A 121896-nucleotide genomic window follows, 5' to 3' on the forward strand; every position below is an offset into this window, starting at 1 on the left:
GTGTCGGGCTTCTTGCTGCTAATCCAGGAAAGCATCTCCTGTGGGCCAGATGCCAACACAGGCATCCTCTGCTGTCAACAGCAATGAGCTTCCCACCCTGTGACACGTCCCCTTCGCAGGGGCTACTGTTCAGCAACTGCTCTCGGGGCAGATCTCGAGCTCCCAAGCACTTGGCTCCTGTTTCTGGTTCATGTCCATGGAGGAGCTGGAAGCAAAGCAGCCTCTTCCCAGCCTGGCTTTCCGTTAGGGAGCATCTTGGGGTTTGTTGAATCATAGAATGGGTTGGGTTGGAAAGGACCTTGGGATCATCCAGTTCCAACCCCCTGCTATGGGTAGGGGCACCTTCCACTAGAGCAGGTTGCTCCAAGCTCCATCCAACCTGGCCTTGAACAGTGCCAGGGATGGGGCATTCACCACTTCTTTGGGCACCCTGTTCCAGCGCCTCAGCACCCTCACAGTAAAGAACTTCTTCCTTATATCCAATCTGAACTTCCCTTGTTTTATATATGGAGCTTTCTGCGTCCCTGGGCATTTAAGGGAACTCTGGGGGCATCTGGGCATGGAAAGAAGGGAAGGAGCAGCTGCCTCTTTGGATTTACAGGGATCAGCATCCCCGGCGAGTCCCCAGCATTAAGCAGGGTGTAACTGGGAGCAGAGTCTGACTCACATCCCTTATGTTCCCAATCCACCGCGTTCAATCAAGCCTAATAAAATTGATAGGGGAGCATTGAAAATCTCGTGATTAATTCTTTATGATCTGTAATAGGGGAGCTGTGTGCCAATTACTCGAGTAAATCATTCATCAGAATATAAATAGAGCTAACTTCCAGCACAAACACTAGAGGATTTCCACTAGGATTGCAGGTCTGGATTGCAGCATTGCACCACTGGTGACAACTTGTTTATCTCACGGAGGACAGAGGAGTATCTGTGCTTTTTGCTGCCCCAGCTTGCAGCTCCATGCTCCAGTGTTGTTTGCTTCTCTCTAGGTTTGCAACGCTGCCCTTTACCATGCGATTCCACGTTCCATCCTTGATCTCCATGACCCCTCAGCTCAAGCCCTTGTACATTTGCAAGGGTTAAACCCACAGGGTTTATTTCAGGGCAGGTTTGCACATGTGGACCATGACACAGCCCTCAGGGAAGGGGACAAACGGGACCTCTGTCAGTAAGGGATGGTGCCATGGTGGGACCAGATTGCAAGCTCAGCTATGAGAAACCAAGACCACAAGCAGAAAGCAGCCCTTGCTGGTGACCATTGAGGCTTGATGGGGACAGCCATAATGTGGAAGCCGTGGGTGCTTTATATCCCCTTTTTCCCTTTATCTCAGCAAGAAAACTAATCCTTTGGCCTGGAAGCTTTGTCCCTCTGTGCTGAAGTTGACCCAGCTGCAGTTTCCCAACCAATATCCCATTTCTATGGGGAACTCACCCAACAGCATTCCCTGCCCTGGATTTCCATATGTGTGGAGTCCCCTGCCTCTCCTTGGGTTTGAAACTGCAGCTTGCTAACTCGCAGGCAGCGAGCATCCCTCATGGCCTGGCACACACATGCATTGCTGGTCACAGAATCATGGAATCACAGAATGGTTTGGGTTGGAAAGGACCTTAGGATCATCCGGTTCCAACCCCTCACACCAGACCATGTCACCCAAGGCTCTGTCCAACCTGGCCTTGAACACTGCCAGGGATGGAGCCTTCACCACTATGAACATGTGAAGCACATGGAAGCCCTCCAGTGCTCCTGCAGGAGATGCCAACAGGAGCAGTGGTGGCTGCGTGATCCCTGTTAGCTCCCCACTGCATCCCACTTCCCAACCAGCAAGCTGGATCCTGGTCCTCACCCAACAGGGATGCTCCATTATGAATGGCTTCATTTAAGTGCTTTCTGCCCACAAAGACATCTGCAACTCAATATTCATCAAGGACCTCTTGGGGCCATAGTGGGATTTCAAAGGGCGCTGGGAGCTGGGAAGGGACTTGGGAAAGCCAAGGGCAATGCCCTCTTCCTCAGCTTGGTGCTCGGAAACAGGGACCTGGATAAAAGGCATGCCATGGGGACAAGGGGAGGGATGGGGACACAAAGAAAAGCCCTGTAGAAAGCCCTCTTTGTCTCCTTCACAGCTGCTGGATGTTTCCACGGCGAGATGGAGACCAGTGTGGAGCAAACACCCCCTGTCCTTAGGTGGAAAATGTTCCCTGGACAGGGGATTTGGCAGTGGGAATGGTGTGGGTGTGATTCCCTGCCCCAAACACAGCTGAGCACAGGTAGGGCACTGCAGCACATGCCTTTACTGGGTGCTTACAACACGGGGTGACAGACAGATGTGTATGTGACAGCCTAGCTTTGCTGGCTTTGAGTGAGCACCCCTCTGCACCTCCTCATTGCCCATCCCTCCCTTCATCCCTCCATGTCCCTCATCCAGACCCATTCCTCCTCCCAGCCTGCCACAGCATCCTTGTCCTTTCCCTTGCTGCAGGGAAGAGGTTTCTCCCTGCTAATTCCCTCCCTGGGGGACCATTTCCTCCCCTCTGAACACAGCCATCGCTGCTGTCCCCACTGCATCCCCTTCGCATCCCTGCTGCCCCAAGCACCCAGCTGGTGGGACTGACAGGACAAACATCCTCCCATCTGCTCCAGCGCCCCAGGCAGGGAGATGACACAGGGATAATCACACACTCGGCACAGCAGAATTATCCAGGGCGAGGGAGAAGAGGCCGGAAGCAGCTGGAGAGCATCCGTGGGGAACGCTGCTCCCATCCACCACAGCTCCTGCATCCCAAACCGGTGCTGCACATTATACCGGGAATGGAGCGGTCCAGCCCCATATACACACCCCAAGCGCTGACCCTGCAGCAAGTCTGGAGTAAGGAAAGCTGGATCCCCATGGAGCCAAGAGTTGTAGCTGGGATGCTCCGTGTCTGCTGAAGCGCATCCTCCAAGGATGCCATGTTACTGTGAAGGGCTTCATCTGATCCATCACTCACATTTTCAATGCTGGGCACAAGCATTAGGACATCCCATCCCTTCCCCACTTCCATGACACCTCTGGGACGGCCACTTTGCAGCTCATCCATGAGGTTTCCTTCAAATCAAACTCCTTTTTGAGTAGAATGTATTTCCCCTCAAAAGAGGGCCTGTGGAAGGGGATGGTCCATGCACAGACCCTCAGAGGGGATGCACTGGCAGATCCGAACTGCATCGCATGTGGTGCATCACCCAGAAACATCCTGGAGAGAGTGAAGAAGATAAATTGTATTAGTCATAACAGTAACAGCAATTATAAACCCAATACTACACCTGCTGATGGCTGTCACCTGCAATGATTTGCCCTTAAAATACATCCAGACTTGATGGCTTTATGTTTTGGCCTGGAATGAGTAACATTGGACAAACAACATCTGATTTCCACAGCCTGTCCTGTGCTAGAAAGCCACTGCAGATGGTTCCCGGTCCTTGCCCCTGGTGTGCGCGCTTCATAGGGGCAAGCACAGGCAGCGAACACGCAGGGGGCCACAGGCAGGGTCTCAGTGCCGGGTCCCTGCCCCTCGGGCCTCTTCCACCCGCTCCCACCCTCGGCCCCACACTGGCTGCCCGGCGGGGCGAAGCCCGGTCCCCGGGGAGCCCGTCCCGCCCGCTCCGGGGGGTAGGGGGGGGCTGTGGGCGCGGGTCGGCCCCCGGTTGCTTCACCGGGGCAGGGTCGAAGTCCAGGCGCCGGCAGCGCGCTCCCCCAGCCGGACACAGCCCGCGGCGGAGGCGGCGGGGCCCGCGCCCAGGTCAGTGCTTCCCCGGGGCGCCGCAGGCCGCACCGCCCGCCCCGGACCCCCGCTTGCGCCGCGCCGGGGCTCCGGAGGCGGGACTACGCTTCCCGGCAGCGCCAACGCGCGGGGCTCCGCCGGGAAGGGGGAGGCGGCGGCCGCCGCCGCCGCGGCCCCGCTCCGCCATGGCGGGGCGGCCCGGGCCGGGCGGGGGCCGGCCGTTCCCTTGGGAGTGCTGCGAAGGGCTGGGCGGCCTGGAGTACGGGCAGGTAACGGCGGGCGGCACCGGGCCACGGCCCGGCCCTGGCGCGCTGCCGCTCGGCACAGGGGGGCGGCCCGGGCCCGGTTCCCCCCCTCCCCGGCCTCTGGCGCAGGTGCACAGGCCCCGGGATGCGCGGTACGTGGGGCGCAGCCTGTGCTGCACCAAGCGGGAGACCAGGGGTGCTGGGGCTGCGGCAGTGGGTGCCCGTGTGGCTCTCAGTGGGTGCTGGTGCTGTTCTCACTCCCGTGCCCATGTGGCTCTCAGCCGGTGTTCATCTGGCTCTTGGGTGCCCGTGTGGCTCTCCCTGGGAGCCCATCTGGTTCTCACTGTTGCCGTTGTGGCTCCCATTGGGTGCCTGCGTGGTTTTTCTGGATGTGGCTCTCTCCGGGTGCCCGTATGGCTCTTACCCAGTTGCCCTGTGGCTCTCACTGGGTTCCCATGGGGCTCCCCTTGGGTGCCCAAGTGGCTCTTTCTGGATGTGGCTCTCAGTGGGTGCCCATGTGGCTCTTACCTGGGTACTGATGTAGCTCTCACCCAGTTCCCCCTGTGGCTTTCACTGGGTGCCTGTGTGGCTCTTATTCAGATGCCCATGTGGCTTTGGTCCAGTTGCCTTTGTGGCTCTCACTGGGTGCCCATGTAGCTCTCACCCTATTCCACCTATGGCTCTCTGGGTGCCCATATGGCTCTTACCCAGTTGTCCATGTGGCTCCCACTGGGTGCCCAAGTGGCTCTTTCTGGATGTGGCTCTCACTGGGTTCCACCTATGGCTCTCTGGGTGCCCATATGGCTCTTACCCAGTTGCCCATGTGGCTCCCACTGGGTGCCCAAGTGGCTCTTTCTGGATGTGGCTCTCACTGGGTTCCACCTATGGCTCTCTGGGTGCCCATATGGCACTCACCCAGTTGCCCATGTGGCTTTCACTGGGTGCCTGTGTGGCTGTTACTCAGATGCCTGTGTGGCTCTGGTCCAGTTCTCTTTGTGCCTCTCACTGGGTGCCCATGTAGCTCTCACCCAGTGCTCTCTGGTTGCCCATGTGGCTCTCACCCTGTTGCCCCTGTGTCTCTCATTGGGCATCCGTGCCGCTCTCACCCTCCCCAGCTTTGGGGTTACAAGCAGGCAGGCAGCGTTTGCCGCGGTTATTGATCACCCCTCGGGGAGGAGCGGACAAAGTTGACTGTTCTGTACTTGTCCGTGGCTGTCCCAGCCTGTAGGGACAGCTCATCCTAAGGGGTTCCCCTTTTATCCCTGCAAGCACACAGCAGGCACAGGCCAATCTGCCTCCCACTGGCAACTGGATTTGGTTGTTGAGGAGAAGGGAAGCAGGTGAGTGTGTTGATGATGCTGCCAGCCAGGAGTTAGTAGGTCAAGAAGCTTTTGTTCAAGCCCGTGCTGGCAGTGTTCTCAGTGCTGTACAAAACGAAAGGCAAGAAGCTGTCCTGGTCACGGGGTTACAATTGGAGCAGGACCAGGCAGTAACAGCCTGGGTGCCCGGCTGGGTTTGAAGGGATGAGGTCTGATGGCTAAAGGGCTGCTCAGGGGTGAAGGGAAGGGAGGAACAGGGGGAATTGGGTCAGGATCAGGTCCTAAGGGCTGTTCCCATCATAGAGTGGTTCTCACTGGCTGGGCAGGAGGCACCCGGACATGCCCTGGGACAGCACAGGATCCATTCCCAGGTCCTCTGCTCTTGGCTGTGAGAGGCACCAGATTTAGCAGCCATGAATCCTGTTTCCTTCTATGAACCTATGAGGAGCCAGTGGGAATTTCTGTCCTGGACTAGCAAGGTGGAGCTGATGCCTTTTCAAACCTTTCCTGTTCCCTGCATCCGAAGGACTTGCAAACACAGCTGTATTTAGGGAGCAGAAACCTTCCACATCCCGCTGTCGTCTTGGTTTTGATTCAAGCCAGGGAAGGGCTCGGGCTGGGCTGTTTTGTCCTTTGTTTTCCAAGTTTTGGGGAAAAAAAAACATAGGGAAAAAAAGAAGGTGCTGAGTGTTTTTCATCTAAATCCCACTGCAGGGAGGAGAAGCAGCAGGGCTTATTGCACCTAAACGTGCTGACATTGTCAGGGAGCCCTCCTGGGGAAAATAGCTCTTTCTTAAATGGAGAAAGGGGGAAAAACTCAGAGCTTTAAGGGCTTTTTGTTGTTGTCATTAAGGAAGACAGGAAAGCCTTTTGCAGCTTACAGTGCAGCTGCATCTCCCTTCACTGTGGAAGGGGTTTGCATTGCTCTTACTTTATGGAAGGCAAGTGTGAGGCTGCCTCAGTTCATTGCTTGGAGTTTCCATGCAGACCAGCATCCCTGGGACACAAATCCATCCCTGGGGATGCCAAAGCACTGTGAACACGCTCAGGTTGGCAGCTGCCCCATAGGGGCTGGTGCTTGTCCCCACAGTGTCCTCAAAGTGCTCATGTCCTTCTGAGTGCTTCCTAAGAGCCCCATATCTCTGAGGGGTGTGGGGATACAGCTTGGAGGAGCCCCCATCCTTCCTCTTGGCTTTGCACCCTAAACAACACGTTGCTTGGGGCTATGGAGAGATTCATCTGCTTTTGCAAGGCAGCTTGGTTTGAGATGAAGTGCCCTCTGTTCGGGTGCAACACTCAGTGTCCCCATAGGATCCTGCATCCCCAGTAACTGCCCTTCCCTCCCCAGGTGGATGTGACAGTCATGGCATGGCTCTTCGGCTACGTGGATGTGACTGACTCTGCCTTCATTGTGGCCACCCTCTCCATTGCCTTCAATCCTCTCTTCTGGAACATGGTAAGAGCTGCCTGTGCACGGCTGCCCTGTTGCTTTTAGCTGTCCTTTGCCAGCTACAAGGGGGGTCTCCTTTTGGCCACGCTGGAGGATAAACCTCTTTTGGGGATGTCTGCTGGGTTTGTGGGGTGAATGGTGCTCAGTTGTTAGAAGTGGAGCTGTGCTGCAGAGAGAACTCCTGGGGCTGGAGGTGTCTGTGATGTGTGTCCTGGACAAGGTGAAGGTGGGATTCAGTGCGGGATGCAGAAGGAATTAGGAGCTGAGCTTGGGAGATGAAACAGAGGAATCAAACCTGTCTCCTGCTGCACTTCCCACCCCAGCAGGTCACTACTGGGACTGAGCGTAAATAGCATTAACCCTCTTCACAGGAGGCATTCCCTGCTGCTTCCCCCTGAAATGTGTTGGTTGTGTGGATGGCAGGAAGTAAAAGCAGCCAAAAATTAACCTGAAGCAGTTCCCCCTTCATCATGCTGCAAAGAGCTGCAGGGTTGGCAGCAGCCCTGAGCAGGAGCAGGGATGCTCCTGTGCGGAGTGATGCTCGCTGTCTATGTGGGTGCCATAGCGCTTCAGGAGCTGAGACTGCAAGAGTCTTCACTGCCCTTTACCACTGGGGTGTTGCTGCTTCCCTGCACCAGCAAGGAATAATCATGTTCAGCCCCATTTTGGAGCATTGCAGAGCCAAATGGGAAGCCCAGGCTGGCTGCAGCAGAGGGGCTCCCACCCTGCACAAGCCAAGGTGGGGATGAAGCCTTCTCATGGCAACGGGATGTCATTTAAGCCAAGATTCCCAAACCCGCCCACCAAACGCAGGGATTTTCACCCTGGGGGAAGTCTCCTTAGAAAAGGCCTTGTTTTTCCAGAGGGGGAGGATTCGGCTCTCTCTGAGAGCGGGGGCTTTAGAGATTGTCTCATGCTGAGCTTTGGAAAAGCGCAGCTCTCTTGGCTCTGAGTCACTTTGGAAGCCTCCGTCGGAGCTCTTTGTTGCAGCCTCCCTAATTTCTCATGCAAGTGGTTATTAAGAAGCCTCACGGTGTCTGAAACACGAGCTAGAACCTGCCACATTATTTCGACTGCAGAGTCATCCTTTAGCATAAAGAATCAATGAGCGAGCTTCAGGATGTGGTCTCTAGCGGGGAAGAGATTGGCTCCAGCGACAATGCTGCATAAAAGGGAGAGGGGGAATAAAAGGCCTTTATTAGCGTCTGCTGCTACGCCTGCGCCTCGTGGGATGCCTGCAGCTTGGGAAAAGAGCGTGGCTTTTCTGGATCAGGAGTTTGGCTGCTGTTAAAGGACAGGGAAAGCTGATGTAACAGCAGGAAGTTCATTGCGTTGCTGTTGTCCCCCTTCCAGTGTCTGAAGAGCATTGCCGTTGGCGGCAGGTGGCACTGCAAGCAAGACGTGCAGGGCCTGCGCCTGGGAGCAGAAGGCATCTCTGCATGGCTTTGCAGTGACCAACCCGAGCTGGTGTGGTGGTGGAAGGCTCTGGGGAGGTGAGCGTGGCACTAGGTGCTGGCCCGGCTGTAGGGTGGCTCTCGCAGCCCGTGTGCCTCCATCCATACGCTTGCTGTGCCCCAGCATCTTCCTGCTGCGTTCAGGCTCCATGTGTGGCTCACAGCAGGCACTGCTGGAAGGCTCTTGCAAGGGGGATGTGGGACCTGGTATCAGGTGCATTTTAGCAGCAGTGGCCACAGCCATCCTTGGATTTTCCCTATTGTGTTTCCTTTATCTCCTCCAGCATCCTATTTCCATGTGTGTCTCCTGCCCATACCCAGCCAGCAGCTCTTCTTTTTCTGCATCCCTGCACAGGCTCCCTTTGTCTTTTGCTATTTGAGTTCCTTCCCAGCAGCTGAGATCGCTTCTGCATCCGAATGACTTTGGGCTTGCAAGAGCTTTAGTGCAAAGACAGGATTGCTATGCGGTGCCAAGCACTCTCTGCTCCCTGTGCTTTGGAAGTAATACGGGATCCTGGTCCAAACTCCTCCTGAGCATGAAATTCCTGGTTTGGGTAGAAATTTGGGTGGGGATGCATTGGTTTAGTTCAGTCTCTTTTTCTGCTGAACTCTGGCCAAATCTGCCTCTTGCAAAGTTTGGCGCCGGGTTGTCCTTACTGTGCTGAGCCTCTTAATAACTATGTGGTGGGGAAACCCCAGCTCCATGCAGTGCTTGGCTGATGGAGAGGCGCATCTTGAGGCCTCGAGCATCCTGAGCTGTTTGCCCTGAAAAGCACCAGGGATAAACCCTGCAGGGTTTGGGGATGAAGCACAAACTCCAGAGGCTATAGAGGAGCTCCAGAGAAAACCTTGATGCTCATGTATGTCTGTACTTCTGTTGAGAGCAGTTTAGAGGACCAGAGCCTAAGTGGGGCACTTTGCGGGACTCCAGCCAGCCTGGATGCTCCCTCCTGTTCTCCACCAGGGAGAAACACTCTTCAAAAGGCCTCAGGACTCCCAGTTCTCACCTTTCCTCCCTGCAGCCATTCCTGATGGGTACCATGAATGTCACTCCATGGTCACCTCTGCCTTTCCCTACCAAACCCCGGGCTGTCGCCCCACCTTCTGCTTCCACTCCTCTATGCCAATTGGAATCCTGCCTGTCCATCGATGGCTCCCGGGTTATGCTGTCCATGGCACAGCTTGGATTTGTTGCTGTGCTCTGGTTTTGTCCTTGTTTTCTTTCCCCCTCTCTCCTCCTCGTGCTGTCTGTGCTTTCCCACCCGCCGTGGCTGTTACGAGAGGAGCTGCTGGGAGCTGTCATCCCGCATCAGGCAAGGTGCAGGTGAGGCAGGAACAGAGCTGGTTTGGGAATGAAATCACTTCAACTTCCCCAAAGATGTTCAATGCACTGGGAGACCTGAGCTGTGGGGCTGTAGTAGGCGCATTGCTGGTCTCTGCTGTAAAACATTAATGAGGTCAAGGCAGCAGAAACTACAATAAATCCCATCTGTGTTTGGAAAGCCGTGGAATGATGGGAGAAACTTCCCATCCCTTGGTAACTAAGGAAGGCATCAAATAACAGCTCCTTGGGGACAAACACTTTCAGGCCAGGAGAGGCAGATAACCTGTATGTGGGAGGCTTTAAAGAGCTCACTGAGCCGTGGCACGTGGGGACCTTCTAGAAAGCTGGAAGGTTTCTGACCCTATCCATAGCAAACAGGCAAGTGGCAGAGCCGTGAGGCAGGTAGGCTGACGTCTGCCACCACACGAGTGAGTTTCAAGTGGGAAGCGCATCCATCAGCAACCCTTTTCTTGGATTGAGCCTCTTAAAAACTCCTGTCGGGCGTCATGGACTGATTTCGAAATGGCACATCTTCAGCTTGCTCCTCCCTCACCTCCGGTGACCCCCTGAGACACCTATCCTCACACAGAGCAAACCCTCGGATGTCACGGTTAGGAGCAGGCTTAGTGTAATTTAGCGTGGTTTTAAATAGACCCCTTCAGACAAACATGCTTTTATTCTTCAAGGTTGCAGCTTTTCCTGTTGAGGGTAACAAGATCTCAGTTCGAGACTTCTGTCAAGCGCTTAAACTGCATGAGGTTTTCATTATAGGAGCCGTTGCGCAGGGAGCTGGGCTGACAGCGCCTGGCTCCTGATGGATGTGAATCTCTTGGTTCATTTCTTTTTCATTTCCCATCTTTTTCTCCTTCTTTGGAGACTGCAGGGATCTGCCAAGTGGATGAGAAGTGCTTGTGCTGGTGGGAGGGGGATGTTTGCAGCCTGATTTCATCTACCCCTGGCCACTTCTTGCTAAACTCGGAGGAAGGTGCCTGGCCCCAGAACCTCCCCACGTCGCTGGGAAGGGGCCAGGAGCTTGGATGTGTCGGGATTCAGACCTCAGCAAGCCTTTTGGGAAGAGGAGAAACCTGCCTGATGCTGAGGGGTTTCAGCAGCAATCAGTGTCTGTCTTACAGAAGGGAAGGATTGACGGTGGTGTGTTAGCACCTGGCTGGGAAAAAGGAATTGCAGGGTGTGAAATGGCTGTGTGAGGGCTGGTTAGGTGAAGTTTATGGGGTTGGGAGATGAATGAGTTGCAGTGATATAATGGTCTTTTCTGGCCTTCACATTCTGCAAACCTCAAGGGTTTTGTGGGCTCTGCAGAAAAACAGCCCTCAGCCATCTTCTGGAAGCTGCTTTTAGACCCCATTGCAGAAGCCCCGGCACTGTGACAATGACTATCTGCTTATAACAGATGCTAGATCAATAGCGGGCGTTCAAGCTACGCTGCAAGGCAATTGACTGCAAAAAGTGCTTCTTTATTGGGGTAAAGCTGGGCTTGCAATGAGGCTTGGATTCGCTCTTACATATCCGGTCTTAAAATGTCACCGCCAGCTCTGATGCCTTTCATCCTTTGTGCAGGGAGAGGACGCGCATTACTCGTAATTGGGCTCTCTACCAGGCAGCAATCACCATTTTCGTTCCCTACAATGCTTGGGAAAGAGCAAGGATTTGCTTGCTTTCTATTTTTCCTGCCCCCAAACAGCATTTAGTGGCAATTTAATTCCGAGTGACTTGGTAATACTTCTCACTCTGGCAACGAGGCCTTTGCAGTGATGCTGTAATGCATGTGGTGAGCCGACGGACAGCATCGGTTCTCCAGCCGTCTTGTAACAGGGTGAGTCCTGGCTGGGTGTATAACACTGTGCCTGTTTGCCTCCTAAATTTAGCTCTTCCAGCATCTTGGCACCGCTGCGAGCCACGTAACAGGTACCAAAACTGGGTCGCATCCTCCTGCCTGCTGGCTGGAGTGACACAATTAGGAGCCCTATCACCTTGAGGGAGAGCCACATCCTTCATCCCAGCGCTGCTTCCCTGCAGCCTCCCAGCGAGGGGTGGTGGTGTTTGCATCTAAATCCTCTTTTAAGAAGCTGTGCAATGTTTTTTTATGATGTCCTTGCAGGATGAGCTGCCTGTGGTGGGGGGAAACGTGGAGTTCAGCTTGGCTGAGCTGAGCTGCTTCATCTGTGTGTCGAGCAAGGCACGGTCTCAGCCTTCAGGGCTGCAAGAGAATGGTGCTAATCCTTTGAGCAGCTGCCTAGCTACCACGCATGCCTCTAAACCAAGGTCAGAAGCTGCCTCTTGCCTCACAGTCCCCTATAGATCATGGTCAAGCTGACCCAAAAAGCAGCCTCCTCCTTTTTCTAAGCTTCTGTAGCATGTTTTTCTAGAAACCCAGGGTGTTTGTTGTATAAACTGGACTTTTCTTGTTTGCTGGTTTAAAAATAAACCGTGGGCTGCTTGCAGCCCGGCTGGAATAAGTTAGAACATGCACAAAAGGTGAAAAAGAATAGATTTAAGCCAAGAGTCTTGTTTTCCTATGCATCAGAGGATTAACTATGCACCCTAGAAGTTGGGAAGAGGGCATTTCCTCTCTGTCCCACTCCATCCCTCTTGTGCCATGCTGCTGAAGGATGTTAGTGTGGGAAATGGCAAGTCTACAACCACCTACATCCCATGGAACAAGGCAAAAAGTGGTGCTGGAGGCAAAATAGGAAGGAGTAGGATCTACCCAGACTGGGAGGCATGGAAGACGGCAGCTCTTCCTGCATAGCCTTAGGCTTTGGCATCATTTGTGTATAGCCCTGGGGCTGGGAGCTGCTGGAACCTGGAGAAGGGAACTCCATCACCTCCCCTGGGACATCTCTATCCGGGGGCTGGAGGGGGGCTTCCCAGGTTCCGTGCCTGCCTGCAGACGGGAGCCGGGTGTTTCCCGCTTGTGCCGTGGCGCAGACGTTTAGCAGAAGCCTGTCCAGTTCCCAGAAGGATGGGATCTCCCAAAATAGGCTGCTTTGACGAAGAACTGCAGACAGACGCAGTCTGCTGGGTGCTCTTGGGAGGTTATTTCTGTAAGACCCGCTGCCCGCCTTCCATCGTGATGCAAATCCATCTCCTGGAGACTCACACTGGGGAGGGAGGCGTTGGGGTTTCATGCTGGGGGTGCTGGATGTGGCTGAGGCACACAGGGAGGGCATCCCAAAGAAAATCTATCCTCATTTCCTCTGTTTTCTTCCCCCCTAGTGAACTCCAAGGGGACACTTACTTCCAGTTGCTCCCATGGCAGGAGTAAATGGGTAGTAAAGGAGGTTAGTAAGTCAGTAAAGCAATCCCCTCCTTCTGTTTTCCACCTATATTGTGTCCCCAATGAGACATGGAGCTGGAAATGGCAGGAGCATCCCACATCCCTGCTCTCTTGAGTGTGAAACCAGATCGCTCAGCAGCCTCATCACAGCAGTGCTTGGTGGACAATGATTCCTGGTAGATGTTAGGAGCCTTATCTCAGTTAAAGCAAACGAGTATCTGCCTGCCCTATTCAGCTCCCTTGCATTCCCCTTTCTAATGGCAAAGCTCTAAAACCCCTCTACACCAAAGCAGAGTTTTGGAAGCTGGTGCTGATGTATTACATTGATGAAGGACATGGTCTATGGACATCAAGCATGCCTGGGCAGTAGCTTTGGTTGATCCATTGCAGAGGGATGGGAGCAGCAGTGCACTGGCTGTTCAGAGTGAGGGGCTTTGGTTTCGGAGGCGAAAGGAGGGGTGGGATGAAGCAAGCCTGATTTTCCTTTTCCCTGCCAAGCCATCCAAACCTCTGTGCTGGCTCATGTGCAGGGAAGGAGCAGCAACTCCCTTAGAAGATTCCAGAAAAGCTGGAAGCCCCAGGCTTGTACATGCGGCTTCATCCAGTCCCCCTGATCTCCCAGCAAATGTTGGGGTCAGGAAGGCCTCTGTGATCCCACGTGTCATTGAAATCATGAGCCTCCACAGTACGTAACAGTCGTCTGGATTTGGCAGTATTGTGCTTGGTTTTTTTCCCTTGCAACCCCTTTTTTGTCCCTTCTCTTTCCTCCTCCAGACCAGGGATGATGCAGCCGTGGGCTTGTTCCGAAGGTTAGGACACACAAGCTGCTGCCTTGCCTGGCTGAAGGGTGTTCACTCGCTGTCTGTGTGGGTACAGTCACTCTTGGTGTGATCCTTTTTGTGCTTTGGGGAAGAAAAAGCAGCTCACAGCCCTGAAGTGGGTGAAATGGAGATAGGTTTGAGCAGTTCTCTCTGCCTTTAGCTGTGGTGGGGAAGCCTGACGGTCAGGGCTTACAGAACGCCTTCGTCACCTCCTTTGTGCAGTGGGAGGTTTGCTCATTACCTGGCTTGTGCTTCGCTTATAAAAGAAGCTGTAATTGTAGCAGCTCCTTGCCATAAAAGCACAAAGGCATTTTCAGGGAAGGAAAATGTACATGCAGCTTTTATGAGCCTTTACAGTACTCCTTCTCCCTACTTTGCTCACCTCCTGCCCTTTCTCCAGCATCAGCTCTGTGCCTGCCTGGTGCTCAGCATGACTGCCTCTGCCTCGAGCCTCTCTTTTGCTGTAGAAATGCCCCTTTCAGAATGAAAGACTCGAGCATCCTCCTCATCAGTATTGTTGGGTGAAGAGCAGAGGAGCCCTGAATCCCCCCCATGCAGACAGATGTTCCTATTCCTGCCTCTTCCCTCAGAGCTGCGTTTCCTGCGGTGTCCACCAGCAGATGCTCAATCTGCAAAATTCCAGGAAGGGGTTTGAATTGGGAAGAAGAAACCCCATCTGTCTGTCTGTGATACAGCGTGCACTCCTAACAGGACTGGAGCAATACCAAATCACATCACCTTGGGGCATGCGTAGCTGTTCCTATTAAAAACTGAATGACCTCAGACCAGAGCCAGTATTTTTAACTCTGAAGCATTCCTATTAAGTACCCTTTCCTGTTTATTTTTACCAGGACGTTGTTTCAATGACTGCAGAGTTACTCATTTGATTCCCAAGGCTGGGGAGCAGCAATGAATTAGTTTCATTTTGAGACTTGGTCGTGCAGTCCTAGTCAAGATGTACTCAGCCAAAGCAAATGCGTTGCCCAACTGAGGAACATGACTTTCCTGCCTGTTCCTGCCAGGCTGTGGTCCCTGGTGTGGATGTGCCTGGATCCTGCCCATGGCAGGGGATTGGAACTAGATGATCTTTAAGGTCCCTTACAAGCCAAACCATTCGATGATGCTATGACGTGCTCAGCCTCCCACATCCCTCTCTGTGCAGGGCTATGGAGCTAAAGGCTAAGAGGGTTTGAGAACTGAATGCAGAGCTTGTATGTGCATCCCAGTGTTCAGCTTTGAGGCTTCAGAAGTGGGAAGGAGCATCCCTGGGGTGCAGGTCACTGAGTATAGGGATGATTGATCATTTCCCTCAGCTTTTGGGTTTCATTTCTTGCATTGAGCAGATCCCATGGGGCACATGGCTACACCCAGAGGACCCCCAGTGCTAACACTGAGGGGTTGGATGGTTGTGTTTAACCCTTCAGGCTGTTATTACTTGTGCCGCTCGGTTTGAACATCTCATCCTCAAGCAGAGGGGAACAGAGAGCATTACATAAAGATCAAATTGTCCCTCTCTATTGTTGGCCACCAGGACGACAGCAGCATCACAAACATGAGTGTCCTCAGCGCTGTGGGAACTGTTCCCAGGGAAGGCTTAACACGGAACGTGATATGTAGGAGCAGGGAGAGGACTGGAGGCCCTCCAGCTGGAATTGGTGCTCCACTGGTGCAACCGGTACCTCTTTTCCACCGAGCTCTCACTGTCCTGTGAAGGGGGATTGGATTTCTCTTGCATTTTGTGCTCTCTGAGGCGTATTCATTTCTTTTCTCCCCCCTCTTTCCCTGTCTCCCTCCTGTCTCAGGCCCTGGGGGAGCGATGAGTGAGTACACGCTGTCCAAAGGATGGGTGTGTTGGGAGTCCTTATTAGCAGTCTTATTCCAGAGAATTAAACCCTAATTTCACTAAAGGGCAGCCGGAGAGCCAGGGATCTATTCGATGCAGCTCCGGGAGAAGCCAATGCAAATGGCACAAGAAGTCCTGGTCTGAGACTACCAGTCCTGGCCATTGGGGTATTACAACCGAAAGAGTAATTATTGTGTTTCTTTACTATTTAAACCAAAAATGACAAAGTGGTGCATGAGGAAAGCAGCCACATCTCCTGTTCCGTGCCACCACTCGAGCCTCCACTTGTTTTGGGTTTTAGACAGGGCTTTAAAATGTTCCTAATCATCTCCCACTTCACCTTTCCACAACCCCGCTGCACAATGTGCCTCTGCGACACCCATCATTGTTTCTCCCTGAATTCATTGTCATGTGTAATTGCGACCTGCTGCAGGACGCTGTCTTGCTCTATTAAAAAGAGAGATGCTAATGAAGAACATTGGGTACCGCGTTACGGGAGAGCAAGGCTCGACTCGCTGGGACGTGTACTTGGCGTCCTGTTATTGCCAGCCTGGGCAGAAATGGTGTTTCTGTCTCTCATCACTCACTGGCTAATGATTGTAATTTTTCCTTGCTGGGAAACTCTGGGTATAATGGACTTCATTAACGGATACATGAGATGCTACCAGCCCTGCATTTGGGGGAGGGAGGAGGAAAACAACCCCTGCGTGGAGGCAATTGTGTTATTTGTTTGTAGCAATAGAAGTGATCCAGAATTAGTGTGGGATTCGGTGGGGTGGCTAATGAGCTGGGCTGAGCTGGAATCCAAGCAGACCTATTAACAAGAGCAGACTGCAACAGTGATGCCTGGGTCTGAAACCCCTCACATCAAACACAGGATCCCAGGCAGCGCTGTGATGGCTTGGCTGCTTCTTCATCTTCTTCCTTGATGTCCAGGTTGGACGAAGCCTTGGGTGACATGGGTTAGTGTGAGGTGTCCCTGCCCATGGCAGGGGGGTTGGAACTGGATGATCTTAAGGTCCTTTCCAACCCAAACCATTCTATGTGTGGATGTGTGCTGATGTGTTTGCATCTCGACGGGCTTCTGCTTGCTGGTCACCCCCAGCCTTTCTCCATCCTCTTCTATCCTGCCAGCTCCTTATTCATACATTGGGTGAACTGGAGCTTCTGATTTAGTCTTTAAGCCAGCAGAACCAAAGTATTTCCATTCCCATGGGTTACATCAGCTTGAAGAATTGCCTAACTCGAAATACTGGGGCATCCAGCCCCAGTTTTCAGTCACAGGCAGTGGCACAACTGCAGGTCCAGCTGGTTGGGGGCACGGTGCCATAGCTGGGTGCTCACACTGATACCCAACCACATATTGCAACTGAATATGGGTCATAAAGGAGAGCAGAAAAGCACTTGAATTAGCTGACATCTCCGGTAGAGCTTTATACAGTCTCGCTGCAGTGAATCAGAGGCTGCAAGAAATGTCACAGTCATTAGGTGACCTCAATCTCCTTTTACCTGGAGCCAGTGAAGGCTTGTCTCGGTGCAGTACAAGGGTATTTCTTGCATGGGATGTACTTGCTGAAGACTGTCCCTTTCTATTCCAGCTAGAATAACTGGGTTTTAATCAGGCTGACCTTACTTGCTAAGGCGATAGCAATTTGAGCTACAGGTTTGGAGCAATCATTGGAGAGCTTTGAAGAGCAGGGTAGATGCTTTGTGATGAAAGGTAAAGAGCTTTGTCCCCACGTTTAAAACCAAACCCAAGGTGTTAAGCCTGCAACAAATTCAGAGGGGCTTGACCTCAGCACTATGGATCCATTGGGATCCAGGGCTTGATTTGGAAGGGACGCAATGGAGCAGAAGCGTGAAAATAGAAGGGAAGTCATAAAGAAGAGAGACACGTTTGTCTTGTAACGTGGCATTTGTACTGAGCACTTGCTGACAGTGAGGTGCAGCAAAGAGCTTGCCTTTCTAAATCGAGGCCAGTTCAAACATCGTCAGTGCTATTGTTGGAAAGGCTTTGTTTGGAAATGGGTCTTTGGGGTGGACAGCCCGTTTCGGTGCAGCAGCTGTGTGTACAGCCCTTCAGGCCCCTTCCCCTGCTTTGGTTTTTTTAGTGTTGTATGAGTAGGAGCAACAGGAAGGGGGTAAAAAAGAAGCAAACACAGGACGTGAGACGGGCAGAATATTCTCCATCACTTGAGAAACGCGTGCCTTTGCTTCTGGTTGGTTTGGGAAGGCGCCTGCTGTGGGCTGCCCCAACTGGTCTTTGCTCAGAGAAAGGGCTCTGAGGCTTAGGAGAATGTATGAAAAGAGGAGGTTTGTGGTGTTCTGGATGGGAGCTGTGTGCAATGAGAAGCTGAGTGTGGGCCAAGTCATCTGCGCATGGAAGATGAACGTAAATCCAGCGAAACCCAGGCAAAACACTTGGCCATGCTGCGCGTGAGCTGCTCATCTGGCAGTGCTTGCCTTCCCTCTGCAAAGCCCCACATACTTATGTCAGGGCATCCTCTGCCTCTTTCATTTCATTTAATGCATAGATTCATAATGAAATGAAGTGGATAGGAAGCTGGGTGGATCCTGGCTGCTCCCTGTTCCCCCATGCAGCCCTTGGCCGTCCCCACCACATCCCAGACACAGAAAGGTCCTTCCCCATCCCATGCTGTGCTCTGGAGAAATCATTAGTTCCCAAAGACTTTTTCCATGGGGTTTTTTTGGCTGGAAGAGGTGATTTGGGCCGTGCAGCCTGATTCCCTGTAGCTGGAGCACATCACCCTTCTTCCCCTTTGCTCTCAGGGCTCCCTATGCCCTCTCTCAAAATGAACAGCTTATTCTGGGTTACTTGAAATCACAGCCCTTCAGACATAAATCATGAGCTCCTTGCCTTGAGGAGAAGCTGTTCAGATTTTGTGTTGGAAATTGCTAGCAAATACAGCCCAGATTCCGTGTCATTTTTGGTTTTATGGAAGAGGAGAGGATGTGGCTCATGGAACATTGCTGGACCGAGGCTGCCTTGGCCTCCGTTAAGCAGGGGCTTGTTTTCATTGCAAGCAGCTAATGAGATCGCGCTTGGACAAATCACATAAGCACTATTAGAGAAATGAAATGTGTTATCTAGGTGCTTATCATGAGTGGATTCAAGGTAAAGGCTTGTGTGGAGGTAATCTCAAGGGATGGCTGTGAGGTAAAGTGTACCTAGTCCTTACAAAACCCTTATCTGTTTACCTGCTGGCTTATTCTGTTTCCCCAGCTCCAGGGTGTTAGCTGAGGTGACCTGTGCCGTTTCAGTCCAATTACTTTCACTGGGGATGGGTGCAGTGAGGTTTCTTTTTCAGGCTGAATTCAGACATGGGGAAGGCAGGCTGGGGTTCTTTAACAGCACTCTTTCCACTGTTAGACAAAGAGTCGCTTTCCCCTTCTCCGTGTGCCGAAATGCTCAGACTGGACCCCGTTGATCCCCTAATCGGTGGCATTCATTGGGAAGAAGTCGCTAGAAGAGGCATTCCAGCTTGTGTTTTGTTCTCTAACTCACTCTTCTAGGTGATGGGCATAGCAGGCAGCGAGGGTTTGTCACTGCAGCTCCACAACCAGCCCCTCGGTTTTGGAGAGGAACCCTCCCTGCCTTCTACATGTAGATGGTTCTCTCCTTCAGCCCCTTGGATGTTCACATCTTTGTGCTTTCCAAGCCTCTGGATCCATTGTGAGATGCTGTAAACGTGTTTTTCCTCTATGTGAAGCCCTCTGTCACCTGGGTGTACATCCCCACTGTTCCAGCTGGCTGTTCCATGCCGCAGTATCCTTGCATGGCCAGTCCCCACACTGCCTTGTCTCTCTAAAACCCCACTGCTGTTTCTTTTGGCTGGAATAAACAACAACCCCCCCCATCCGGAACCCATGAAAGGCAATGGAAAAGTCTTCCTGGAGTCAAATGAGCACCTTCCTTTCCAAACCAAAAGCCCTTGGCAGACACAGATGAGCTTAGCCGTCCTGCTGGGCTGTGGCTTGCTGACAGCTGTTATTGCCATCATACCAGTGGGGAAATAGGAGAAACTAACTGGTGTAGCCTCTTGGAGAGCCCTTTTGTGGCTGAGACGGCCCATCCCCATCTCTTGGGATGTGCATCAGGTCAGGGTGCTTGGAGCCTTCAGGCTCTGATAGGAGTCCCTGCCCTGCTCTGGCTCCTGTCACCCATTGTCCCCATCAGCATCAATCCATCTCTGGGGGCATTACCATAAGAAAGCCCTTTACAATCTGTGTGAGCAGTCTCTGGCCTGCATTGCCTTACAGCTCATGTGAAACCATTAGGATGGTGCCTGTCTCTTCTAATATCACTTCAGTGTTTTAATGGCATGAACTGAAGGCTGCTGCTCCTGTACTTAGTGGGGGAACTTTGCAGGGCTTTAATCACTTGCTAAAAGCTTTCAGGCTCCATTACCATCTCTTGGCTCTCTGTAATTGAGTGCCTGCAAGTTGAGAAGCTTTCAGGGAAGTAACTCCTAGTCTTTAGGTTGGGTAATCCAGAGCAGCCACAGCTTTTCCCAGTGCAGGCAGGAAGCCATTAGACAAAGTGGAGCCTATTGGGGTGCTGGCAGGAGGGACAGAGAGTGGTCTCCCAGCCATCCCTGGAGCTGGTGCCCATCTTGGCTGCACCCTGCAGATGGGTCCTGTGCTAGGAAGGTTGAGGGTGAGCAGCAGTGCTGAGACAGGCAGGGATGGGTGGGATGAAGGCTTTGGAGAGGCTGGGTGATAGCTCGGATGTGCAGAGGTGGGGACAATGCTCCTGCCCTGCCAAAGGGACAAGCAAAGGGACAGCACATGGGATTAAGGCTGCTGGATAATCAGCTGGCACCGATGGTGCAACACAGCTGAGACCTGGTGGTGCATAGCATATAAGAGATGATGGCTGAGGGATGCACAAGGGACTGGCCTGGTAAAGGCTGGAAAGGGAAGACATCCATTGTCTACCTCCTGTGGGGAGTCACAGTGGCTGCACATGTACCAGCGAGCATCACAGTGAGTGCAGGTGAGTCACCACAGCCCATTGCACCACTGCCTGTCTGCGAAGCCCTGCCCATGGGCTAAACCTTAAGGGTTTAGGGCACCTTCCCAAGGCCACGCACCCACCCAGGGCTCAGCTGCAGCACAGGGAAGGCAGTTGTGGTGATGGGCACTTGGTATCCCCATCGCTGCTGCACTGGGAACGTGACTGCAGGGAGGTGATGGCTAATTGCTGCAGCGAGTCAAGGACTGTTTAAGCAGCTAATTAATTCCTCCTAATCAGCCCTTGATCTGTTGAAAACTGCATGGCATTATCTCCTCTGCTGCAACACCTTGATAATTCCTGTCTGAATGGCCTTCACGGAGAACATATTTAAATAAACTCAATAGAGATTTCAGACAGATAGCAACTATAATTACCAGCTTGTACAAATTAAACCGTGGTTTGTTCTGTTCTTCTTCTCCTGCCTTCGCTGCCCAGAGCTCCTGCTAATCATGTTCTTGCTGCCAGTGGCACGCCAGTCCCCGGGGTGATTGCTGCACATGCCTTCGGAAAGCCTGTGCTGGTGCCTGGTGCTGGGATGGTGTTCGGGATGAGGCTGCACGTGGAAACATGCCAGCCTTGCCTGGTGGGGTTCTCAGCCAGGGGCTCAGTGCTGGTAAGGCCCTGTGCACCCCTTGGGGCTGCTGTGTGTGATCCTCCCTGGTTCCCCTCCATCTCTCCTGAGGTTTGCAATCTCTTAGCAGAGCAGGGGGGTTCTCACTTAGGAGCAGCACAAGCACTTGGACGTTTCCCTTGAGTGGCCACAGGAGCCCAGGCTGGAGCTTTCAGCCTGCCCAGTGCTATCGGTGCTTCCCTTCCAGCACATAGGCAATAAACCATCTGCGTTAAGTGCAAGGGAGCATCGTTGGGAGGGATAAGGTCAGGCCACCCTCATTTCCTCCCCGGTCCCATGGGACAGCCAGAAAGGCTGGTTCCTCTGGAATCCAGCAAAGGTCAGCCAGCCCCACTGCTCACAGGCAGGCAGTGGACGTGCATTTACAATGCAGCCTGCTCTGCTGTGTTTAATGTGTTGGCTCTGCTCCCCTGCTTGCTGTTGGCAGCACCACAGGCAGTTTGGCTGCTCAGGTGTATCTGTTTCCTCGCTGTCCTTACGCTTTAATGAGGGATTCCAGGGAGTCAGAAAGGAAAATGGAACAGGTCAGTTCTTCCGGTCCCCATAAGTGAAATAAGGGTAATGTGAGGTTTCCTGCCCTTTCATCGGGTTAGGAGCTAGCCGGGGCACATCTCCCCTGATGGGAGATGCTCACATGGAGCCACCGAAGCTCTGAGTCAGGGTTCTCCTGTCCCAGCACCCACAGGAGGATGGACCCATGGCCAGGAGAGGCCAGACTGGAGGAGGGAGTTCAAAGATTTACCCGGGTTGGTTTTGTCTGAAGGGTTTCTCTGAGTTAGAGCTGAAGCATCCAGGGCTCATCCTGTACACGTGCATCCTCTTGGGATGTGCCCCATCCCGTATCCCACACTGGGATAGTTTTTCCTCCGGACTTTTAGTGGAATTTCTGGTTTTTGGGTCCCTCAGCAGGCTGCTTCCCAGACCCCATGGGATGGGGCAAACCCCTTCATGCTGGCAAATACTGTGAGACAGGAATGGTGAAGGTAGCATCTCCTATTCAGTCATCCTTTCTTCAGCCCAGACTTGGGTACTGAACAGAAGTGGGCTGAGCATCTCCTCTGTCCTGCTCCCTGGAGAGCTGGGAAGCAGCCATTCACTTCAACCCTCCCTCAGTTTCCCTTGGATTGAAGAAAGCTGTTGATCCATCCCAGCCTCCCAGGCGTGCCACAGGGTTAAATAGCACCCACATGGTCTTCTTCAGATACTGTGGTGATGGGGCACCGTGAGGACGTGGACCAGCTGATGAGCATCGAGATGCAAGACATCCCTCAAACCCGAGCCTTGGGGCTATCTGGTTGCGTTCCCCATCTCTGGGGTGAGCCAGATATAGAACTGGAGTGATGTGAAACAGCACAAAGTCTCTGTTTCAGAGCTGGGGTTGAGCAAATGAAAATGCAGCGTGTTCCAGAGGCAGCTTCCCTGGATGGCAGACAAAAAGAATCAATTTCCTTGAAGCAAACACTAAATATTAATGAGAGGCGATGGTCTGGTGTGCACACAGAGCTGTAAAGAGCTATTCCCATTGATCAGCTACAGAGACAGGTTTGTGAGGTGAAATTGCTTATTTGTGGCCCTTCTCGAGGTGCTTTGGGAAGGTTTTTCCTGCCCCAAATAGAGCAAACTCAGAGCACTTCCATTTTGCATCCGAGCAGGCACTGGGAACGCGTGCTGGTGCTTTCATTGTTGCTTACGCGTTTGCCTGAGCAGCTGGGGAGATGGATCCAGAAACCAGCCCTGGGTTTATGTCAGGAAGGAGGCGATTCCTTGGCAATATCAGGCCCCAACAAGCACTGACCCAGTCTGCCAAAGGCAGAACATGGGGCCCAGGAGCATTCCCTGGCTTTGCAGCCACATCCTCCCATTGATTTATTTCAGTAACGAGCACTGAGGGGGATGTTAAGAACATTGCTTGCAGCCCTCACCGAGTATCCTAAAGTGAAAGCAGAGGGCTGGGAGCTTTGGAAAAGGAGCCTTGATGTTTTCCTATTGCTTCGACCCTTGGGTAAGTGAGGAAAGTTTGTATTAACTCCATTTCCAAACTTAGAGATTGGACGGAAAGCAAGAAGCCTCCCTTCTCTCCATCAGCAGGACATGCAGCCGTGGTGGGGGGCTCTTTCTGCCTGATGCTGTGCTCACCCATGGGCAGCACTGTGCTGGCCTTGGCTGGGAGGGCAAACGGCACACTGGGAATTGCTGCAGCCTTTCCTAGGAGTGTGCCGGTCTCAGCCCTGCATTTTGCATCCAGCATCATAGAACCATTCACAGCCTGGTTTGGGTTGAAAGGGACCTTAAAGCTCATCCAGCTCCAAGCAGGGACACCTTCCACCAGAGCAGCTTGCTCCAAGCCCCTGTGTCCAACCTGGCCTTGAACACTGCCAGGGATGGGGCAGCCACAGCTTCTCTGGGCACCCTGTGCCAGCGCCTCAGCACCCTCAGACTTCCTAAGATCTCATCTCAATCTATCCTGCAGTAAATAACAACACATTCCATGAAACCATGAAGGCAGCTGCGGAGCTGTGGGGTGAACAAGAGCTAATATTAGCTAGAAATGACTAAAATTAGAACCGAGCCAGAACTAATTAGTTGTTGGAGGAACAGAACCAGACCTGGAACAAATTAATTGGTATTGAAGTACCACCAGGGGGGCCTGGCGGGTGCTGCTGCTTCCAGCCCCACACAGGCTCCTGCTCTGCTTTGCTCGGGATGGCTCCCGCATGGGCTCGAGAAGGAGCCTGGGGTCCCATCTGAAGGCTTTGGCAGTTAAATACAAGTTGGATCTCGGTCCCAGGCAGGGAGTTGGCAGCAGCAGGATGCAGCATTAGCTGATCACTCCCAGCTCATCCCTTTGTCCCACTGCTGCCCAGATGTGCCTTTCTAAAGGTGAGGGTAATTATGAGGCTCTGATCCCGGCAGCATTCCCTTCTCTTTCAGCTTCAGCTCCGAGGTGCTTTGTGAAGCTCTCCACACAAGCCAGGAGCTGCCATTCACCCCCAGGATCATATCCAGGGAATTAGGGACTTGGTAGGGATAACTGGCGTGTGGCTGCGGTTTTCTCACTGTGTCTCAAGTCACCTGTGTGGTCACTTCTCTTTTACTTCCCAAAGGTGGTAACTCACCCTTATATTGCCTTTTTCCCCCCTCTCAGCGCTCAAACAGCAGCTCCCGTTTTAGCAGCAGCGTGACGCACGGTGCTTTAAATTCAATTTAGAATACAACCTATTTATACCAGCCAGGAAAAGGCAGCGGAGCAGCTCTCCCTGTCATGAGTGGATTTGTAGTTTCAGAGCAATCATTGCATAACTAATTGAATCAGCTCTCAGCATGTGAAATCAGTGCCCTGCTTATCGGAGGTTCGCATCGTTCTCCCCTCCTTGAAGCCAGCAGTTCCCCCTCCACCAGCAGCGCTTTGTGCTTCTCCATCAGTCTTGGAAGGAAGCAGGACCTGCAAAACTGCCTTTCTCTGCTCAAAGAGAGCCAATAGATGAGCAAATGCATTCAGAGCACATCAATAGCTGGGTTGCAGGTGCCTCCCCCCAGTGCTGCCTGGGCCCCATGTGATGGAGTGAAGTGCATTTAAAGCTAATGAAGTGCCTGCCGTGTCTGAGGAGCAGATTGGTGGTGAGATGTTCTGCTGACTCCCACCTCCCTCTTCATTGCCCAGGTGTGCTCTGCTCGGCTTGAACTTAGGGGCTGATGCAAACCCCAGGCTTGGTGCCTGAAAGTGGAGCCTAAAAGAGGTGATAAATGCAGTGACAGCTTTCTGAGGGATGCAGGCAAGGTGGAAAAGAGGAGCTGTAAGGATTGCCATCAGCTTGGGAGTGAGGGTCCTGGATTTGGTGACTTGGGTGGATCCAGCCCTATAGATTTTGGGAGCAGCTCCAACCACCTACATGCAGCAGCCTCCCAGAGGGAGAGCAAGGTGCTTTGGGCAGGGACCCATCAGCACAACACAGAGCTCACAATTGCAGCCAACGTGTGCTGTGAAGGATGCTAATGCCTCCCTGGAGATGCTGCCTGCACACGTGTGAGTCCTGGGCTGTCACTGATGTGCTTTACGGGTTGTAATGAGACAGGCATGTGGGGATGTGTGGGGAGTGCAGATGGATCCTTAATGGCTGCGATTGCTGAGTGCTAACAAAGGGCAGCTGGTTCAGCCTGAACAAATGGGAGCAGCTCTCAGGCAAAGCTGGTATATCTTGTCTGGGGAGAGCTTGCAAGCTCCTCTGGATGCGCATGGGTTGTTCCTGGCAGGTATGATCCCTAAGGCTGGACGTAGGAGATGACAGAGCCCAGAAGGTGAGAGCTGAGTGTTCCTGTCATCCATCCCCTACTTAGGGATCTGTTTTCCTTCCAGGAGAGCAATGCTAGGCTCTATGGCAGGGGCCTTGATGGCCTGGGGACAGTCTTAGCAGTATTCTCAGGCTTGTCGGATACGTGTTGTCCCAGCTTTGTGGTCCCCAAAACTGATGTGTAGTGTGGTTTGGGGATTCTTCTATGAGCCTGTGCCGTAGTGCTGCTGGCTAGCCTGGTAGGCAAGGGCATATGCAATGCAAGCAGGGGCTGGCATGGGTAGGGGAAGGAGCTTTCATTGCCAGGCTTGGTTTAAGCTATGTCCCATCAGTGACCTATGCTTGCTTCTTGCACAAAGCCCCATAGATGGTGTTTTCCACTCCATATGGGGTCAAGGCTTTGGGATGTGCCCATGTGCCTCCATCCACCCTCTTTGTTTTCTGTTGTCTCTCCAGGTAGCCAGATGGGAGCACAACACACGAGCGCTCAGCCGAGTCTTTGGCTCTCCACACACTGCCTGCTACTGCCTGGGTGCTGTAATCCTGCTGCTTAACTGTGTGCGGAGCCATTGGTAAGGAGCTAACCCGGCGTGCAAAGCAATGCCCCTCCAGGGCTTGGGAGGGATGAGGCATGTTTGCAGTGTTGGGATGCAGCCCCGGTGTATTGATGCTACAATGGTTGGATACCTTCAGCCAGCAGCAGGTTTATCCCAGGATTTGTAATGAAGAGGAGGGATGCGGCAGAGTGGCCAAACCCATCCGTGTCAACAGCTATTGAGTGCTGCAGGTTTCCTTGCTTTGCTCTCTGGGGTGGTTTCTCCAGGCAAGGTGAGAGCAGGGCTGTTTGTACCGCATGGATCAGCCAGAGCAGCAGAAACTCTTCATTTTCTCCTAAACCAAATTAAACCTGTTTATAAGAAGCTGCAATTTCCTGTGTAGAAGGGCAGGATTATGTGTGCGCTTAGCAAGCCGTGTCTCCAAACTCTTATCTGTGATCTCTTTAAATACTACCTGTGCTAGCTAATAGCATTGTATGCCTGATACACCAGGGGAATAGGTCCTTTGACATCCTGAGTGCAGCAGAGAGGTTTCACTGCAGAAGCTTTCCTCAGTGCCAGCAATTTATCTGTGATCCGGTAGGCTTTATCCTCAGTGCTGTTAGGAGAGACAGGCTCTCTCCCTGGATTCCCAGATCCAATTATGCCAGGGTCAGAGCTCGTGTGTTGTGCAGTGCTTTGGGTGATGTCCCAGGCGCGCAGATCTCAGGTTGGAATCTGCACATGTATTTAAGAGCTTTGCCTTCCTGCAAGTGACACCAAGACCTGTGTTTGCCCCAGCTACAGCTTATAGCAGAACCTGGAGGAAGGCTTGCAGTGAATAGGGCTGTAATTGAATGCAGGCAGTGCAGAGGGCATGTGTGTGTGCTGCTGATGTCTGAGGGACACAGCAGGCTTGGGTTTCACTAGGGAATGTCTTGGCAGCCTCTTGCACGTATTACACAGTCACTTGTTGTCTGGGAAGCCAATACAAAGCCTTGTGACTGCCTTTAAAAGTCCAGCTGATGGAGGGGGCAGTCTCAGTTCCCAGTGGTCCTGCTGGCTCCTGGCTCACAGCAAGGCACTGATCAGAGCTGCTGGGAGAGCCAAAGAGACCTCATTGGTCCCAGCACTACACCATGCTTTCCCCCTGCAGACCCTTCACTGCTCTGCCAGCCCCAGCATCACTGCCTGTGCTCTATGTCATGAGTTTGTGAGTGCTCTGGGGGTGCCTCTGCTTGCACAGACCCTGAAGGAAACCACAAGATCAACCCAAGGGGATGGAAAAGCTCCTTTTGGACCCTGGTTTTGGAGGAGAGGCTCTAGAAGATGGGGCGCTCACCCCCAGCAGGACACGGGTGAGATGCCAGCTCACACCAGTGGGCCAAGCCCAGACGATAGCAATGTGAAGGTTTATTTTGCTCAGGTGTTTTGGCATGGTTGGGTTATTCCCTTGCTTTTCCTTGGCACGGAAGTTGGCCTGAGTGGTGGCTAGCAGGCTCTGGATGCTGTTCAAGCAGAGCAAGCCCTTAACAGTGGGAGTGATGGGATGGTTTTAGGGTGGTCACCAAGTGCTGCAGTTGCCCTGGGATGCACATGGCAGACTCGCTGCCTCCATTCCCAGCTCAGCTGACCCTCCAGAGCTGCCCAGGGTTTAATACTCAAGCCTTGAGAGGTTGTGCTGTTTGGGAAGGATTCATCCTGCCCCTTGGGGTTTGGCTGGCCAGAAGGGGTTCACTGATCATACAGCATGGGCACTGTTGTCTCAGTGGCCAGCGATGCCAGGAGGGATGTGTCTTACCCATTCTTGCTGTTTTGCTTTTCCCTTTAATTTCCAAGCCTCTTGTACTCAAGCACATCGATGTGGGCAGGTTTTCCACCCCTCAGCCCCACAGAGGCACAGGCTGTGCCCTGCACTTTGGCAGCACATGGTGGTAGGTGTTGATTGCGCAGAGCTGGCTGCTGCTAGCAGTCAAAAAGGCCACCTCGGGGGGTCCCTGCGCCCCCAGTGCTGTAATCCAACCTTTAAAGCCCCTCTCTGCATGCTCTGGGGACCTTTTATGTGTGTGTGGGCTGCCAAGGAGCAATTGAGGAGCTGCAGGATGTCTCTTGGGTTTAAAAACCAGCTTCCTTTTTGCAGCTGTAGTGTGAAAGGCTCCAAGCTGGGGGCAGAGGAGGAGAGGGCAGAGCAGAGAGCAACACTGTGAGAGGGTTAGCATCGGGGCTGAAAGCATCCAGGACCTGTGTGGCTGCTTCACTACATGCCCCATGCAGGGATGCCTGCGGGGTCCTGCCTCCAGTGCAGCACGGTGATGCTCTCAGGTGAGCTTTGCTCCAAAGGGGTACCTTGGGTGGAAGGGGAGGGATGTCTTGTGCTCAATTAAGCAATTAGGTGTTTCCCAGCTCAGAGGTTCATGATCAGGCTTGGCTGGCTTCTGAGAAGCAATCCAGAATGACCTGTGACCAGGGGGGAACTGCTTAGTCAATGGCACAGGACAAGCATCCTTAATTGCTTTGGTGCAGCGCTTTTTTTCCTTACAGCCTTGTTCTTTAAGCAAGGAGCAGGGAACTTCCATCACTGGAGCTCTTATCTATGAAAACAATTCCTGAACTTTTGAACTATTTGCACTGTGAGCGCTGCCCCAATGGTTTATGACCATTATCTGGGTGACATGGGACGTGACAACCTTCACTGGCTTCCAACGTGGCTCTCTCCTAGCTTACCATGTCATTGATACCTTTCCCTGCAGGAGCTCTACAATGAGCTCCCTCCAAACCCTCCTGTGCTCCCTTTTGCACATCCTGGCCAATTCCCCGTTTTGGGAGATCGGGACCTTTGGGGTTTGGGACCTTATGAACTTCTCACTTTAAGGGTTTTGGGGTGTTTGAGCTGTAAAAGCAACACCCATGTGCACACCTGAAGGGGGGGTTTGCTGATGAGGTACCTGGGGCCAGTGGGAATGAGCCCCACAGAGGCAGAGTGAGGGCAGAACCTTTTGCTCAGCTGCCGTGAAATCCTTTCTTGATGCCACCCACTGACTGTTGCCTCCTCCATGGAAGGGCTTCTTGCTTGGAGCTGCTGCTTCCGAGAAAATGCAGCCACTCTGAGATGGGGTTTTGCACAGGGAAGGGGTTGTTTGTCATTGCCTGGTAGTGCCTCTCAGCTTTACGCTCAATGGTAGCATGAAATAAGCATGGTGTAAATGGTATTGATCCAAGAACCACAGGGCCTTTTGTGCACAAGTGACTCAGTTCAATGATGGGAATCGAGCCTGAAGGAGCTGATATCGCCCCTGAGCCACCCCGATGGCTAACCGGGAAGAGCCCCATGTGGCCAGCAGCACCTCCTCTTCCCACCGGCACCGCTGCCAGGCATCGGGATGAGGAAAACAGGAAGCTGAGATGCAAGGTAGGAGGAGAAGCTGCCACAGCCCCCAACTGACCTAAATAACACACACACACCCCCCCTGGTGCTGGCAGAAAAGCAAAGTCATTACTGGCAGCAGAAGCTGTGAAGATGATGACCAAGCTAACAATTGCCGGTGGTACCCGCGGGGTGGTCTTAGTGTTGCTGGGGTTGCTTTTCACAGATAAACAAGATCTTTTGTTGCAGCGTGTGCTGCTGGGCACCACTGGATGGTTTTACCCCCATTGCCTCCTTATTGCTGAGAGGAGCAAAACCTCATGGGGGGGGGATGGACTGACATCCCACATGGGGAGCGTGACACTGCTCACTGAAACCCCGGCCGCATCCACCACCGCTGCTTCCTCGCTGACTGCCAGCCCCTGGCCCAATTCTGCCTCAATTGTATTTGCCAGCCCCGGTTTCCAGGCTGATTTTGGGGATTAGGCAAAGGGAGCACTGCTGGGCTGCTCTCAGCAGCGACCCAGTTTGCTGGATGAGGTCTTTGCCCTCCTTTGCGGGAAAGGATGACAAAATAGGCTTGCTGTGGGCCTAAGAAACTCAGCTTCTTTGTGTTTCCTTGTTTGCTTTATGTTCCATGCAGCCTTTGGGGATGTATTTTGGGCTGCAGGTTTGGTAAGTTTTCTGGTGGTGCAGGTCCTGGTGTCTGGTTGAATAAATCAGTGCATGTCCTCCCTGTGTCACTGTAAGAGGACCTACAGCCCATTTCCCTCACTGCCACCTTCTTCCTGTGTGACATCCCCATCCCTGTACTTCAGGACCGTTTTGAGTGTTTCTTCCAGTTCATGTGGTTTATTATGTGGTAAATTAAGAGATTCAAATGAGACAAGGAAGAAACTCTTTATGATGAGGATGGGGAAACACCGGATCAGGTTGCCCAGGGAGGTGGTAAGTGGTCCATATGTGGAAACGTCCATGGTCAGGTTGGATGGGGCTCTGAGCTGCATGATGTAGTTGAGGATGTCCTTGTTAATTGCAGGGGGTTGGACTAAGAGACCTTTACAGGTCCCTTCTGACCCAAAAGGAGTATGAAAGGAAGAGGTGATGCATGTATAGTGATGGCTGAGTGTCTGAGCAAGCGCAGCTCTGTTTTGGGAAGGATGGGCAGAACATTGCCCCTGCCTTGGCTTCCCCATGCACAGCCTTGCTGCATGCTGTGTCAGTTGTGCAACCACCCTGGCTGCTCCCACCCTACTGGGAATTGGCCACGTATGCCAATTTGGCTAGGGCAGAGCTGATGGATTTGGGCTGGGATGGAGAATGGACACCTTGGGTGCCATGCTTCACATTGGCAAGATGGGGAGATGTCAGGGAGAGCCCTGTTTCCCCCATTTCCATTTGCTGAAGGCACTTTCCAGTCCCCCCCTTTCCCCACTGTCAGATGTCCTCGTGATAGTGCCAAGGCTGTGATTAAAGTAGGTCGCAGCCTACCCAGCCCTCGCTGCGCTGGGAAGAGGGATGCTCCTCACCATGGCAATGGCTGTGTTCAGCACATAAAGCATTTCCAGGTACTGGGACAAAGCGCAGCTTTAATTGGTGTCCTCTTGGGTGCCTTATCCTGCAGCCAGAAATAAATGCTGTGACAAACGTGATTCAGAGGCACATGGTGGAAGAGACTGGTTTCATGACAGATTGCCTGCATGAGTAGCTCCCTTAGCAAGGGAGATGGCCAACACCTTGTCCTCCCCCTGCCAGGGAGGGTGAGATGTTCCCCCGCCACCAAGGAGCTGTGGAGGATGCTGGAATAATTGATGGCTCCGTGCTGCTTGTCATGGCCCAGCATCACAAATGCTTGCAAGGTTTATTTACCAAGCCTCCTGCGCACATCATGTTTAATGCAAATAGAGAGTGTGTTTAGGAAGATATAAAACATTACTAGAGGGAAAGGCAGTCCATTATCTCCATGCAAACACCTCCCTCTCTAGCTGTAAGCCGAACAGCAGGGGACCGAACAAGACATGCTGATGAGAATAACTAATGCAGACCTATCCGACCATGAAAGGGAAGGATGGGATCATCTGGAACAGGGGAGACGGCTTTGCCAAAACAAACCACGTCATGTGCTGCTTGCAGAACCTTGGAGGCTGATGTGCAGACAACCAGTTCCTGCTCTTGAAGCCACCTTTGTTCTTCTCGTGCCCTGAGGCCAAGTCAGGTCACTGGCATAGGGTAGAGGAGGCTCAAGGAGGTGAGGATAAGCAGCCTCCAAGCACTGTGATGTCGCTGTAGCTCTCTGCTCTGACATCTCTTTGCTGGGAGCTGGGATCCAGGGACCAGCTCAGTGCTGCTTTCCCTGCCTCCCCAAGGGATCATCAGCAATGGTTTTTAATTGCTGTGAGATTCCTTCCCTGTGCTGGTGCCCTATGGGGAGGTCCTGGCCAGATGCAGAATCAAAGCCCCAGCGCTGTGAAAAGGCATTAGTATCATCTTTTATGGGAGCAGAGAGCTCCGGAGCATCCCTGGGGATGCTTTGAGAGCACAGCCAGGCCAGCATTGCTCAGGCAGATGGTCACATCCCTGCAGAGTTGCTTTCCTCTCAAACCCAAGCATCACTGGTGGCAGGGGTGTGGATTTGGGCTTCCTCATAGAGGAGACTTGTGTCACTTCAAAACAAATAGCAGGGAGGTGATGTAAAGGGTTGTGCAGCTGCTGCTGCTTCATCTTCCAGCCGCATTGGTGTGTTCCCATCAGGAATGGGAACGAAACCAACGCGAGCCTGGTGAGCGCGTGGAGGTGTGATGGGTGCTGGAGGAAGGCCAGCCCCAGGGACATGGCCCGTTCCTCTGCCTGTGCTCAGCTCCCTGGAAACGGGAATTTCCCTGTGATCTCCAGCACGGAGGGCAGAGTGTAAATCACCAAGGTGCTGTGTTCCTGCGCACTCCCGAGCACATTACGTGTATTCTGTGTTTGGTTTCCTTGCTCCAGTCCAAAGTGAAGATTAAATGGCTCGCTCCAGGGTCTTAAAAATTCCCCACCAATAGAAAATCTAGTCAGAATGAGCTCCAAGGAAAATATCATCCAGGTCCCTAAGCCATGGGTTGAAATAATCCTGGCCTTTGCTTCGTGTATGTAACTTCTTATCTGGCCTTTGAGCCTTCAAAAGCTGCATTTCCAGCCGCTTGTCCGTCACCCAGGCAGGGAGCTGTCTCCCTCAGCTTTCATGTGGGCAATAGAGAAAATCCAGGGATTCGCTGGGCATTAGGGGGAAGAAACTATCCCAAGCCCTGCAGGTAACATCATGGAAGCATTTTCCAGCCAAGGAGCCCGGGAGCAGCTCTCATTGCCTGTGCAGTGGTTGGAGGTGCAGCAGCTCTGTTATTCCACTTGAATCTCAGCCTCCTGGGTGCTCATTAAAGACAGGCTCCAAGTTTCCTACCTCATGTGTCAGCAGCATGTGGAGAAGCACTGCGTGCAGCTCTGCAGGGCCGTTACCTCCTCCCACTGTTATTAATGGGCATTTTTAATCACAGCATTGTCTCCTTTGTAGTCATCCGTTCGCATCGGGGCTATGCGGGATGTTGAGCCCTGCTCCAGGCAAAGTTCAAGGGGCTGAAGGGGGAAAGGGCGTCACGGTTATTCCACTCACAAAGGAGTATTTGGAAGGGCAGAGCTGAAATGCCTGCGCAAGCCTGGAGCTGAGAAGCTGTGTTCGCACTTGGAAATGTGCTTCCCTAGTATTTTCCTATCGCCGTTTCCAGTCCTCCCCCTGAATGTGTCAGGCTGCAGGCATGAATCACTCCTGGGCACGGGGGTAACGCGTGAACGCTGCAAAATATTTGGATGGAGAGGAATGGGGGTGAGAGCACGAGATAACCCAGCCAATTGTTCCCAACTCTTCCAAGTCCCGTGCCCAGGCGTCACAGCCTCCAGCGTTGGCAAGGGGGTGTTTCCAGAGCTTCTGGTTAGGATGAAAGCTGGGGTTTGGTGAGCAAGGCAAAGCAGTTCAGTGGGGTTGGTGTTTTCAGGAGTGAGCAAGGCTTGCAGGTAGAAAGAGCAGCCTCAGGGCAAGCCCTGGCTGCTCACAAGGCTTTAGCTCCTTGCTTCTCCCATTGGGAGGTTGAGTAGGTGCAGAGACCTGGTGAAGCATCCTCCTCAGCAGCATCCTCTCCCAAAGCTCCCAGGGAGAGGTGGGTGATGTTAGTAATGAGTTGCTGGTTTTAACAGCCCTTTTTGTCTCCCCGACAGCTTCACAGAAGCCATGAAGAGCCAGCCAAAGCTGGAGGGCTTGGACTGCCACTGGGCCTATTACTTGGGCTTGGTCATCTTGGCTGTAGGGACCTTGTTTGTCACCACCAGCTTCTTAGCACTGGGATTCACTGGGACGTTCCTAGGTAAGCACTAAAACCTCATCAGCTTAACCAGAAAGTGCATTTAATCCTTGCAGGGGTTGTTTGGTAGGGCAAAGTCCTTAAGAATTCCCTCACTCGTGCCTTCAGGGCTGTTAGTTTTGGTCTTGGCTTTATGATACCAAAGCATGATCTAACCATGCCATTACTGGCTTTATACAGTGACACATGCCCAGAAGCAGGACCTCATTTGCTGTTCCTTCTGCAATAAACCTGCCATTGGTTGACAGATTCTTTTATCTACCACTTAACGGCAAGAAGACGTTTTCCACTGTGCCTGTTTCACATATAGAGTCATTCTATTAGTGCTGTTGACTTTAAAACCATGCCAGTATGTGTGGAATTCATCAAAATAGAATAGAGACAGCAACAATAAATAGATGAGGAAAGGGGCAGCTCCCGCTGGCTCCAATAATGGCAGCCCCACTTTGACACCGCGTTTAGGCTGTGCTTTTGCAAGTGCTTTACAAACCAAATTCAATTAGCTCTTGCAGCGGCGGCAGAAAGAAGGGAGGGAGGTAATAATCCTTCCTGGTTTCAAGTGGACCTGCAGAGACATGGGGTGAGTTGGCCAAGATCCTGCTGCCAGAAATAGAGCTCAGCACTCCTGAATGTGTGTCCTCAACCTTCAGTTATGCAGCCACTTGTCACATCCCTGTCCCCCAGCTACCGCTGGCATCCTCCACCTGCAGCCCCCAAAGGAGCGATGCTATGCATGGAGATCTGTCCAGAGAGGCTGGGCACAAGAGTATGCGCCAGCAAGAGCTGCTTCGATGCTCCTGAAGTTCAGCCAGGACTGGGCTTGTGTGCGTAAAGCCTGATTCATCCCACCAGGAGGGTCCACTGGACTTGAACCGCTGGGAAAACACAAGCACAAGTGAGTCAGGCTCAGCGTAAGCGGGGAGAGTGGCTCTGTTCTCTGCTCTGCATGGCTGGTGGCTCCCGTGTCCCCTGCGGCAGGGAAGGGGAAGGTGTCAGTGGTCCATATCGGGCACTACTTCTTCATCCTCCCTGCTCTCCCTGTCACCAGTGCACTGGGCTGGGGCTGCCTGGCTCCAAGCCTTGCATGACGCAGCAGGGAGTGAGGCCAGCTCTTTATGCTAGCTGGGGCATGACGGCAGCAGGGCAGAGCTGAGTCAGGGTAGGGGGATGCCAAGACCCTGGCTGGCTTGGGATCTCTGTGCCACAGAGGCATGGCCAAGCTGGAGCACCACAGAGCATCCGTTCTTGGACTGATAATGGCTTCCCAGCTCCATGTAAGCCCCCACGGATCCAAGTTAGCAAACTTTGGATAGAGAATGCTCTTCAGGATGGTTTCTTACCCAGCCACAGGGAAGACAAAGGGTCTGCAGGTATCCAAGGATCTCTGAAGATTCAAGTCTGGATGGAGCTTGGAGCAAGCTGCTCTAGTGGAAGGTGTCCCTACCCGTGGCAGAGGCTTGGAACTGGATGAGCTTTAAGGTCCCTTCCAGCCGTTCTGTGACTCCATGATTCTATGATCTTGCATTGAATGTTCTCTTGTTCAGGACTCCGTTGGGACTGGTACTTCCAATGTCTTCCTGCACATAGGGTTTTAGGGATGTGCTGGCACTGCAGGAGGAGCAGGGACCCCAGCAGTGATAGCCCTTCTGACTGCAGGTAGCAAAATGTTACGCTGCTTTGAGAAGTTATGGGAGCACCTTGGGCAGCCAAACACTTCCAAACCTTACTGGAACAGCATCTGACCCTTTCCTTTTGGGTTTTCCTACAGCAGTGAGGGCTGAACCAGGCAGGGCACAGACACTGCCATCAGGGCTGCCTGTTACATCCCTCTTTAACAGCACATTTAAGCTTTGGAGAGGCTGCAGAGCCTTTGTCTCTTGATTGTGGGCTAAACAATGCAGCAGGAGCCACGTTAGTCACAAAGCTTTCTGTGCCACCCCATCTCCCGTGCAGCAGCACCGACCCCAGCCTCTGTTTGCGATGGCTGGATGCAGCTCTTCATCCCAGCAGCCTTCTCCCCTGCAGAGCCATGCTCCTGGTGTGCTGTCTCCGCACTGTGTCCTTACAGGGATTGAGGCATCAGTTCACTCTGTGCCCCATTTCCTGACAAACATGGGCTTGGCTTCCTGGAGGGCACTGAGAGGTGGCTTTGCCCATCTGAGCCCATCTGTCTCACTTCCAAGCATGGTTTCTTCCAGTGCTGACTCGATCGAAGTCTGTTACTGGGCTATGGTGAAGCTGGTGGAGAAGCAGAGGTGATGCTTCAGCCCAGGTCCAGCTCTGGCTACCTTGCAGAGCGCATCAGATGGCTTTTTGCTGCTGTCTACCCTGAGCAGTGAGGTGGTTACACTCACCTCCAGCAAAGAATAACTCAAATTAGATGCCAAGGTCGCTCAGCCTGACAAGGAGGTGATTCCTGATTGAGGGCTTAATGGTGGCACAGATGATGCCCAGGCTGATGCTGTGCAAAGCAACACAGCCTTTTCTTTCCCTTAGCACCTGCCTGAATGTAAAAACATTGCAGGTCCTCTCTGGTGATTGTGTCCTTTGAATTGTGTGGGTTTAGAGTTAGGATTCACATTGGAAAAGCTTGTGTCCTGGGGGAGCAGCCTGCTCCCCCCAGCTGCTGTGTGCTCTTGCTTGCAGGGAGCTTGCCCAGAGGATCCACAGCCCCACTGGTGCAAGGTACAGATAAGCCCCATGGATGCAGAGCTTTGTGCAGCCCTCTCCAGTGCCAGCATCATTTGGGGAGCGAGGCTTTCAGCCCAAAGGCGAGGGCAGGCAGGGGATAATGAAGCATTTTGACACATAACAAAGCACAGAAATGGGCTGTGGCAGGGGGTGATGTGTTCTTTCTCCCGGAACAATCTCAGAGATGCATTGCCAAGTAACTGTGAGAACATATAGTATGAATACTAGGCAATTATCTCACTTAGTGGCCTGTAGTTAAAGCCCCAAAGCATTGTCTAATTGGGCAGGCGCTGTTTATTAAGGATAAGAAATGTTTTTGCACCATGTGAGGTCAAAGAAATTACACCACGATCCAGGTAATAATAATAACCTAGAATGGTTTGCACTCTGTAATGCCTTTTATCTGGATTTCCAAGCACTTTCTCACCATACATTAATCCTCACCACCCTCTGCGCTATAAGAAAGACTGATATTATGATCGGTGCACAATAGCACTGGGAGAGATGGAGGAAATTTGCCCAAGGTCAGGGAACAGGCTGGCAGCAAACCTGGAACACAATCCAGGGTGATGGCAGCTCCTGGGCTGATGGATCAGCACCGCTCCTCACCGACAGATCCTGCATCTCATACAATGGGCATGGAGCAAAGTCCTTTGTGGACCTGCTTGTGAGGCCAACAGGAGTCAGAGATGTGCAATCTGGTCCTTTCTGTCCCCAAAATGCTGCTCCCAAGCTGCACAACATCTCCTTGCTTGTCATTTCTTTTCCAGGCTCCTTTCAGGAGGGTGGAAGGATTGCTCCGAGGTAGGTAGGAAGCTGGTTGGGTGCTGACAGCTCTGAAAGCTTTCCTCGTTACAGTTGACAATCCCCTATTATCATCATCATCATGTCGATAATTGAGTGTTTTGTAGGCAGAGGTGCTATTTTCTGACATTCTGAGAAATTCTCTGCACTGTGAGCAAAGGGTGACACTGAATGAGGGCATTTGGTGGTGGTGCTGGTCATGATTAGGGCATCTCGAGAGACCATTACAGTGCACTGGGCTTATTTCCCCATTAAATGGATTTGATCCTATGCACTTGCTTCCTCGTCAAGTGGCATCAGACAGGCAGTTTTCAGATGAGAAAGCCAGAATCAGCCAGTTGGGGCCTCGAGAGCTGCCTCCTGATGAGGGACGTGGCTGCCATCACCTCATTGCAATGCACAGAGCTCCCTCGTGGGCAAAGAGCCATTCCTGGAAGAGCTGATAGGCACAGAGCAAACAGCCAACCTGTTTGTTGCTGTTCCCTCAGCCTGGAAATCGACAGCAAAACCCCTCCTCTGCCTTCGCTCTGCATCCCTGGCAGGGATGCCCTGTGGCACAAGGAGGGTATCAGTGTGCCAGCACTCCCCCTGCACCTCCCAGCTCCATGATGCTTAACCAGAACCTCTCTGTTTGCTCTCTAGGTGATTACTTTGGCATCCTGATGGAGGCAAAAGTGACCAGCTTCCCCTTCAGCATCCTGGATAATCCCATGTACTGGGGCAGCACAGCCATCTACCTGGGCTGGTCTCTCATGTGAGTACGCGCAAACACCACCATGGGGTCTGTGCACGGGCAGCATCAGGGGACAGAGAACCACTTAGCGATGGCAGCCAGCAAAAACAAGGCAGGGAAAGTGCCCCATGCCAGGACTCCTCACTTCCTGACTATTTCTGTGCATGCAAAATCTGCTGCTGCCATAAAAGACTCATGACATTAATCGTAGGAAAACAAATAACAGCCAAGTGCTGAAAGGGGAAAGGAAGCATCAGCAAAGGCTCCGCAGCGCAGTGAGGTCCTTGGCAGGCTCTACACGTGGAAAAAACAACAGGCAGGGCCAGAGTCATGCCGGGTGTCACTCAGCAGGGGCAGGGCACTGATACCACGGATCAGTGAGACCCTGTAATTACCTCTGAGAAAAGCAAAACAAGCCAACACACCCTTTTCCCCCACTGCACGGTGATAACGCTTCCGAAACACTCCTCATGTGATACAACACAGCTTAATAGCCTGCTTACGAGGAAATGAATAGGCTATAATTTAGCAGCAAATGAGCAGTATATTCTATTCTGTGTAACAAGTTTTATGTGGTTTTTATTTGATATCACATTTTATGTATTTGCCCAGGAGAAAAAACAAACCCTGGTTGTGTTCTCTTGGGAGCCAGTAGAGTGTAGTGGGCCACTGTCATAGAATCAGGGAATGGTTTGGGTTGGAAGGGACCTTAAAGCTCACCCAGTTCCAACCCCCTGCCATGGGCAGGGACCCCTTCCACTAGAGCAGGTTGCTCCAAGCCCCTGTGTCCAACCTGGCCTTGAACACTGCCAGGGATGGGGCAGCCACAGCTTCTCTGGGCACCCTGAGCCAGTGCCTCAGCACCCTCACAGGGAAGAAAGGAATGGGGCAGAGCTGGGGCAGGATGAGCTCCCCTATACCACACTACAACCAGCACCACCACCCTAAAACAGTGCAGAAGGAGGAATTAAACCAGGAGGAATTATCAAGAGAGTTTTATTTAAGACCAGCACCATATTATTTCCTAGAGCCTTTGTGGAACCAACTGAACTCTGCTGAGCTGTTTACGACACAGAAATCTCCTCTTCACCCCCGCGAGAGAGCAGCCTTGCGTGATGCTTGGTCTTCCACTGCAATCACGGGCAAAAGCAGCTCGAGACAACGCTGTGATTGCCTCCTTCTCCTCGTTCAAAGGCTGCCACAATAAAGGGCAGCGAGGCATGATCAATAATTGCTGTTAAATTGCTGGAGCTGTGCAAAGTGGCACCAGGACAGCGCTCGCCTGCCCTGGGGAAGCTCTGCACAACCCTTCCCACAATGGTTTGGAATCTCGGCTCATAGAATCACAGTTATTGAGGTTGGAAAAGACCTTTAAGATCACAGAGTCCAACCATTAACATAATACTGCCAAGGCCACCACTAAACCATGCCCCTGAGTGCCACATCTACATGTCTTTTACATGCTTCCGGGGATGGTGCCTCCACCATGGGCAGCCTGTTGCAATGCTTGACAACCCCTTGGGTGAAGAAATTCTTCCTAATATCCAGTCTAAACCTCCCCAACACAGCTTGAAGCCATTTCCTCTTGTGCTATCCCTTGTTACTTGGGAGAAGAGACTAATCCCCTCCTCACTATGTCCTCCTTTTGAGTAGTTGTAGAGAGCGTAAGGTCTTCCTCAGCTTTCTTTTCTCCACACTAAACTACCCCAGTTCCCTCAGCTGCTCCTCATAAGACTTGTGCCCAAGGGTCCGTAAGACCCTTCACCAGCTCCATTGTCCTTTGGACATGCTCCAGCTCGGGATGCTGAGGGTTATTGGGGACTCCAGGTCTCTTCTGAGGTCCCGGAGCTCTCAGAAGACGTTAGGTGCCTGAGCTGACGTCCTAGCTCCGTGGCAGTGGGAGGGATGCCGGAGGAATGAGCCTGGTTCTGGTCAGACCTGACACATAGGGCATATCTGTCCTCCTTTGGTGATGTATCACACTCGATATCGTGCCATCAGAGCCCAAAGGTTTGATTCATTTTCCTCCGTAAGGGCACATAGCACAATACGTAAGCGAGCCTGGCACCACACCAGGCAGCCTGCCTTCCTACTCCAGTCCAGCCTTAGAAGCATCTCATGGGGTGGGAGCAGCTGGTTTCTCCCTTGCAGGATGCTGCAGCTATCCCCAGCTCAACTGCACCAAAACCGAGTCCACCACATACACTGGAGAAGGTCACCATGAAAACAAGAGCTCCAGGAGGAAGGGACAAAGCAGGTATCCCACATCCAATATCCAGGACCAGGAAGGCTGATGGGGAAGGATGCAAATCCCTCCCATTGCTTTTACAGACAACCCACAGCCATGGGGAGCTGCAGCAGGATTGGGGACAGGCTTCTTACCCCAAAAAAAGCCCTACTAAGGCAATGAAATCTTTGTGGCTGATTCATTGTCAGCACTGCTACAACACTGAGCTGTTGCCCAATGAGTAGGTCTTGCTCCTAAGAGGAGAGAAACAACTCACCCGAATGCTTCTCATTGCCCGTGTCGAGCAGCCTCATTTCTCCTGCAAGACAAATGGAGCATTAGCTGTTTGGGGACAGCTTTGTGTATCTCTGGTAGGGAAGTGTTTTAACTCATGGCAACAGGCTGTGTAAATCAGAGCTGGAGCTGCAGCCAAATGATGCAATTAGAGGTCTTGCTGTCAACAAACAATCATGCAAATTTGTTCTCTCTGATAGGAATCAAGGAGGAGACATGACTAAGCATGTAATAGCAGAGGATTGGGAGGGGAAGAAGTTGCCCAATGCTTCCTAATGAGGGAAAGAGCTTAGTGCAAAATGAAAGCAGTGAAAAGGGGAAGATTTGTGTCTGTCTCTCCAGGAACTGATTAAACCAAGCGGTACCTGAAAGCGGGTCCAAGATGAGGTTCAGGTTAGTCTCCCTGAAGGCCTGTTTTCACAAGGCTTGCAGGGTGTTTATCCTCACCAGTGACCACCTAAGTACCTTTTTGTGCTGACAACCAGCTCTTGTTCCTCTCTGAGCTGCAACCAGCAATTGAAGGCAGTCAGCAGCATCCTAATTAAGGGCAATGCTTGCAGCCAGCAGCAGGAGGTGCAGGATGCAGAAGGGGTGTCTGGGGGATGTGGTGCCTGTGGTGCCTGTGGTGAAGCAGACAGAGCCACAGGCCTCGAGTACCTCTGTCCATAACCAGACAGTGCAGCGGGTGGCATCGGTCCCCTGTGCCTGGCCTTGGGAGGTGTAGGATGTGTTCCTATTCCTGAACACCTTGGAATGGATTTAAACATGATCCAAGCCCCCAGACCCAATGCAGCACCCACCCTAGCACTCTTCATGGGGCAGGTATGGACCTCTCCATCCCCATCCCTGTGATGGCTCAGTGCCATTGGGATGTAAGGGTACCATACACTGCTCCATCTGCCAAGTATCTCCTGCGCCCTTGGTGGCCCATCTTCCTGTGCACATCAGGCACTGCCCTTACAGCACACTGGATGGGAGCCAGAGCCATATGTAAGCAGCTGCTCAGCTATTAAACAGCTTTATAATCTCAGGATTTAGCATCAAAGCAGAAGCTCTCTTAGCAGAGACGTGCAGGGATCAGACTTAAAAGAAGGCACCAAAGAAGGCTGGGGAAGAGGCTTTGCCAAGGAACATCTGTTTGAGACAAGTTAACGTTAGCTATAAAAACCCAGCCCTTTTATTCACGTCTGTTTAATGAGGAAGAGGGAGCCCAGCCTCTCATTTCACTTTCTAAACCAGGTCTTGCATAAGCCCACATGCTTACCTGCTCTTCTCTTTCAAAACAGGCACGCAAGCCCAGCTGGCCTTTTGCTGACAGCAGTCGTGGCAATTTCCTACACAATCGCCGTGCTGTATGAGGGGTGAGTAGCTCTGTGCCACCAAAGAGCTTCCAGTTATCCCAATCAGCTTTAACTCATGAGCTTTCGGGGAACAGCACAGGCAGAGATGGGTTTTTCCAATGAATTCAGCAGGGAAGAAGGAAAACAAGAGGATCGTTTCTCAGTTGTTTTCACAATGGGCAGATTCCACCCTGCAACTATTTGCTGAGTTCTAGGAACATTGATGCTGGGGTTTACTCTTATCAAAAGGAGATGATCTTTCCCATTCTGGTGCCTGTTTCTGTCGATACAAGAACAATAAGGAAGGCAGTGAGAGGATTCATTCTGTCATCTCAAGAGACCCTGCAAGAAGAGCTTGTATTGTGTAGCTCCTTGGATGGGCTTCTCTCATATTTGGTGCCACAATAGCTCGGCAGCGCAGGACAGAGCGGCCCTGAATTATTGCCAGGAGCAGCAGTAGTACTTGAGCATGAAGAGTCTTTTGTGTTTGCAATGGAGGAGGAGATGCAAAGGGAGATGAGGCTGCTCTGTCTGCGCGGGGAGTCTGAGCGTGTGCTGAGCCTCGTGCTGCTTGGTGCTGGGATGATCCCAGCTTGGACCTGCTCCGTGGTCCGGAGAGATGGAGCCAGGGATTGCTATAGGGATAGTCACAGGCCAGCCTGCAAAGGGCAGAGTTGCTGGGTCCAACAGAGAGCACGCAGTCATCTTTATATTAATTCTTCCCCCCCTTCTTTTGCCCCTCTCTTGTGTCTCTGCCCCCTCTCCCCCCAAATTCCCAACTTCCCAACTACAGGCCTTTCACAGAGGAAATATATCGGCAAAAACAGAAGGGAGCGAAGAGCAAGTAGTAAGAGGTATGTTCACCAATGAGCACTGCAGCAAGAGGGGCTGCTTCACACCTATGGGCATGTTAGATGAAGATGGGAGCATCCCCTCACTCTTTCCCAATGCATCCCTGCCCAGCCCTGCCTTTCCCAGCTCCTCCAGAGAGGATGCACTTTCTGCACTTCCCCATGGATTTGAGCTTCCAACCTCCACAAAAACCCATACAGGAAGGCTTTACACAGCAGCGATTGTGGCTGCCTCTTGACACTCAACCCCCAAATTGCTTTGATTATATACTTGAGAGTGCGAGGGCAGGATGCTGGGGAGCTTTGAGGCTCCAGCTTAGTCTAAATCAGGCAGAGAAAAGCAGCTACTGCCCACGGGAGGTGCTCTAACGAACAGCAGGGATGGTGTGAGAGGGCATGTGGGGCATTACCCCACAGGGAAATAGAGCATCCCTGCTCCAAGGCTGCTCCTTGCCCCAGCCAGGAGCATTTCTGCACATGGGCTTGCACCAGTGCACCCCAGAAACTCAGCTTGAGCTTCCTTTTGGTTGGAGGGGCTGGACAAGCTCAAGTACCATCACAGTTGAGGTTCTGGCAGCCCCATAGCCTCTGCCCCAAGAAGATGCTGTAGCACGTAGGTGAGATGCTGTCGGTGAGGTCTCTAACAAACTCTTGTCTCTCTGCCTGTTGCAAAGCAGTGTCTCGGATACCTCGCACAGCGTGCCTCTGCGGTCCCCACGCTGGCCCATTTGCCCGTTTTCCTACTGAAATGTATCCTGTAATTAGCCCAGCAACCCTTAATGAGCCAACTGAGCACCCCGCAGGATTGGAGGCAAGAAGAGGAGCACCTCCTCGCTGCAAGAGCTGGAGGTCCCTGTCCCCAGGTCTTTGTCCCCGTTGCCGGATCACTGCAGCTCGTGCCATGAAGGTGGTACCATGGCATGGGACCTCCCAACCTCTTCTGCACCAGTTACTGGATATCTGCAGGGGAAGAAGGAATTCAGCACCAGCTGTGGACTGGAGGGCAAGAGGTGATGGAGACACTGGGACCCTTTTGTAAGTAACCTCTGAGAGTGGAGAAGCACCAACTCCAGTGGATCTGGAGAGCATCTGAAGATGCTGCTGAAGAGCCAGGGGAAGAAAAAGGCTCAGGTGAAGCAATGGGGAGGGCTCAGGAGCTCCTGAGGTGTTCAGATACGGTTGGGGAAGGAAGAAAGGAAACTGCTGTAAACCCAAAACCTGCTGTAAACCCAACAACAAACCCTCTCTCCTCTGGGAGAGGGGAACTTCCCCATCCAGAGCTGTGGTTTCCCACCTGTAGCATCTCCACACTATGTGGAAAGGCTCCAAGAAAGGTGACTGAAGAGCATGGAGAAGTGAACAGCCTAAACCACCACCCAAGGGCAATGAAGGGCTGGCAGCCATCCGTGGGGAAACTGCAGCATGGAGAAGACCAAAGGGAAGAGTCAATCCCAATCCGCACCCTGCAGATACCCCATCCTTGGCCGTGTCCGTGCCCTGTCTCCTTCCTTTTCCCCCATGAGGATCCTGCCTTCCCTTCCCCGCCACCCAGTGCCTTCCAGCTGTTTCCCACTGCCTTGCAGGGGCAGTGGATGGGAAGGAGGGAAAGGGCTGCTTCTGCCTTTGGTGCTGCACAGCAGCCAGGTACGGATCTGCTCCTTCACCCCTACCACCAGCCTCTGCAAGTCCCAAAGAGCCCAGTGCTGGATCCTGCCCTGAATGAATGCATCCCAGAACAGTTGAGGAAATAAGCTGTAAATGACCAAAAAAGAGGCAGTGTGAAGCCCCCCCGCGCGCTGCTGCCGGCTCACCGGGATGCGGCGCCGCATCTCAGTACCGGGATGCAGTACCGCATCTCAGCATCACGTTGTCCCCTCCACAGAGGGTCCTCCCTTTTCTCAGTGTCATCTCACAGTCTCATTTCCTCTTGCTTTTGCATGTTGTTATTCACCTTTCGGGCACTGCTCAGCAGGAATTAAAAGTGTTGGTTTCTTTTCAGTCCAGCCTCTGTTTCCTTGGGCCGAGCTCACGGATGCTCTGTATGTGTTTCATCACCGTTACACAAGGATCTGTTTTAATCGCCATCTCCTCAACCTTCCTCTTAAAGACTTGGGCATAGTGGTTTATTTTTAGGTAAGTTTCCTCATCCCCTTCACAGTTAATGTTTATAGGTTGGGTTTAAAGAGCCCAGTGCCCATAGCAACCAGCACGGCGAGGATACATTGCATTAGCCAGGCAGTTTATGTCAGAGTTGCTCGTCCTGGCTCCTAGTCTCTGATGTAAATAAACTTGGCTTTGTTGATAGGTGAAATCAGTATTTAACCAAACAGCCACGTGCTTGTTTGGGAAGGATTACTCTTAATGAGGACGCAGCAAGGGCTCTGTCTGTGCTGTCTCATTCCCAGTCTGGGACCACGTACACCTTGCCCTATCCGTATCACAAGGCTGGGGGGTCTCCATTTGTGCCGTTCCCATCCTCAGTCCCCATGGTGTCTATCACCATAAACCCCAGTGATGGAGCTGCTTCCTCTCCCATGCCCACAGCATCCCAAAAGCATCAGGACTTGCTTCATGGACGCCTTCCTTCTTTTTCAAACCCAATTCCAACCCAACCTTTCCCACTTCCCAACCACTCCAGGTCAGCTTTGCATCGCACAAGGGTTTTTGCTGGGGCTGTGCCAGATACATCCCCATTTTCAGTAGCTCTTCCTGCAGCAGCCAGCAGGGATTAACGTGTCTCTGCCTTCACAGCCCCAGTTCTGGTTGCCATAAAGCCGGCGTTTGACGTTTCAGAGGCATCTGCTCTGTTCCCTAAAGCAGATCCAAGGAGCTGGAAGGTGATGTGCAGCCCATCTCATGGAGTCCAAGCCCACATTCTTCCCTCGGGGGGGCTGATGGCTCTGGCTGAGGCCAGTCTTTGGCAGTGCTGTGCTGCTCACTAGGGTTGGGAGGAGGAGAACACAGAGACACTGTTATTTATATTGCTTTATGGCATTTATCAATGAAGGATTAAGGGTTATAAGGAAAACAACATTGATTCATCTCCAATTACCTAATATTTCGAAGAATTTGAGATTACAGAGGGTAGGGATGAATCCTTCGGGCTGAGTACCACCATTGGTGGTGTCACAGGACCAGTGATGCAGGGATGGACATCGTGGTCTCCAGGTCAGGATGTGAGACTTCTGCTGCTTCCAAAGGAGTCTCTGTGCCATCAGACCCCCTGGAGCAGCCGGCTGCAGTCCCAATGCTGTGGGGGCACAGGGGGGGTCATCCCTCTGCCTCTTGGAGAGGCATCGAGCAGCAATGGGGTCCTAGGAAATGTGGGCATGGGAAGTGTTTTCCCAACTTCATGGCTTCAAAACGCAGTAGTGGGTCCCTGTGAGCTTGGCAGGGAGGTTGGTTGCAGCCTTGGGAGATGCCACATGTGAGGCTGGGTGCAGATAACACCTCCCTTGATGTCTGAGCCATTCCTCCAGAGCAAACACCGGGAAAGGGGGATCTGGTTAAATCACAACTGAGCCTGGCAGGGATGGATGGGTCACCGAGTCCTCTGCACTGCACTGCCTTGGGTCACCCCATCCCACAGCCCCCAGAGCGGCTCTGCCACCCTCGTGCGCCACGTGTCTCCCCTCCCTAAGCTGCACGTGATGTGTTCTGGGGGGTGAGGGATCAGCCATACAAACCCACATGGCCCTCCCTAGTGATGGGAACATGGTGAGGGGCCAGCACCATGCTCAGGGGAGACCTTAGAGCAGCTCCAGAGCCTAAAGGGGCTCCAGGAAACCTGGAGAGGGGCTTGGGACAAGGGCCTGTAGGGACAGGCCAAGGGGAATGGCTTGAACCTGCCAGAGGGGAGACTGAGATGAGCCCTTAGGCAGAAGCTCTTCCCTGTGGATGGGGCTTGGAGCAACCCGCTCCAGTGGAAGGTGTCCCTGCTTGGAGCTGGATGAGCTTTAAGGTCCCTTCAACCCAAACCCAGGCTGTGATTGATTCAGAGAGGAGCCGGGCTCGGTAAACAGCTCCCCACTGGAACAAACCGCGCCATGGAAAAAGCAGCACATTCCTGTGATTCCTGTTCGGAGCTGGGCTCCAAGGAGGAAGCGGCACAGCGTGGCAGCACTCCGGGCTGTCCCGGCGGCCTTTTGGTGTGCAAACTAAAGCAAACAGCCTCGTAACTCGTCCTCTGACTCGTGGTGGGAGCTCCGTGCGTAAAGGCCCCGGGGTGGAGGGCGGTGATGGATGGATGTGATCCCTGCGCTGTCCCTGACCTTGATGTGAAGGGCAGGGGGGATGCTGGACATGGGGTGCTGCTGCTCTCCCGGCACTGAAGCATCCTCTGGGCATCCATGGGGGGTGCCTGCAGCCACAGACCCCAGAGCAGGAGCTTGCCATGTGGCTCAGTCCCTGCTCTGCTGAGGTGGGACAAATCCTGGTCCTGCCCCAGGTGTTGATTTGGGCTCCAGCACTGGTGGTTTCCCACTTGGAAACAGCTTCTTATTGGGGTGTTCTTCCCATTGCATTTCTTTGTGAGTGTTTAAAGCTCAGGCTGTGTTCCCTGCACTGCAGGGATAGGGCGAGTGGTTTATTCCCATGTAAAGGAAAGTCCTGTTGTGTCTCCTGTCTGCCTTCTCTGGGTTAAGAGGTCCCTGATAAAACAGTCATAGAATCATGGAATCCCAGCCTGGTTTGGGTTGGAAGGGGCCTTAAAGCTCATCCGGCTCCAACCCCTGCCACGGGCAGGGACCCCTTCCACTGGAGCAGCTTGCTCCAAGCCCCTGTGTCCAACCTGGCCTTGGGATGGGGCAGCCACAGCTTCTCTGGTTAAGTCAGTGCCCAAACTGCCCCTTCCAGTGCCATTGTCCCTGGGTGCTCAAAGCTCATCTTTGCTGTTGCTCCAAATCCCAGCTGGAGGCAGACGAGGATCTCCCCTGCCCACCAATGGCTGTGTGTGGGTTCAATCTCAGCACCGGGATGGGTGCAGGAGCCCCGGAGCCCCCCGTTCCCTTCCATCTTCCCCTATAGCAGAAGTGCAGACTCAGCGCGGCTGCCCCGATTGCGCCATGAGTTTATCCTTGTTCCTGGCTATGGGGTTTGTTTGTCACATAAGGGCCAGTGGCCGTCCCTCCCCTGGGCGAAAGCAAACACAGGAGTGGGGTTACTTGTGGTCACAACCAAGTGCAGGTCCTCTGGGGACGTGTCCCTGGTCCTCGATGGCCTCAGCATCACAACGCCTTCAGCAAAAGGAGCGCAGCATCATGGAATGGTTTGGGTTGAGGGGACCTTAAAGCTCATCCAGCTCCAACCCTTGCCACGAACAGGGACCCCTTCCACTAGAGCAGCTTGCTCCAAGCCCCTGTGTCCAACCTGGCCTTGGGATGCGGCAGCCACAAGTAAATGGGGGTCACAGGAAGGAGGCAGAGCAGCCAGAGCCCCCTGGGAAGGAGACATCAGAGCCTGCAGTTCTGTTCTGCTGCGGCATCAGGGCAGGAAGCCTTGATTTGGGCTCAGCCCTCACCCAGCTCAACCCCAACACCTCCAATCACAGCCTCAGCATCAGCAGACCCCACAGCCAAAGCCATAGGCACAGATGCAGGACCTGACATGAAACACTTCCATGTTCCAAGCCCTCACCCCCGGCTGCATCCCTGTGCCAGCTCCAGCCTCCTCTTGGGCTCTTGTTTCTGTCCTGTAACCCCGGCGGCCATCACTATTTCCATGGGAACCCTCCTTCAATCCGTAGCAATGCATCCGCTGGGGACACTCAGCATCCCTGTTCCCTCTGCCTTGTATTCCGAGCCCATCTCTGGTTACAGGTGACATTTCCCTCTAATCCCAGGGATCTGTCGCTCTTTGGAAGGGAGCAGAAGGTGCTGGAGTTTGGGGACATGTCCAGGACATGCAAACACCTTTGTCCATGCCAGATGCTGGCGGGATGCTGCTGCCTCTGAAGGAACCATAGGTGAAAGGATGGGATGAGATGGGATGGAAAGTGGGAGCTGAGGATTCCTGGGGTGTCCCTGGCTTTGGGGAACCTCAGTTCTGCTCTATGCGGAGCTCTTGTCCCATGGTGATCCATGGCCTCTGCTGCAAAGATGGGAGAAGAGGAGGAGATGGAGAAAGTCCAAAGAGGTTGCTGCGGGAGCTGCATCATTCCAGGCACAGGGACAGCATCCCCAAGGGAGCTCTCACCGCCCCTTGCGTGGGTGACTCAAGGAAGTGGGGATCTGAGGCACGTCTCCGGCTTCCAAATTCCCTCTTAGTCAGATCCCAAGAGCTAAAAGGAACCGAGACACATTGGAAGTGTTGCTAAAGAAGCAGGGGGTGGGGGAAGGAAGCAAATAAACCCACCCGCACCCCCCCCAGTCCCCCAGCAGCCCACTCCTGCATCCTATCTCATCTCTGTGTTGTGAATTACGTGCTGCTCTTGAACAGCCTTAAAGGAGGGTTAATAAAATGAGACAAGTTAATAATATAGGGAATGAAGAGCATCGCGGGATGCTGCAGCTTGAGCTAATCAGATGCTTTTCCCCAAGGGAGCAAGCAAGAGCTATAGCTAAAGCCTCCCTTCCTTTCCCTACACCCTCTTCCTCCAGCTCCTCACTCCTTCTCCCATCCCAGGGGAGCAGCCGACAGGATTTGGGGTCCCATAAGATCCCAGACACTGGGAAACAGCCCATGGTGGTGATTGATGTGCAGGGTCCCAAGGAGCACACAGGGATGTCATACACCGCACAGGGAGAGGGGTCCTATTGCTGAACAGGTCCCTATCCTGGGGCAGAAGAGCAGGAATTGGGGAGCCAGGAAAGCCAGGCTGTGGACTTGTATCCGGGGGCAAAGCCCCACTCTGGAGCCAGGGAATGCTGCATGCTGCTGCACAGGGGATAAGCCCTTGGTAGCACATGAAGCATCTTAACAGCAGTGATAAGGAGCTCGTGTAGGATGTGCTCCCTCCATGGCCCACAGGGGCTGGATGTGCCAGGGTGGAAAAGGCATCAATTGCTGATCCTTCCTTCCTTTTCCACCACTCGGACCCAGAGTTCCCATCCATGACCCAGCTCAGCCCTGCAGCGATGCTGCTTCCCTTCCCCACAGCACACCCTGAAACCAAAGCCATGTTCTGATGTAATTGTTCTCTTCCAAGTATCCCCCAGTGCTCCTGCCCTGGCCCGACGCATCCCGATCCCGCCTCCTGGTACATTTTGCTTCCCACATTTTGCAGAGGCTGGTGCTGCCTGCACAGCTCGTCCGAGGCAGACCCTGGGGAGCCGCATGTTCTGTCGTTGGGATGTTCGTGTGGCTTTCGTGGAATTCCCTTTCCCCGTGGCCTCTGGGTGGGTTTATTCCTTGGTAAACCCAGGAGGGTGCAAACAGGGGGGGAGAAATAGGAAGAAACCAGGGACTGATCCGTGCTGATGTTGGATGCTGTTGAAGGTGTCTGTGGCTCCTGCTGTACCAAGCAGCTGCATAGAAGAGGTGTCCCTGCCCATGGCAGGGGGGTTGGAACTGGATGATCTTAAGGTCCTTTCCAATCCTAACTCTTCTATGATCCTATGATCCTCCAGAACAGGATGATGAGCAAAGCACCCCATAAAGGACAGGTCCAGCTCCGCATAGGCACCCATGGGGGGATGTGATATTTCACCTGCCCCTGCTTCAGACTCGGGCTGTTTGCAGCCAGGTCAGAAATAGGGAGTGATTTTAACAGCCATTGCCTCGTGTCGAGGTGGATCCGTTATCATCCATCAGCCCCCGGGAAATGGGCCCTGGGATGAGTTTCAAGGTGGTTTTGGGGGGGACTCAGCCTAATGCCTCATAATGCTGCTGTCCTGAGGCTCTGCATGACTCTGAGAGGAGCTTTAGAGGAAGCAAATGGATTTTCCATTGCTGCTAACCCAGGAGAAGGCTTCGAGCGGGCTATTTTTGCCCCTTCCTGGCACTATTAATAGTTGTTCAGTTGACAATAAATGCCAGTCAAGCTATTGGATTTGTCTGTCCCCCAGAGGTCAGCACTTCCTATCCTCCCCCCTCGTTGTTTTCCCTGTTGGGGTCTCACACACAGATGGATAAACATGGGAAATTGTCCCACTTTCCCTTCCCAAAGTGCCCTTGTGCCTTGCTGCAGGGCAGGATGTTCCCCTGCAGATAGGAATGGGGCTGCAAGGGAAGCAAAACCGGAATGCTTTTCCCTTCCATCCCACAGACAGCTGCAATTCCTTCACAAGCATTTGGACAGGGTTTAAGCTAATATCCATGTGTGAGACCACACTCGGGGGAGGTGAAAAGCTCAGCACCATCCGCTTCCCAAGCAGTGCTGATGAGATGCACTGAGCTGCACTGATTTCTGTGTTCCAGCTGTCCCCAAGACCCCTCTCAGTGCTGCTACCCTGACCCTGTTGCTAAGTGTTTTTCCTAATGGATCCTCACAAGTGTTTCTAATTCACACTTGCTCATCAGCCTGATTTTAAAGAGGAGCTTGGCTTCCCCAGGCCCTCTCTTTCATGGGTAGCCCAGAGATCCCACAGCAGAGCAGCACTCCTGCTTCTCTGAGGACTGTTGCTTGGCTGCTGCTGTCTCGGGGTGATGCTGGTTGAACCCAGCACCATTTCAAGCACATTATAGCCTGCGGAACTGCCTTGGCACCCAGCTGCAGTGAGACCCAGCATCTTACAGGTAACACACCCTGCTTGCTGCCGGGAGCAACCCTGCCGCCTGCCCTGCATCCTGGGAGCATCCTTCCTCCTCCTCCTCCTCTGGGCAGCTCCCCCCTGCCCCACAGGGGCTCTAGGGCCCGATGCTGCGGATCGTACCCCAAAGCCCTGCCCGGGGCAGTGCGGCTGCTGCGCCGCCTGCCGGGCCCTTGCCTGCCCCCTAGCGGCGGAGCCGGCGGTGCAGGGCTTTGCTCCGCTCTGTGTGCGGGGCGCGTTCCTGGGGCCCGCTCCTGCCCTGGGATCAAGTGTATGAACCGCAGCGAAACCACACCGGGGAGCGGGCTGGGATCCCCCGGTACCCCCAGCTCCGGGTGCTTCCCACCGGGTAGAGGGATCCCGCTCGGGCCGGCCTCGGGAGGCCCGAGCTGGGTTGCGAGCGGAACGGCGACAAAAGCATCGGGGCTGCGGGCTGAGCCGCAACGGGAACGGCTTGCAAATGGGACCGGGTGTAGGAACCGGGCTGTGCAGAACCGGAGTGCAAACGGGACGGGCTCCTAAGCAGCGGGAGTGGGAACCGAGCTGCAAATAGGACTGGGCTGTGCAGCACTGGGGAGCCTTAACTTGGCTGCGAGTGAGACAGGGCTGCCAAGCACTGGCAATGAGGACCGGGCTGTGTAGCACCGGGAGCCTCCACTGGGCTGCAAAAGGGACGGGGCTCTCAAGCACCGGGTGCACGAACCGGGCTGCAAATAGGACCGGGCTGCCAGCACCAGGGAGCCCAAAGCGGGCTGCAAACGGGACGAGGCTGCCGCCAAGTATCGAGAGTGCAAACTGTGATTGAAATAGGGCCGGGCTGTGCAGCACCCGGAGCTCCAATCGGGCTGCGAACGGGAGGGGGCTGCCAAGTACCGGGAATAGGAACCGGGCTGCAAATAGGATTGGGCTGTGCAGCGCTGGGGAGCCTTAACTTGGCTGCGAGCGGGATAGGGATGCCAAGCACTAGCAGTGAGAACCGGGCTGTGTAGCGCGGGGAGCCCCCACTGGGCTGCAAATGGGACGGAGCTGCCAAGTACCGAGAGTGGGAACTGGGCTGCGAGCGGGACGGGGCTCCCAAGTACCCGGAGTGCGAATCAGGCTGTGAACGGGGCTGCGCTGCCCAGCACCGGGAGCCCAAAGAGGGCTGCGAACGGGACCGGGCTGTGAAGGGGACTGCGAGGCGCGGAGCCGGGCGCTGACTCAGCCGCCGCCGCCGCCGCCCCGGGCCGTGACGCGCCGAGAGGCGGTCTCTGCCTCCTCCATATAACGAGGCAGCGGCCGTGCGGAGCTCACAGTGGCCTTTCCTGCGAGGGGAGGGGGCTGAGCAGCCGGGCACGCATCGCCTTCCTCCTCCTCCTCCTCATCCTCCTCCTTCCTCGGCGCAAGCTGCACTTCGCTTCAATGAAACTGGCAGCGATGATCAAGAAGATGTGTCCCAGCGAGGCCGAGCTGAGCATCCCCGCCAAGAACTGCTACCGCATGGTCATCCTGGGCTCCTCCAAGGTGGGCAAGACGGCCATCGTCTCCCGCTTCCTCACCGGCCGCTTCGAGGAGCAATACACACCCACCATCGAGGACTTCCACCGCAAGTTCTACAGCATCCGCGGGGAGGTCTATCAGCTCGACATCCTGGACACATCGGGCAACCACCCCTTCCCCGCCATGCGCCGCCTCTCCATCCTCACAGGTACTTGTGGTGGGGAGCGCCAGGAGGAAATGGGGGGTCCCTGTAGCGGATTTCAGGTGTTCTTGCCCAGTTTTGGGGTGTTTCTCCAGTCCTGGGAGGTGGGATTTTGAGTGTGTGCGGTGTGGGCAACTTTGCCCCTGCATGGGGTGGATGGGAGGATGCAGGACCCATGTGCTGCCTGCTCCTTCCCTCCCCAAGCACCTTGCTTAGACAGTGTGTCCCCATCCCTGCAACCATCTCACGTTCCCTCTTTGTCCCCAGGAGACGTGTTCATCCTTGTGTTCAGCCTGGACAACCGGGACTCCTTTGAGGAGGTGCAGCGCCTGAAGCAGCAAATCCTAGAGACCAAGTCATGCCTGAAGAACAAAACCAAGGAGAACATCGAGGTGCCCCTGGTCATCTGCGGCAACAAAGGTGACCGTGACTTTTACCGGGAGGTGCAACCCCGGGAGATCGAGCAGCTGGTAGGAGGGGACCCCAAGAAATGCGCTTACTTTGAGATCTCGGCCAAGAAGAACAGCAGCCTGGACCAGATGTTCCAGGCTCTCTTCGCCATGGCCAAGCTGCCCAGTGAGATGAGCCCCGACCTGCACCGCAAGGTCTCGGTCCAGTACTGTGACATCCTGCATAAGAAGGCGCTGAAAGGCAAGAAGCTGCTGAAGGAGGGGGGCCGGGGCAGCTCGGAGGAGGCGTTCGGCATCGTGGCCCCCTTCGCCCGGCGCCCCAGTGTCCACAGCGACCTCATGTACATCAGGGAGAAAGCCATCGGTGGTGGGCACAGCAAGGAGAAGGATCGCTGCGTGATCAGTTAGGAGCTTTCCCCACCATGGGAAGGAAGGAAGGAAAGAAGGAAAGACTGGAGGGGGGGAAAGATGCTTGTTTCCAAACTGAGTTTGGGCAGGCACCCACCCAGACAGAGAGGGGTTCGCCTCTTCCCCAGCTTCCCTTACCCCAAGGCATTGCTTTCATCATCTCCCTTCCCTCCGGGGGGCGATTTTGGGAGGAAGGGATGCGAAGGGGGGAGGCTTAGGAAGGCAGGATGGGGATCTCCTTGGGAGCAGCCTCCTCAAGGCAGAGAGACAGGGAAAGGGTGAGCTGCTGGGCAGCCAGATGGGAGGATTAGTGTGGAGGGCACGGACTTAGGTGTTTCTTTTCCTCCCAAGCCACCCAGCCTTCAGGAGGGGAGGGCAGGGACCTGCCAGCGCCTGCTTCTTGAGGGTTTGGGGTTGGCTTCTATTGGCTTGTTTTGTTTTCTTACCTTGAGAAGCTGAGCACGGCCTCTGGCTCTGTGTCCTGTGTGGGTCTGTGTCTATGGAACACGTGCAGAAGACACTCCTCAGCTGTTGCAAAGGCATTGCAGAGTTACAGTCCCGATGGACCGAAACACTGACTCCTGTTTACATTCGTCTTGTCTCATTTGCAAGATTCGGGGGGGGGGGGGGGGAATGGGAAGGGGTTTTCTAAGTAAGAAACGAATAGCACTTTATGTAGGTCTTGCTTGGCATTGACATGAACAAAAATCTCCTCAAGTGTTTCTACTGTGGGTGAAACTTTGATGTTTTATTTTTTCTACAAATGAATAAAATCTTTTTCAAATGACACCTGTGGCTTCTTTCCTTTTGAACCAAATCCTGCTCAACAAAGCCCAAACCCCGCTCTACAGCGCTAAAACCCTCTCAATTCAACCCCTTTACCTACCCCCTTTTCTCCCAGTGCAAAGGTTTCTGGCTCTGTAAGCGGTCAGGGTAACAAGAGGCCACGCACAGACTTAGTTACTCAAACGTGTCTCCGAGCCAAGACTCTTTCCTCACTCCACCACCACCAAGTGACGATGGCAGCAGCCCCACGCTGTGCTGGCCATTGGCATGGCGTTCACTGCAGCAACCCAGCAGCCTGACATCACATTGTTAGAAAGAGCTGCTTGTGTTTCATGCTTTTTCCCCCCCATTAACTAAGCATGCTTTAATGATGTCAACAGAGAGTGAGTCACTTGCACCCTGGTTGGGGTATTGTTTTGATTTTGCAATAGGAGTGAAGGAAGTGCTTTGCTTGAAAGGTCACCTTTGCATTTGATGGGGTTTAATCTCTTCTTAAGGAGTTAGTATTGCTAGAAGGGAAAGGGGAAAGCTCTTCAAAGAGCAGCTCTTCCTGGCTCCGGCTTCTGCTGCGGTTCATTTCCAGCCCCTTCAAGCAGCAGAACAAATACATATTAATGGCAGGAAGATTCCACCGAAGCCATAAAATGAAGGTGGGCGAGTGAGATGCAAACCAAACCTGTTTCGGTTGAAACTTGGATTCAAGTTGCCAGAGTTGACTTGTTCCTGTGTTAACTGCCAGGCAGTTCTTTGGAAGCGCGCTGTTTCTTCCAGCCCTGCACATGCCCTGATTTCATAGGAATAGCAACTGGCAACAGAAGGCAAACCCCCATCCAGGAGTGAGACATGAGAATGTATTGAGCTGGGGCAGGCAATGGTTGACAGAAAGGTAATTCCAGTAATAAAAAGAGTGTACATTGTGCTGTGTTTATCTTGGTGTTCTGCTTTACTCAGAGTTTACGCGCTGGCACCTTCCCAACGAAAGTACTAGTAGAGTGGAGACAGTAATCTCGAGGTTCCAGGTGAGTTGCAACCATTCCAGCGAGCAGGATTGCTTGTGTTTTGGGTTAGGAAAGGAAAACCATACACAAACACACCTTGCTTCTCTGCTTTTGAAGGCGTGTTACCCACCCTCTAACACTGGTTTTGGACAGATACTCTTACTTCTCCAGCTGGTTTTTCACCTCTTCCACTACCAACCTGAGAACCACGAAATTCAAGGTCCCATCACATCTTCTATAGCCAACAAGACATGGTGCTGCTTATTGTCCTCTGCCACTGTGAGAGCCAACAGCAGGAAGACAGAGGCAGGGAGCCCCAATATCCATCTGAAGGTGATACAACACTCAAGAGCTTTCCATCAGCCACTGGCAACTGTTTTACTTCCCAAATGCCCAAAAATGGGAAGCCCCCGGAGCACTTTGGATGTGGAACTGACCCATCCTGTTGAGCCTGACTTCTGTCACGTGTGGAGTAGCTAAAAGCTCTTATCACTTCTGCCCTCTGTTTTGATTCTGCTTGCCCTTCCTCGAAGAGCAAAAGACCCAGGAGCTGGGCCCAGGCTACGCATGTCCTCTGTGCTGCCAAAGCCCTGCCCCTGCCCCAGTCCACATCCAGTCAGTGAACACACAAGAGAGGCAGTCTGGCATTTCTAAATCCCTGCTTGCTTCATCTCAGACACAACTGCTGCTTGTTTAAAAAGAAAGAAATACAGAAGCAATTGAAAGCAATCGTTCCTCTTTCAACACACAGACTGGAAAGTGTTCCAGAGATCCTTTCCAGGAGCAAGGCCAAATGGCTCATGCTTCCCTCTTACATTCTCTCCTGATGTTTGGCCATTTTTAAGTGTAAAGAAACCCCAAAGCAGAAAATGCTCCTTTTTCTTGCTGAGGGTAACCAGCAGGTATTTTGACCCATAGCAAGGAGAAAACATCATGTCTCCTTGCTTGCTTCAATGTAAAGAAAACCAACCTCCCTCACCCAGAGAAGAAACAGAAGACGTACGAATGTACAGTCCTACAGCAGACCAAAGTGAACATACCACTGTCATCATCATATGTGAAACACAGTGTTCTGATTCAGTGCCACATGCCTTTGATCCACACAGGCACAACTTCAGAGCAACGCCACCAAAAGCAAGCATACAAGAAAGAGAAGTGAACTTCTGCCACCTTTATTTCTCCTGTTCAGCCAGGATAGAGGTATCTCAGTACCTCAGACCTGACAGCAGAGCTGCACCCTTCCTATTCCTTGGGGATTTCAAACATGCAAAGGCTCTTGTACTTCTGCAGCAGTTCATTTTTGGTCCGGACCTGCTCCCGCAGGCTCTGCAGCTGCTGCTGCTGCTGCTCTGGGCTCACACTGATGCCGGGCATGGAGCTGATCAGCTTCCTAATCTCCTGGAATTTGTTCTTGAGCTCATTCAGCACCTGGTGAACATCCTGGCTGTCCTTGTCCATGCTGCAGAGGAGAGAAAAGCAAGGCACCATTGAATTCTCCTATTGGAAACACCCCTTCAGCCTGTGGGGGTGACTATCATTTCCAGTACAACCAGGGCTTAAACTGGAACTCACTGGGCAAAGTTTGCTCTTGGTATCTAGCTACACACACCTAATTCACCTATCCCAGTGAAATGGACACAGATAGATACACAGACTGGGTAACCTCTGGAGCAAACTGGTTTGCTGCCAACTTCCAGTTACCTCAGGACCCATCAATGAGGTTAGGAGCTTGTCTGCAGCTTTAAAACATTACCACGGAGCAGGCTACATTCTCCCTCTGTTTGAACTTCCGTCTCTCTCTTTGGGGAAGGTAAGATTGCATACGTGTGTTGCGTGTAGGCACCTGGAAAGAAAGCTCCCAGTCTCACCCATGACCTGTTGCTTGCTGTAATACAACGGAAAAAACCCAATGCATTCAAACAGCTTGACAGCACAAAATAGAAACTGTTCCCCAAAGTATCCGAGAGCATCCAATGGCAGAGAAAATGGCACTTTGGAACTTTCAAACGACTCTCTGGGGATGTATACCTCATAAAAGAGAAGCGACAGCTTATTTTGCTTGTCCTTTAAGAGCGGCACAATCAGTTCTGCAGCCAGCTCTGTGCTTTTCAAGCATCAGCGTTGTCTGAGGCAGCGTCTGCTCTCAACGCCTCATTAGTATCTGCCTCAGCTTTGTTAGCACCAGCGAGAAGTTTCCCTGATGCCAGGCAAAAGCAAGTCCCCGCTTCCAGGGCGCCTGTTAATAAGGAGAGAGGGATTCTAATGGTCTTTGACAACTTGGAGCCTGTTCTATAGCCAGATCTAAAAATAAACCTGCTTGGCATGGCCAGGGTAGAGACGGGCTCGATTCTAAACTTTGGGGAATGGTGCCATGGCTGAGAGCAAAGCTTTTAACCAGATGGTGGCCGCTTGTTTCAGAAGGCCTGCTGGAACAAAGCAGTCATTACTCCCTCCTAAAGCAAACTGCAGCTGGTACTAGAATGGAGCCCCATTATGCAGGCATTCCCGGTCGGGATGGCAGTGGAAAAGTACAGGCACACACACACACAGAGGTTGATGGCATGGGATGGATGGGTAGACGCTGCCTTTAATCTATCATTGCTACAGGCTGGCTTTGAGAGGGATGTCCTTCCCATTCCAGGCATCCCCAAGTCTTGTTCCCTTCCCCACAGGTAGGTAGCTGTCTGTGTGGTTGATCCAAAGGAATCAGGTTTTAACCCTGATGAGTGGTTTTCCTGCTGGACCAAGCCACTGAAACGACTCCTTCTCTGAAGGCATGGACAGGCAGGGGTGAGGAAGTGTGGGAAGAGACTGCCTGCAGTAGCACAGGATTGAACACAACATCCAGCCACAGCCTGGGCTGATGGACTGAGCATAAAACCTGCCTTAAGGCACAGTGTTCATTACAGCACCACAGCCCTCCAGTGGTGGAGCCATATGCTGGGACCTCAGCGGTGATGCCATTTGACTGTACAAGGCTGAAAATACCAACAAGCCCTGCTTGGGGAAACCTTCTCCAGACCCAAACAACAGGAAAGAGCACGTGTCCTTGAGGGTAAGCAAACTGATGTGACATACCCTCACTCCCAAGCAGAGTCACCTTGGAGATGTGTCAAAACAGCAGGGCTGGGCTCTGCAGCTAGCGGCGGTGTTAAAGGATAACACGTTTGCCATCTGTCAGGGACACATCCCATCACCTCTGAGGTCTTACCTGCCTGCAGCACTGTTCAGTGTACCTACATCTGCTCCAGCAGGAAATGCTGTGTGTGAAGCCAAGGAACGCAGCTGGTTAGTGGGATGGCTGCTAATAGTGGGTGACTCAGGGAGACAGGGCACAAGACATCCTAAGGGCTGTTTTCTATGGGTCACCATGGCTTGCTCAGTGACATACAGGAATCTGGGAGGTCTCAGCTCATGGTTATGGCTCACTTATGCACCTGCATGCAGCCAGCAATGGGTTTAGCCTCACCTGTGTGGTCTGGATAGAACAGGCAGGATTGAGGTTGCACCCCCAGCACAACAAGGAAACTGAGGCAGTCAGAAGGTTTGTGTTCTCACAGCCATTCTGTACCTGGACCAATGTGTCCAGGGGTGCTCAGTCTTTCCTCGCTACAACTCAGGTTGTGGAGCCATTAAGGGTGAACTCTCTTGCCTTTCAGACATGCTTGATGTAAGTGAAACAGCAGCAGGGCACAACCCAGCCTCAGCTTAGGCAGTGCACAGGGAAAGGCCAGCCAGGACCACAACCAGCAATTCATGCTTCCCATTCCCTCTGCCTTAACTCCATAGCGTACAGGTGAAAGCCTCCATGGATTTCCATGGCAGAACCATGACCTTACTGGAACCTTCAGGATCTCTGAAGGGGTTATCCTGGGCCATACACAGCACAGGTCTCCAGACCTTATAGTACTTATCTTGACCCAGGATGAGAACAATTTACCCTGTACCACCACAGAAGCCATCCTCCTCCTTACAGCTCCCCAGAACCCGGCTGTATTCCTGCCCCAGCACTGCCTGTACTTTCTGACGCTGTTATCAGCCACACAAGACTGTTATCTGCAGCAATAACCCAGTGCAAGTCCAACACTCCTGTTCCTGGCTGTTAATGGTGGGGCAGTGTCCCTGGCCCATGGGAGCACCCGCACTGCTTGGGTGACCCAACCACCACGCAGGTACTGCCATGACTCAGAGCAGAGACGCACCTGGGGCTGTGCCAGCTCTTCCCAGGAATTCTAGCGGGGAGGGAAAGGGAAAAGGAGATGCTGGGAGGGGGGACCTCATTGCCCTGTGACTCATCCAGGGCACTTCAGGATGTTGGTGGGTGGGGAGTACAATCAGAAGGGAGATCCCATTGTCCTGCTCCCCATCCATGGCACCCCAGGAGGCAGGGGGCTGAAGAGCATCATTAGAGGGGGATCCCATTGCCCTCATCCCTGTCTAAGGGCAACCTGAGGGTGCTAAAGCATCGTTAAAAGGGGGACCCCATAGCCCTGCTCCTCATTCAGGGAGAGTGAACCCATCATTTGAGTGGGGGACTCCATTCCCATTGCCTATCCATGGCACTCTGAGGATGTTGGGGTCTGGAGAAAACCTCTAGAGCGGGACCCCATCACCCAGCTCAGGGGCGCTGAAGGTGGGAAAGCATCGTCAAAGGGGGAACTCCATTGCCCCACAGCATCACTGGGGGAGTGGGTAATGAGGAGCTGGGCCGGTCCCGGTGGGCCGGGGCGAGGCGAGGCCCGGTGTCCGCCGTTACCATTTGATGATGTCGTGGACGAGCGGCAGGAAGGAGAACTCCTGCGCGGGTGGCGGCTGCGGCGGCGGCTGCTGCTCGGCCGGTGGCTCGGATGGCGGCGGCTCCTCGGCGGTGCGGGCCGCGACCCCCCCTGCCGCCGCGGCCATGGCGGACCCCAGGCGGCCGCCGCGGCGCCGCGTAGTGACGGAGCGGGGCGGGCGGGGCGCGGAGCTCGGCCCTGCCTCCGCGCCCCGCCCGGCCCCTGCGGCCGGCTGGGGTGGGCCTTCCCCAGGCGTGGGCCTGGGCCGGCAGCGGGCCGAGCCTCGGGCTTGCCCCTGGGATGGAGTCTGCGCCGGGGCCGCTCTTGGGCCTTCCCTGGGCACTGGAGTGGGCATGGGCCGGGAGCGGGTCGACCTCCGAGGTTGGACCTGGGCCTGCCCCGGAGCCTGGGCTGGGCCTTCCCCGGGCACTGGCGTGGGCATGGGCCGGCACCGAGTCGACCTCCGAGGTTGGGCCTGGGTCGGAGCCTGCGCCGGGGCCTCGCTTGGCCCTTCCCCGGGCACTGGAGTGGGCATGGGCCGGCACCGAGTCGACCTCCGAGGTTGAGCCTGGGCCGGGCCTTCCCCGGGCACTGGCGTGGGCATGAGCCGGGAGCGGGTCGACCTCCGAGGTTGGGCCTGGGCTTGGGACGGAGCTTGCACCGGGGCCTGGCCTGGGCCTTTCCTGAGCTTTGACCTCGGCATGGTCCGGCAGCGAGTGCACCCCCCGGGCTTGGGTCTGGCCTGGGCCGGCTCCGGGTCTGGGTCTGAGCCGAGCCTGGGGATTGCGCTGAGCACGGGCAGTGCCCCTGCAGTGATCCCCCCTCGTGCACCCCAACGGCAGTGAGAGGAGAAGGGGTGCCAGGATCCACCCTGCACCAGCACCCCCTGATGTGCTCAGGTTATGCGCCAGCGCTGTGCGCATCCCTCCCTTTCGACCCAGAGCTTAGGGGAGAAATCTCCCTCTCCAGTGTTAGGTGAATCACCGCTGCAGGGGTTTGCTGTCTCTGTTACATCCCAGCTTCCCAGTGTGGTTTTTCAGTAGTTGGTGTCCTTAGTTTGACTTCAGAGGGGACAGTATGTTGATGGGGCTGAGTGATGGGGACGTGGTCTTTGTAATGCCTTAATGTTAATGTGGGAGCAGGCTTTGTGCCCAGGGGTGGAAGGGTAGTGGGCATTAGTTTAGGGAAAGCAAGCTGGAGTGTTCGCTGAGAGCCTGGCTTGGAAAGCTGAGGAATTTGGAGGAGAAAATGCGTAACTTAATGTTTCATTGGAAATAGCCCACCCTGCTCAACAGTCATGGGCTGGGAAGGCAATTTTCTTCTTTAAACCAGTTTCTTTTGAAAAGGCGAACAGAAGCTATTTATAGATCAAATGGGAATGCTGGTAACCATTTAACCACAAGGAATATTGACTCTTTGCTCTAAATATAGCAGATGCAATTGCTCACTTTGTTCCTGTTGTCAGGAATAGATCCTGGCTCAGGCACTGATGCTGGAATGTGTGAAGAAGGAGCCCAGGTCCCTGCGGAGAGACTGGTAGTATTTATGGTCCTTTCTTGAGCCAAGCAGGAGGTGCAGGATGCTGCGTCCTTCGCGTGGGGCTGAGCCGAGAGGTTCATTTCTGTCACTCTTTACGGGCTGTTTCTAAAGCAAGGCTTGATTCAGGCTCCATAGGGAACTCTTCCCTCTGCACTGTGCTGGGTTTAATTCTCCCCTTGACTTGATGGAGAGGGTGGTTAATTGCTGGTGCCTGCCTCTGAGGGGTGAGTCAGGCAGTCCTTGGAGCAGGTGACAATGTGCAGATACCATTCAGCTGTACCTAAAGCACTGTCAATCAGGCTTGCTTTGTGCCATTCCGGTCTCATTTTGGGGTTTGTGTTCCCACAGCACCTGGAGCACAGCTTTATCTAGGTTGTGTTCCTTCCTATCACCTCTTTCTCGTGGAAACAGCTCCCTTAGGTGACCCATCTCTGTCCTTAGGGGCTTGTCATGTCTTCTGGCAAATCCAGGGGAGAGTGAAGATGTTTGTGATAGGGTTGTGGTTCAACAGGCTCCTCCAGCACTGAAGATGCTGGTGAATGGGTTGGATGAGACTCTGTGGTCACTGTTTTGAGTATGAGCCTGTGAGAGGGGCACAGTAGAGCTGTTGTATGTACCATGACAGTGTGTCCATATCACTGGTGAGGACTATGGGGTCTGCAGGTCTGCAAGAAAGAGAGGATGTGATTTTAGGGGTGCAGACAAGCATTGACCTCTGAGGAGCTGTGCTGGTGGACCCTAATCTGCCTTTGTGGAGCTCCAAGCTGTGAGGCCCTTGTCCCCATGGGATGACTGAGCTTACGATCTGGGTCACATCCTTGTAATGCTGGTCCTAACAGGCATCGCCAACAACGTGGTCTTCCCCCTCCCCATTACTTTGTAATCCTGTCGGCATCTCTGCCTCAGGTGGAAGGGCTGTGTCTGACCGTGTGCTCTTGTCTTATGGAGGTGGTGATGGTCTGCAAGTCTCCCTAATTTTCCCAGCAGGAAAGCTGGGGTTTTTCCAGCCACCATCAGTTCCTCAGCAGAAGGGTTTGAATGAGCAGCCTATGAAAGCTCCTAGTGAGGCAGCTAAAACATGAACAAAGACACTTAGTGTTGAATGAGAAGAATAATTTCCCTCTGGATTTGGTAATAAACGCGAAGAGCAAATGATCGACCTGTTCCTCTCCTTTGACTGGGGCTCTTTGTGTAATTCACTCCCTGGGCAGCCAGTTTCTAAGTGTGCAAATGTCTCCGAACCATCTTATCTTCCACATCTTGAAGCCGACGTGCACTCATTGCTCATCCAAACATTTGGTTAACCCGTTATCTGAAAACCCAGCTGAGCAAATAACCTCTGTCTGGAGCCTCTTTTGTTGATGCCTGTTTCCTTTACGATACCAATGTTGTGCTTTTCCTGTCATTTCTGTACAAATTGTGCCTCTTGTCTGCTTCCAGAGGTAACTTGTGAGGGATTTACCGCCGATTCCTTCATTCAGTGCCAGGTAACTCTGTGCCTTTCACCTTTTCCTTACAATGACTCGATGTTTTTATATTGATGGGCTGGCATTTCACTGGGTTCTGCTGCTTGCTGCCGGACCATCTGGAGCTTGTGCTGTTGCCATCAGCTCTGTTATCATTTTTAATATGTGGCTATCACCAGGTTGAACTTTATCTCTTCCTCCTGCACTGAGTTTTCTATTGAAGCCTTGCTAAGCTGCTGTGGTGGGATAAGCCTGTACTGCTCAGCTGGGAGGTGGTGTCAGGGTTGTGGCCACCTGGGATGGGGTGATAGGAATGAGAAGTTACAGCTCCAGCAGCACAGGAACATTGGACCTTTTCCTTAGGTCATGGCAACTGCCCGGGTTCCTGGCCAAGAACCCCTTAATTTTGAGCAGGTGGGAATTTGGTCTTTGCCTCTGCCCTGTCTTGAGTCTTGGTGTCATTTAGAGACCATTGCAGGGCCGTGCTTTCCCAAGCTTTTTGGGGTTGTAAGCTGAGCTCCATCCTTTGAAGCAATGTTTTAACCAGAGAGGCTGAAGGCCATGGAGCTCTGGCTTCCCCAGACGTGCAGCCCTGCACCACCACATGCTCCCAGAGCTGCTGGTGCCCTGGGTACCATTGGGGTTCAAGATCCATCCGGTGTGAACAAACAGCATCAAATGCATCCAAACCACCCCAAGTGCCTTCTGGAGCTCGCTGTGCTTTGGCAGAGTTGCTGGGAAAGCTCCTTCAATGGAGAGGACTGTCATCCCATGGCTAGCGAGATGCCATCCTCTGGGAGAGTGACATCCTCCAGTGCACAGGATAGAGCCTGGGTTGGTGTTGGAGCTGCAGGGCATTGGCCTGGCTGTGAAGGTCAGTGCTTTGGTGCACTGAGCCTCGGGGGGAGAATGGGGATGATTCAAAGGCACAGGGAGTGGCCAGGGATCTGGTGATGTTCAGTGATGCCACCATTGAGCAAACACAGGGGCTGGACCAGGCTGCGTGCCACCCCTGGAGAGGCACGTAAACCAGTGTGTAGGCATGGGGGACACAGGGCTGCTTGCGCAAGGACAGCTACACAGAAGCCTGGATCCAGGACAGCACACAGCTGGATTAGCTGCAACCTGGCCCATCTCCATCTTCGAAGCTCACTGCCTCTGTTGGGCAGCTCTGTGCCCATGGGCAGCATGGGGTGTTGAGTCTTCGGAGCCACCAGTTCCTTGCAGGGTCCCATCAGGTCATCCTGAGCTGAGTTTGAGTGCTCCTACCCAGTGCAAAGAGGAGAAAGTCGCTTTGGGGTGCCCCTGAGGATACCTCCCCCTGCAGAGGGAAGGGCCCTTGGTACCACTGGGTAAAACCAGCCTCATCCCTGCTGGCTGTCAGCTGCAGCACAGTGACAACAGCATCCCTGCTATTACTTACAAATGAGCCACAAAGCACAAGAGGCAGCAGCAGCATCTGTGCTCAAAGCGTTGCTGCAAGAGCCTGCACCAGTGCCCCAACCTCCTGGATGCACATCCTGCATGTGGGGAAGGTGATGGAGTGGGGCAGCCCATACGTGTGCATCCCTATGTGCGTCTGTGTGCTCGTGCATCTGTGGCTCCCACTGTTCAGAGGGCAGACTTATCAAGATGAATTTATCTGGCTGCTTGTAGCAGACTTGCTAATGGAGTTGCATTAAGGGCTTTATCGAAATCCCTGCTCTCCTTCTTGATGTTGTGCTTATTCTGCTAAAGTGGGTCAGGCTTTGTGTCTTTGTCAGGTTCCCTTCAAAGTGTGGCAGCAAAAGCCATTACCTGATGTTGGAGCGTTGCAAAATGGTGCTCTTTGGTTATTTAATGCAGGGGGCGAGAGGCAAGGAGCTTTGTTTGGACTTTGTTTTGGCACCTTTATAATGGCATCGGGGAAGATTTTAGCTATTGCCATTTCACTACAACTGGCCTAATTACTGCAAAGAGGCCCATTTTATAGGGGCTTTGCAAGATAAACTGGGTGTCCTTGAAGAATGCGGTTTATGTGCCAGAGCAGTGGGTTTCTGGGGCAGCACTGGCAGTGTGGGAGGTGAATCCCTCTTGCAAATGAAGGCACTGGGAGATGGGGAAAGCTCCATCCAGCTTTGGTGAGAACCCCTTTAATGCTTTTCCTGCCTGGAGCATCCCGTCCCCCTTCTTGGCCACACCAGCAGCTCTCACCCACGTTTGGGCTGTGCACGGTCACACGTCCCTGGCCCCAAGGAGCCCAGTTTGCCAAGGGTTTAATGTTTAGCCACTGATAAACAAAGTGCATCAGAGAGGTTCTGCTGACTGGGTAGCGAATGTTTCCCGGGAATTTTGCTGGCTCTTGCGGCACAAACAAGGCCGGGATGCGGTGCTCTGCTTGCTTCTGATAAAGTTCTCAATGGAAAACGGCCTGGGGTTTCCTAGAACAGGCTCCCCACATCCCTCCAGCTCCTGTTCCCTTGCTCCCCTTGGGTATCAGCTGGTGACCTGCAGCTCTGCTGTATCCCAAAAGCCTTCTTGCCACTCTGTTTTATCCAAGGAGTTGTTTCTTGGGCTGGGATTGGCTTTGGCTGTTGGGGCTTGCTTGCTTCAGACTCCAAATGAGGTTTTCAAACAGTGTCAAGGGGAAAAGAAGAACCCTTCCTGTTGTTGTGACTTGTGAAATGAGTGAAGTTGTCCTTTATGTCTTTACCCCATGGGCATTTCTCAACCAGAAGCCTGACTTTTTACCCTAGAGGGATGATGCCTGAAGCCCAGCTCAGGCTCAGTGACCATCAGGTGCCCATGGCTTGATCCAGCTTGGAGCCAGCTTCTACCCATTTTACCTTGTGAATAAAGTTGAGCCCAGCCTGCATCAGAGGGAGCCCAGAGCATCACGTGAAACAACGTAGTCCATAACAGCATCTTCTAACCCCTGCGTGGCTCAGCCCATTTCATCATTAATCTGAAGGCAAACAAACGTCATTAGAGGGCATTTGGCTCTCTGATAAACACTTGCCCGTCCTTGCTTTTACTCCCACACAAACCCAGCCCTCTTGGCACTGCAGGAGGCTCTTTGGATGCTCCCGCTGCATTTTGCTCTTGCTTCATGGCCATGGTGGCCCCTGGCAAGGCTGGGTACCACATCCCTTCTTCCACAGGGAGCTGGCTGCCGGCTGGCCCACTCCAGCATCTCTCAGCAACTGCAGAGCTAATTGCCATAAGTCTAATTGTTCCTGCTGGATAACGAGCAGTCTGCATCATCATCCCCAGCTGCAGAGAGCATCATCTGAGTTGCTATTTCAGGGGTGGAAAGCGGCTCCTCTGAGCTGGGAAAGGCTGGTCCAGGCTGGATGTGGCCACCTGAAGCTGTCAGCAGCACTGGTCTGTGATGTGCTTTGGGGTAAGGTGTGGGTCAGCGACTGTTCCCAAGAGGCAGCCTGGACATGAGGATGTGCAAACCTCATCAGTGTGCTGAAACAGAGCCAAATCCGCAGGGAGTCATGTCCCACCCAGACACAACCTTGTTGCTATGGGATGCTATGTAAGAGCATGTGCACATGCATGGATATGCACACACATGGATGTACAAAGCTACTTCCACACAAGGAACCCATGGGCCTGTTTCCCTGCTGACCCAGTGTGTTCCTGCTCCAGCCATCCCTATGGAGGGCTGCAGTTTGAACCTCTTCTTTGCACAGGCGCTGGTATCCATGAGCTCTTTAGGATGAGGGATATCTCAGGTCCCTCTTTGATCCCTTTGCTAAGTTTTACGATGTTTTAAGCTACCAGGCTCATAAGCCAGGCAATTGCAGGGGGGAGCAAGGCAGAAACCTCTTCCCCTTAGAAACAGAGGGATTGCCTTTACAGTGCACAGTGTAATGTTCTCATACACACCATGTTGCTCTCGGTCTGGTGGTGCCTCTCATTTGGGTGATGCTGTTGCAGGCAGCAGGGCTTGCCACAGCCTCCTCGTGCTGTTGCACAGGGCAGACCTGCTCCATGCCGGTGAGACATGTGTCTGGGGCTTGGACCACAGTGAGCATCGCTCTGAGCAATGGGGAGGATGAACAAGGCAGAACCTCCTGACTGGGCATTGATTTCTGCTCCACCAGCAAGACCCAGGAACCTGCTACCTCCTAATCAGGGCTGACCACAGCAAAGGCTGATCTGATGCACAAGGCTTGCTTGGAGAGTGTTAGAGCGAGCTGAAAGCACAGCGCTTTGCTCTCTGCTCCCATCCAGCACCTGCATGGCTGCTGCTGATTGTTCAGTGATGCAGGATGCACTGAGCCCCTGTGTCCAACCTTGCCTTGAATGCTGTGTTAACCCCCTGGCCTCTTTGGGCTTGCAGAAGCTTTTAAACACCATTTCCCCCTCCCCTGCTCCAGAGATTGGAGCCACAGCCCAGCAGTGAGGAGGCAATGCTGGGCATTGGGGTCTATGCCCTGTGCTTGGCCTTCCCCATCCCTGCCTTGGGTGCTGGAAGGGGTTTGAGGGCATCAGTGTGGCATAAAGGTGCAGGGCAAGAGGTTTTGCTGCCAGGTTTTCACTTGTGCCCCTCATGTGGTGCGCAACCCCCTGGAAATGGGTTTGCAGAGGATGCTGCTGAGCTTGCCTTTGGGAAAGGGTGATTTGGGCTCGAGATAAGAACCCTATGAGCTGATTGGAAAACAGAGAGAGGAAAAAATGTGTAAGGGCAAGAGAGGGGAAGAGATAAGTGATGAATCCGGGCTGGAAGCACAAAGCTTCCCGCCTCCCTGGCGCCATGGGGCTGCGGGGTGGCCGGATCCGCGCACTGACAGCCTTGGATGGAGCCGGCCTTTGGCAAAGCCTGCGTGTGCCAGGGCTCAAGGAGAGCCATGGCGGAGCCCTGTGCCAAACCCTGTGCTGCAGAGAGCAGGGAGGAGGCAGCTCTATCCAGGGATATGCACCAGCTTCCAAGGACTGCGAGGGGATGGGGTGATGGGGATGGCTGCCGTCAACCCCATGCAACCTGCACCCCACTCCCTCTCAGGGTTGCCATTGTGGGGCACAGGATTTGGCATGTGCTGTGCTTGAGGTGGGGAGGATGCTGATTTAAGTACATGAGCTTGTTCTATAACTATATATTATACCTTGGGAACAGGAACGTGCTGCCTTTCGTATCAGCTCAAGCGCTTGGGTTGGGGTAGGTTTTGCACTGAAACAGCCTGTCCAGAGCGGGTTTTGATGACTGAGAAGGAAAGGACCATCCCCAGGCACCAGCTGGGCCCTCGTGGCTGATTCCGCACGTGGTCTCCTAATTGCAGTTCTTTGTGTTCTCTCAATACCAAAGATGCAATTAGCTGGAGGATGGGAAATGTGGGGAGCCGGGAGCAGCCTCTGGAGCTGGATCCCTTCTCCCTCCAACCAAACCAGCATTCCTAGTGTCACTGCCCTCCCTTGGTGTGCTGCATCCACTTGGGCATCCCAGGAGGAAAAGCAGGCGCTGGTGGCAGCTCCTCTCTCCCATCCAACCGCCTTGCAAGCACACAAAACCTCTCCTTCCCTGCCAGCTCTCTATTTGCAGCCACTGTATATACAGTCTAATCCACCCACAGGGTATCCAGGCTGTACTTGGCTGGGAAGGACAGAACATCCTTGTGATTGGAAAGGTCAAAATGAATGTCAATGCCCCGGCGGCTTGAGGAGTAAGAACGCCAAAGCTGCCTTGGGGACACAGGGTGCTGGGAGGAACAGCCTTGGCTGTCGGGTACACTGCTCCCTGCACAATAGGCATGGGCTCCCATGTTCCTGGCTCTGAGTCCCAGCCCTGCCTCCTCCCCACGGCTCTGGTGCAGGATTTTCCTTCCCTCCACAGAGGCTGGTGTGGACCCATGGGCAAAACACAGCTCTGGGATCTGGAGGGCAGTGAGTCCCTCGGAGCCTTTGGGGGGCCAGGCTGGATCAGGACCAGCATCCATCCCCATCAGACCCTCTTTTCCTCCTGGATGGGAGGAAACTGCTGTCACTTCAAGCTGGGCTGGCCTTGGGCAGAGAGCTGGGGTTGATTTCCAAGTGTCCCTTGAGCTCCCAGCCCCGTGCCTAATGATTTTCCCTGTTACGATCCCTGCAGCAGCACATGCAGGCACCGAGCATGGGGACAGTGGGATAGTTCAGAGCCTGATGTGGCAATGGAAGGGCCATGCTGCTGTGCTGGGCGTATGGACTCTTTGCATTTCATCCCAGCAAGAGGGCTGCTTATGAAGCCCCCAGTGCTGGCAGCACCAGCCCCTCTAACAATGGCCCCATCTAATGAGAGCAAAGCCTTGGGGCTTGGGGGATTTAGAGGTGAATTAGGGAATCCCTTGGTGGTGGCAGCACAGATCCCAGGAGCTGATGGCATGTTGCAGCAGGGCTTTGGAGGCTTGGTGGGTACAGGGGGTCCATGATGCGGTTGCATCATTCCCATGGATCTTCCTTTCCTTCTCCCCATGCAGTGCAAGGAGAAGGGATGAGACATGACTGTGGGTGCAGGATACTCCAAACAGGAGGGTTGGGAAGGCCCCTGGCTCTCCTCAGCCAGGCAGTAACATCATTCCCTGCGTGTTCCGAGGCCGGTGGGAGCTGGCAGTGCTGCCCAGCCTAGGCGGGCTCACACGGCCCCGACCTTTCCGGGTTTGAAAACAGGACGGGAACAAGAGGCGCTTTTGTTTCCAGCTCGGGAGCTGGAACGGGACCTTCGGGCTGTTCCAGCATCCCGGCTGCTGCGCTCTGACACCACGGGCAGCCTTGCTGCACCCTTGCATGTGTTCCCATCCCGTCCTTCGGCGGCACAGCCCAAAGCTGTCCCCATCCTCTCCATTAACCCAGGGCCACCGGCAGGGATGAGCAGCTCTAGTGAAGGACCAGCTTTGATGTAGAGACCCCTTGGGCTCTCGCTGCCGCTCCTGTGCCTGGTGAGCCCCGGAGGGGTCAGGGAGTTTGTGCCACTGCTCCATGCCAAACGTGACTGTTGCCCTCAGTGGCACAGGGCACTGAACTGGAAAACCAGAGTACCAGGAATGTGGGTGCCCCCACCTTGTCTCACCCCGAAAACCCAGCTTGTGGCCAGCAAGCCTGGACTGTGCCGTGGGGACACAGCCGGGGACAGGGAGCAGATGTGGCTGGCAGCAAGGCCATGCTTATTATAGCCATAACATGGGGTTGAGCCTCACGTCGAGCCACGGAAAGAGTTGGCTGGTCCTTACCCAGGGGACCTTCAGGTTACAGAAATGAGGGACAATGAAGAGGGCTTGTAAGGATGCTGGGGAGGGACTTTTCATTAGGGACTGTAGTGATAGGACAAGGGGTGATGGGTTCAAACTGAAACAGGGGAAGTTTAGATTGGATATAAGGAGGAAGTTCTTTACTGTGAGGGTGGTGAGGCACTGGAATGGGTTGCCCAGGGAAGTTGTGAATGCTCCATCCCTGGCAGTGTTCAAGACCAGGTTGGACAGAGCCTTGGGTGACATGGTTTAGTGTGACGTGTCCCTGCCCATGGCAGGGAGGTTGGAACTGGATGAGCTTAAGGTCCTTTCCAACCCAAACCATTCTGTGATTCTAATGTGGACCACCACAAATGAAAAAGATGCCCCTGGGCAGCCAATCCTTGCTGTTTTGGTGCTTGGCCTATTAGTCATGATGCAGGCACAGGATGACGAAGGTGGCTTTCCCTTCTAGTGTAGGAAGAGCTATTTCTAGAAGAATAAGCAAATCACTGTGCTCCTCTGATAGCCAATAGGGACCTGGCACCGCGCTGTCACCCACTACCTGCCCCGGAGCAGCCCCAAGGGCAAAACCTCAGCGTCTCCCCGCTTCCCGGCTCCTTATCAGCCTCCCACACACACAAGTGGAGAAATAATCTGCTGGGTTCCTGTAGATGAGATTGCAGAGCCAGGCGGTGATGAGAAATGACACGGGCTCGGCCACGCTGGTGCTCGCAGCAATCGCCGCTGGCACGGATGCTCCTCCGGCGCTTCCCGGCAAATCCCTGGGATGTGGCCGATAACTCCCCGGGAGCCACCGGCGCTGCCCCTCTTGTGTGCCGAGAGCCTGTTTAATCCTATTGAGTGACAAACGCAGCCACCCTCTGCTCGGGCTTTCTGCAGCAGCCGTCACAGCAAGGAAACAGGATTTGCTAAGAGCAAATCAAGCTGCCCGGGTAATCTCAGCACTTCACTAGGAAATGTAAAGCCTGTTCTGCACTGCCACAGAAAGCTGCTGTGAGGCTGTTTGCATGTGTTTGGTCCCAAATCTCCCCAAATCCTTCTGCTGGCAGAGCTAAGCCGAGGCTGGGTGAGGACAGGTCCTCATAGGCCAGGAGTCACTATAGGGGTGGGAATAGGAGGGTTTGTAAACATGGGGCTGGGGAAGGAGTGGGGACCCTCTGGGACAGCTCCATCACTGTTGCCTTTGGCCACAGCCCTTCCAGCATCACCCTCCAGTGCTGTTTATTCCTGCCCTGTGCCCCTGTTGCCCTCATCAGTCCCTTTTCCTTGTGCTGGCACAAGGATTCACGCAGGAGCCGGGTCAGGGAGTGCATCCAGCTGGAAGCATCAGTCTTACCAAAGGTTGGTGCCCTGGGTTGTCCCTGCACAGGTCTGGCTGGATCGGTGCTGTGGTGCCAGCACCCCCCCTGCTCCCAGCTCCAGTTTGTGCCCGCAGGGAATATCATCCATGTGAAACACGTGATCTTTGTTTTTGCTGCCTCAGGAGTGAACCGTTGCCCTCCCCAAGGATGGGTCCCTGAGCGCTGGCAGGGATTTATAACGTGCTGTGATTTATGGTGGAGGTGGAGCAGGACGGAGCCAGCATCAAAGGAACCCCAGCATCAGGACTGTCCTGGCATGACCTTTATGTGGCCACGCAGGACAAAGCCCTAGGGACTTACAAGTGTTGCCTGAGGACAGCAGTGGCATCCACGGGATGGGTGACAGGGTGCATGGGTTGGAAAAAACCAGACGTGAGATGTTAAAATGCGCATTTTTGCCTCTAGTTCCAGCATTTGTTCCTCTGCCCCGGTCCAGGAGGGACACAAGGAGACCCAAAGGCAATAAGAATCAGGGTGAGTGGCAGCAAACGTGGTGTTGTACTAAGAGAAATCAGCTTAGAGATAAAGCGAAGCAAAGGGGCTGTAGAAATAAGGGGCTACTGAGTAACCAGGGCCTGGGGAGCAAGGAGGGAAGAGGGCAGAGCAGGTCCTGATAGCTGATCCCAAACCCCAACCACTTCCCTTTGCTGTTGCTGCTCCATTCCCACCTTATCAGCGCAGGGCTCTGTAGCCAGACCAAACACCCCCCATGCACATAGGGCAGCAAAGGGACCCAGACGATGAAATAAAAGCATCGTGTCTTCTGCAGGGTGTTGAAATCCAACCCTGGGTGCCCCCAGGCAGCTCTGTTCTCCCTGCCCTCCTCCTCTCCTGGGTGAGAGGTCTGTGGTTGCTCAGCTCTGTTTTCTAACCATGGATTCATTTCCCTTCCAGCTGGTTCTTTGTTTTCACTGCAAAGCGATGCAGAACCACTTTGGCTGAGAGCAGGTGAAAGCCCAGCGCTGGTGCCTGCACCAGTTCAGACCAGTAAGGAACTGGGTATCCTGCTGGTGGTTGGGATGGAGCATGAAGGGACACGGAGAGGTCCCTGTGGTGGGATGGAGTGTGCAGGGCTGGGGATGCCATGAGCTGGGGGACACTTGCTGGGGTATGGAGGGGTCATACCAAAGCCATCACTGGGGACCACCATCCTCTGGGCACCTCAGGAGGGACCTGAGGCCACCAGGATGGGGCTGCCCCTGTTCTGAACCTAGGGCTGGAGTGTTCCCACCTCCCACGTCACCAGCATCCCTCTTGGGACAGCTGGGGACAGTGGCTGGCCTCCTAGACAGCTTTCAGTGATGAAATGCCTCTTGAGCAGCTCCGTACCCCTGCAGCCGGGGACACAACCAGCCTGTGCCCAGGTCACGCTCTTCCTGCTGGGTTTCTACCAGCCAATGGCGTATTGCAGGACGAAAGAGCTGATTTAGCCTTAGTTCATCCTTGAGGCAAGGAGCTGGTGTCTCTCCCCACAGCCCCAGACCTGTGTGGATCCGTGGTGATGGCATCCATGTCTCCGCGCATCCCTCGCTGCCTTGCTCCCGCGAGGTCCCTGCTGCCATGTGTGAACCCATGGGGACCCCCTGCACGATGAAAACCACTTCCAACACAATTCCCATTCACTGGAGCCTTTCAGGGGCTTGGCAAACCCCAGACCAGCCCCGTTTTGGGTCCTCTCCAGGCTGACCCTGGGCAGAGGGAAGGGAAAGGGCTCCAGCACACACGGGTTGTGCCAGCCCCATCCAGGTCCCTGGCGCTGGGAATCACCCGGTGAGCCACAGGCTTGTATTCACAGGAGTATTTACCTGATTGTTGTTGCTGATAACAGCCTTTTACAGCTCTTACCTGGGCTCTCTGGGAGAGGTGAATCAGTTCAGAGCCTGAAGGGAGGTGCACTGAGCTAAAAGGGAGTTTAGGGAGAGCCAGAGCCAATCTCTTCTGCTTCCCAGTGGGTATCAAGGCAGGCATCACACCCTGGGAGAGCCCATTTACCTACCACTTACCCCCCACTAATACTTTCTGACTCCAGAGCTCATTTTCACCCAAATTACACACAGAGGCAGAAGTCAAGAGGCTATTTCTATGCATGGCAAGAGAACTGCTGATGGAGAAACAGCTCCTGCTGAGCAAAACACTGCAGCGGGAGCCCAACCCTTTACTAGACACCGGAGCAGCTAAACTCCATGGGGAATCGGGCTTCCTTGGGCTGCCTGCTCATGGCACTGATGGGTTTGGTTTGTTCTGGGTTTGAGACAACAAAATGCTTTGGAAGTGTTGGATTCAAAGGATGATTCCAAAGCCAGAGGGGGCTGCGGTTGGGAAACGTGAGCGCGGCGCAGGGTGTTTGGAGAACATGGGGTTCCTGCGATTAGCCTGCTCATATGACTCAATATATAACCACCAGTTACACACTAGACTTAATCTTGGGTCAAAAGTCATGGATAATTCAAACCACACAGAAAATGTGGATCTCATGCTTGTTGGAGCTGTATTTTCCCTGCTATTCCTTGTCGGCACTCAAACAACTTCTGCAAAGCAAATGCACCCTGGCCCAGGGCAATAGTGGGTCGGTGTTACCTGTGCTCCTGCTCCGGGAGCTGCCTGCATCCTGCATCCCGAGTCTTGCTTCATCACATGCACTTGCACAGGGGAGGAAGAGGGATTATTCATGCTCCCGTTGGATCACGGCATCACTCCTGAGCCCTGCTAGTTTGCAGGTGACTGTAGTGAAGGAGCCCTCCTCACCCCACATTAGCAGGGGTGAGGAGGATGCTGCTGTGTCTCTGTAGCACATTGGGTACCTCAGTGCATTCTCTATTTCACTTGGTCCCTCTTGGATGCTGCCCCAGTTTCTTGTCTTGGGTAATTTCTTCCCCCACCGAGTGATGAAGCCACTCTGGGGATGCCAATGGGGATGTTCAGGGATGTGCTGCCTGCTTAAGTTAATTGAGGACAGGATTTCAAAGCAGAAACATTGATCTTGTGCTCTGCAGTTTTGGCATGGGATGGGAGAAGCGTTTATGGCTCTGTGCACCCACAAGCGCATCATTGCCTTTACACAGAGGCAGCATCCATGGTTTCCTGTGAGCTGCTTCTCTGATGAAGGCTTCACCTTCGGAATACGAGGATGGTTATTTGTAGGGAATGATCGTCCCATCTGCCGGTGGCAGCAGACGTCATTGCCTGGCTGTTGCATGGGGACAAGGGCCTGTCATGGCCGGTGGCTGAGATCATCCATCACCGCACCTCCTCTGTGCCTCGGTCCCCTCTTAGGTCATTAGGAAGGATGAGTGATCTCTCCCTTTCCTTGCAAAGCCCTTTGCTGTGCAGTGACAGTGAGAAGGATGCAAACAGCCCCTGCAAGCATGAGAAAGCTTTTCCCTATGGGAACGCAAAGCAGCATCGTGTCCATTCCGCAATCAGGAGGGGCAGAGAAACAACCCTCTCACCCACAGCTGGGTATGAGGATGCTAAACCCCATCTCCAGGCAGTCCTTGCCTGCTCCTGCCCTCACCATGGAACCAGTGACTCCATCCCAGTGGTGCTGGCACAACCAGAGGGTTTTGATGGCAAATCAGAGATCTGAGCCTGTGCTAGAGCCAGACAGAGCTTGGGAGAGCTGATTCCTCTTCCCAGCCCCCTACATCTGCACAGGGAGGAGGGAAAGCCCTTTGGGACAAGGAAGAGAAAGCACTGGAACAGGCATACGTAGCTCAGTAATAATACTAATGCAAGCACTTAGCACATAGGCAGGAGTTTGCAGAGCAGAGTGCTTTACAAACATTAATTAGTGCTGGTAGGCAGGTCGAGATATGGTTCCCATTTTGCCAACTACGAAGAGCAGAGAATCAGCCATCTGCTAAAATCCTCTTTAATTTAACCTTGGGACATCCATAGGAAAACCCTGAGCCTGTTTCAGCATCGGGTGAAACCACCCATGGACCCTTCAGACCCTCTCAGGATGCAGCATACACTGAGCATCATGGAAGAAGGATGTTATGAAGGGTGTTGGTGGCTTGGATGGTGCCCAAGTATGGACCTGGGAAACACAGGGCATCTGTTTTCCATGCCAATAAACACACAGGTGTAGGCAGGGTGCTGGTGCTTGCCCTCAGGACACCTTTTGTTGCTGGAGCCTTTGGGGTTTGCTTGGGCTCCTCTCACCTTTTGCTGGTTTCTGCTTGATTTGGGGCAGGTTTAGGACCTCTCAGGACACCCAGTGCATTAGCAAAGGTGAAAGCAGCTGCCACGAATGATTGGGATGAGGCAGGACAGTTAAAGCTGTAGCTAGGACTCATGGGGAAGTTGGTTCAGTCTTGGTATCAGAGGCATAGGACACAGCAGCTGAAGATATTCTGCAGCCAGGACAAGCCAAAACTGCTTAATTTAAGGTATTCAGTACTTATTTCTTTAAAGATACCTACTTTGTATTGCACAGCAAGCATCCCTGCAATGCACACTGCAGTGGGGCTTGGCTAAGGGATGGGGTCAGGGTCAGAGGCTCAACCAAAGGAAACAAATTGAGCACCAGTGTGAGCCAGAACCCCAAAAAGCCCTTTGGGAAATGCAGGCATTGCAGGAGGATCGGTAACTGAGGGCAGCAGCCAGCTCAGATGGAAGCAAAGCTGCTATCACACCTTGAGACAGAGCACAAGCAGTGTATGGGGCATGCAGCCATGTGTGGTGTTCCCTGTACTTTCCCCTCTCTCCATGGATCATTTGCAGGCAGGAAAAGAGGCAGATAAAAGCAGAGGGGATCCCTTCTGCAAGCAGACCCAGTTCAGCAGCAGAAACATGTTTGTCTGCTCTTAAGCTGATACTGAAACCTGCAGTCCCTTCCCGAACACTGCATTTAAATCTCCCACTGCATATGAACCCATCAGATGGAGAAGCGTGCTCAGACCCAGCACTGCTTAGTTTTCTCAGCTATTAGGATTAGTGGCGTTTTCTATGAGGTATGGATTTAGAAGCCTGTAATGCTGGAATTGTTCCTCCTCTTGGGGTGGATGGGTGCTAACACAGAGCAGGGAGGAAAGGGGCAAGTCGGGCTTACAATGGATTTCATTTCTTCTCCAGACAAAAGAGCTCCTGAATCACTTTGAGCACACCTAAATCCCTTGCTGAGCTCAGCTGGACTTGCCTTTACATTGCAATTACACAGATGCTTAAATGCTTGGCTAAATCAGAGCTTCCCAATCGCTCACCATCTCCAGCGCCTTTCCAAGTTATCCCCCAGCCCAGCCGCATTTTGGGTCCAGAAAGGTGCAAATGATGCAGATAATGCTGATTTCAGCAAGATCCTCTAAGCCGGGCCTAAGCTCAGGCACTCACTCAGTTCTGCTTTATGGATGCTTCCCTGGGCAGCTCCCGCATCCCATCTCCACACCAGGTTGTCTTGTTAAGTGTCTGGTTCTAATTTCTTTCAATCAGGAGCTGGGCCCGAGCAATTACATTGAAGGACCTATTCATCCAGAGGGAGAGCAGGGATCTAGGTTAATTGGGCTGACAATTGAACCCAATCCTTTCTGGTTTTGCCCAGCTTTCCTGTTCTTGCTCTCTCCCCCTGCACTCTATCTGCAAAGCTCTCTGCCTCGTTAATTAAGAAGGTAACTGCACCCCGAGGGCTGTTTTGTTCTCCCTTCCCTCCTTCAAAAGCAAGAATAGAAAAAGCAGCAAGAATTAGCTAGTTTGGGATGAAGCAACCACCTCCGAGCAGGATGGAGCTGGTTGGGTCTGACTGGGTCAGAGCGCATTGAGCTGCTGCTGTTCTCATGGGCTTTGGGGAAACAATGCATGGTGAAAGCAGGTGCTGGATCAGAAACACTCCTCCAGGCACACTTGGTGTGTTCTATAGACACATACAAAGCTGGGGAGCATGGAAAACATCGGAGTCTGTAGGGCTGGATGTGTGCTGGGTTATTGCTGGGGTTTCAGTGCTGGAAACGGAGGGGGGAGATGCAGGTTTATGGCTTCTTGGGACCACATCCCTAAAGGTTTGGGTGCTTCTGAAATGGTTTTAGCCCACAAGAACTGTTGTAAATGCACAGGGGTCTGATGAGAAGAGGATGCTGGAGTTCAGCATCATGCCTCAAGGCCATGCCAGGCAAAGCAGCCATGAAGAAAAGGGTGTCTGCACATGGAGTGGCCTGAGATCAGTGTCCTCCCCTATGATGGGTATTTATGGAGATGAGTGTCCTCCCCTGTGATGGGTATTTATGGAGCTGGATGGCATTCCTGGAGCCCTTGCATCCATGCCCCAGTGTCTGTATGAGATCATGATTGCCCCTGCTTGCATCCCTGCTCCAGGACATGAACTGGGAACCTCCAGGAAAGAGCCACGGATGGGGTGGTTGGTGGGAACAGCAGTGAGGTGGCCTCGTGCTCGGGGTTGCGGCTCCCAGTGGTACCCACAAGTGCAGCATCAGCAGCCAGGTTTGGCAGTGTTAAGCCCTGCGTCGCCCATGGGCCTGGCCCTGGGGATGCAGGGAGGAGGAGGTGGCGTTGCTCACGTCTAAATACACCGTGTTCCATAAGTGTTTGCTATGACACGGTCGCAAACAAACACTTTGCGGGATGCTTGCCAGGAGAATGGGCTTCATGTGTGGAGCCTTGAAGGACATGAGGGAAGCTGATGCAGCCTATGGCTGTGGGCTCTCATCTGGCCTGCCCAGCACTGCTGGGCCAAGGGAAGCTTTATTGCCCTCTGGGGAGTGCATTACTTAAGTCCTTGTGTACAAATAGAGCAGCATTAATCCTACCAGGAGGGAAATGATATCGTGGTGCTGGGGGAGAAGGAGAGGGCAAGAAGAAACCAACAATTACCCCAGTTCTGCCTTCCATTGGTGCACAAGGCTCTGCCCCCCCACAATGGGCTCTGGCTTCAGGGTAAGCAGGAGGAAAAAGCCAAGGAACAGCCCTGATCCTTGTGGGATTTTGGGCTTGCAGGGATAGGATGAACAGTTTCAGCCCTGGGAGAGTTGTGGGGACATGGGGGGAGAGCAGGGACCAGGAGGCATAGAGGAGACTGGGGGATGCTCTGAGCTGTTGGGGGCATCTTGTACATGGAGCCTGTAAACCCCTCATTCCTCTTCTAACCCACAGGCTTTCATGCTTATGCCCATCTCATTCTCTGCCCCATCCTGCCTGGGGGGAAGCAAGCTGCTGGGAGGGGGCTCTGCAGCTGCATTCCCAGTACCCCATAGAGCTGCATTAGCCCTGGGTGAACTGCCCCCCCCGGCTGCAATGCCCAGCGGGAGGGAAGCGGAGGGCATTGGGAACCCGGACTGGGATAACCGGGAGCGCTGAGGGCCGGAGGAGGACGGCTTTTTACAGGCAGAGGACCCAAATCCTGCTCTGCGGCCCCTTTGGAGGCAGCGCGCTCCTACACGCGATCGCACAGTCCCCTCTAGTGGATGTTTCTGCTGCATCACACGGCTCTCCTGCTCTCCATGCATGGGCAGCGCTGGGCTCCAGATCCTGATCCCAGGGCATCATCCTCCCCCTCTCCTGTAACTGGGCATGGTGGAAGCAAAGCCGGATCCGGTCACCACCATGGGATGAGCCGTCTCTGCTGCTGCTCCGTCTCCAGCTGTGTATTTGGGTGACTCTACCTCCTGCTGTACCTGTCCCAGCTCCATCCCACACCATTCGCTACCCCTACAGCTCTTACTCTCCCCCTTCTCCAGGCTTTACACTGGCTTGAAGCTATTTTGGCATCAACCAACATGATAAAGAACTAATGAATACCCACATGGTGACAGCTTCCCAGGGATCCAGGCGTGAGCATCACTTGCTCCCATCCTGCTGGGTCCTGCAGGCTTGGACTGAGGTGAAATGGGCCGCTCTTGGGGTGAATTCCCTAAGGATTGGATGCTCGCACCCTCAGCCAATTCCTGGGATGCGGAGGATCCCACCACCACCAGCCTGCAGTGGTCCTCTGTGTACAGGGCCGGGGCCAGGTCACCAACACCTCCTTCCCACTCCTCTCCATCTCCACCTGCCTTGGAAACTGTGCTGGTCACCTGGAAGGTATGTGATACCCTGAGGCTTTGCAAGGGAGAATAAGAAGGCACACGGGAAAGCAGAGAGGAGTGGATGCAGCTGCAGACCCACCGGTTAGCGTCCATCAGTGGGTTGTGATGCCCCATCGGAGGGATGCGATCCCTCCACCTCGTTCCATCTTATACTGGGAAACATGGCCCTGGTCCCAGTGCCACCGCCTGGCAGCCCCAGGGAAGAGCCAGCCCCTTTTATAGCTTCTGGCACAACCCAAGACACACTTTACAGCTTTATTTATTATGAAACATCTTTCAGGAAGCTGATCGCTACCTAAAACCACCCCTTGGGCTTAGTTCTACCAACAGGGACTCTGTCTAACGGGGTAACAGCACAGCAGGGCTGGTTCCAGGCTTTTTGGACCCCCATCCCCATGCAGAAGACAGAGAAACTGCAAAACCCAACTTCACTTCTAGGGAGCTGGATGCTGATGAACCCCAGTGTTTATTGCAGTGCTCCTCATCCTCCTCAGCTTTATGGATGTGCCTTTAAAACCAAAAGCCCTGTGCATCTTGGCTGGCCACAGAAGGGCTTGGATGGTGAAAGAACTGATCCATTGGGCAATGGAAAGCCACCTCCTTGTCCTGAACTTGGCAGCAGCGAACAGACCAGCTTCCTGCTTGGGATTTCTGTGCATTCACTCAGAGCCTCGTGGATGAGAAACCCCAGCTCTGCTTTCAAGTATATTTGGTGTGAACGCGTGTGGTCTCTCCAGCGTCACATGTGCCACCAAGGGGAAGACACTGCTGGCCCTGGAGACCCACATCCCTTGTGTCTGCCCCAGCCATGGGGGAAGATGGTTGCTTTGGGGCAGCACATTGCAAACACCCCTGAACCAAACCCATCAGCGGGAGAAGCACACAGTGGTTTAAAGAGGAAAGAAAGACCATCCTTATGGTACATAACCCACCACCGTGGGCCAACCGTGCTGTCTTCACACACCTGCCCCATCCCCAGATATGGGGCAGCAGAAAGACCCAAGCTGATGCAGGCTTCATCCCTGGCCCTGCAGCAGCCAGGAAAGGTTCAACAGCACCAACTCCAGTAGCCCCTCAGGATGTGATGGGTTGGCTGCTGCTGCTGCTGAAGCAGGTATTTGTTGGCTACGCAGCTTTAAGCTTACATAGGTTTTAGATGATGGAGGCTGTAGGAGAGAGGAGAGGCAAGCCAAAGGCATGAGCAAGCAGCACGGGGTGGCAAACCCCAGCCAAGCCCTGGCTACCGCCCCTGCCCATGGGGCTATGTGTCCCAGTGGGGAATTCCACTCCTGCAGCCAGCAAGTCCTTGGACCAGGAGAGCAGGAGCACACGGTGGGCTCCCGGATGGCCTCTGGATCATGGGCTCTGCAGAGTCAGCAGTGACACACATCAGCCATGATGCAGCTGGTGCATCCCTGGGGCATTGCATGGGGCACCGGTTCCCACTTGGGAAAGCCAGGCTGTGTCCTGCCCTATAGCAGGGCCATGGGCAGGGATGGGACACCAGGCTCTCCTCAGTAGCTGGGATGTCTCTTCTGGGATGAGGCGGCTGCTTTCTGGTGATGCTGGTGCCAGCTCAGTCACTGCAGTTCAAGGCTGGATTGGTGCAGAGTCAGGGAGGCAGGAATGAGCCAGGTAGGGGAGGAAGAACCTGTGGGCACTGCTGTGCAGAAAGCATCCTTCTTGGAGCTGCTCCTTCATCCCAACAGTCCCTTTTTGGTACCCAGCCGCAGCTCCCCTGGTTGTGCGCCTGGCACACACACTGTACATGCTGCAGTCTCTGATGGGCTCCCCAGCCTTTAGCACCAGTGTCCCCCCAGCTTCTACCCTTGTGGTAGGTAAAGACTGATAACAGCAGCTATGGATGTAGCCATGACAGTCCTTCACCAACACAACCCTCAACCTGCTCCTTGGACACTTGTGGTGCCTCTGCTTTACCCACCTCCCAGTGATGCTGTAGCTTCTCCATCAGCCCTGCTTCATCCAGCAGCAGCATCTTCCCAGTGGCCCTGCACTGAAGGCTTTAGGATGCTCCGTGGCATTAACATCCCAGTTGCCTGACCATGGTGGGGTGCAGCACCCAGGACCTTCTGCATGGAAGCAGTGTGCTTGGTGCATGCACACCCAGAGCCTTCCTGGTGTCAGACACTGCCAGGAGGAGGAAGATGGGGTGATGTGAGCATGCAGCCAGCATGTGCAGACCTTCCTGGCTTTGAAATCCATGGAGCTACCATTGGATCAATGTCTGTTAGGGTGAGCCACGAGATGCCCGGCTCCCAGGAAGGGCTGGTGCTGGCACTGCTGCTGCCTGCTCACTGTCCCAAAGATTCCATGGATGAGCAGCCCATGAGCAATGAGCAGTTGGGAGAAGAGTCCTTCTCTTCATCCCAGATCAGCTCTAAAGCTGTGGCAGCTCCTCAGGGATGAGGGCAAGCAGGGATCCCTCCCATCAACTGGAAGATGCCTCCGGATTCTCTTTCCATGGAGGAGTGGTATTGTCCCCGTATCACACTGCAGGCTCTCTTCCTGCAGGGAAGCACATAGCTGTCCTGTTGCTTCAACTGAGCTGGTGCAGGGAGCCTGGGCAGCACCTGCCTGCTCCCCCTGCCCTTCCAGCCACCTGCATCCCAAAATCCAAGTAGGAAGCCCTGTGAGGACAAAACAAACCACCTGTGTGATCCCTGACTGTAACACAGAGAGGAGGATGGAGAGCTGGCCTGTGCCACACAGACACGCTGAGAGTGACCTTGTCCATCAGAAACACCAGGATGGCCTCGCAGAGGGTGCAGATGCAGCACATGGACCCCAAGAACCAGTGGGATATGCTCCTGTTGGATCCAAGGTGCAATCCTGCTGCTGCAGCACAGCTGGGCTGGGGGCTGCTAGGTGGGTCTGGGTGGCCGTGGTGCTTCAGCTCGCCCTCCTCTTCCTCTCCGCAGCAGGGACAGTGTCTGTCTGTCCATCCGTGCTTTCACCCTTCAGCAGGAGTGGCTGCAGCACCAGGTGGCTGTGGGAGGCTGGTGTTTAGGGGGCCTGGCCGGGTGGCAGGCGTTTGCTATCCAGAATGGCCTTCCAGTCATCGGTCCAGGACTGCAGCCTGCGGCTGGGGGGCTTCAGCTGCAGGTGCTTGTTGTGGCAGGCTGTGAAGAGCACGTGCTCCCAGCTCGGGTTCAGCTCGGCCCCTGCAAAGCAAAGAGAGAGGCTGGTTCTCTGCACAGCTCCTCTAGGAGACACAAAGGGTGACCTTACTCCAACACAAGGATCCCGTGGACACCAGAGCCTAATCAAGCAAGGAGGGACCAGCACCCATCACACCCCTGGATGCTCTCTGTGCCCCTTGGGGCTGCCTCTGGTCACTCCTCCCACCCTGTACCTCCCTTACCTGTTATATCAGGTCTGTCGTCTATAAGCAGGTCAGCAGAAACCACTGTCTTGTCTCGTGTCAAAACGATCTGCTCCAGAAACTCGGGGCCAAAGTGCTTCTCCACCCAGGCATACTGGAAGGTGAGAGAACAGTGAGCTCAAGGAAGGAGGACGGACAGGGCTGCTCGGTGGAGCAGCAGCAGAGCATGGCACAAGCCCCGCGCATGGAGGACATCTCTCTCACTAAGTTCACGAGTGGGAAGGATTCGGATGCTGCTGGAGCACAAGTTCTTTTAAAGCCAAGCAGCTTTTGATGTTGTGATGAGCTACTAAGACCAAGCACCTCAGTGCATGCAAATGGTAGAGGTTGGCCAACAGCAGGGCTTTCTGAAGATGTTTAAGAACACATCGGGTGGAGCAGGGAAATATTGCTGCTGGTTTACAGCTGGAGGCATGCAGGGGTCAGCTGGCTTTCACTGGGCAGCACTGTATGGAAGAGGGGTTGGGATTTGGACCTGCTCACCTTCTCATAAGGGCAGTAGCGGTACTTCTTGATGGGGCTCGTGCAGATGAACACATCAGTGCTGCCAGGAGGAGAAAAACAGGGGCAGAGTGTTATTGGTAGCCACTGCTTCACCCCCAGCCATCCCAAACACCACGGGCAGGTTCCTACTCACTCGGCCAAGTTTGCCATTTGCTTCACAGCTTCCACAGCCCCGGGGAGTGGGTCCAGCTCGATGAAGAAGTTCTTGGATTCCCAGATGCTGATGGCTTTCTCCTATATGGGAAAGGAGAGCAGTTACTGCACAGGGCTTCTCGCTTACTCTTGCACATGCATCTTCCTCCACGCCCTTCACTAGGACAGAGGATGGTGACAGTGAGAAAGGTGGGAGCACTGCTCCGGTCCCCTCCTGCTAACCTGCCTTGCCTCTGTGGGTGCCTCTGTTCCCCACCAGCCAGCCTGCACCCATTCCATACCATTTAGACTGGAGATCCTCAGGAGCAGCTTGGTTTTGCCTGTGCAGCCCCAAACACAGAAGGAGCAGCAAGTTCCTTCATATCAGAACACAAGAGGTTGTCCAGAACTGAATCGAACCCTGAATGTGCATCCAGTGAGGTGCTTCCATGTGGATCTGGCTGATGTGCCCTGGTAGCCCTGCTGTAATGTGGTGCTGTTCAGCCACAGATGCTGTCTGGCCTATTTGTCTCAATCAGATCACTTAAAATAGCAGCTGGGCTGCTCTCATAACAGAACACATATTATAGGATGAACTACATGTCAGGATGAATGCGGATGCTCATCCTCAGGGATGTCTGGGCAAGGTCTGTCAGGCAAATAGAGCACCTCCAGGCATGGGTTTGAGACACTCAACATCCAGGTCAGCAGCCAGGCTACTCATGGCACAGAGCAGAGAGACTACAGGGAGCAAAACCTTGGGACCAGGGCAGAGATCAGGGGCTGCATGTGATGGGATCCAGCTCTACGGACCAGCATCCATCCCCTGCACTCCCTCAAGCAGGTTAGAACTCAGCTGCCAAGCACAGACACTGGGTCCTCAGGGAGGAGAGAGCCTGGTTGTGCTGCAATATGGCTGTGGGGAACAGAAGCAGCCCTGTCCTGGTGTTGCAATGCAGCCAAGTAGCTGTAAATGCAGCTCGGAGAAGGTTTGAAGGGAGCCGTGCCCTGAAGGACTGATCTTCCTTTTAAGCAGCTCTGCTTCTGTATTTGAGGTAGGAAAACAGGGACAAAAGGAATTTTAAGCCTATCCCAGCCTTTCTGTATTGCAAGGGATGGAGGAGCCAGCAGAGCATCAGAGTAGGAACACCCTCAGTGATGCTGGTTCTTAATGCTCATAGGAACAAATAGGCTGGTTGGACACGAAGGCAGCTCCCTCCTGCCTGCTAAGTGGGAACCTAGTGGGTAACCACCATGTTATGCCTTTAATACATTACTTGGGCAAGAAACTTAAAAGAGACTACACACATCAACTCTTGCTCTCTTCCCCTTTGCTTGAGCAGCAGCAAACCTCAGCGATTCAGAGGAAGGAAGAAAAGCTTCTTCATGCATGTTAAATATGTATGAAGATACATATATATATATGCACGTACGCACTCTGATTTGGTGCAAGGGAGCCAGCAGAAACACCTCCTGGCACCACAAGAAGAACAGCTACCCTAACAGTGCCACGGAGCCAGGCAAACATCCCATGCTCTGCCTTAGGGTGGTGAGCAATGCTGCTTTAACATACTGACTGTAGTTGCACAAGAGATGTCTGAGAAGTGAGGCCCGATGCAGCAGAGCACTTCAAACTGCTCTCAAGTGTTTTCCTACAGCAAGGACTTCCGCAGCTATTTGGCTTCCACTTATGTCAAAAAGCATTTTGCAATCAAGTTCGATGGGGGAAGAGCTAAGCGCATCTTGAAGGAAAGACCTGCTTGGCTCCCAGAGCCAGAATAATTCCCTATGGCACCACAGCCAGGAGCAGATGGAAAAAGCCCCAGGTTGGGAATCCCACTACGTGCCGGGCAGGACAGACCCTCAATTTCCTACATCTCCCAATGAGCCGTCTTCCTACCCATCCAAGGCTTCCCCATCCTTTCAGGTCTGTATGCTCAATGTATTGCTGAGCTGTTCTCCCTCTCAGAGCTGGGTCCTCCAGTTCATTCGTCTCTTTGGCTTCTATTTTCCAGTCTTCTACAGCAGGTCAATGGTGCTGTCTGATGTCTGGAATGGTCCATGGCCCTGCAGCCACAGGGCAGCTCCTATTCTCTTTATCTCTGGTTTGAAATCATGGATGAAATCAGAGCTGCCCTGATGTCAGTCTGGGGAGGTTTTGCTACTTGTTCAGCGCAAGGTTTTAATGGCTTTACATGATCACAGCAGACACAAAAAGAGCTCACTTCATTTAACACATCCAAAGTAGTTAAGATCAAGGAGAAACAAAAGGGTTATCACGCTCCTGTCATACTTCTAGCATCTGCTTTCCTGCATGAATGATGTCCTCCATTCCCCTCTCATCAGCTAGTGAGGACACGTTATTCCTTCAGCTCATCAAGCTGTTTAGATCTTTGCCAGTGGCAGAGCCTTGGACCTTATTCACTCTCCTCCTTTCCTTGTAGCCATACCTCTAATGATGGGTACTTTTATTTGCTCTAAAACCATTCAATTACCACAACTGCAATCTGCAGGTGAGACCAGAGACACCCCATTGAGATGGGAAACTGGCAGAGGCAGAAACCACCTTTGTGCAGCACTCAGCCCTTTGCTGAATGATAAAGCACAGCATAACAAGAGCTTCTGCTTTTAGGCTTTAATTATTTAAGGCAGCACAATAATTCTGAGGCATAGGAAGGCTTGGGATTGATTTAATATTAAGGAAGCCCTCACATGAAGCATCAATCGCATGGGTTGCTCTCAACTTCTCTGTGTCCCACTCCTCACGTTGCTGTTGATGAGCTAAATAATCCATCCAGGAACATTATCAATCCATGCAGCTTGTGCATATCAGAGCTAGAAAACCCTAGCTATGCAATTTGCATCCATCTCTATCCATGCATGCAAGGAAACAGATGTGCATGGAAAACACTGGATTTCCAGGGGCAAAGCACCTCTGGAAGCCCTCCTGCATGCAGCCCTGTGTTTCAATGGGAGCTCCATCCAGCACCCACAGCGCTGCACCTCAGAGATGGAGGAGTTAATGGGGGGGGTGGGGGTCCATAGGGGCCAGAGCTCCAACCACACAGCACAGAGCAAACCAAGAGCCACGCGCAGAGCCGGGGATGCATAAACTCACACTCAGCTCAGGTCCCAGGCGCCCGTATTGCTCCGACACCCAGAAGCCCCTCCGGTCCTCCAGGGCAATGTAGGGCTTGTCGGGATACCTGGCTCTGAACTTCTTGAGGAAGCCTCCTTCGAAGTCAGCCAGCACCCCATCCATGTCCACCAGCACCCGCAGCGCCCTGCGGGACCCCGCTGCGAGGCCGGGACCCCTGCCCAGCCCTGCGAAGGGGCCGCAGCGCCGAGGCCGGAGGTGCAAGAAGCTGCTCAGTAGGATCATGATGGAAAGGGGCTTAAGCAGGGGATTAGAGGGGGTCTTCGGGCAAGGGGGGGGGGGGGGGCTTTATTTCAAGCACGGCCCCTTGCAGCAGAAGGGAGGAGCGGGAGGGTACAAGGGGGATGCAACAGGGAGCAGAGGGGCTGCAAGGGGGGGATGCAAAGACCGGCGCTCGCCTCCTCCCCTCCCCATCCCTCCCTTGCAGCGCAGCAAAGCGGCAGCGGGACCCGGTGCTCGGCGGTGCCTTCGCCCCGACCCGGCAGTGCAAAGCCCAGTTCCTCTTCCCGGTGCCCGACCGAGCCCGGAGCGGCGGCACCGCCTTCAAGCGGCACAAACGCGGTGCGACGGCGCCGATCCCATCCGCCCGCCCCTTCCCCGCAGCGGGGGCTCCACTGAGCCCCTGCCTCAGTTTATCCGAGTCCCAGCCTGGGGGTACCCACAATGACCCCTCCAACCCCCGCCCCTGCGAGCGGGTGCTGGGGCGCGCATAACACCGTGATTTTTGCAGCCAATTTGACCTAAAATACACGAATTTCAACCAATTCCTGCTCTGCCCAGGGTCTAGCTCGATGTGACGCAGATCTGTCCCCACTTGTGACAGTGGGAACCTTTAAAAGACAAAATGAGCCCCAAAAGGAGCGCTGGGGGCACGTCGTGGTCTGTGCATTCTGACACAGGACCATGGATCGCTGCAGTCACAAAACACTGCAGGGATTTGAGCTGCTAAAGGAGGGGGAAGCCTCTGAGTGTGACTAATGAGATTAGGCAAGTGCTGAGCTGGGGAAGATCTCGATCGGTGGCAATAACACAGATTTAGCAGTTGCAAAGTATTCCATCTTTTAATTCCAGAGTGTGTTCCAATAGAAGGCATCGTCCTTGCTTCACAGAAAGGGCAAATAGGAGATCGGGTGGTTTGGGAAAGGTCATGGCGTGAAGGAGAACTGGCAGCCAGGCTGTATGCGGTGGTCAATGTTGACAGGGAAGGAAAACACGTTAAGTTTTAAGGCTGAATTCTGCTTTCCCTTGTGCCAGAGGCATTTGTGTACGGTGAGGAATGGGATTTCAACGCAGCTTGATGTGTCTGAGGAAGCAGTGAGAGAATATGCACCCATCCCACAGTGTGGGGTACGGTGAAGGGTACTTCCCTGCCCACCAGCTCCTGCAGCGATGGAGCACACACAGAGAATCCCAGACTGGTTTGTGTTGGAAGGGACCTTAAAGCTCATCCAGCTCCAAGCAGGGACACCTTCCACTAGAGCAGCTTGCTCCAAGCCCCTGTGTCCAACCTGGCCTTGATGGGGCAGCCACAGCGTCTCAGCACCCTCACAGGGAAGAACTTCCTTATATCCAACCTAAATCTCCCTGTTTCAGTTTGAACCCATCACCTCTCGTCCCGTCCCTGCAGTCCCTGATGCAGAGCCCCTCTCCAGCATGCCTGCAGCCCCATTCAGACGCTGGCAGGCTGAACGCGGTCTCCATTCCCTCCTCCAGGCTGAACAGCCCCATTTCTCATCATAGGGATGATATTATTATCCCACTTTATCCCATATTATCCCATAGGGGCGAACCCCTCACAGCGAACCCCGCCACTTCAACCTCCGACCACCCCCCCCGGGGTACAACGGGCACGGATCCCTAGGACCCGGCGTCGCGACGGGGTGACGCCTCCGTGACGTCATCACGCAGCCCTGCTGAGTCACGACTTCCCGCTCCTCCCTCGCTCTTAACACGGGATTCGAAGGGGGGGGGGAAAAAAGGCGGTGGTTGCCATAGCAACCTCTTTTCCCGCGAGAGGTGGCGAAGCGCCGGAAGTGACGCGACGCGGCGGGCGTCGCGCGGCCCCGCGCCGCGGCCGCTGATTGGCTGGCGGGAGGTCGGCGGCGGCGGCGGTGGCTCCCGTAAGCGGTGCCTCCTTCCCCGTGCGCGCTCCCGCCACCCCCGCGCGCGGCCGCGCCGCCAGCCGCCAAGATGGCGTCGGCCCTGGAGCAGTTCGTCAACAGCGTCCGGCAGCTCTCGGCTCAAGGTGACCGCGGGCGGGCCCCGGTGGCGGCGGGCACACAGCGGGGCTTTGAGCGCGGGGTGGAGGCCCCGGGAGCCTGCTCGGCTGAGGGGGGCGGGCCGCGGCCTTCCCTCTCTCTCCCCTCCACCCTGCTTCCTCACCGCTCTCCCGTGGGGCCTTTACCGGGCTGTGGCCTCGGAGGGGTCCCGGTGGGGTTTGACGGGGTTCGAGGGTCCGACTGGCAATGGTAGCGATGAGGGAGAGGTCCCGGCGGAGTGCGTTGAAGCCGGCACTGAATCTGAGCCTTGAAAAGCGAAGGGGAGGAGCGGACACCGCAGGGGCTTTAACGAGGGTTCTGAATCCCGGTCTGTCACCTCAGTGCTGAGCGCGCAAGCTGCGGCGTGTGGGCTTTAAGATACACTTCACGAGCGGTAGTCCCTGGGGATAAAGTAGGGCATGAACAGAATCATAGAGCTATATAGGAGGAAGGCTGAGACTTCACCTCAGAATTACCATAACCCGAGTGCTTAGAAAATGTTTTAATAACCATAGTTAGAATCCTTTCGTTTCTTTGCCAAACTCCTGCTTTCTCTGTGTTGGGACACAGCGGTCCCTGGTTCTTGAACTTTCTATGTTGATGTTTCCTGGACTGTGTTCTGAGGGTTGCCCCGCATGGGATGTTTGCTCCTTGGAACTGATCACGAGTTGATGCTTTCTGTGTCCCCATGCTATATCTCTGCATGGAGTTCCAACTTTCTCTTACATTGGTTAAATTTGTTAAATATAGAGTGTTTTTACTGGGGAGTATCAGATACAAGAGACAAATTATACCTAAAAGATGTGGGTGCAAAGATGGTTCTTTGTTTAGCTGGAGAACTTTTTACTACAAGGCTTTGTGGATGCAAAAGGGATTCTGGTTGTCTAAATGGAAGTTCTTCCATTAGGGATAAGCCAGATAGTCATCCCCTTGAAGAAGTAAATCCAGGGAGGCTGCTGGAGACTGGGAATGCCCATGAGAGAAGTCTGTGTGCTCACGGTGGTGGTGTTGGTTTCTGGTTCTCACCATTTGGCTGCATGGGAAGTGACATAAATTGGTTAGTTGGATCTGGTGTGGATATATCTGTGTACACCGCAAGTTGTTCAGTGGATGCTGGTGGGCAGAGGGTTGTTCAGGAGGGGTTTTGGCTTTGGTTTTTAGGGGAATGCCAGGTGATAGCTGTGATATGGGAGGATTTCTGTACTAGGGAGCTCACCAGAACTAAGGTTTCCAACCTGTTATCAAACTACAGAGCATTTTACAAGCCCTATCGCTTTCCATGCTTATGGCAGGAATTTGAATTCCAGACGGAGAGAGCGGTTTGGGGGTGAGGGCTCTTGTCCCCTGTTTGGAACTTTTGATCCTTCTATTGCTTCAAATCCAACATTTCGTTGCTAGGGTTTCCCAGGTTTTCCTTTTTCAAAGGAAAAGGCCAAGAGAGTTGAGGATAATGTACCTCTATGAATGGAGGCACTATTCCTCTTTTTATGAAGATTTTTGTAGGGGAGGAGAGAACCTCTGCTTTTTCTCTCTAATCTACAAGGATTGAACGTTGAAACAATCCTCTGCTTCAGCAAAGGATAGTTTTAATTCAAGTAATGGTGGGGGAAGAGTTTGAAAGCAGTTTGTGACAATTGATCTGCTTTCTTTGTAAGGTTTCTGGGCTTACTGTACCTTCCTAATTCAGAGTAGTTGCCTTTCATGCTGTGTTCATGGCTCACAACAAATAGAACACCACTGTAGTTTTAATCACACAAACCAGATTTAAGAACAGATCTTTAAAGCCTTTTCTTGTAGGCACTTAGTTGTAATGTTAATGTCAGCTTCAAAGAAACATGGTTATGAGCAGAGCTGGAAAGTGGTAAATAGGGCACTGGAGAAGCAGCAAGGAAGAAGCTGCGGTATTGGGATTTTTTAGAGAGCGGAGGAAACTGGTTTTGGTCCTGTTTTGTTCTGGTTTTTTCCCTTTACAACACCCAGAAGGTACAAGTGGAGATAAATTTATCCACCAGGCAAAACATTGCATGGCAGTACACTGGTCAGAGTTTGGTAGACTTGGCTTAGGTGGAGTTTGGTGGTGATACAAGACTGTGTAGCGCATCTCTGAGGTGAGCTGATGCTGCTTTTCCTGCTGGGTTTGTATTCTAAGGGCTTCTTTTGCAATCCCAAAGGCCAGAATCTTCACTGTCACATATGGTGGGTACCTCACTGTTGAAAACTAATGCCCATTGTATTAAAGAAAAGTAAATCCTCTGGGTGATGCTGCTTTTTCCTCAGATTATATAGGGCAGGAAGAGTGTCATGAAGTACGGGAATGTGTGAGTGTTCTCTAATTAGAGTCTGACAACATGTTTTGTGTTTCAGGGCAAATGACCCAGCTTTGTGAGCTGATCAATAAGAGTGGAGAACTGCTGGCAAAAAACCTTTCCCATCTGGATACAGTGCTTGGTGCCCTGGATGTGCAGGAGCACTCATTAGGTGTTCTGGCTGTCTTGTAAGTGGTGCTTTCCTTCAGTTAAATATCTTAGTATGTTGCCTGGAGTTTTGATACTGAGTTGTCACCCAGATGTTTTTCTTTCGCATGTTTTCAGTCTGTGTTTGTTAGAATGGTGCTTAGTGATGCACATTTAGTAGTAAAAACACCAACTCAAACCTATGTTTTCCAAAGGAAACCTCTGGAGGTTGTAAATGCCATTACTGTCAAGTGTTAATATTGGGGGTTGTTTTCCTTATGGCTGTATCTATAAGTATTTTTCTATATGTGTGCAGCAAAAAAGGTATAAAACTGACTTTTAAGACTGTAAGTATGAAGCAACACTTTTTTTCCATGGGTTCTTCTGACAGTTCTTGGCTGTTTGTCTCTGGACGGCACTGAAGCTCTTGCTGTTGTCTGTAGTTTAAGATAATATGTGAATTGGTGATGCTGAGGTAAAGATATTTGGCCTTGAAGCTCCAACTATTGTTTCTGGCTGTACCTAACTATAAGAGGAGCATCTACAGGTTTCACTGTTACTTAACAGTTCTTTTTTAAATTAAGGATCAGAATCCTGCTACTCATTCTGCTATCCTTTTGAAACAAAATTACTGGAATACATAGAGATAATGCAGTTCAATATTACAATTCAGCATCTCATAAAAATGTGTTATGGACTTTACAGCAAGCAGGGCATCAGTACTGTGTTAGCAGAATTGTATCATGGAGTACATGGAAACAGTCATTAAAACAGGTAGAGGAAGGAGATAAGTGTTTATAGGAAATAGAATCATGGAATGATTTCGGTTGGAGGAGACCTTAAAGCTCATCCAGTTCCAGCCCCTGCCATGGGCAGGGACACCTTCCACTAGATCAGGTTGCTCCAAGCCCCATCCAGCCTGGCCTTGAACACTGCCAAGAATGGGGCAATAATATGTAAAGTGTATTATTTGAAGAGATGGTATCAGCAGAGTGTACTGATAGCATGGACAGAGGGGTTTTCCCATAGGTTTTTGTGGTATTTCTTGGATGCACAGGGGTTCATTGCCCTGAGGTGAGCATAATCATGGCTCATCCTACAGAAGCAGCAATGTACAAGCCTGTAGGGTGCTAAGGAACCATCAGAGAGTGAAAAGAAAATGCTCCCAACAAGAGATACACATCTAATAATGTAATAGCTGAGATAACCTTGATCACATTCAAGCAGGAGGTGGCGGCAGGAGAGGCAAAAGTGTCCAGAGAGGTTATGTGGCTGAGGATTACAACTCATCATCATTAGCCAGTGTTTCTATTCTGATTGTAACTATTGTGGCAGACAAAATGATCTTTGTTTGCCATAGTTTGTTCTAAATTGCAGTTTGCACTAGATTGAGAATGGGGGTGTGCAGGGAAAGTGTATTTTCAAACGTTGTGCAGCTCATCTGCCATCTGTCATAAACACTTTGGATTTGTTTGCAAGCATCTACATGCATCTACAGAGACTCAGTAATGAAGCTCCAAATGTGAAGTGCTAACCCTTTTGTTTGTTTGCTTGGTTTAGGTTTGTGAAGTTTTCTATGCCCAGCATCCCTGACTTCGAAACGTTATTCTCGCAGGTGCAGCTTTTTATCAGCACTTGTAATGGAGAACACATCAGATATGCAACAGACACTTGTAAGTTAAGCTTACTTTCAGACTTTATATGGTTTTTTGATAGTTTTATTCTGATTTTTCACTGTGTTGTTTTTCTTTGTGGTTTTTTTTTTTTTACTGTATTTAGTTGCTGGCCTGTGCCACCAGTTAACAAATGCCCTTGTGGAGAGAAAACAGGTGAGCAATTATCATCTAGTACATATAAGCTACCTACATATCCAAGCTCTTAAAAGGGACATGCCTTGGGCAACATGGTCTAGTGTGAGATATCCCTGCCCTTGGCAGGGGGCTTGGAACTAGATGATCTTGAGGTCATTTCAATCCCTAACTGTTCTATGATCACAGTCTCTCACTTGCTTCATAAAGATTTGCCACGAACTTCATGTTATGCATTTTTGTGCAGCTCCTTATTTTTTAAGTTTACTCAGAGGAAATGAACCTAAACCAAGATTTTCCAGCTTCCTTTAAGGAGAACGTAGGAAAGATGAATTTTTAGGGGGAGAGTCACCTAAAATCGTGCTCTCTCAGACAAAGTATGGAATCTGTGGTACCCAGAATGTTCTTCAGACAGTGTGTGCATGAGTAGGAGAGAGCTGCAACAATTATTAGCACCGGTGAGTCAGTGATACTGGTTTCAGTGTTATTCTCACCAGTGTTATATAATGTTCTTAATGAAATACCTCAAAATGTAAAGGAAACTTGATTAAGAAATAGTTGACCAATGTTTCTGTTGCTAAGATACTGATTTTTTCAGGCTACTTCAGTGAAATCTAGCCTGAAGTAGAAGCAGAGATCAAGTCTTGTCTAAGTGGAGCAAAGCAAGAGCCTTGCCTTTATTACTTGGTGAGAGTCGTATCATGGAGTCAAGAAAGGCTTTTGTATCAATACAAATTCCTATGTTCCTGATGAGGTTGGCTTTATGGAGCAGAATTGATGACTTCATTTAGCTTAGCAGGAGAAGTTGTATAGCCCAGGTTAATTATACTGTCTGAGAGACTGCAGTATCCTATGCAAAGGGAACCTCAAGTTAACTATTACTGAATGGAACCTGTCAATTAGTGTTATTTTTCATTTATAAGTGTCAACATAAGATCCAATGTGCTGCCATCTATGAGAAATTGTCTGAAAGAGATGTAATTTCTGACAGCCCCTGCGAGGAATTAGCATTCTCAGACAAGCCATAGACAAGATGCAGATGAACACAAACCAGCTGACCTCAATACACGCAGATCTCTGCCAGGTAAGGGGAGCTATATAAGGGCTTTTGGTGAGAGTAAAAGCATATTTTATAAGTAGAACCCCTTGAGGAGATGCATGTTCACGTATTGCAATGTAAAAATGCCTTTTAAATGGTCTCCAGTCATAAATGATACACTGAAATAAAATGCCCTTCTGTGCATTTTAAATGTGCAGTGCACGTCCCCAGATCTTTGGTTTTGTTGATGACTCTTGGAAGTCCTTTGCCATTTCTTCTCTCTGGGCTGAAAGTCACACACAGGCAGTGTTAAGTGTAATACCCAGATACTGTTTGCTCAGATTTGACAAAAAGCCAGTTTGTCTCAGTGTCTTTGGCCTGAATTTGCTCTTCTGTCTCATTTCTTGGCTCCTGGGATTTAGGGTTGGACAGGAATGTTTAGTGCAATATTTAGTGCAGGCAATCTGGAAGGCCTGGATTTTCAAACAGCTTTGTCTCAGTCTAATTTCTTTAGGATTCAGATAATTTATAACAGCTCACAATCTGTGTTAAAGAATAATCTGTGTTACAGCACTACCACATACCCTGTTTTGTCACTCTTGGAGGAGTGAGATTTATTGACTAGTACCAGATGAATTTAGTTTCAGCTTCTTCCTCCTGGAAATTTGAACGGAAATGGCTAATTTATGACAACCTGATTTATTTTCTTGTAGCTCTGTTTGTTAGCAAAATGCTTTAAACCTGCCCTCCCGTATCTAGATGTGGACATGATGGATATTTGTAAAGAGAATGGGGCATATGATGCGAAGCACTTTTTATGTTACTACTACTATGGTGGGATGATATACACTGGGCTAAAGAACTTTGAAAGAGCACTCTACTTTTATGAACAGGTAACTTGAAATCAAATGGTAAGTCTCAAGTGTGATCAGTCAAAAGGCAATAGTAGTGTATTGTAGCACTACTACAGTAGCATGTGTAGCAGTGCTGAGATAACATATCATCTTTGAATTGCCACCAAGGAGAGCAGGAAAAGCTGCGAACCTAACATAAGGCACAAGCAGCCTCCAATAATTTTCATTCTTAACCTTAAAGATATGATTCTACTAACAGATCTGTACTGCTGCTCATCATTCACATGGGGTTTGGTTTAGTGTGTGTTCATCATAGTAATACGTACAACCTGAGTTGGGTTCGTGTTCACTACTAGCTCTTTTATGACAGGTACAGCCTGAACGGTGGTACTCGGCATGTAGTGAAGTAACAAGCAAGCTGTCCTTAGAGGTGTTTTTCCTTTAAGAAGGCCTCTTCCAGCCAAGTAACTATTGCACCATAAAACTATGCATCTCAAAGGTTGATGTTAAATTTATCTCACTATAAATATTTTTCAGATGCTTGTTTATTGCTGCTGGCATAGCAACGGCTCCCAGGCTGACACGCGCAATTGTGTGTTCTTAAAGCAAAACTAATGCAGTGGTTTTGCTAAGACCTTTGCTAATTTTATGAGGGGAGTTACAAGTCAAGGTTATCACAATATTGCTTTCATTTTCTCTGTGAAAGAAGAAAAAATCTCGAAATTGGGAAAACTTCGTGTATGTATGAGAGAAAAATGCTGTCAAATATGTGGCAGTTTCTGTATGCAAGTGTCAGTCCTTGAGTAGCTAAGCAGCATCGTAGTAAACTGAAATCCCTTTTCCTGATTCTGCAGGCCTCTTTCAGCATAATTAAGTAGGAGATCTGATGGTGTAATAGCTTTATAAAACCTCTTCAGGGATCTGTGTGAATCCAGGTTCTAAAGTGTATAATCGCTCCTGGAAACAAGTAGCTGCAGGTACAACTTTTGATATAGACCAAGGAAAGACATTTAGATTTGATCTTAACAGGGTTATTTGAAGGTAGGCACCACTGTAACATGATGCATTTTGAGCAGCTTGCATAGAATTTAATATATTTTGGATGATTAGTTTTGACAGAAGCTAGTTTTAAGCTTTAATGCTCAAAGGTGAAGTTCATGTCATTGTATCCCTTCCACATGCAGCTTGAAACTGAAATTTTTCTTAATGCAATAGCTACCAGGACCTGTCAGTAAGTATATTAAATTCCTATTCCATTTCTTTCTTTCTTGCTTAGGCAATAACTACGCCAGCCATGGCAGTCAGTCATATTATGTTGGAATCATATAAAAAGTATATTCTAGTTTCTTTGATACTACTTGGCAAAGTTCAGCAGCTACCAAAATACACTTCGCAGATAGTTGGTAGATTCATTAAGGTAAGTGTTTGTGAATACAGTTAAATAATAGAGCAATAAAGCTGAGTTTATTTTTCCTACCCTCATTTGATGGTACTGTTTAACATTGCAGATCATGGGAATAATGTGTCAGAGGACAACCTCCTGCTGCCTTTCTAGTGTACAATAGCTAAAGAGTGTCTATTACAAACAAACTTTATTATTCATATTGGGGATGCAGGTTTTTAAACATAAATTTAGAGGAACTTTAGGGTTGAATAGTACTTAGCAATATTCTCCTCACTGATACTGTACATCCCTCGATAGTGTTTTATGTTAGAACTCAAACAAAACTCGGCTTTCATTTGGCTTTCAGTGTCCAGTGTCCTTGTAAGAACATTCAGCCTGTAACTTCATCTAGTTGAAGTATGAAATGCTAAATGGATTATTCCAAAACCCCAGCTTTATAAAGAATAAAAGCTTCTGAAAAAGCTGCAAGTTTGGAGTCTGTAAGCATTGAGATTAGGAGGTGTAGGGCGGAAGAGAAAACTGTTAGTGAGAGAGTTCTGATCCTCAATAAATAGCACACTTTTAGTTAGTTCTTATTTGACACTGAGTTTATTAATTTGTGACCAAAATTGTAAAGAGTTCCCAAAATCTTCTTGTAACTCCAGATATTAATAAGCAAACTCAAACAGTTGCTACTTTAAAGTGAACAAGTCTTCACCCTCTGATTCTCTGTTGGCCCTGCTGTGATGTATTGTGGTCAAGGATGACAGTGTCTTGTAATCGATAGGCTGTGACTACATACCTTGAATTCAGTTCACTTCATACACTGTTCAGCTCATGGCATTTTCCTTGCACTTCCAGAGCTAGAACTGTCATACAGAGGTCCTTGAATGAAGTTTATTAAATCTTACATTGTAGTAATACAGATTTAGCATATGAGGATCTTATGCTGCTCTAATGCCATGTACTGGCATCGTCTATTTGTTACGAGAGATGCTTGAACTACTTAAAATCTGCTTTCATGCCTGCGTGGCTTCTAATGTTGAAGTAGTGAATAGAGGCTTGTTGAACACTATGTTCTTTATAGAGGATTCTCATTTTTCTAATTGCAGCCCCTTAGCAATGCTTACCATGAACTAGCACAAGTTTATTCAACCAATAAACCCTCGGAGCTTCGAAACCTGGTGAACAAACACAGTGAAACATTCACAAGGGATAACAATATGGGGCTGGTTAAGCAATGCTTGTCATCTCTCTACAAAAAGAATATTCAGAGACTAACCAAGGTAAGATGAAGGAGGTGGTTTTGCTGAGGAATTGTGATTAGTTTTTCTCCCAGAGTATCTCTGGAATGTATTCAAATCAGACCAAAATGATGCTGCAGTAATGTCACGGAGAAATGAGTAAAGCTGGGATTTGTGTCTCTGAAACAAATGAGGCTAAAATGCTCTATATAGAAAACCACTTCAAGTGGCTACTTATGCTTTATTTAAAAGGTGGTTAAATGTGTCAGTCTATCAAAGGGGTTTGCCCATGAGATTTTCATACATGTTCAAAGAAGTTGTGAGCGCAGTGACCCAGTGACCTTCATCTGTGTTCAGAAGAGAAAACTGAACTTTACAGGCTGCTTGATTAGAGAAGAGGGAGTGAATAGGGCAGATTTTGGAAGTATCTGAAGTAATGGGAAAACCAGAAGCAGTGGAGCAATGTGCTCCTTCATCTGAGAGGTCAGATTAATCCTTAAAGATGATCAGGGGAAGGCTGTTTTATGGCAAGTGCAAATGATGTTTGCTGCAACAGAACTAACCTCAGAAGGAATACAATACATGCATCTCTTGAAGGAGATTCAAGGGATGGACAGCCACCTTATTTATGTAAAATGGTGAGGGAAGAGGTTGGGCATGGTCAGGACTATGCTTGGGGTAAAAAGGAATAGCAGAAATGGAGTAATGACTGTTAGTTTGGTCTGTGTATGTGAACAGTGTAAGAGATTCATGTCTTCAGAGGAAGAACTGAATTCTCTCTCATGAGGCTTTTATAAGTAATAACTGTGTCCCACTTGTTTCTTCCCATTGGGCTTCACAAATTAGATTAGAAAAGTTCTTCAGATCTAGCTTTTGATACTTTCTGCATTTCAGACGTTTTTAACATTGTCATTACAAGACATGGCAAGTCGAGTGCAGTTGTCGGGGCCCCAAGAAGCAGAAAAATACGTCCTCCACATGGTGAGACTTGGGACTTGTCTGAATTATCCTCACTTAAAAACTTGTTCCAGTGTATTTAAGTGTCTGGGTTGGTGGTGGGTGTTCTGAGTGGCTGAAGAATGGTTCCCTTTCAGGGTGAAGGAAACACTGTCAGTCTGCTGTGATGTTTAGACTGTTCTCAAAAAGTTGTAACAGGATTCTCCACTATGCAGCATTTGTCTTTGAGAAGCTGTTAGGAAATAAGAAGCAAACAAGATGATTCCACCAGGAATCTGTGTGCTGTGGTCAAAATTCTCTTCTTGGTGATGCCTTATGTTAAACCTTTTCTCATTTCAGATAGAAGATGGTGAAATCTTTGCAAGTATTAATCAGAAAGATGGTATGGTCTGTTTCCATGATAATCCTGAAAAATATAACAATCCAGCTATGCTCCATAACATTGACCAGGAGGTAAATCTTTAAGATCTTAACTGCTTTTGGAATTGCTACCAGAGTACCTCAGCCTGTAATCAGAGAGCTGCTGGGAGAAGCCAGTGTAGGTGACTTACATGAAGAGATTGAGGACTATGAATCATTATTAGACTATTTCACAGTACTGGTATTTAAAGGGGGTTTAGATTGATAGTCAGTTACTGTCAACATGTTCGCTATTGTATCATCTGTACAGCTTGGGATGTTTCAGCAGATTGACTGCTTGATGTTGATGTGAAGTTACTTTAACTGAATGGATTGGAAAGATTGGGTTTAGAGTTTTAGCCTTCAAGGATCACTTCCACTGGCTGTCAGTAACCTGCCTGTAAGCTGAGGTGGTTGACCCTCATGGGGCTGTCTGTCAGCGGCCTTGGAAAGGATTGTTAGGAAGACATGAATCAAAATAAGGGAATAAGAAATAATGTGACACTTCTGAGAGATGAGGGATAAGAACATTTTGACATGGAAAAAGTTATTGGTTCTACACAGCACAACCCTGAAGTATCTTGAGCAAGCTGGACCAAGTAATTAACTTTATGTATTTTTAAGATGCTGAAATGTATAGAGCTTGATGAACGACTGAAAGCCATGGATCAAGAGATCACTGTGAACCCTCAGTTTGTGCAGAAGGTAAGTGATTTAATGTCTTGTAAGATTCAGAGCAGTATGTGTTGCACTGAATGTCAGTATATATAGTGTTAATAAGAACATATTAATACGTGCATAAACATCATGCTTTAAAACACAAAGGAAGCGCATGTTATCTGATACGCACTTTATTTTCCTACCTGCTAACTTCAAAGACCTGTCTGTCTCAAAGGTAAACCTCAGACCTGTTTGTGAAACGAACTAACTCTCTCCTTTTCAGAGTATGGGCTCTCAAGAGGATGACTCAGGGACCAAACCATCCAGTTATTCTTGAAATTAATGTTGCTCACCACTCCGCTTTCAAGTAAAAGCTTATGAAAGAGTCACGCCTGGAACAGGGCATTGAGGAGTTCCACGAAGAGAGCAGAGAGAACTGAGCTTTGCTTTTCACCTGGACATTAAGAACATAAAAGAACACCCTCTCAGTACTGTATAATATCAGAAATATTCTCTGCAAAGAAAAAGGAAATCTCAAAAAGAAACGTAAAAGTCTGTTGTGGATTTATTTATCTTCAGATTAACATCGTTAATGCATTAAATAATCTACCTTTTGTTTTAAAGGGTTTGAATGTTGCTGTGTTTCTGTAGCAGTCCTTTACTTCCCTTCTGCAAAAGAAAAGTGTTATTCAGGGAAGAATACAAACTAGTGTTGGTTCACATCCAAGATAATTCCTCGTTCTTTACTCTGTATTTAAAGTTGGCTCAAAGTGCAGATGTGTATGTATGGTGGGGGGAGAGGGCTGGAGTTTCACTCTCTACATGATGATTTGCCTATGCCCGGTGTAGCTGGCTGCTGTCTATTAAAGGATGAACTAAGACCTGTGTTCTTCCCAAAAGGATGAGCATATTAATGAGTCCTTGTGAGGTGGATGTGCTGAAAAACCCAAATCACTGCAGGGAATCTCTACATGACAGCTATTGATGGTGTTAAGTTTCTGGTACAGAATGTCTCTTAATATTTCCTCTTGGGTCTGACTTATTAGACCTAAACAAAAAGGATATTTGGAAGAGCTCAGTGTTCTGGAGGATTCCAGATAGGATGTTGTTTATGCTGAAAGACATTTAAATCTTTGTTTCTATCCAATTGGCATGAAAGCATTCAACAGGCTGGAAATCAGTTCAAGTGAAGGTGATGCTGTAGATCTTTGTTTCCAAAGAAAAGAATTCTCCGTGGAACATAAACAGAGTTATTCTTTAGAGCTCTCAAAAGTCAGGATTTTATTTGGAAATAACATGCTTGAATCCTACCTGGGTTTTAATTCACTGTTTTAAACACAAAAATCTGTTGTTGGATGCTTCACCACTTAAATCAATGGGCTCTTTTTCTGTAGTTCTCATGTATCTGACAATTCTCGCTGTTCAAACACCTTTGACACACTTCATGTAGGTGCAAATCTCCTACTAACAGGCATAAATAAACCTGTCATCAAGTCAGAACATGAGAAGCTCAGCACCCAGTGCTTCCTACTGAAACGCCTGCCTAAGAGCTGCTTGCTGCTGTTAACCTGCCAGCTTTGTTTCAGGTGCTGAAGCAGAAGCTGAGCTTTTGTGGCTGTTGCCATGTGAAGCTTGTATGTACTGAGGTCACTCGTGGTTGAAAATAGCCCATTTGTACTTCCAGCGCTGATACAGACCCACTGGGATTTGCACTTGGAATTGGTGTCTTAATTCCAGCATAGCCTCTGTGATAGCGGGTGCTTTCTAGTAGAAGGAATATGTCCCCAGGTGCTTGTCTGGGTGGTGAAAGATGTCTTTAAAAGTCTAAAATCGCAGTTTAGTATCAAACACAGCATAATCCCTAGTGTTAGCAGTTCACCACTGAGTACTGGTGCTTCCTATCATAGACACTTCCATATTTAAAGGCAACTTTTCCACCTTAGGTTTTTGCATCACTTGCCTTACTGGTCTTGCAGCTATAGATATTTATCATTTTTGAAGGTGTGTTCTTCCTGGTTAATCCTGCAGTTACTTCAGTGCTGAACATACTCCTCTAGTACCATGGAAGTGTTAAATTAGTAATCACTAATGCTGCAGGCTGAAGCGCAGAGCTGCATTGTCAAAGTGTTCACAACTGAGTGGCAGCCATCGAAAGGGCTGCAAATTACTAACCCCAAACTACTACCTATAAAAGAATGTGGATTGCTTGTCTTTCATTGCCAAGGGTTCAGAATGTGACAACCAGAAATGTGCAGGTTGCAGTGGCTGGACTTTTACACCGCCAGTTGTTACTTGTGAGTTTGGACTTAAAATCTCAAGAGCTGCAGGATGGCTTTGGAGCCATGGAATTAGAAGCAAGCTGATAGGTGCAGTTGGCAAATAGCAGCTACATTTTCCTCCTCTTTTTATTCTTGCCTAAAGTAACGAAAATAAATCCATGCTCACATCAAAAGGATGGTAGAAATAGCAATGTAATGGATGAAATTATATATTACCCTATATTTCTTAACCTGATTTTTTTAAGGTTCCTTTTCTGCTGTGGATAGTTGTGCTGTTGAATATTCAAAGTCAGGCCCCACCTGTAGAATCCATAGATAAAGCATTCACCAAAGTGCTTCAGGGAAGGGCTTTTAAGTTTGATAAACAGAGTCTGGCATCTGCACGGCTGGAGATACTATTGAAATTAAGTCAGATTTCTAATGAAGTAGCTCATTCAAGTCTTGGAACTGACTGCATGGGCTGTGGGCAGCTGAGCCGCTTTAAGAACGCTTGAGCTTTCTGGTTTTAATTTGTATTTATTGCAGGGAAGGGCTTTTCATCAAGTGCAAGAACACTCTGTGCTGTGCTCCTCTGAGCTGAGGCTCTCTGAGGTCCTGTCTCTGGCACTTCCCATCGTGCGTGGCCACAAGATGTGTTCATGAGATACTGAGTGCATGCTTTGATCTCTGACTCCTTTTCATGTAATCAGCAAAGAGAAAATGCAGTTGTGAGGGTAGCACTGGATGTGCAGCTACACTTCTTAGCCACAGGAGGGGTGTCTGATCCAGTTCCTATTAGTAGGTATTAAGATGTATTAAAGAAGTGATGTTAGAAGCTCTTCGTGTGCAGCCACCCCTCCTGGTTTTGTGCTGCAGAGGAGCCTTGGTTGGTGACCTCTGCTAACACACCCATGCTTTTGCCTAACTCCAGCTGCCTTCTTCTGCCAGGTTGGACAGAGCCTTGGGTGCCATGGTTTAGTGTGAGGTGTCCCTGCCCACGGCAGCGGGGTTGGAACTGGATGATCTTAAGGTCCTTTCCAACCCAAACCATTCTGTGATTCTATGATTCTATTCTATAACTCTTCTCCAGAACAACCACCATGTGTTGTCATAGGTGCTCTGTATAACCTAGGAGATGTTTTCCACCCCGGCTGAAGAGGTTAGTCCTGAGCAGTTGTTTAAATGTACCATTGGCAAATAAAGCTAACAAACGAGTCGTTCTTAGTTTGTCTTAAATGAGACAGTAGCTCTTTCATATTGGGCTTTGCCTTGGGGTTTTTTGGGGGGGTCTTTTGTTCCTGTTGCTTCTCAGGATGTGTGATTTTGGCTGACTGGCTGCTAGTGTGGCAGTGTCCTCTCTCAGGGCTGGTTCAAACCCCTTGTCCAAGCTCTATGGAATTACCTTGAGTAGAAACTAGTTCTTCTTGTGCAGACAGTGTGTTTCCTTGGGAAGTGATGCTACAAGTGTCCAGGATGGGCTCCAGGATTACATGCCGGATCAAACACTTGATATCTTTGTGTGCCAGTAATCCTCCGTCTTGAGTATTGTTTTCTCCAGAGGCAGAATTTAGTCCATACATGATGGATCCAGAGGCAAATGTTGTAGTGGTATTGGTGATAGCTGCTCTTTCTTGGGATTTAAATGCATTTCACTCAGTGGAATGATCTATCCTGTTGCCTTGTGGAAAACTTACTGCTTCTGTTCAGAATTGGGGGTTTAAACGGGGTCAACTCGGTAAAGCAAATAGTGGGGGGCTCCAGTACTTCGTTACTTTGAAGCCTGAAAGGATTAATAGTTCACATGGAATTTGGTTTATCTTTCTATCAGTTTTCTAGTGATAGCGATAAAACCTGATACACTGAAGAGCAACTGGGGTAGTTTAATAGAGAATTGGCATAGAAGAGCTTCCAACAAGCATGTTTAACTGTGTCTGCTCCCTTCTTCCACATTCTACCCTTCCCTAACACTAGAATGTTAACAGTTTAATGAATTAATACCCATAGCGTGCTTTACCGGAGACGCCAAAACCCACCCGTCACTGCGTCCTTCAATCACCTGAGCGCGGCCCCTGCCGCTCACGGCGCCTGCGCGACCCCGCCCTTGAGCCGCCATGCGGCCCGCACCATCTGGTCCGGGGAGGGGGGAAGCGAACCCCGTTCCGGGTGCAGCCCCTGCAGGGTGGCAGGAGGCGGTTCGTCCCCTCTGGGCTTCCGAGGAGCGGGCACTGTTGTCAGCTCTCTGAGGTGCGACAGCGGGACACGGGATAGAGAGGGAAGGAAGGAGGAGTGCTCTGGACCTTCTCATCCTCCCCCTCTCTTAGTAATGGTTTTGCCCAGCCCCGTGGAGAGGGCGGCCGTGGGCCGAGTCACTGCCGCACCGGGGGGGGGGAGCGGAGGATCGTGTGGAGAGCGGCGGGGAGGCCCGGCTCGGTACCGCGGTACGAACCGACTCCCCCTCCCTCTCTCCCGCTTCTCGCTCCCTCTCGTCGCCGCTCCTCGGCGGCGGCTGGTGTGCAGCTGGGAAGCTGCCGGCTCCTCTTCCCCCCTAGCTGCCATTAGGGATGGTACGGGCCGGTGGGTCAGTCAGTGTCAGGCGCCCGCTGGCACGGGACGGGACGGGACGGGACTGGGCGGGGGAGCCGGAGCCGCAGCCGCGGTAAGCGCGGACGGGGCTGGGTCGCTGGTGTCCGGGACCGGGGCGGCCGGGGCCCGGAAGGGGAGGCAGGCCCGGGTCTAGCTGGGCCTGAGGCGTTCGGGTCCGGAGGCGCTGAGCAGAGCCGGTTACCCCCTGAGGGCCTCCGGGCACGGGGAAGCTGCGCTGGTGGTGTCCGGGCGCGGAGGTCTGATCTGACAGACCCCAGTCTGTCCCGGTAAGAGCAGAGGTATTCGGTCACGGGGGTTCCGCTCCAGTCCCCCTCCGCACTGGGGCTTGCGGTGTCCCGGGTTATTGCCGTTGACTCGTGCTAGATCAGCGCTGTTCCCGCCCTGTCAGGGTGTGAAGGGCTGGGCCTTGCTCAGGTCACCCCGTGGTGGAGCAGTGCTGGTCCCTTAGGCTTGAGCTTAAGGGCAGCCGCTCCTATAGGGATGCAGAACAGGACATGTGATGACCAGGCCAAGGAGATGCTTTAATCTCTGTTGTTCTGATGTTGTGTGCTTTCTCCCTTACCCACAGGAGGCCTGACGCATGTGCTGAGCTCTCACTATGAATGCTATTGTTGCCCTCTGCCACTTCTGTGAGCTCCACGGCCCTCGCACCCTCTTTTGTACTGAGGTTCTACACTCACCGCTCCCCCAAGGTGCGAGCAGTGGGGACATCTCTGGGCAGAATGAGCAGGCGGAAGAGGAAGAAGGTGGCATTCAGATGAGCAGCCGCATCCGCTCGCACAGCCCAGCAGAAGGTGCAAGTGCTGACTCCAGCAGCCCAGGGCCGAAGAAGTCAGATATGTGTGAGGTAAGTGTGAAGATCTGTGTGTGGACATCAGTGTCCTTTGGCTTAACTAAAGGGCTCTTGGATTCTCTAATGCAAATTCAGCTGTTTAAGAGAGGAAAAAGGTGATCTGCGCTTGTTTTGTATGTGACTGCTGGTGCCAGGAGATCTCTGAGTCCTCCTAATGATCCGTGACAAGAGAATAAGGAACTGTTCAAGATAGTGTCTTGAGGTCTCTTTAAGCCTTGTATTCTGTGAATCTCTTGTGGCTGAGAAATGCTTTGCTTATGCTCGAAGAGCATATATTCTATAGGGTCTGATCATTTATTAATAGTCATTTTTAGAGCAATATTGATTAGGAAACAGGAAAGAAAAGGCAAAAGGCATTAAAAGAGTAGAGTAAGAGTATGTTCTCAGTCATTCCTGTTGTTGTCTCCTATTAGTGCTTGTTCTGAGGTATTTGTTATTTAGTTTCCTTCAGGTTTTGGCCAGTTTTGTTAGATCAGTTGGTCTCAAGAGCTGCTGTTAACTGAATTTTCCCACTTGTACAGCCAGCACCAAGTTCACAATCAAATTAAATAGTGGAAAATGAGCATAAGAACAGAGGAAGTATATCACACAAAGTTCTGTGTGAGGAGCTGGGTCCAAATCCTCACCCTGACTCCTATTTCTCGTCTTCTAAGTATTTGTGTTGTCATCAATAGGTGTAAGTAACATCTCCCTGTGTTTTGAAGGGAATATGCAGAGGCCTTTGGAAACCTTAGACAACTGCATGCTCATTTATGGATGGATTTGCTTTTCTATCTTCAGGGTTGCCGCTCTCTTGCAGGAGGACACCCTGGATACGTCAGCCACGACAAGGAAACGTCGATCAAATATGTCAGTCACCAGCACCCAAACCACCCCCAGCTCTTCAGCATCGTGCGCCAGGCCTGTGTTCGCAGCCTGAGCTGTGAGGTAACTGTCTGGGAGAACAGGGAGAAAACCTGGTCATGGCTTTAGGTATCAGCACTTCGCTCATCCTGACTGCTCTGTGCAGCCTGAAGCAAGGAGGGAATGGAGGTGGAAAGGCAGACACACAAGTCTGTCTATTCCAGGTTTGATGGTAGCTTTTAAGGTTGATCTTTCATAACTTTGAGGGTTCCTTCCTCTCACCTTGTGAGAGTAAAGGTTTCCCTTTCTTGATTTTGCTCCTAGATGTTTATTGTTTTCTTTTGTAAGGTAAGCTGGGTTTGTAAGAACATTGGAATCTATTGTTTAGTGCCAAGGAATATTTGATCTTTGTAGACCATTAACATTCAACATCTCATAGAAGTGAAGGGAGAACCATACAGATTAGTGACCATTTTTGTGTCAGGATCAGCAAAATCCCTTGTGGATCCTCAACAGTATTGTCACTGAATAGAGCTGAGTTCTTAAAATGCTGTTAAATTGAAGCTTTTATAGTGTTTGTAGGATATCTCTGGAGGTCTGTTTGACCACATATTTTGGATAGCAGCCTAAAAAAGGTTTGTTTTCTTCACTCAGAGTAGGAAGCTTTGTGTTATTACCATATTTTATTACCACACTACCACAGTTTATTACCATTTCAGCTGTGTGATCTGCTTAACCACTTTGGTGTATGTGTCCTTCCCCTTCAGGTCTGCCCAGGACGGGAAGGCCCTATTTTTTTTGGAGATGAACAGCATGGTTTTGTGTTCAGTCACACCTTCTTTATCAAAGATAGCCTGGCTCGAGGCTTCCAGCGCTGGTACAGCATCATCACCATCATGATGGACCGGATTTACCTCATCAACTCCTGGCCTTTCTTGCTGGGAAAAATCAGAGGCATCATTGATGAGCTTCAGGGCAAAGCACTTAAGGTAGGTCAGTGCACAGAGTCTGTTTGACTCAACGTTAGTAAAACATTACAATAGCTGATGTGCAGCTGAGTCAAATAGCTGATCCAGCTCATTGCATTCAGGGTGGACATTAAAGTTGACACAAGGGACAAGAGGATGGTGTGTATCTGGGGTGTAGGAGGGAAGGAACGTGGTGCCTCTGACATTTTAGACCAGTTGTAACACACTTCACAGACCTAACAGCTAGACAGTAGCTCTGTTAGGAATTAAGTAACTAAAGCTGAGAAGGACCATGCTTTTGGAGCACTTAATGGTAATTTTAGTCAATCTGAGAATAAGATGTCCCTTCCCTCTCTTTTCCTGTAATTTACAGTGTATTTTGGATGATTGTGTGTGATGCGCCTTTTCACTTTGTACTTTTATTGGGTATTTTTTGCCTCAGCTCTTCATAAACATCTCTTTCAGTCTCTTACACTGCCCTTCTTCCATGGTGTAGGTGTTTGAAGCAGAGCAGTACGGGTGCCCTCAACGTGCGCAGCGGATGAACACGGCCTTCACTCCCTTCCTGCACCAGCGGAATGGCAACGCAGCCCGGTCCTTAACGTCACTGACCAACGATGAAAACCTCTGGGCATGTTTGCATACATCCTTTGCTTGGTAATGCCACTTGTGTTTCTAGCTTCTACACCTCCTTCATGAAGAGAATACTGGCATGTTCTGAAAGAGTGGAAATGTGATTAGAGTGTTTGGCTGTTGTTTTTCTTCTCGAGGTAGGAAGTTGGACTTCGCTAAGTAGTCTCTGAATTGGAAGGAGCTAAGCACAAGAAGATGGCAGCCTGCTGATAACTTTAGGACAAAAAAACCTCCTTGTTGCTGTGAAATAATCATGGAATGGTCTGTATTGGAAGGGACCTTAAAGCTCATCCAGTTCCAACCCCCTGCCGTGGGCAGGGACATCTTCCACTAGAACAGGTTGCTCCAAGCCCCTGTGTCCAACCTGGCCTTGAACACTGCCAGGGATGGGGCAGCCACAGCTTCTCTGGACACCCTGTGCCAGCGCCTCAGCACCCTCACAGGGAAGAATTTTATTCCTAATATCCAGTGTAAATCTCCCCTCTTAGCTGCTCTAAGTACTCCCCTTAAGGAGCCTGCTCTTCTCCAGGCTGAACCAGCCCAGCTGTCTGAGCCTGGCTCCAGAGCAGAGCTGCTCTGGAGCAGCATCTCCGTGGCCTCCTCTGGACTCACTCCAGCAGCTCCATGTCCCTCTTGTGTTGGTGGCCCCAGACCTGGATGCAGTACTCTTGGTAGGTCTCATGAGAGCAGAGTAGAGGTGGAGAATACCCTCCCTTGACCTGCTGGTCATGCTAGAGATGAAATAAACCGACTAATGTGGCAGCTAATGGAAGCCATGTGTATCTAGATGGAAAACCTTTGCAGTATAAAAGTAGGTATGGAAGAAAGCATGGGAAGATGCTCCTACCCTCAGTGTGTTGTACCTTGGATTCGCACTTGAAGTACAGTGACTGTTCACCTGGAAGTGCCAGAGTATTGTGATAGGCAGTGTGGGAGGTGCAGCCGTTTGGCACAGTGCATATCTGTGGCAGTCCAGTTGCTCCAGTACCTGACTTCCTCATCAGACTTCCCTGGAAAGATGCCACAGAGAGGGTTGCAACACCAGCATGTGACTTGGGTGGGAGATAAGTGTTTTGCACAGTGGTAGTCCTTTTGGTGACTGTGTGTGACAGAGGTTGTAAGATGCACTGATAGTTACCACACAGAGGAAGGCATAGAGATGTGTTGAAAGCAAATAAGTATTGATTAGTGGCTGGATTTTTGTTGAGCTCATCCCACCAAGTGTCTTGCTAGGCTTTTGCAGGTTTAATGAGTGCTGCTTATGTTTCTTCCTATGTTTCCAGGCTTTTGAAAGCTTGTGGCAGCCGACTTACAGAGAAGCTTCTGGAGGGAGCACCAACAGAAGACACTCTTGTTCAGATGGAAAAACTTGCAGGTGAGAGAGAGATTTCCAGAGCTGGAAGACCCTCTTAGGATGGTAAAACACCAAATTCTTTCATCTCATCAGCATCGTAAGCACAGCCATCTCTCATCAACTTTAGCGGCAGTCTCTGCAGTAGCTGATGTGCTCTGTCATGTAGAGATGACTGACAGGAGCGTGAAATCAAGGCCCTTGTCCTCACAGGCTCTGCGCATGCACACGTGATCTTGGTTACTTGAGTAGGAGTGTTGCATCATCATGATTATTGTTCTCTCTGGCTGGGTTGGCCTTTCCAATGAATCTTCACAACCAGAAGAATTTGCAGTCACAACACATGGGCTTCTTGCTCCTTTTTCTACAAGATTTCTAAAGGATCGTAATTTATTTCTTGCATTGAATTATTTTATGAATCCGTTTAGCTTAGAATCTCCAAAACCTGCCTCAAAGCTTTGGCCATGCCCTTTAAAACAAGAACAGAGAACTGGTCAAAAGATGTGACTTTGTGTTCTGTAGAAGCTGAACATTCCTTCCCAAAACTTCAGTGCTTATCTTCTATCTGAATTCATAAACTTTGTTAAGACTTTGGGCGTATCTGTGGTGCCAGTACTTCCAGTTGATGTGTTCTGAACTCTCTCTTCCCACTTCCAGCCAAAATCAATTGGCTGCAGCATGTGTAGGCTGTTCCCATTCCTAGAGAGCAGCAATTCTTATGACCTCTCTGCCCTTCTTTTGCTAGATCTGAAGGAAGAGTCAGAAGGCTGGGATGGTTCTGAGGAAGAAGAGAAGCCTTCTTCCCAGCCAGATGCTGTGGAAGGGCAGGAACTATCTAAATGCTCACCTGAAACATCCCTGATGCCAGATTGCAACAGCTGGAATGTAGCTCACAGAAGGTTGTCTGTCTTTCGCTCTCTCAGGCACATGAGGCAGGTAAGAGAGGACTATGTTACTGATGCTGAATTCCCAAGCTAATAACCTCTTTTCTCCTGGTTGTTCTTTAAAAGATACATTTATTTCCTGCACTCTGCACTTCTTCCCTGGTTCTGTGTTCAACACAGAGCCTGCACGCCTCATAACACAGTGTTAACTGCATCTAAATCATGTGGGCCTCTAGTGATCATCAGTCATGTGGGATGGGATCATATGATTTCCATCAAATTCCGCACTCCTCTTCTTCCCAAAAGCAGTGACAGTAATTTAATACAGAGGTCGTGCAGCATCCCCAAAGCCAAGTATTATTTGCTTAAAACAAAAGTATTTCAGAAGGAAAAACATTTACAAGCAAAGCAGAGGGTTCTCTACAGATCAAGCTTCTCTCCAGTGCTTCCAGTTACCTGGCTGAGGGGGAAGGTTCAGTGCATTTGACCCACAGCCTCTGTCACACCAGCTCTTTTTCCTGGGCAAGTACCTGCTTTATGTCTTCAGCCTCCTTTTGTTCCACTGTTTCCCAGTTTAGAAGGCTTGAAGCTGTTGAACTGCACCACTGTATTGCAAGTGAGGTTTGTCCGAAAACAGTTCCATCTCTGTGCATAACCCAGATCAGAGAAATGCCTGAAAATTGTTATCATCTATGAGAAGTGGTTCAGTCCTGCCCCAAAACACTTGATCTTGGTGCTGTGGTTTAGAACTACTATATGTACAAGACCTGCTAAATTCTCATGATTGTTTCTGCTGTTTGGTCCTAGCCATGTTCTTATGTGGCAGGCGTGGTTTTAGTGGACTGATTTTCATAACCAATGCAGAATGGTTTGGGTTTTTTTCCAGGTTCTGGGGGCGTCAGCATTCCGCATGCTGGCTTGGCATGTTCTGATGGGGAACCAGGTCATCTGGAAGGCTCGAGATACGGATCTTGTCCAGTCTGCTTTTGATGTGCTACGGGTAAAAGCTTTTTCCTTGTGTTTCCTGGCTGTATATTTTTACATGCATTTCCTTAATAGTCCAGTCTTCATAATGGCCTGTCTCTGACATGTAATCTCATGGAGAATGTGGTCTGAATTACACGGGTTTGAAGACACAAAACCACTAACAAAAAAGACCCACCAAAGAAAGGAGACTCAACCTTTGGATGTTTTGGTTGTCCCCAGCAACTTTCAAGCTGATTTTGGGGGATATTTCTGATCCCAAGGAGTGCTCCAAGTCTTTCTCCCTGGAAGCCAGGAAGAAAATTGTACTGTACTCCTTTAGTTCCACTGTTTCTCCTGACGTGTTTCCTTCCTTCTCTAGACTATGCTGCCTGTTGGTTGTGTGCGGATCATCCCCTACAGTGACCAGTATGAAGAGGCGTATCGGTGTAACTTCCTAGGGCTTAGCCCACATGTCCAAATCCCATCCCACATCCTATCATCCGGTAAGAACCTGGTGCAGAGCCCTCTCCTTTCCCTGTCATGTTAAAGGGCACAAGATTCTTATTTTGTTTATGAAGTATTGGCGGATAGTCTAACAGTGCTGCATGAACTAAAACTTGTACCACATCATTTTGTTTTCCCTATATCCCTGCCTGATCAGTAGTAGAGAGGTGTGACACCTGCTTTAAGCAGGCTGTGGAGCTGTAGTTTAGAACCTGGGCTGGTTCAGTTAATATTCTTTCGGGTTCTTGTCACTCTAGAGTTTGCGGTGCTTGTGGAAGTTCGTGCTGCAACCCGATCCAGCCTCTACCCAACGCTGTTTGATGAGGAGCAGTCCCTCAACAAGTACGAGTTTGTTGTCACCAGCGGCAGCCCTGTGGCAGCAGATCGAGGTGGGTGATTTGAAAGCGAGAAGAACCTGTATCACTGAGATTAAACACACATCTTGATCTTTAACTGCTTTTTATGCTGTTCATATACTAGCCCTTGTGGAAGTCTGAGTAGAAGCCGGGTCAGAAAACAACTGGGTTGAATACTGAGATGAGGTTTACCGCAGTCTGTTTCATTATAAAGGGTTTCTTTTACCGGATCAGCATTTTGCTGAACTAAAAATAGTAGTACGTGTAGGGAAATTCGTGTGTAACCCCCAGTGAACACTTTATATCCTGGAATATTGTGTGTTTAGTTTGAGTACATCTAGCTTACAAGAACTATGACATTACTCATCTCCCACGTTCCACGTGGCAGATGGCTAAATCCTTCCTGCTCTGTCCTCTGAAAGTACAGGTGCAATGCAAAGCAGAGACTTCACTCTCTGTGTAATGCATACTTACAGTATAATTACAGTAGTCTGCTTCCCATCCAACCAGTGGCATGTCCAGAAGCTTCTGGACAAGAATAGTCACTGAAATGTCATTTCCCCAGCACAGCATCAAAGTGATTAGGCTGTGGACTGCTGGGAGAAAAGCCTCCTAGGGAATTCCAAAAAGTGGTCAGGGAGGAAAATACCTTGGGATGGTTGTTGGTTTGGGTTTTTACTAAGTATCCTGGAACTGCCCTTTAAGAAGAGGAATATTGAATCAAGAGTTAAGCAGAGACTTCAAAACTGAGGGCTTATATTTTTATGTATATTATACAAAGTAGGAAGACTTTTCATAACTTTGCATTTTTTAATGAGCTTTTGATACAAAACTAGAACCAACAAAATCTAAACAACAGTTTAAAATGGGTCTGAAGAAAAAGGCCCCTTTGTCGCAAGTCCTGTTCCTTCACGGAATTCCATGTTGCTTCTTGGATCAGGTGTTTCTCTAGTGGGATGATCTTTAGCTCCTCTTGCATGGAAGTGATATCAAGACAGGCCACTGGGGGGAACATTTTCCTACTTACGGAATATGCAGGTTTCTTCTAGACTCAAGGGAGATTATTATCTATGAACTAATGGAGCCAAATCCTATGTTGAAGTTGGCTGTGCTGTTACTAATAGTGTAGCTTTCTCCATACAGAGGAAGCTGCATTAATGCACCAGACCAAAGCACTGGTGGAAAATGAGTGTGGACTTAGACAGAATAAGAGGTGGAACAAATGTGTATTCTTGTCTGTAATTCCAGCAGGTATCCAGGCCATAGAATAAATGGACTGGTCCTTGCTAACAATGACTAGTAAAGGTGTAAGTGGGTAACCTGTAGTTTATGTGTTCTCTTTCTCACCCTTTTCCCCCTCTTTCTGATGCTGTAGTTGGCCCTACAATCTTGAACAAGATTGAAGCTGCCCTGACCAACCAGAACCTTTCTGTAGATGTTGTGGATCAGTGCCTTGTCTGCCTGAAGGAGGAGTGGATGAAGTAAGTGTGACTACATTGCTTTCAGAGAAACAGCTTTGACACTAATCCCAGACTGGTTACAGCAGAGTACAGGACAAACTTGTAGTCAGGTAACTTCTGCTGTAGTATTGACAGTAGTTGGCTTTGCTGTTAGGAGCTAGGAATATCCGGGTTGTTCTCTCCTAGTCATAGAAATCCCTGACTGGTTTGGGTTGAAAGGGACCTTAAAGCTCATCCAATTGCAACCTCCAGCCACAGGCAGGGACACCTTCCACTAGAGCAGGTTGCTCCAAGCCCCTGTGTCCAACCTGGCCTTGAACACTGCCAGGGATGGGGCAGCCACAGCTTCTCTGGGCACCCTGGGCCAGCGCCTCAGCACCCTCACAGGGAAGAGCTTCTGCCTAAGAGCTCATCTCAGTCTCCCCTCTGGCAGGTTAAAGCCATTCCCCCTTGTCCTGTCCCTACAGGCCCTTGTCAAAAGCCCCTCTCCAGCTTTCTTGTAGCCCCATTTAGGTACTGGAAGTACCTTGAAGTGTAGTCCTTTTGGCTGTCAGCAGTTCTTAACCTTTATGCTTCACTTCACACAGCTGTAGGTTACCTACATGACAATACTTGTCTGCCTGATACACGTTATGAGGATTAAGTCTGTAAATCCATATATGCCTGTCCATGTGTGCTATATTCCGGTGCAGATACCATGCCAAACAGATGTCATGATTGTGCCTTGAGGCACTACGTTTTAAGGGTGCAAGTATAAAGGAAGACCAGACAGTCATGTGGAATAATTCATGGAACGTTAAGATTCTGTGGATTTACCTTAGGGCCTGATTGGCACTAGATGTGTCTCCTAGGGAGATTCCCAGTTGTCACAATGAATTGCTTTACCTTCCACTAGAATGAAGAAACAAACTAGAATTGTATAATATTATAATATTATGAGTGGAAATGAGTAATGCCCCTTTTCTTGTACTCTTCTTCATTCAAAGCATGAGAAGTTTCCACAGAATACTGTTTGAAGCTGTTATTAACATTCTCTGGGCAATAGGTACTGAGAGAAGCTGCAGTTACTGCTCATTCCCTCTTTGACGTGTGCAAATCCATTGTAATGACAGGAGTTTCTTGTTCCCATAGTAAAGTGAAGGTCCTCTTCAAATTCACTAAAGTGGACAGCAGACCCAAGGAGGATACCCAAAAACTGCTGAGCATCCTGGGCGCTGCTGAGGAGGACAACGTCAAGCTTCTCAAGTTCTGGATGACTGGCTTGAGCAAGACATACAAGTCCCACCTGATGTCAACAGTTCGCAGCCCCACATCCTCCGAGTCCAGGAACTAAAAGGTGCCCAACCTCACTTGCTGCCTTCAGATAACCGCAGGGACCCTGAGTTACCGCTGCTGAGCCCGCAGCATGTGCATCAGGTGGATAGTGCCACTTCATCACTGTTCTCCTGGTCCTCAGACTAACTTGAAGAGCCACTTGAGTCTTTTCTAATTGCTGTGAGACTGGACTAATACGTGCTAATAAATAGTGCTGCTGTCTGTCCTAAACTCAGCTCTAAACCTAGACCTGCACACTCGAGACTAAAGTGACACTCAAAGAATAGGTGTGAGTTGATTCAAATCCCATCCTGCCTCACTGAGCACTGTGGTGTGGCAGTAAGAGCTCAGTTTTAGCTTTCATTGGCAACACTTGGCTACCTGTGACAACATCCAGATCTCCTGGGAATGGATACGGTTCATCTCTCCAAATCCCACATAAATCTCCTGAATAGCTGAGAAAACAACAACCAAAACCAAGTGACAACGTCACAGGGTCTGGATCCACGTGTAAATTATTTCAAACCACTTTACGTTCGGATTTACAAGAGACTTCTTTTCTGCTGTAGCATAAGTCAGGATATCCCATTGGAGTCCTGTCACTCTATTTATTTATATCTTAACTTGAGACAGTTGCAGCATTTGCTTCGGAAACTTTGTTGAGGAGGGAGAATTGTAATATAAGGAGTCTCTAAAAGCAGCCTGCTTGCCTCTCTAGAGGGTAAAACACTCGCCTTGTTTTGCCTGCAGTTGCAAAACTTCCAGGTAATGAAGATTACCTCGTCAGGATCCGGTTGCTGGTGGTTTCCTATCTCCAGAAAGAGTTTTCTAGCTTCCTAGTGAAGTTAAGCAGGAAAGATCCAACCTGTAGGTGCTCCCTTATCTAACTCTATAGTAGCCATTTTTTTTGCTTAATAGTTCATGGAAACATTGGTGCATTTTTTAATGACCTAAACCAGATTTTTCCTTATCTGTATTGTAAGGAATTACTGTTTCTGTTGTGAAGTCTTTGTTTTGTTGTTTCCTCTGGATCAATGTTGGGAAAACTTGACGTTACCACAGACATTTGTACCAAGCTAAAGGCAGGTTTTACCCAGGTGACCTTCTACACTCATTCAAACAAGACTCGAGCTCAGAGGCGATGTTCCAACTTGTCATGAGTTCTGTTCTTATATATATATATATATATATATATAAAATATGCAGGTTGATTTTTTCTGTGTCTGGAACATCTGTAAAATGGAGACAGGCATTAAATCTCAGTAAGAGCTATTTTTGTAAATGGACAAAGCCTGGCTTTGTGTTCATTTTCTATGTGTGTTGCCGTGGGGGAAGCAGCAGTTGATCTGTGTCTCAGCCTAAATCTGATTTAATAGGCCTTTTCCTCTTAACTTTGTATTAGTTTCTAGTACATCTGGAGCAAGAGATGCTCAGATACATTAAAACTGCTTGACTGGACATAAAACAACTGCAGGAGATTCAAGCAGCAAACATGTTCAGGCTTTGGAAAGAAGCTGGCATTTATTTCCCCATTGTGAGTAAGGAAACAGGAGATGAAGCTTTGAGTAATGCATGCATCTTGTTTCCTATGTGCTAGTCATGAGGGGAGAACAAAGCCCACTGTCAGTGGGGTGAAAGCAACAGAAGTAATTAGAAAAGCACAGACCAGTAAATCAATTTCCACTGCTTGCTCTTGTGGCAATCTTTTATGAGATCTTCTTTTTGCACTTGGAAGCTATTCTGATCCAATCCAGAGCTGTGGAACACAGCAGGTAAGACGTGACTTGGCATTGTTTGATTGCTGAACTGGTTTTATCTTTTAAGGACTAGCTCTCCCAAGCAACCCAATGTTAAAACCTAATGTCCATCAAACCCGCCGTTGGTGTGTGAGCATCCTGTGTTTCTGAACAGAAGCGTGGTTTCTTCTGAAGCAGCAAATAGGTGAGCACAAGGTCAAGCCTGAGGCTTCATCTTCTTCTTCCTCGTGCTTGTGTAAAGGGTGAGTTGTTTGCAGTGGCACTCTATCTCTGTCCTGATCTGTGTCATGGACAACCAGACTCTGGATAATACATCATTTTTGAGCCAGGGAAAGGAAACCACTGACTTAGTGCTTATAAAATGCCCACAGAAAAGAAGGGGGAGAGCTGCTAAGTCTGTGAACACATAAAGCAGATGCTCTTGCCTGCCAGAACAGATCTATACATGGGATTACCAAGTAATTGCCTGGACAAGTTCCTGCAGCTCCCAGATTATCCCGCGGGCACTCCTTTTGCTGTCAGTGAGAGCTGGAATGTGCACAACTTAATTAACCAGAAAGCATGTCTGTAGCCATCTTTCACCACCCTCCTTCCCTCTAAATGCTACGCCTTGAAGACAAACTGATTGAATCATAGAAGCATAGAATGGTTTTGGACCTTAAAGCTCATCCAGCTCCAGCCCCTGCCACAGGCAGGGACACCTTCCACTAGAGCAGGTTGCTCCAAGCCCCTGTGTCCAACCTGGCCTTGAACACTGCCAGGGATGGGGCAGCCACAGCTTCTCTGGGCACCCTGTGCCAGCGCCTCAGCACCCTCACAGGGAAGAACTGCCTTAGATCCAACCTGAACTCCTGTTTCAGTTTGAACCCATCACTCCTTGTCCTACCGCTACAGTTCCTGATGAAGAGTCGCTCTCCAGCATCTTTGTAGCGTCTTTAGTCACTGGAAGCTGCTCTAAGCTCTCCACACAGCTTCTCGTCTCCAGGCTGAACAGCCTCAATGTCTTAGCCTGTGCTCCATCCCCTTTACTATCCTCCTTGCTCCTCCAGCCTTGTTCCAACAGCTCCATCTCCTCCTCACGCTGGGCGCACCAGAACCACACACCGCAGCACCCCATCGAGCCAGGATGTCCCTTTATTCCATGTGCTATTCCGTGAGTACCGAAGAGGGCGGTGAGAGCGGGTGAAGGATGCTTGGAGCATCTCTCCCATTCTCCCAATGCTGCCGTGACCCGCGCTCCCCCATCCCAACCCCGCTGTCCCCAGCGCTGAGCTCAGGACCTCGACAGACTCCCCCTGCGGTACCCTCCCTCCGGCCCACCGCGCATGCGCCGGGGGGGGCCATGTGGGTGCCGGGTGCAACGGGGCGGCCGGGCCTTGCCGTGGCGATGGCGGCGGCCGCGGCCGGCTTAGCCCTGGCTATGGCGGCGCGGCTCTGGCGGCGGCGCCCCGTCCGCGAGGTGCTGTTCTTCCCCTCGCCGCCCAGCTGCACCGAGGCGCTGCTGGCCGAGGCGGCGGGGTCCGGCGCTCCGGCCGAGCCCTGTCCCTGCCCGCTGCCGCGCAGCGACTGCCCCCTCAGCCGCCTGCTGCGGCGGCTCCTGTCCGCCCGCCGCTCCCTCGAGATTTGCCTCTTCGCCTTCTCCTGCCCGCAGCTCGGTCTCGCCGTGCGGCTCCTGCACCGCCGCGGCGTCCGCGTCCGGGTGGTCACCGACGCGCAGTACATGGGGCTGCGGGGGTCGCAGATCGGCCTCCTCCGGCACGCCGGTGAGGCCTGGTGGTGGAGGGGGGAACAGCGGAGCGCGGCGGTCGGGGTTGTGGTTGAGGCAGCGGGTTCGAGTCCCGCTGAGGACGGGGTTGTGTCGTTGTAGGGATCCCAGTGCGCCACGACCAGGGCCACGGGTACATGCACCACAAGTTCGCCATCGTGGACCGGAGGATGCTCATCACGGGGTCCCTCAACTGGACCACGCAGGCCATCCAGAGCAACCGGGAGAACGTGCTGGTGGTGGAGGATGCTGAGTATGTGAAGCTGTATCTGGATGAGTTTGAAAGGATTTGGGAGGAGTACAATCCCACCAACTCTAGGGTTTTATCCCAAGGACAGTGACTGAGCTGCCTCATATGGCTGGTGGGGTATTAGCAGATGAGAGCATCCACAGCCTATACAGACATCACTGTAGTATCCACTTGGGTGTAATTTAGGTAAGCTCCTGAGAAGCAAAGTTCTCTCTACCCTGAATGTCCCACTTTGCTGTGGGTCATTCCCATGCTGGAGGGACCAACACAGCTATATAGGGAATTGTGTTGAAGACAGCTGTGACAGGGCTGCCTTTGTAGGGCTTAAAGCGGGCACGCTCGTTGCTGTGCCCTGGTGCAGGTATGTTCACATGGTGCTGGTAGGTGTTTCAATGGTGAAATGGGTGTTTTCTAACTGGATATTCCAGGAAGGAATTGTAGCCCAGCAGAAAGGAAGAGTTAAGAGGGCTCCGGCAAACACAGAGTTTGTATAGGAGTTAAGCACCTTCGTTATGTTTCTTAGTTATGTGTTGACTTTAATTGTTGAAAGGTTGTAAAGGAAATGTATAGAAATAAGAAGGCAGAGATGTTTTGACTGAGAACAGGGTTCCTTTGGTTTAAGATGAGGGTTTGAGATGAGCAGAGCTCCAGTGTAAAAGCCTGAGGTCGCAGGTACTAACGAGCCCTCATCTTCCAGAAGGGAAGTGTTGGAATATCTGGGAAGAAAAAAGATATTCTTTGGGATCAGTCGGTCTCGAGTGCAGACCTGGCTGCAGTTGACAGCGACAGGATGGGGCACAAGTAAGAGGGAGGGAGGTGAGATCTGTCCCTCCAGGGTGGAACACAGATGGGTGCAATTGAGGCTATTAAAACCCTAACTACCATCTGTGTAAGAATTGCTTAAACCCGAGTATAAAGTGCCTCAAAATCCGTCATTTTGATTTGTTTTAAGGTTTTGCCACCAGTTTTGCTTTGATACAGCGCTATCAAATTCACTGTTTTCACAGAGAACCTCAATGTCATCATCTGGTTTTTGTGCTCCAGGCAATCCCTGCGGGGTGGTTGTTCCAAAGATCCAAATTGTTAAGAACTCCTGTGGATCCTTAAGTGTTATTTAGGATACATGGAATAACATCATCAGGGAGATTTGTTCTATTGGAGAAAGCTGGCATGGGTCTGGGGGAAAAAGCACTGCTATTAAAGAGCACCAATGGAAGGAGCTGGGGAAGGTGGTTCTCTATTAAATCCCCTTCAACAGCATTAGAGTTACACTACTTCAGCCATAGTACTGCTGTTAAATACTACCTGTTTCAGTAGTAATAGTGACTGTAAAGGCAAACAGCTCTCATTTTCAGGCTCTGGCACCTCTGCTCTCCCTGTAGCATCCTCCTCTTTGGAAGAACACACCTCAGTACATGGCATGCAAAGGGTGGTGCAAAAATAGTTTATTAGGATACAGTTAATGTAAAGTTAGGTAATTCTATTTACAAAATAAAAAGGATCAGCTACATCCATGGGCACCTAGCATGTCACACAGGGCTAAGGAATAAATACGGTGAGAAGTGACCTGTTACACGTGGGGAATGCTTAAGCAAGGGACAAGGGGAGAGGAGCTTGCAAATACTGAGGAACAGGAGCCTCCAACACCCGCTCCTCTTTCCAGAGGGAAAAATTGACACGTGAGACGCCATTTCCAGGACTGATCCATGCGGAAAATCCCCTTAAAAGAGACTGTTCTGCCCTATGGATGGACAGAGCTTGAGAACAACTGTGTTACCTCCTGTCCTCGGTGTGAGCTTGCCTGGGTTGGAGCCACTGTGCTCGGATAGAACCAAGGCAAGCTGCCTGTTCCTGTTAAGATGAAGGAGGAAGATGGCCAATACCACTCCAGGTACCAGCACAGACTTGCAGAACTGCCCTTTTCCTCCCCAAAAGCTCATCCTTTCCCAGAAATCTGAGTCTTTAAAACGACTCCTTAAAATCTCAAAGACATCCAGAACTCCAGGTCCCAGGAGGGTGGGCACAGGTCAAAGCCTCTGTAATTCACATCTGCTTCCCACTTACCATAGTCTCTAGTATCTTACAACATGCTTTGCCATCTCTTGTTTAGAACAAAGGGTGTTCTTGTCAGTGTCACACAGGCAGCACGTGAAGAAAAGCACGAAGAACACAAGAGTGACTGCACTCATCAGTGAGGAGTTCATAGCCAGTTGGCTTCATTCAGTTGGTACCAACTTGGCTCTTGGCTCTTTAGGGTTCTGCTGGTAAATCCCACACCCTTGGTTTCCTTTAGTAGTCACAGGCTGATCAAGGTGAGCCCATTGCTTCCAGCCTGGTGCTCCCTGCTCCTGTGCATTGGATCCTCTGAGGAGAAGTGATTTCTACTGCAGGATCACCTAAGTTCAACGCAGTAGTAAGTGTGTTGTAGTGGAAGTTATGTCTGAAGCTACACACCGAGTTATGGCGTGCATCCTTTCTGCTGGAGAACGTGTGTCTGTTCCCTTGTGACATCCAAGAGGATCTGGAATGTGCTGCACGCATGAGTTCCAGCACTACAGCGGTGCCTCACGGGCCCTAACCCACTGCACAAGGTGTGCTCCACCACCAAGTAGCTCTATAGTAGCACAGCGCTAGGTAACAGTCTGCACGTGTGATGTACCACATAAATACAACATCATGGAGCAACCCATATGGAACGAAACCAACCTAAGTTTCTAGGTTACAATTCTCAAACCCACCGTGCATGATCTTTGGACGAGGATCTTCAAAACTAAAGGTAGAGCTCAGCAGAAAAGGTTTGTAAAGACATTTATAAGAGTCATTC

At 51.3% G+C, this 121896-nt stretch overlaps 7 protein-coding genes across 17 annotated transcripts; 5 read left to right on the forward strand and 2 right to left on the reverse strand.

Moving 5' to 3' along the window:
• Positions 1-6671: 6671 nt before the first annotated feature.
• On the forward strand, positions 6672-43732 carry PEMT (phosphatidylethanolamine N-methyltransferase). The gene is made up of 7 exons (XM_080618831.1): positions 6672-6779; positions 25928-26043; positions 33617-33762; positions 37897-38008; positions 41795-41869; positions 42642-42702; positions 43377-43732. Exons 1-6 carry the CDS (start codon positions 6687-6689, stop codon positions 42694-42696), a joined length of 597 nt encoding a protein of 198 aa, XP_080474957.1. The 5' UTR covers positions 6672-6686; the 3' UTR covers positions 42697-42702; positions 43377-43732.
• An 8966-nt stretch (positions 43733-52698) lies between these two features.
• On the forward strand, positions 52699-54472 carry RASD1 (ras related dexamethasone induced 1). Of its 2 annotated transcripts, none has more exons than XM_080617377.1 (2): positions 52699-53073; positions 53335-54472. In XM_080617377.1, the coding sequence occupies exons 1-2, from the start codon at positions 52788-52790 to the stop codon at positions 53883-53885; spliced, it is 837 nt and encodes a 278-aa protein (XP_080473503.1). In that variant the 5' UTR covers positions 52699-52787; the 3' UTR covers positions 53886-54472. The 2 variants fall into 2 exon arrangements, with proteins under 2 accessions (XP_080473503.1, XP_080473504.1); XM_080617378.1 differs by having other exon boundaries at positions 53406-53630.
• Positions 54473-56723: 2251 nt separating this feature from the next.
• On the reverse strand, positions 56724-60814 carry MED9 (mediator complex subunit 9). The gene is made up of 2 exons (XM_080617900.1): positions 60426-60814; positions 56724-57128 (listed from the first exon to the last, which is right to left on the reverse strand). The coding sequence occupies exons 1-2, from the start codon at positions 60797-60799 to the stop codon at positions 56912-56914; spliced, it is 591 nt and encodes a 196-aa protein (XP_080474026.1). The 5' UTR covers positions 60800-60814; the 3' UTR covers positions 56724-56911.
• A 21521-nt stretch (positions 60815-82335) lies between these two features.
• NT5M (5',3'-nucleotidase, mitochondrial) lies at positions 82336-87475 on the reverse strand (the record flags this gene model as incomplete). Its single annotated transcript, XM_080617380.1, has 6 exons — positions 82336-82702; positions 82801-83236; positions 83437-83551; positions 83941-84001; positions 84095-84195; positions 87212-87475. The coding sequence occupies 5 exons, from the start codon at positions 87473-87475 to the stop codon at positions 83079-83081; spliced, it is 699 nt and encodes a 232-aa protein (XP_080473506.1). The 3' UTR covers positions 82336-82702; positions 82801-83078.
• A 1837-nt stretch (positions 87476-89312) lies between these two features.
• COPS3 (COP9 signalosome subunit 3) lies at positions 89313-101168 on the forward strand. Of its 6 annotated transcripts, none has more exons than XM_080617410.1 (12): positions 89316-89495; positions 91873-92002; positions 93522-93634; positions 93741-93790; positions 94761-94853; positions 95522-95701; positions 96939-97079; positions 98159-98332; positions 99185-99271; positions 99587-99700; positions 100271-100351; positions 100590-101165. In XM_080617410.1, the coding sequence occupies exons 1-12, from the start codon at positions 89441-89443 to the stop codon at positions 100641-100643; spliced, it is 1272 nt and encodes a 423-aa protein (XP_080473536.1). In that variant the 5' UTR covers positions 89316-89440; the 3' UTR covers positions 100644-101165. The 6 variants fall into 6 exon arrangements, with proteins under 6 accessions (XP_080473539.1, XP_080473538.1, XP_080473536.1 ...); XM_080617411.1 differs by lacking the exon at positions 89316-89495 and adding an exon at positions 89573-89902; XM_080617413.1 differs by lacking the exon at positions 98159-98332 and having other exon boundaries at positions 89313-89495; positions 100590-101168.
• A 3774-nt stretch (positions 101169-104942) lies between these two features.
• FLCN (folliculin) lies at positions 104943-117196 on the forward strand. Of its 5 annotated transcripts, none has more exons than XR_013956836.1 (13): positions 104943-105002; positions 105737-106015; positions 106802-106948; positions 107632-107853; positions 108329-108489; positions 109749-109840; positions 110562-110752; positions 111587-111700; positions 112046-112169; positions 112428-112559; positions 113902-114007; positions 115118-116167; positions 117125-117196. XR_013956836.1 is itself a non-coding variant. In XM_080617720.1 (13 exons), the coding sequence occupies exons 2-12, from the start codon at positions 105767-105769 to the stop codon at positions 115317-115319; spliced, it is 1740 nt and encodes a 579-aa protein (XP_080473846.1). In that variant the 5' UTR covers positions 104943-105002; positions 105737-105766; the 3' UTR covers positions 115320-115322; positions 117125-117192. The 5 variants fall into 5 exon arrangements, 2 of the variants coding, with proteins under 2 accessions (XP_080473846.1, XP_080473845.1); XM_080617720.1 differs by having other exon boundaries at positions 115118-115322; positions 117125-117192; XR_013956837.1 differs by having other exon boundaries at positions 104990-105128.
• Positions 117197-118191: 995 nt separating this feature from the next.
• On the forward strand, positions 118192-120963 carry PLD6 (phospholipase D family member 6). The gene is made up of 2 exons (XM_080617721.1): positions 118192-118820; positions 118925-120963. Exons 1-2 carry the CDS (start codon positions 118247-118249, stop codon positions 119161-119163), a joined length of 813 nt encoding a protein of 270 aa, XP_080473847.1. The 5' UTR covers positions 118192-118246; the 3' UTR covers positions 119164-120963.
• Positions 120964-121896: the final 933 nt, after the last annotated feature.

This window comes from Psittacula echo (assembly GCF_963264785.1).
Source record: "Psittacula echo genome assembly, chromosome: 5".
NCBI lineage: Eukaryota > Metazoa > Chordata > Aves > Psittaciformes > Psittacidae > Psittacula > Psittacula echo.

Bases quoted from the DNA above. Each gene is read 5' to 3' on its own strand.
- PEMT (XM_080618831.1), top strand. From the start codon at position 6,687: ATGGCATGGCTCTTCGGCTACGTGGATGTGACTGACTCTGCCTTCATT. The intron at 33,763-37,896 runs GTAAGCACTAAA...TTTGCTCTCTAG, and splicing joins ATTCACTGGGACGTTCCTAG to GTGATTACTTTGGCATCCTG. The intron at 38,009-41,794 runs GTGAGTACGCGC...CTTTCAAAACAG, and splicing joins TACCTGGGCTGGTCTCTCAT to GCACGCAAGCCCAGCTGGCC.
- RASD1 (XM_080617377.1), top strand. From the start codon at position 52,788: ATGAAACTGGCAGCGATGATCAAGAAGATGTGTCCCAGCGAGGCCGAG. The intron at 53,074-53,334 runs GTACTTGTGGTG...CTTTGTCCCCAG, and splicing joins CCGCCTCTCCATCCTCACAG to GAGACGTGTTCATCCTTGTG.
- MED9 (XM_080617900.1), bottom strand. From the start codon at position 60,799: ATGCCCACTCCAGTGCCCAGGGAAGGCCCAAGAGCGGCCCCGGCGCAG. The intron at 57,129-60,425 runs GTAACGGCGGAC...TCTCCTCTGCAG, and splicing joins GTCCACGACATCATCAAATG to CATGGACAAGGACAGCCAGG.
- COPS3 (XM_080617410.1), top strand. From the start codon at position 89,441: ATGGCGTCGGCCCTGGAGCAGTTCGTCAACAGCGTCCGGCAGCTCTCG. The intron at 89,496-91,872 runs GTGACCGCGGGC...TTTGTGTTTCAG, and splicing joins CCGGCAGCTCTCGGCTCAAG to GGCAAATGACCCAGCTTTGT. The intron at 94,854-95,521 runs GTAAGGGGAGCT...ATTTTCTTGTAG, and splicing joins TACACGCAGATCTCTGCCAG to CTCTGTTTGTTAGCAAAATG.
- FLCN (XM_080617720.1), top strand. From the start codon at position 105,767: ATGAATGCTATTGTTGCCCTCTGCCACTTCTGTGAGCTCCACGGCCCT. The intron at 108,490-109,748 runs GTAATGCCACTT...CTATGTTTCCAG, and splicing joins TTGCATACATCCTTTGCTTG to GCTTTTGAAAGCTTGTGGCA. The intron at 109,841-110,561 runs GTGAGAGAGAGA...TTCTTTTGCTAG, and splicing joins TCAGATGGAAAAACTTGCAG to ATCTGAAGGAAGAGTCAGAA.
- PLD6 (XM_080617721.1), top strand. From the start codon at position 118,247: ATGCTTGGAGCATCTCTCCCATTCTCCCAATGCTGCCGTGACCCGCGC. The intron at 118,821-118,924 runs GTGAGGCCTGGT...GTGTCGTTGTAG, and splicing joins CGGCCTCCTCCGGCACGCCG to GGATCCCAGTGCGCCACGAC.